Source organism: Catharus ustulatus, chromosome 16 (genome assembly GCF_009819885.2).
Source record: "Catharus ustulatus isolate bCatUst1 chromosome 16, bCatUst1.pri.v2, whole genome shotgun sequence".
Lineage (NCBI taxonomy): Eukaryota > Metazoa > Chordata > Aves > Passeriformes > Turdidae > Catharus > Catharus ustulatus.
Genome location: NC_046236.1, coordinates 7764671 through 7908849, shown reverse-complemented (window position 1 = coordinate 7908849; position 144179 = coordinate 7764671). Strand labels below are relative to the sequence as shown.

At 42.2% G+C, this 144179-nt stretch overlaps 3 protein-coding genes across 4 annotated transcripts; 1 reads left to right on the top strand and 2 right to left on the bottom strand.

Moving 5' to 3' along the window:
- Nucleotides 1–44979: 44979 nt before the first annotated feature.
- Nucleotides 44980–70423, bottom strand: LOC117003846 (nodal modulator 1). Its single transcript, XM_033074171.1, has 31 exons — nucleotides 70279–70423; nucleotides 69923–70012; nucleotides 68590–68635; nucleotides 68062–68162; nucleotides 67832–67938; nucleotides 67569–67641; nucleotides 66899–67051; nucleotides 66092–66229; nucleotides 65493–65582; nucleotides 64775–64880; nucleotides 64217–64367; nucleotides 62981–63158; nucleotides 62623–62764; nucleotides 61628–61759; nucleotides 60739–60875; nucleotides 60389–60476; nucleotides 59874–59937; nucleotides 58113–58208; nucleotides 55828–56037; nucleotides 55470–55552; nucleotides 54339–54498; nucleotides 54091–54217; nucleotides 53345–53458; nucleotides 52566–52693; nucleotides 51857–51998; nucleotides 50968–51051; nucleotides 49979–50089; nucleotides 48524–48625; nucleotides 48190–48309; nucleotides 47531–47623; nucleotides 44980–46783 (listed from the first exon to the last, which is right to left on the bottom strand). Exons 1-31 carry the CDS (start codon nucleotides 70408–70410, stop codon nucleotides 46652–46654), a joined length of 3630 nt encoding a protein of 1209 aa, XP_032930062.1. The 5' UTR covers nucleotides 70411–70423; the 3' UTR covers nucleotides 44980–46651.
- Nucleotides 70424–71235: 812 nt separating this feature from the next.
- Nucleotides 71236–94074, top strand: ABCC6 (ATP binding cassette subfamily C member 6). Of its 2 annotated transcripts, none has more exons than XM_033074366.2 (31): nucleotides 71236–71313; nucleotides 71845–72021; nucleotides 72368–72493; nucleotides 74020–74157; nucleotides 74378–74503; nucleotides 75066–75127; nucleotides 75810–75950; nucleotides 76259–76471; nucleotides 77260–77437; nucleotides 77873–78034; nucleotides 79434–79526; nucleotides 79923–80126; nucleotides 80411–80557; nucleotides 81267–81354; nucleotides 81653–81722; nucleotides 82397–82523; nucleotides 82986–83162; nucleotides 83618–83785; nucleotides 84796–84979; nucleotides 85356–85419; nucleotides 85902–86019; nucleotides 86641–86848; nucleotides 87522–87832; nucleotides 88506–88705; nucleotides 88812–88938; nucleotides 89489–89590; nucleotides 90306–90452; nucleotides 90908–91066; nucleotides 91297–91463; nucleotides 91932–92126; nucleotides 92661–94074. In XM_033074366.2, exons 1-31 carry the CDS (start codon nucleotides 71275–71277, stop codon nucleotides 92767–92769), a joined length of 4527 nt encoding a protein of 1508 aa, XP_032930257.1. In that variant the 5' UTR covers nucleotides 71236–71274; the 3' UTR covers nucleotides 92770–94074. The 2 variants fall into 2 exon arrangements, with proteins under 2 accessions (XP_032930257.1, XP_032930256.1); XM_033074365.2 differs by having other exon boundaries at nucleotides 85299–85419.
- A 2944-nt stretch (nucleotides 94075–97018) lies between these two features.
- Nucleotides 97019–142034, bottom strand: ABCC1 (ATP binding cassette subfamily C member 1). Its single transcript, XM_033073699.1, has 31 exons — nucleotides 141917–142034; nucleotides 131777–131953; nucleotides 130921–131046; nucleotides 130388–130525; nucleotides 129152–129277; nucleotides 126242–126303; nucleotides 125233–125364; nucleotides 123988–124215; nucleotides 123148–123325; nucleotides 122265–122426; nucleotides 121539–121631; nucleotides 120068–120271; nucleotides 117563–117709; nucleotides 117111–117198; nucleotides 116582–116651; nucleotides 115688–115814; nucleotides 114416–114592; nucleotides 113251–113418; nucleotides 112714–112891; nucleotides 108627–108711; nucleotides 107312–107450; nucleotides 106186–106393; nucleotides 105061–105371; nucleotides 104025–104224; nucleotides 103426–103552; nucleotides 102961–103062; nucleotides 101839–101985; nucleotides 100754–100912; nucleotides 99406–99572; nucleotides 98629–98823; nucleotides 97019–97487 (listed from the first exon to the last, which is right to left on the bottom strand). The coding sequence occupies exons 1-31, from the start codon at nucleotides 141962–141964 to the stop codon at nucleotides 97379–97381; spliced, it is 4578 nt and encodes a 1525-aa protein (XP_032929590.1). The 5' UTR covers nucleotides 141965–142034; the 3' UTR covers nucleotides 97019–97378.
- Nucleotides 142035–144179: the final 2145 nt, after the last annotated feature.

Here is a 144179-nt window from a genome sequence, read left to right as displayed (position 1 = left end):
GTGGAAAGAATTGTTTTGTTTGCAAGAAAAAGACAATTCTGGCTGTCTCTCCTGGAAGAAGAATATTTTCACACATATCTACATCTGACAAAATAAGCTGAACAAAGAGCAGTGTTTGTAAGATAATTGAAATTTATGGTTACAAGCAGAGACAGAAAAAGGTTAAAGACATAATTTTAAAAATACATTGTACTTCACATACAAAACGAAGTGTGACACCCTGTCATCTGTTCAGAGCAATCTCTGTCTCCTCCCAGACTGAGCAAACAACCAAACCTTGTAAATGTATTGCTGCTGAAAAACTACAGCAACACAGGATTTCCACCAGTGAGCCACAATCTGCTCCGTGGTGACCCACTTTCAAATCACTTTGGGATATGCAGCAAAGGATTTTAGTTATAGATTGCTAAAAAATGAAAAAAGAAAGGTTAAATGAAAATTTGAGCCCTCCTTTTGTTTGTGCAAAGCAGTCATTACCCAGCTGAAGAGACAAATAAATGATCAAGCACCAGTTACAAGTTCACTTATAACCAATGGAAAAGGTCTAAGGTTGGAAGCTTTAGTGTTGGCTCCCCTCAAAACTCAGGAAAATGGCTTTTAAAATGTTGCACAATTACTATGACTTTGTGTATTCAGCCAAGGCTGGAATTCACCAGATGAAGGGAGAGCTGTCCAGGCCTTCCCACAGGTGAGAGCTGGAAGGGATCTTCACAGCTTACAGAGAATCATTTCAACAATCAGCATTTAAATCAGCAACCGCTGACAAGAGCCCAGCAATCAGGTGCCAAGACTGAGAACTCCTCCTCATGATCTTTCTCCCCTTTCTTCTCCCTTGTCTCACAGTATCACAACAAACAGGGAGAAAGTGCCCTTCACCTGAAGTAAGAATAACTTGGTTAACATCAGAAGAAAAACAGGATTAGAAGAGATACAAAACTACCTAAAAGTACAAGCTAAGCTGTGGCAAAAATACTCAATTAACATTAAAAACAATGCACGTGTTAAGAGTGAGATAAATTATCAGCCACTTCTTCCATTTCAAATCTGTATTTGCATATGTAAACAGTGCAGCACTTCAGATTTATCTGAAATAAAATGAGAAAATGGGCAGTTTTCCTCTAGAGGGGCAGATGTTTAAGTTGTTCTTGTGATTTTTTTCACAGATGTTCCCCTCCTAGTATATTTTAAATGGGATTTCTCTCTCAGTTCTGAAAATCCATGTTCTCATGACAAAATGCAGGCAGCTGCTATAGGCTGCGTGCACATTTGGTGATACCTGCACGGGAGGAAAGGACTTTGCTCCACAGCAGGCTCCCAGTGGGATGTGCCCACCTTGGCTGCTACAGCTTTTCTGTGGTAGCCAAGGACATGGCTAATTCATCTTCTCCATGAAGAGTGAAAATTGTGGGGTTTATTACAAATATTACAAAATACCACGAGGTCTCAGAGCACAGGGTCTCCTTGTTCTGAGCATTGCAGTCCTCAGCAAGGAGCTTCCACCTGCCTCAGGAGCTTCCAGGATGAAAAGATAAGGCTAAAAGCTGGCAGTGTTCCCACACTGGCACAGGGAGGAAACAACACAATCTTGGAGTTTTCAGATTTATAACAGACATGCTTAATGCCAATATCAGAGCCATTGCTAATTAGCAACACACAGCCCTTCCTTACTGCCCTTGCACCCTAAAAAAGAAAAGAAAATGACATTTTGAAACATGATAGAGCAGAAGGGGTAGAACAGCCTTCTCCCTTAAAGTCCAGAATCAAGGACAGGAGATAGAGGGAGAATATGGAAAACTGTCCAAACCTTCTAAAAATGTAAATAAATGAAAAATGTTAAAGGGCAGCCTTGTATGTTTTTCTTAAATCAGCTTTTTCACAGACTGGGGGCAAGGTCAGTGGGAAACCACACTGATCCAGGTTCAGTTTATCCTGCAGGGCACCTGTCACTCACTCAGTCTTCCTGAAACCACAGACATTGCCCTGCCAGGCAGGTTAAAAACAGAGTGAAACTAAGCAGTGAGAGCATCCTAAGCAACACAAACTACACTGCAGAATATCTGCTTCACAGCAGTGTTAGGGGCTGATTGACTTGCAGAGATATTAATCAGAAATGTTATTACTAAAGTTAACAGCAGGCAGTGAGCAGAGAATGGGCAGTTCCAGGGAAGGGAACCCCCAGAGTCACTTTGGGGACTTGTTTTTGCCTTAGCAGCTCCCAAGCTCCTCAGCAGACAGAACATGAGCCCAGTAAGACATCGAGACAGAGACACAGGCAGGAAAATCTCCTACAAATCCAAGAGAAATAAAAATGTGCACTTCCTTAGGGCAGGTTCAATGAGAAATGGGTGTCTGCTGTAGTGCAGTTCAGACTGTGCAGGCAGAATTAAAGCAGCCTGGCCCTGACTGTCCCACTTCATCTCCTGCAGGTGTCTGGAGCAGGGAAATGAGGGCCTGAAGGGTCACTAAAAACACATTGGGGAAATACACCTTAGAGAGTGACACCATTCCTGCCCTTGGCACCTTGGCATGAGCAAGCTTGTGCAGAGAGCAAAGGTACTTGAAGGAAGCAGAAAAAGTAAAGCAGCTTTCCTACAGCCCAGGCTCTTACCTAGAAAATTCCAGGCTCCAGCACTCTGTGACCAACTCAGTATTTCACAGTCACACATCACCTTCCACACAAAACTGCAGTAAATTTGATAAATGTTTTTAAATGAGAACACGGGGACACAGAAGGGTGAAAAGTACATACAGCTTCATAATCACATTTCTCTGCTGGTTTTTTTCTCTAAACCTTCCCTCTTGCAACATCAGGAATGGCCAGGAAATTGGACACAAGGTAAAGTGGAGGGTGGAGAATTCTGGAGGGGACTCCATGAAGCACAGATTGAATGTTTCAGAATCTAGACCTGCACACCTGTAAAACCTCCTGTGAGATTATCTCAGCAGGTAAGTGTAGGCAGAGCAGCTGTACAGACCTTAGTGAGCTGAATAACCTCTGCAAGTTGTCTTGTTGACAGAAGTAGGTGGCAGGAACATGGATGCCTAAACCCTGTTAGAAAGCAGACATTTCTGTATTTTCATCATTGTGTTATCAGTTTACAAGCACACATAAGCACTTGTCAGAGCACCATCACCTTTTCTTGCCCAGCACCCTGGAGTCCTGTTGGAAGTTGAACTGGAAAACCAGTGCAGGGGGAACAGGAATGAGGTAGAGTTTTATTTCTTCTTTCTAATGCAAATAGCACAGCTCTTCTAAAGAGGTTCTCTTTTCTCAACTACCATTTAAAATCTCATTTTCAGATGAAGAAATAGAAAGGGAAGAGGTTGGACACAAGCTCTGCAAGGGCTCCTGCTTCCCAGAGCTCACCTGCAGGAGTTAACTCCCCTCCAGCTTCCTATTAGCACCTCCTTTGGCTTATAAAAATAGTGTTTTCCTTCCAAGTCTATGATCTCATTTACCCTGGGACTGAAGCTCCAGCATTAAATTTATCACATCAGAAGCTTTACTACCCTGGCAAGACCCTGACAGAGCTACAAATATCAAGCAAGAGACAATAAGTGATTACTGGAAAAGAGACCTGTATTTAGAGAGAAGCATTGCCCTGCATGAAGATTCCCCATCTGAAACACATCTCACTGCAGCTCTAAAAGCTGTTCTAAGAACCAAATTTTGTTCCTGTTTTCTTCCCCTCTGCCTAGACTGTAGCAGATGCATTGCAGTGTGGAAAGTGCCAGCTTGGAATTATTTATTTGGGGAGTGCAGTGCCCAGCCCTTGAGGACAGTCCTTCAGCATCCAGAGCTTTGACTGCACTCCCTGGCAGCAGCACCTGGAAATATTCACCAAAACAAGGGGTTTGGTAAGGAGAACATCCCTCCTCCATTTGCCTCCTCCCCTCCCAGTGTCACCAGGGATCCAGCCCCTCATCAGGATGTGAGTGATGATAATTAATGGATCTGACACAGATTCCAGGTGTGAACTCTCCAAGACACCTCGGGCACACAGGGAGGCAGTGTGGCTGCCTGGCATGACACCCATCCTGGACAAAGGTTTAAACCTCCTGCTATAAAACACCAACCCTACTGCAAACTGGAGCATTGCTCCTTTCCTCCTTCCTTCAAATGGATTTAAAAAAAAATAAAAAATAAAATTAAAAAAACAACCAACCCAAAAAAAAAAGAAAGGTGGAAATATTTTGAGGTCTATATGAAGACTTTTCCCAGCTCAGGTGTTCAGGAGCAGGACCAGCAGGGGTGGGAGGTGCTCAGGACAAGAGCCAAGGGCTCTCAGGCAGCCCTGGACCAGGGCTCATAAGCAGTCAAAGCAAAAAGATAAATACATGAGAACCCAGACTGCAGGATCTTCTTCTCTGGAGTTTAACAAAAATAATTCAGCCATAATTGGAGAAGCTGGGATTCATGGAACATTTTCCTTTCCACCAGGCAGATGAATCTATGATTTGTATTCTCCGATTTTAAATGATCTCTCACCCATCTTCAGTGGATTTGATTGATACAGCACATGAGGCCACTCAGTAAAATGATACAGTGTGGATTAAAGCATGAAAGATAATTTTCCCTGAAATGTATGTAGCTAAGGGTAAGTTATGGCTCTTTGTTTCACAGTTTATGGAACACAATTTCATTTAAAGCCTAAATCTGTCATTTCAGCATTGTTTATCAAAATGCATCCAATACCCTCTCCCCCAGAAGAATGTTGTCAAGTCAAAGGCAGAAAATCAAACCCATACACAAAGACATTATTTCAAATATTTAACCAGCTTGTGATTTGCATAAGTATTACCCACATATGATGCATTTGATGCAAGCAAAAAGTAATTCATCTGCAAGTTAAATATCCAGAGTGGCAAAAGGTGCTGTAAAATTTATGACAGGGACTGCCTGATGTATACCTAAAGATGCTATGAACTGCCTTTACCTGCTTGGATATCTGTATTTCATCACTTTGGTTTTGTCATGCAGGAGCTGAAGAATATTCCCAACAATGTTCATTTTTCATCTTCCTCCTTTATTACTTGTTTTTTGGCTCACTGTCACTCCGGGAGTAGATTTTTCCCCAAACTTATTTCCCGCCAAATTACTATGTGCAACATAATTAAAACCACTCCATTTTGGATTTTATTCCTGTTTGGTTGCCTTTTTTTTTTTTTTTTCATTACAGAAACATGAGGTTGGTTGGTTCAAAAACAACCTTGCAAACAATCCTGGCACTTCCCTTCCTCCCAGTAAAACTGCATCACCCCTTTAAGTAAATGTTTACAAACTGAATAGGCTAAAGTGAATTTGGGAGAAATTCCAGAAAGAAAAGAATAGTCATAAGAAAACACATGGAAGGAGGAAAAAGAGATGACAAAGGTAAAACAAAATTCAAGCTATTCTATGCCTATATTTTAATTTTTTCTTGTGTAAAATTTTCAGTGCAAATTAAGGCATCTTTCTGGAGAGCAATAAGTTTATTCAATCTCTTCAGCCCTGCTAGCACTGACAGGCCAAGTCTGTCCTCTGTTATCCCTTGGATCCTTGGCTCCTTCAGAATTACTGCTGTGTTCAGCCTGGAGCTGTTCCACTAAAACACACCCAGGTCACAGATTAAGGAGGATTGAAGTCACTCAGGCTTTGATCCTTCCTAAGAGCAGCCCCAGGGGATGCCTTGGCTGTGTCAGGATGTTTCCATGGCTGCTGGATTTGTTTGGCAGAATCACACCTGCAGGGCTATGAGAACATGTGGTGCCATCACAGATAATCACAGGGTACAGGTACATGCAACACCACAATGACAATATCTTACCAAAGATGTGGTGCTGTGATCTGATCCTGTCCTGCCAACCACAAAAAAAAAAAAAAAAAAAAAAAGAATCTCTCACTGGATCCATCACCTCCATTCATTGGACAGCAGCTAAGGGAGCAGGATCCAGCAGCCTTTCCCTCCTTGGGAAAATCTGTGCTTTCACAACCCAGCTACACTCCCAAATGTAACAGATTCGGTTAAAGCATATTCAAACACACTCACCTTAACACATTTTCATTGTCACTTAAAACACTCATGTCTCCAAGCTCAAGAGCTAAACATGGAAAATGCCATGAAGCCATTAAGTTCTCATGCAGAAGCAGCATTCAGGATCTAATGGGATAGAGGACAGATGCTGTAAAGTGCAAAGCACAGTTCAGTGCACTCATTGTTAAGGCTCACAGAGATTCAAGGAGGGTACAGTACATTCTTGAAACGCATTGTTCAGCTGCCAGCCTTGGGGAAATGGCAGGGAAAGGCTCCCAGGAACTCAGTCACCAGTCAGTGTATCTTCCTCTGCTTCAGCACCGTGGCTCTTTCCCCTTTCTATAAAGAACATGCAATTCCCTCACTAAAGCATGAAAAGGCTGAAGAAACCTCACATGGAGCCACAATAAATACACTGCCTTTGCAAGACATTTTTGAGAGAGAAAAAAAAAAAAAAAAGAAAATAAATACTGTGATTAGTCTATTTGCAGACTCTCTTGCCCTACAAAGCAGCCTGCAGGGCAGTCAGCCAGCCAAGGTATTTAGGCAAGGTATACCAGAAAACAGGATTTTTTCTTCTGACATAATTCATCAATGGAAAAAAATTCATGTTATTACCAAGCATAAAACCCTGCATGAAGCTATAAAAGCAGAGCTTTTGTTCTGCTGCACAGGAGGAGAATCAGGGTTGCTTATTACCCTGTGAGAAATGCCTACAGGAATCCTGCAGAAGGTTTTGTTAACAATACACTACTTTAACTATCAGCAGAGGGACTTCATTTAAATTTCCACTTAATAGGTTTGTCAGATTTTATAATCAGCTTAAAAAAATCATTAATGGCCATAGCTCATTCAGCTACTTAAACATGACAGAAAGGTTTCCCTTATAATAGTTTAATAGGAATACATAAACAATTAAATCTAAGTCACGCCAAAATTGAAGCAAGGTAAGGGATGCACAGATTTTCACCCTTCTGCCCAATGTTTATTGATGGAAACATCACAAGGGATTCCTTTCTATGGACAAAAAAAAAAGGCAGCCATACTTCCAGACATTGCTTATTTTTGGTGTGGAGCCACACGAGTTTGGAGTCTGAAGGGTTGGATGACATTTGACAGTCCCTACCCCATCATTTCAGCTAAATCTCACCTGCAGCCCTGCTGAATCCCCAGCAGCAGGCAGGAGGGGTGGGATCACTGAGCTGCCCAGAAACACAAAATCTCTGCAAAGCCCCGGAGGAAATGTCTGTGGGATGAGCTCCTCCAAGGCAACCCAGTCCTGCAATGGAACCACAACCTCCCTCACAGCTTGAGCACCATCAAGGCATCTCCAGTCCTCTATATGCTAATTTAAAATTGTTATTTTAAACTCAAAACTTTTCTCCTTCCTTCAAATATGTAAAAAAAAAAAAAAAAGTAAGCATTTTGGGGTCTATATAAAGACTCTGAGAAAGTAATTTTTTAGAGCTGGAAAAGTATTATGAATGCTTTTGATTCCTGACCATTTCAAATATCAGATTAGTCCTACCCACTGAAATAATCAATGCAGTGCTAAAAAGAAAAAAAGAAAAGAAAACCCAGTTCTGCATTTTTTCATCCTCAACACATGCCAAAGGTTCAGGTCCAAGCTACCTTGCACAAAGACTAACACTGTTCAGCAGGAGATTCCACACATATTTGGCCCAAAATCCCTGCTCTATTTCACATACTACACCATACAATTATACATCTGCATGGCAAGCATCAATCCATAAAATCTTTATTATCTGTCACACAGGATCCTTTGATGCTCAAGCAAAGCCATTTACCTTTTCTTCTTACAACAGCAGGCTGTGTTTGCCAGCATGAGCATCCACATCACACCTGACAGTAAATGGGAGCCACTCCTGGGAAATCCAATGATCTAATTGAAACAAGCAGGCTGTCTTGAAAAGCATTTATTATTCATTGTGGCTCCATTAATACTGTATGGCACAGAAGTGATCACATTGAAAAGGTTACTGTCAGAGGAGGAAGGAATCTCTTTGTCAGTACAGGAAGGTCAACATCTAAGAGTAGGGCTGAGCAGACAGTCATTCATACACAGCATGGTGAAAAATGACAGAGCTGGAGACAGAGCCACCACCAGAGCCTCACTTTGAATTATTCAGCAATCCTTTTGTTCTTCTCCATGGAACCTGACAATAGTTTGCATATTTTTAAATTGCCCTGATAAGGCCATGAGAAATGTTCTCCTGATAAAAGTGCAGAATACAAATTGGTGCTGGATTTACTTAACTGCCCACAATAGATCATCTTGGCATACTTTTCCCCTTAAGCAACCAAATGGAGGGGAAAAAAGCAAGCAGTGTTTCACTTCCAAGTGTGTGTCAGACAAATGTTTCTGTTCAAGATAAAACATGAAACATAAGTAAGAAAAGGACAACCCTAGCAGGAAATCTTTTACATATGTGAAAATGCATGTAAAAAACCCCCAATTTCTTACATTAATTCTTAGAATATTAAGAGATGACAACACCCACTAACAAATAGTGTATTAAACTGTTTAAGATGGGGAGATAATCTGGAAGGAGGGTAACCATACCTTCCTTCCCCAAATCCCATCTGGATCCAAACAAATTTTGAGGTCTCTACTCAAAATTATTCCTTCCTGACTGGGCATAATAGAGGATGTGAAGGACCCTTCCTGGAAGCATTCCAGCTCACACTCCTTTCCAGCAGCCAGGATTTCTGCAGGAGGAAGCCAACCCAGCTTGAAGGGGGTGGGTTTTCAGCATGATGATGCTCCTTCCCTCTGTCCCTGGCCTCTCTCCCTGTTCCAGTTTCCCAAAGCTGCCCTCAGGTGAGCAGGCTGCATCCCCTGCAAGAACTGCACATGGCAGATCCAAGCTGGGAGTTCACTGATTTCACCCTTACCAAATCTGTGAAATGCTGTCGGTGGTGCATGCACTCTAATTCCCAGGAAAGACCAATTTCCCTGGATTAACCTGTGAAAGCAGGGAGGGGAGGGAGGGGAAGCCTAACATCTTTGAAAGGGATAACACCTGATCGACTAACTTTCTGAGAATTAATTAAAATGTTACCAGTTCTCTAATTGAAAAATGTTGAACATATTCCCTAGAACCTTCCATTATTTTTTCCATTACATTAATCATTAAAGGATACCTACTACAGATTACCCCTTTCAAACACAATCTTCCTGATAAAGAAAGTCAGGAATGCTGGCAAGGTCAAATGCCCAGCTAAGCCCCAATGAGAGCAGGCAAGCAGTGATTAGAGTGCTTGGTAAGGTTTAGAAAATGTCAAACTGATAAATGATGGCTTGCCAGATTTAAGGCAGAGCACATGCAGTGCAGTACACAAGTCAATACCTTCCCATGAATTATGTATTTTCCTTGTGAGGTGGTCCACATGCAGCCTGGCAGTTCTCTCCCACCTCTCAGGAATTAACTTAAGCAAACAAGTTTTAGCTAGGATCTATTTATACAAAACACAGAAGGAAGGGGGCTTATCTTCTTTAGGTGATTGATATTCCATAACACCTCAATCCTCTCCCTTTTCATTTTTTTGGTGAGTTACAAAGATTTTTACTCCTTGTTATTAATAGTGGCTTTAAATATACACATAACATCAGTGTACTTCTATTCCTCAGATGCATAGAATCCATCACAACATGAATTCATAATCACCAGAACTGTTTGTCACAAGCATAAGTTATTTCTGTGGATGGTGCAGCACAGGAGTTGCCTGTGATTTGTCTCTTAATTGATACCTTTGGAGATCAGGGAGAGGGGAAGAGCTCTGAAGTGTGTTCCATCACACCCAGGAGACAGCTGGCATCACTCACATCTCTCTCCTGTTTTCTACCTGCTCCATCATTTTGTCTAATCAATAAGAATGGTCACAGTCTGGTAGCACTATAGGTAGGAGGCATTTCACTCACCCTGATGTAGAGGAGTCACCACAGAGACACAACAAGTCTACAGCCACAATTTAGGGCAGGCAGCACATGGGAGGGGTGCAGGTGTAGAGATGTAGCCAGTATGGCATGGAAAATGAGACCTAAGGGAGGAGCACTGGGGGATTGAAGCCCTGGAGGAACCAGAGATTTATGTCACTCTTACCCCCTTACAATGAAAATTAGGCAAAATGAGAAGGCGCCTGCTGCAAAATAACATTTAACATTAATATTTTCCTGAGGCAGAGCTTTTTGGAGAAAGCAATAATTAATACCATCCTATGCACAAAGGCAAATGAGGAGCACAGGGCTCAGAGCCTGGTGGCAAACAGGGGCTGTTCAGGGCAGAGCCTCAGAGCTCCTGCATGGCCCAGCTAACCAGGAGCTTCAGCATCTTGTTACAGCACAGCCTTATTATTCTTTATCTGGCATTCCCTGCTTGGATGAACATAGCCAGGCTATGTCTTCCAAGCAAATCATTGCCCATCTTTGTTTTGTAATAATCCTTACCCACAGAGAGATTATTTCAATGAGTCAGAAATTAAAAAACAGAAAGAAGTGACAAGCCGTGTTTGCTAATGGCACATCTCCAGTCACAATAGGGATTCAACCCTTGCTGGTACCTGCAGCTGTTAAACCATATCTGCTAAAGAAAACCACAGCTAAAAAGTGGGAAACCAGATTAAGATTCATATTGACTAAACAAGTTACACTACCTGTAAGTTCTCTCAAAAATGGGTAAGATTTCTGCTACAAGGTGCACAGGAATGGAAAACACTTCCACAACAAACACGCCAGTTTGGAGTTACAAAAAAACAAAATGCAGATACACATCTTTACATCACCAGATTGACCCACTGACAGCCTGCCTGTCTGGATTGGGCATCTGCTTTGATTTAGCAGTTTGGCCCCTCTAAACGCAAGGCTGCAGCCATGGAAGGGTTTAACCAGAACAGGAGTCAGTGCAAACAGCAGCCTAGGGACCCCAGCCTGTGTGGTGGGGAAGGAAAATCAGCACCAGCAACTTGATTGCCATGAGCAGTTCCAAAGAGCTCAGGTTGTCAGTTCACTACCACTCCAAAATAAAACATCAAATATTCTATTTCAAGGAACTGTGGATGCAACCTCATAGAACCAATGTTAATTCAATGACAAAAAAAAAAAACGACAACCCAAAACAAAAAAACCCCTACCAACCCCATAGTTACTTGTTTCCTTTCCAAACTTTAAGGAAATTGTCTTCCAGCTGTGCTTTGGGTACTGAATATGCTTGTTCAGCAATGGTTTAATGGGGAAACCTGTACAAGCTTTTGCTGTGATTATGGTGGCTCATAAAGGTTTTCAGTCACTGGTGGAATTTATGGTCCCTGCACATGTCACATAATATATGGCTTGTCTTACACACACAAAGCACACACCATAACTGCAAACACTTGCCCATGGGACAGACTGCTTTATGGCTTAATATGCTTATGGTTGTAATAAAATTTATTTTAGGAGAAAGCAGTAAAACAAAATTTAGGGAGTAGAATAATGGGATAATTATGCTCTAAAACCAAATGGGTTTTCTTTATGTCACCGTTTCATAGAGTCAAAACAATTTATTATAGCAATACCCCAATAACCTCATTACCTATTGGTCAGTTGCCACTTCCATTATAAATTCTGCTTTTCAAGAACCTTCATAGAGTTCAGCAATTCTAGCTTGTATTAAACTAAAACTTGCCATATCAACAAGTTATCAGCACAAATGCAGTTCTCCATACCTCAAGTGGCTAAAATCCATTTTTAGGATCAGGATAAATTTGGGGAAAGGGAGTCAGGGTGAAAGGTTTGCTTCCAGGAACAGAAATGAACAATAAGATAATATCAGCTATAGAAATATCACAGCCTTTTCAAGGTTCTCTGTGCTGCTGGCATTGCAGGGACATGGAACAGATCCTTGGGCTGGTTAGAGTAAAGCCTGTGGAGCCAGAAGTAGGGGCAGTGGGGAAGAGAAGAAGCTCTGTTATTTGTGTACTAGGAACAATACTGTACCATGTATTTTACAGCTTAGACAGGGAGATCATGCCCTGAATTTCCTATACATGCAAAATTTTTATTCACTAGAAGCTGAGGAATTGAGAGCAGTTTAAGTGATAGAGGAGGCAAGTGAAGCAGAAAAAAAAATACTTAAAAGCACCAATAGGCTCTCAGCTCTATCTCAATCTGCATATAAACAGTAATCTCATAAAAATTAATAACAGACATTTTTTCAAGAGAAAGTTCTGAGCATTCTGTAACACTTAGCATGCAAATGAGACCGTAGTAACACATGCATTCAGGCTGAACATTTGATAAGTTCCAAGTTTCTGAAATGAGTCCTACAGAAACAGATACTGTCATTTCTCCAATTGTTCCTCACTCCTGCTTCCTTTAGGAGCAGCCGGAGGTGCAAAGTTGGCTCTGGGATGCTCCCTCAGCACAATCCTTCCCTTTGCTCTCCTCATTTGGGCAGAAGCAGCCAGGCCCAGGGGTGGTAAAATCAGCCTTGGGATGGCAAAATCCAAACTGCCCAGAGTGCTGGGAAGCCCCTGCTGCAGGGGAAGATGCTGCTGGGGATTCAGCAGGGCCAGCCAGGTCCAGCCACCAACTGAGCTGCACATCTGAGAGCCAGAAGCAATCCCACAGCAGGGAGAAAACCCCTTCCCAGGATCCAGCAACAAAGAAGAGATCTCAGGCAAGAAGAATCTTCATGATTCCTTTTTAGCAAAACAATTTGCAAGTCTATTCCACATATTATCTGTAACCTTGTGCATGCTGGTTTTGTGTCTGGCACTCAGCACCTCCATTATTAATCAGAAATCAGTAGCCCTGTCCTATTCTACAGGGAACAATGGTACCACAATTTCCTTCCCCATGCTCTGGCAAGTCCACCCAGTCTAAACTTCCAGATTAATTCTGAAGCTTTCCAATTTACCACTTCTTCACATCAAATATAGATTAGTTTCTTTAATTGCCCTGTATAAATTCATAGCTGAAGTGTTTTGACTTGCCCAGAACAAATTGTCTGTCAGGATGATGTTTTGCAGCCAAGCAGATAACTTAATTGGATATTTAACTTAACTGCAGGCTTTGTTTCTTCATATTTCAAGTCTTATTCCTTAGTGTTCACTGAATTATGCATTCTGAACACACCTCTACATTGTCTGACTTTGGGTGAGTCTTCTGTTATTCTTTGAAAATAAACATGTTTCACTGTTACCTTCTAGCTCCCTGCCATTCCTACATGATTTTCCATATTCCAAAAAACCTATGACAGGCGAGTCCCTTCAGGACATGAGACACAAAGCAACTCTGCTGTTCCCAGTTACCATTTGAAGAATTACAATCTAGAAATATTTGTTTGCAGATGAGAAGAGTCTCAGGCAGTGAAGCAGGCCACATCTGGACAGAGCAGATTTGCAGAGCTCTAGCAAGTGCAGGTTAACTCAGCTGACAGAACAGGATACTACCCAAAACTCCTACCCCTTCTATGATTCCAGACTTCCTATGTCAAGAATGTTGAATTATAGCCACAAGCTCCCCTCTAGAGCTCAGTGAGTGCATCAGCTCTGCCCCCTCTGCACCAGAGTCAGAACCACTGCACCCCACACACAGGAACCCAGGGAAAACAGGGGAAGCCAAAATTTCACCAGGAAAAGCAAATTGTCATTTCAGATCCCAGCCTCCTTTTCCTTTTGCTGCTCTCAGGGTCAAGAGGGAGCAATTTCCTGGCAAATTATTAATTACTCAAAGTCCATACAACACCTTACCAACCCAGGCTGCCAAACTCAGACTCAATGTTAAAATCAAAGGAGGAACCTCTGCAATGTCCTTACTCTCACCAGATCCTTAATATTCTCCTGGTGAAGTTTTTCATGGTTTTGTGTAATGGTAAGTGCATAAGAGAAAACAGAACATACACTAAAAATTTATACCCCATAGCATATGGCAAATTGGATCAAGAGCTTAGTAAAGTGAATAAATTACATAGATTGGAATGCTTCTGATTTATCAATGCAGTCTTTGGGCATCTGTTCTCTTTCAAAGCTGCACAACTTTTGCTGATAATGGTCTCCTCTCCTCCTGCTTAGCACAGTGTCTGATTCCATTCTCTAGCTGATTGGATGTTTGATAATAATTTTTCAACATCACTTACTCAGGCATTATTGATTTTCAATTGCATCTAATTGCATGACACTCAGAACCTGCATGTAAGAAGCTTTATATTCTGTGAGATGAGAACAAAATAATAATGTTGAAAGTCCAGCAAGAGTTAGAAAACCCACTTCCATAAGTCTTACATGCACTTGTAAGTACATCATACTTTTAGTGCTCCAAGTAAAGCAAAGCAGCTCACAAAGGTTCTCAGAATGACATCTTAGATCTCACACCTGGATTTACAGTCAAAGCAACACTGGTTCTGCCTAGGACAGAAATCCATCCAGGAGTTGAAAGCCATTTGCTGTGCTGATTTTTTCATTTCTATACCTTATTAGTAATGACAGGATAACCTTCATGACTATTTCATAATTTGCTTTTAAACAAGTTCTACTTCATATTTTTCTTTTGCTTCATTACATGACAGAACTTGGCCTTTTTGAAGAATTGCAATGCAATTTTTAATCTCTTCTTCAGGGCTGGAATACAGATTTCTGAGAATATAAATCAATGTGGAATAAAACAAATCTGCTCTACAGAACAGGGTGCACAAGATGAACTGAATGTTCAGTTTAAGTATGAAGGCAGCTCGAATGTAGCTGTAAAGCCATGTTGTATCCTGCTTTGATAAAAGGCTTGCACTGCACACACCACATCACTCAATGCCCGAGTTAGAGCAGGAGCAGCAATGGTCTTATCAGTTCAAAAGCATCTGATGAAGGGAACCAGAGTCTTTTGACTAAGTTATGATAAAAATTAATAATGAACACCTACTGAAACCAAGGCAGAGAACATTATATGGAGTAGGTGGTGAATGACACTATATATATACACACAGAGCTGAGATGTTGCTTTTCAAATAGTCAATGAATAATTAATGCTGTACTTGATGAAATGAATTTGCTTATTTTCATAATTTCCATACTGTCAAACCCTTTGCACCTACATCAAAAAAAGGGACAGGAGAAGGAGAAGAAAATGGCAATTTGTTTGAAAGCCTACTTCATTAATATTCAAGATCATCCATTTTAAAGCAGCCATTTACAAATCAAACAGTCAGTGTGTGCCATTTTGCATACCAACGATATTATAATATGAACAACATCAAATTTCAATTACAAGCACATGAAGCCAAAATCAGCTCTCAAGCAAAAGTAGGATAGATGAACAAGAATGCTGTAAATTCTTAGTGTAGGACTTGATAGAACTTTTGAGCTTCCTCTCTGCTCAAAGAAAATTATTCCTTTGTCCCACAGGTCAACATGAAGTATTTGGTTTCCCCAAATGGATCTGATTCTTTTCCACTTTACACAATTTTCATATTAAAAGAAAGGAAGCAAAGTAACAGAAAATAAGCTCAGCAGCCTGGCAAATGTTTTTGTTCACGTTCACCCACGTACCCTTCGTAGATTTTACCCTACTGACTTTAGCAGTAACGTGAGATTACTTAAAAATATTTATAACACCAATTTCTATAAAATCCTAACATTAAATATTGGACACAAATGCACAGATAAAATCTTCTTGTAGGTAGACATTCAGGAATAAGTGTCCTGAATTCAGAAACTTTTGCATTTCTTTTAGTATACACACTTAAAACTATGTAGAAGAAAAATCTGATTCTCACTCTTGGGGGCTATTCATTATTCAGAAACTTTAGTGATGATGTTGTTCCTTATTACAATAAAGGCAGTTTGGTTTACATCAAGCTCTGCACAGAAAAGGAGAGAGGCTGTGATGGGTGCAGGGCAGCAGCTGCAGGAGAGGAAACCTCAGTGGCAGCCTGCAATCTCACTCCAAATATCTCCCAGTACACATCATGGCTTGGTGCTCAGGCTGCTCTCTCCTCTCCATCCTCTCCTTCTGCTCATCTCCACTTTTGTCCTTCAGGCCCCTCCAAGGAAAGGGCTACAGTGGAAGCCACTCTGAAATGGTCATTTCAGCATCTCTGCAGGGCATCTCAGCTTGATGTCACTGCAGCAGCTGTGATCTGGTTGCTTTGCCAGCCTGTAGGAAAGCTGATAAATGCTATTATTACATAATTTCAGCAGACTGTCTCTCAATGTGGCCACAGCAATACCCATCACAAGTGTTTTGTAGAAATATTGGGAATTAGTAAACAAAGAATCACCATAATAAATTAAGCCTAAACACTGATAGCTTTTAATTTAGTTTAACCTATTTTTCCAGCACTAATGCTATTTGTTACTGAACCAGTAAAGACAGAGAAGCTTTCTTAGATAGGAGAGTAAAACCAAAGATCTATTTAAATTCAAGTAAGAAGACAGAGTTTTGCACATTGTAAATAGAAGTGAGCTTTCCCTCCCAGCAAGGTTCTGCCAGAGTTTGGTAGGAGTTGCACATCAGCTATACTCTTCTCTGAAACTAGAAAAAAATTTATTTGAAACAATTGTAAGAAAATCATCTAGATTTCAACTGCATAACAAAAAAATCCCTGGGGCTCAAGCATGGTTACTGAAGACATTAAGCCAAAGTTTCAAAAAAAACCCACCACCACAGAAACAAAGTCACCCAGTTTACCTGGTGACATAGGGAAACTTCTTTCCTTGTGAGTTCTTCCCAAAAAGCACACAGGCAGCAGCATTACAATTACAAATAATTAATGTGCTGCAGTGGTCAGTAAACTTGTTAAGCATCAGTTGACCTTCCATCCACTCTATGCCATTACTGGAGTAAACTGGCATCAAAATGAGCAAAGGAACTTAATTCTAGTAGCAAACCAGTCACTGTTGGAAAGAAGCTTGGTGCTTCAGCTTGCAGCTTTGCCCACTTTTCCCTGCTCAGGTCTGCTTTAATGCATGCATACAAGGGAATTAGAGGAACCCATTACTCCAGAGTAAAACACATCAGTTTCTGAACCCAGGCTGCAGGAGACTCACTCAGGGCATGCACTTGAGCATCCACACAGAACATGCACACCCACAGCCAGGCAGGACAAGGCTGCAGTCAAATGAATCTGAAGAATCCGGAGGTCTGGGTACAGCAGAAAGTTTAGTGCCTAAAATGTTTCCAGAAGAGGATGGATTAAACATGCACTCTTGGTAAAGGGCAAAAGGAATGTCAGTGGCCTTTGTGGCACAAAGGTACAGCTGGGATTTGTGTTTATACAGGTACCAGCAACTGCTGAAAGGTTTGGTGTGGACAAGAGGCTTTGTAATACTAATGATGCACAAAATAATTGACTCTCAGCATTTACAGACCAGGAGCAGCAGGATAGAAATACTAGCAGGTAGATCAGAAGGCTATTAGGAGAGGGGAAAAAAAATACATTATTACAGAATACCTTCTAACCCAAACACTTCATTGCTGGCAGGAGGGAGAAGCCTGAAGCCTGGATATCATAACAAAGGACTCTGCTGTAGATGCTCAGCAAAGCCACCCACAGAGGCCACTGAACTGGAGCAAACTGATGAGCTGGAAGAGCAAAAGGGCAAAACAGTGCAGATCTGAGCCACAGAGAGCAGGCACCCAGCTGGGAAGGCTGAGGGATCAAAGGTGCAATTAAAAGTCTGCAGACAGGAATAGAAATATTGAACAGCAAAGTTACACAGCTTCAAATGTAGAAACAGCAGGTAACTCCACAGAGTGTGGGAGATGCATTAAGGTCAACTCAGGCAGGATTTCAATCAAGAGGAGCAAGGTAACACCGAGTCAGAGGCTGAGAGGGCAAGAAAATTAATCTCTGGATGCTGCAGAGGATCTAAGCTGCTGAAAGAGGAAAATTCTGGTCCAAACTGGACAAATAGAGCAGACTAGCAGGTACTGCAGACATTCTGCATCAATAGACTTGGCTAACCCTGGGTAAATATATTTGTTAGATCAACACCTGATTGCTATTACTACTTCAGAAAGAGACCAGAATGTTGTGAGAATGTTTTGTTCCCTCAAGTACTGCTGACCTGGAGAGCACATGGCCATCACTGACATACCTGAATCTGCTCTCATTCCATTACACAAAGAGCTGCCAACTGATTTTTGTTACCATTAGCAGAACTCATGTTTTATTAAAATCTCTCCCAGAAAAGTTTAGTCCTGTTTTAGCAATAAAAGTGAAAAAATATAGTAGTGCCCTGGGTTTTTTCCTCCTATGATGCCTCTTCCATGGATACAAGCATATTTTCCTTTCCATCTAATGTGGATTTACTTGACTCTGGTTTCAGCTCCCCTTTCCCCACTCACAAACATTGTGTATCTCTGCACTAATTTCCAGAGCTTTTTAACACCCAGTATTTTATCCCCATGAATGCCTTTTAATCAAGCCATTTTTCAATCTTCCTTTTAGACTGAATTCATGTTTTTCACTTGAAGACATTCTGAAACCTCTGAAGCATTTTATAATTTGTTTTTCCAAACCCTAGAATTCTGCAACTTCCATTTTAAAAGTCTCCAGTATTATCTGCAACAGATGTTTTCCTCTTTTTCCCCAAATTTCTGCTTGTTATTGCCCAGAGTGCCACATGTTCCTGTTGCTCTGGGGTACCACACTTCTTTTGATTGTCCAGGATATTCCCCTTCCAAGAATCCCCACTGGATTTTTTTATTGTTGTTTTAATTCAACATCTCTCACACCTCACGTCTTCGGCTGCACTGCATGTGACAAAAGTCAGACTTTATTTAGCACAGCTAACCTGTCACCCCCAAACAAAATTCATCTTTTAAGTTACTTTGTGATCACTGAATAAACATCAATCATCAGGTCCTGGAATAGGTCCCACAGAACTCTGAACCAAGTAAATGATGTCCTATTGGCATCTGCCTTTGAGATCTCTGTTTGCCCGTACTTGTCCATGTGCTTCAGAATCAAAACACTGTGGATTTCTAAATGAACTATCTTTAAACAGTTTAAGGAAGTTAAATTAATGCAATTATATCCAAACTTATAATCTCAGGAGAAAGCTCTAGGCTTGCCTAGGGTTTTTTCCAACAAAGCCACATAGATGGACTTTAATTAAATCCTGCTACATGTAGAACTGATATTTCCCCAAGAGCTTTTAGATTTTATGCATCCTTATTAAAAGTTACACACACTTCAAAAACTCTGCTTAAAACTGTTCCTTTCCTAGAAAAAAAAAACGTTGCTTGTACCACCACACCACTTTACTATTAGATATGTTTCTGTTAGTTATTATTGTTACATACTTATCTGTTATTAATAAATATTTATAATAGAGACTTAACCAGGTAAAGGAGGAGATGATGCCTTGGGTTTTAGCTTTTATATTTTTCCTATTCTCTGCTGCTTGGTGTGTAACTCAAACTTCATGTTGGGTAAGTTCTCTTCACAGGGTGCTCAGACAAAACAATCCCTTCCCAGCTGGAGAACCAGGGACACCCGGTACCCAAAAAGCAGAAACAACAGGGAAGGGGGCAAGGCAGGGGCTGGTACTTCATAGCCTGGGGCTGTGGTTGGACAATTGACCCCAAGATGTAAATGAACCAAAACTTATAAAAGTGTAAAAACTCGTGACCAGGATCCACATTGGATTTGATTTGGGTGCAGCCCTGGCCAGTTGCACTGCCCAAAGTGCATCCTTTCAATAAATTCCCGTTTTGTTCCTTTTGCTCTGCCTAGTCTCTGTTCCAGGTCAGCCCTTCCAGGCATCACCATCACTCAAGGACTCTCCCTTTTGGCATCTATTTTCCCTTCCACATCCTCCATCACATATTTTTAACAGTTTTTTTTTAACCTTTAATTTACATTTATCAGCTTGAATCTAACTGCTATACCTAAGAATATTCAGATCTGTAGTTTCAATAACAAAATCTGAGAGTGGACCTACAAAAGCAGATTTTTCTGGAAGAACAGAAATTTCCTTTTTCAACAAAGTTCACTTACAACAGTTTCTTCTTTGGTCATGCAAGCCCTTTCCAGGGTATCATTCTCCACAGGCTCCATGAGGAGCTTTTCTTGCTGCATGAGTCACTTCCCTACACCAGGATAAAAAACCTCTGATGTTACTCAGGATGTTCCTTGTAATTATCTGGAGATGCAGATCTGCATGAATAATGTATATATTGGGTTGGTAACAGAACCAAAATATGTATTAGAAGTTCATTTGACTCATGCAGAAAGTAGAATGTTAAGGCTTTTTAAAGGAACACAAATGTAAATTCCCTTTTCAGAATCAGAATCTTCCCTTCAACCTCTGAAGGACTTTTGAGGGCCAGAAGTTTAAGAACAGCCTAATTGCAAATACCCATTTCAAAGGTTTAAAAACCAACACTCCTGAAAAGCTTTCTACCACTTATGGAATACTGGGTTATGTCTGAAAAAGATGCAACCCAAGTTAAAGATATCTGCCTCCTCAAAAAATCCAGCAAATTTCTTCTCTAGAAAAGCATTGCTAATTGCACATAGATTTGCTTTTAGATGTCAGTGCAGAGTTACAAGATGAATTGGCACTGTGGGCTCCCAGGAGCTCTGGGCTCTGACCTTGGCACGGGTCCTGCTGGGCATAGGTGGGAAGTGATCAAACCCTTCTCCAGCAGCAGCCTGGAAACCCTGCAGCCATGCAACAGGCCTGCAAGCTCTCAGGCTTCATGTCCTTTCATAAATCAAAATAAAGCTGAATCCCTATTTCCAGATCAGACTGTTTACACAGGACATTAAAATCATTTCAGGTACGGGGACACTCAAACTCTGCCTGTGCACCCACGTTACAAAGCTCCTCACAACTGCACAGTTTCATCTAATCCCACACAAATCTGTTATCAGCAGGGTCTTACTGGCACCCTGTTTCAGTCCATGCAATTTTCATTTTGGATATTTGGATTTTCTAAGGTGTTTGTAAAGAAAAGTGCTTAAGACAACAATTACCTTTCAAAGCATATTTAACTAGACAGGGCAGCTGCATTTGCATCCTGTCCCCATTCTCTAAAGAATTAAGTACCCAGTGGTAAAAGGACATTTCAAATATCATAAACAGATACTCTCTTTAGAGCTGTAGTGTACTTTTATTTATAAATAAATTATAACACAAAATTTAAGAGATTCAGTTCATTACACAGGAGTATAGTTAAATCTGACTGGGCTCCTATGAGGTTCACAGAAGCTATGATAAAATCTTCTTGGAAGAAAAATAAATAATATAAAATAAATGGCTAAGCAAATTAGATTTCCTGGTGTTTTATCTAATTAATCCACCTCTTAACTCAAATTTGATTGCTTTTTAATTACCAGTTAATCTCATCCATACAATTAGGGGTGTGAGAAATGATCCTCACTTTGAGAATTCCAAAGAATTAAAGCAAAAATACAACAAAAGACTGAATAAGGAAGTGAAATAAGTGAGTAAGTGAAAGTGAAAAGGAGACTCAGGGGTGACCTTATCACTCTCTACAGCTCCCTGAAAGGTGGCTGTGCTCAGCTGGGGTTGGTCTCTTTGTCCAGGCAGCACTGACAGAACCAGAGGACACAGTCTCAAGCTGCATCAAGGGAAATATAGATTGGATGTTAGGAAAAAGTTTTTCACAGGGAGGTGGTAGAGTAACCATCCCTGGATGTGTTTAGGAGAAAACTGGATGCGGCACTCAGTGCCATGGTCTAGTGGAGATGTAAGGGCATGGGTTGGACTCTTGGAGGTCTCTCCCAACCCAAAATTCTGTGACTGAATTGAAGAGTGCAGCTCTGGGAGCACAGGACTAAGCTCCCACGTGCTCACCTACAGAATGGATGCTGTGACTTTTATGTCCCTGGGCCCTCCCAAAGTCTTGTCACTGAACCCCTTCTCTGCCATCCTCTGGTGGAGATTTCCTCACACCCTGACAGGTCAGGTGCAGCACCAAGCCCAAATGCCCCAAGTACCCCAGGTGTGCCATGGCACCACACAGGGGGAGGGGAGGAGGACTAGGGGAGGATAACAACATTATACATCCACAAAATACCCACACAATATTGATCTTTAAATTCAGAGAGCCAACCATCACAGTGCTCATCTATAACAGGGGCTTTTCTGCTCATCCCTTTTCTTTCAGGTTTACCATTATTTCAGTGGGGTCTTTGCAGGGGGTGGTGTTACAGGGTTATTGTTTGGCTTTTTTAAAGAAAGAGTCTGGCTTATTTACCTTCATGGGCATAATACTGGAAACAATAACAATATTCCCTGACTGCTTAGAGGTATTTCTGTCTAAGAACAGCTAGATCAGACTGCATTTCTAATGCTTTGTCCCTGGTATAAAAGAACAGCACAAAAATCTCCCAGGTTAGCTTTTGACCAACTTCGCTGTAATGCAGAGAATTCTTAATAAAGCTTACACTGGGATGAATTGCAGAACATCATTGTTGGATATTATGTAAAACTGTTAAAGCAAATACAAACTTTTTCACTTACTTCCAATATTTAAGCCACAGATTTAAAATATTATATTTAATCTTAAAATGAAAAAAAAAGCCACAAAGCTGTTTGAATATGATCTATACCGCCTACCTCTAAACACTCAGATTCCAAAACACTGGTCTGTTGAATTGAAGTCTTGCCAATACAAATCACAATACTATTTTTGGTTATTTATGAACAAAGGGGGACTGCAAAGCTAGTATTTTAGCAGCCTTCATTCATTTTTTAGCACCTCACTCTTGCAAGGAAATTGCATTTTGCCACCAGAAACATACTGTACAGTGTTTTCCTCCAAATCATCTGCCACCTTGTTTGGTTTACAATGCTTCAACCAAAAGCTAAAAAACATAGCTTCAAAACTGAAAGTTAAATAATAATAGGGAGTTTTCTTGGTCATCCAAAAATGTTTCCCAAATGAATTCCCCAGTATTTACACACCCATATTTCCTGCAAGCACAGTTTGTACCTCCCTTACACAGCCATATCTGAGTCAATCAAACAAAACCACACTACTTGAGCTTTCCTAACAACACAGTTGTAAATCACAAATTCTGCAGACAAATTCAATTTATTAAACAGTTGATGCTGCTCTCCAGGAGCTCCCTGTACAACCACCTCTGTCCTGCCTGGCTGCAGGTAGAGAAGCAAAGCACATTAACTGGTGTGGGTAGAACACATTCATTGGGTAACCCAAACATCACAAAAAGACCTCACATGTTTGGGGTTTTTTCATTTAAAGAGTATTAAACTGGTGTTCCTCAAAAGGAAAAAAAAAAAAAAACCTCAAAATAAATAATGAATGGGAAAGCAAGGTAATGCTGGATGCATTAATTGCCACTGAATTATGTCATTTGATGGCTGAATATCTGCCCAGAGAGCAGAGCTGTCTCCTGGCCACACTGTACACCCTGCTCCTCTAAGCCTCAGGATCCCTGAGCATCTGGCACTTCTTGGCTGCTGTCTCAATGCATCCAGAGCAAGTCTGGGGTTTTACACTCAGGGAGGGGGTGGTGCAAGGGGAGTGTTCAGATTTCAAGTTCTTTACTCTTCATCCAGGACAGTCACGAGGCAGTGCTAGAGGAATAAGCATTATTTCTTCTAAACATCTTCTGGTAAGAAACACTCACAGCCTTTGAAGTGTAATTAAAAATAAAAAAAAATATTTCTCAACAGGCACAATTTAATATAAGCATCAAAAATTTATCACAATCTGGAGGCTGGGAAACTTCAGTGTAGCTGCATTTATCCTGGTGGTATCCCTGATATCTTACAATTCACCACTTGAAGGGCTAGAGTTATTCCATACACATAGGCACTTGTCAGTAAGCTCTGACATCAAAATTAAAATGCAGTTGTTTAAGTGTAAACAACAACTCAGAGTCAAAAAACAGATGGGTTGGATGTTAGCTCAAGAGCTGTATGAAAAGGCAAGGATAACTTAAATAGGGAGAGATTGACACTAAAAAAAAAATCACTTCAACTACATTCCTGCTTCACCTTAGGAGGCATTTTGACAGGATTATGTAAAACAATCAAGTTTTCCTGGGAAATCCCAGCAGATCACAGCAATATGCTCCATCTGATCTCACCATCTTTTCTGGGCAGTTCTATGTCAATCTCTAGAGAGCCAAGATAGATGCAGACATTTCATACATTTTCATAAATTTATGCCAGGCAAAGATTAATCCCATCATGTACAGTCACCAAAGTTTGACACATCAGTGGTTGCAATTTAGATGCACAGTATTTCCATTTAAGTAAAACCCTCACAAAACCTTAGGTGGCCCTGCCCACCACAGGGCTTTGGAACAAGATGTTCTCTGAGCATCACCTTCCAACACAGATCTCTCTAGAACTCTTCAGCTGTCCCACATTCCAAACCCAATCATTCAGATGGCTTTTACATATTCCCTCCCAATTCTCTTCCTCCCACTCAGAGCTCTGAGCCTCTGGCATCTGCCACATCTGGAGTCACTGCCAGAGCCAGACAAGGGGAGCCTGAAATGCAGGAGATGAGAGAAGCTGAGTTTCTGTAAGAGGAAGGGTGACAAGAACAGCTGGCTTCTGCTGGATTACATTTCCCTGCAGCAGTGACAAGTTTCATTCAGCCAGGCAGTTTCAGCTGCTGATACAGCAACACCAAAAACTTGAACCAGGAACTGCACAAAAAAAGGATGGTGTGAGGAAGAGGGACAAAAGCCCAAGCAGAATGGTGTGTGCATAGTCATGGTATATTCATGTGTGCATTATTTATAGTATATGCAGCAGTACAGGTTATAACACCTGATCCTCTCAGAAAACAACACCTATGATAACCTACTCCCAGAAGGACTTCAGGAAATTACACAGTCTAGAGCTCTTAATCAACATTAAAGACACAAATGCCACAAAACTGATACTTGAATTACATACATTGAAATCACTGGATGTCACCTGTGCCTCAGTCATAAAAATCCTGGGAAAGGAGAATTCTTTGGTGTGCATTCAGTATGATTCACCTGGGCTCAGACTGCTCAAACAGAAATATTTTCACTCTCAAACTCTCATATGAGATTGGCCATCAGACCCCTGTACATTTAAGACTCCACCAGTCCCTTTGCAGCAGTTGTCTCATTAGAATTATACAGATTTTTGTAATATCTCTGCCGAAGAGGAATAACATTTGTGTTCATACTCTGCAATATTTCATTTGTCATAAAAATCAATATAAATTTTCAGAAAGGGCATTCTGTTCTCTGAATGTGCTAATATGACATTCACCAGGCCAAATTAATTCTCCAAGCAAAGACTGGCTTCCTGGAACTTGGAACCAAAACAAGAGCCCAGCCTCGTTCTCTCCTCCCCCAACATCTGCAACAAGGGAGATCCCACCCTTGGTGATGTGCAGAGGACAGCAAAGAAATGATGACAGCTCCACTTTAGATTTGCCATCTCTGTTTCAGTCAGTCACTCTCAGCCCCTGAGCAGAGACACAAAGTTTGTCTGCTGTGATTCCCTCCCCAGCATCCTCTGCTTGCACTGCATCTCCCAGTGGAGTTTCACACACTTGGCTGTTAAACAATCCCATTCCATTTCCATGCTGGAAACTCCACCCTGGACAAAACCTCAACCACCCCTCAGGGGTTTCCAGGAGTCCCATCCCTTGATGGGATCTAAGAGCAGAAAAAAGAAACTTTGATTTTGTGAATGCAAACAATTCAGATAGTGGGTTTATCAAAACCCAATGGCCTCAGATCTTCAGGAGATAAATATTGGCTTCAGAGCCCTGGTCTTCTGCCAGGGGGCTTTAGCAAGTAAAAAACCTTCACTCAGGAGATCTGTAGGATTCCAAGAGGAGCAGTAATGCTATGTCTGAAAACAAATACCTTTCAAAAGGCTCAAAGGCTGCAGTGACAAGTTAGTGATCACTTGCAGGATTTTTCAATAAAAACACAAAGAGCACAAAGGTGACCCCTGAACCAACCCCTACAAAAGCCTTTTAGATCTCCCTTCCAAACCCTCCTGCCCCTTTGATGGGGCCATGTCTCAGCCCCCAGAGGGTGCCCCCTCCCAGCTGGTGTCTGGCTGTGCCCAGGCTCCAGAGCAGCAGCTGACAGCTCCTGTCTGCCCATACAGCTCTGCACCTGCGTGTGCTCAGTCCCAAAGCACAAAGGCAGGGGGCAGCTCTTGCCCAGCCAGCCCTGGGCTGCTCTGCAGCCACCAGCAGCTCTAGAACAGAAGCTGGCAGGGACCCCAGCAATCCCTTTCACCTCCTGTGCCCTACAGAGCAGCTCAAGAGAAAATAAACCCCCAAAAGCAGCAAACAACCCCTAGCAGCAACATTTGCTGCAAATCATCCCTGCTCTGCTTCCCATCCCCAAACAGGCCTGGCCTTCTCTTTGCATTCTCCTTCCTACACACCAAAATCAGAGCACCTCTGCCAGGGGACAGTGCAAGAGCCTCAGCTAAGTGCCCCCAGAGCAGGTTCCTTGGGTGGCCAGAGAGAACAGCCTCCTGCACAGAGTCTGTCCTCAGCCACCAGGGACACCAGTCCCTGCCCAGGCTCTCCTGGCACACCAGGGACACCAGTTCCTGCCCAGCCAGGACAGAGCTGGCACACCAGGGACACCAGTTCCTGCCCAGGCAGACTCTCCTGGCACACCAGGGACAGCAGCTCCTGCCCAGGCACTGCTGGCACACCAGGGACACCAGTTCCTGCCCAGCCAGGCACTCCTGGCACACCAGGGACACCAGTTCCTGCCCAGGCTCTCCTGGCACACCAGGGACACCAGTCCCTGCCCAGCCAGGCACTCCTGGCACACCAGGGACACCAGTTCCTGCCCAGCCAGGCAGGAGGGGAGAGGGAACAGCCCTGAAAACAGATCTCAAAGGACAAGAGCAGCTCATTCCATCCCTCCAAAAAGCAGAAACCCTTGTGTAACACTGTCCTGGTGCCTTCCTGTTTACTGAAAAAGCACAAGGATTTTGATCTCATGCTACATCATTGTTAGAAAAAGTGAAGGGCTTTGGTTTAGTGTTGAAAAGCTTTTAGACACTAAATATACAATTAATCTAAACAGGATCTGCTCCATCAGACACAGCTCTGGACAGGTTAATGCCAGCCTGTCACACTTGTCAATGAGCAGCACCCTTATCTTGCCCATATAACTCAACTATTATACACAAAAACCAGTGAGGAAAAGCCCTGGAGGATAAAAGAATGTTAAAATAAAATAGAATTAAAATGTATTCCAGTCAAGAAGGCAAGTGCTCAAGAAATAGCACACTACTGCACAGCAAAGCTGTACAAGCAAATTGATTATTTTGGTTCACTGGGGGGAAAAAAGAAAAAAAAAAAAACAGTTTTTACTAAGAGCAGAGGGTTACTTTACCCTTTTTTAAATAAAGGCAGGCCCAACCCCACTGCATTCACAGGTGTTTGTTTCTGTCACGCTCTGCAGGAGTTCATGTAGGAACTCAAGCATCTTGTACAATTTACTGCATTTCAGGACAAAGTATATCCATACTTTCCAGGGCTCCTGAAGAGACCTATGGCTTAGAAATATTTTCTTTAAAATGCCTTTATTTAGTGTAAAGAAAATTCTATTGTCAGATGGGGAGGTAAGTGAGCATGCCTAATAATAAAGTTCAGATGTCAAAGCAATCTGTTAGTCTAAATTTTAAATGTACGTTTTGGAAATGACTAACATCAAACAGATATTATTTAATTTCAACATCAGTTTGGAGCTTTTCTCTTCCATAAGTTTGCAAGTGTGTGGCAGAACAGCTATTCCACAAAGAACCCACCCTGCATCCTTCCTAAGATACTATAAATACAGCACTCCAAAAAAATCTCTACTCCAGTGATTCTCTCTTTTCCATCACAATTTGCCTGCAGTGTTATTAAAGAAAAAAATAAATCTATCACACAACAAAACCTAAGTGGAGCTCATGTGTTCAATCAGCACTCCCACCTCACAGGAACAAATTCTATTTTCAATAACATTAATTACTTTTCTTAACAGCCCTCCTCTTCTGCATTCACAGCTCCCATTTTATGCCATTGTATAAACTTCTGCAGGGTAACCCCTGTTTGAGGCAGATTAACACAATAAAAGTATTTTAAATTGATTGGTTTATGATTTATGAAAGATCAGAGCATCGCTGGCAGTCTAAGTGCCTGCTATTTAGGAAGAAATCTAATTATTTGGTATGTTTCCAGTTAAAACTGAATAGTGAGTGTTCATACATTGGTTTGGGACCCTTCTTCCTGATTTTTTGGTGGGGGTGTTACTGACTTGCATCTGCCTCATACAGCAGCACATCTCAGCCTGGCACTGAGAGAACAGCTGACCCCACTTCTGCTAAAAGTATTGCTGCTGCTTCCAAGGCAGCCTGGCTTTGTGCATCCTCTGTTATTAGGGGAAACGTGAATTATTAGGGGAAATGTGAATTATTAGGATACAGTTCTTTTGTTGTTTCCAGAGCTCCAACCCCGCTCTCCAGTACACAGGTTCAATATCAACTCCCCCCTCCCAAAATGGGAGAGCTGTGACAGGGACCCAGGATCAGAAAAATAACTCAATGAGAGCCATGATCTAAGATTCATATATATATTTTTCCCACTGTTTTCCACCCAAATTGGTTTTTTCCTTCACTCCAATTTCACACAAATCCAGTGCAATCAGGAACTTCAGGACACAGAACACCAAAACCTTCCCCCCATAGTGGCGGCCAGAATGGGGTAAGATCAACCCTGCCTACATTATCCAGCAAACACCATGTGCTTTTGAGGAGCCAGGAGGGTTTTTTATTCTCAGCTCTACCAGTGAGTACCCTAAAAAGGAAACCATGCCCCTTTTTCACTTGACAATGCCATGTGTTGAGACTGACACTACAATGATCTATTAATTACAAAGATCTTGTCTCTCCCTGGCTTCACACACTGAATAGTCACTAATGACTTCTTTTAATTCTCATAACAGATTGAGCTGGGAACGGTGAATAGTTAATCCATACCTTTTAAAGCCCCCCATAAAAACTACAATGCAATTCATAGGGAGTATTTACATGTCAGCAGAAGAGTTTGACATCTAAATGCACTAAAGATGGGAAAATAGGATATTAATGCTTATGTTACAGGTGCCAAGCTATTTTTCTAGCTTTTAGAACAAAGAAAAAATTGGTAGATCTGGAGACTGAGGCAGTCTGGTCTATTTATTTAATAGGAAAAACATCCTCTCTGTAACAAATTTGTGCACAGAAACAACTTGCCATCACCACATACTTACCAACAGGGGTATTTTGCAAAATCAGCCTAACTCCAAGAAATACTCAGGTAAAACACTCTCCCCATCATGGCAAGCAACTAAAAGGGTAACTAAGCAGAATCAGAAGCCATCAGCAAAGCTCTTTTCACATAATCCCGTGTCCAGAAACACTGAACACATTTTTTGTTTAGTTCCCTTTCACACCATCCCATAGGCAGCAGCAGGCAGTGGATTTATGGTGCACAGTAAGGAAAGGCTGTGTTATATTCCTCATGATATCTCATTAGATCATGGCTTTTGCTTTTATTGACAGACTTAGGTGCCTTACTCCATTTTGTGGTCAATAAAATTTCCAGCTGAAGACAGCAAAAGGCTGCAGTTTTTAATTTTAAAAAGCAGTATTAGGTATTGATGTACACTTCTAACACTATAGATTATATATTATATAGAGATTACAGATTAGCAAGAATAACACCCTCACTAATCTGCTGAATTATAATCTATGTTGAAATTCAGATTAGCAAGAGTGTTATTCTCATTTCCATATGAATTCTTCATAAAGTGTTCCAAGTACAGTTATACAAACTGCTTAATATTTCTGAATTAAGCAAAACAAGCCTCATGTGGGTAGAGATATTTGTTATTCTAAGTATTTTAGGTTGTTAGGCTGATTTATTTAGATTACTATCCACTGCCTGACACCCTTAATAGCACTTTGTGTATCAGCCAAGGAGTTCCTCCCATCAGTGTTTGCCAGGAGCCCCCTGCACTACAGACACCAACTCCTTTAACTCTTCTGCTGCATGCTCTGCAGTTCTTGTGGTAATAAACATTTGTAACTAAAAAGGTGACTGGGGAAATCACACCTTATTAGCAAAGCAAGCTTCTTGCTCTGCACTCAAAAAAGCATCATGTCTAATTATGAATTTTACAGGAACTGTGTGATACAGTAATTGGGATGAATTAGAAAAGTGCCTTCAGCAAGCTCCATTTGAAGAAAATTAAGATAGTCAAAAGTAACATTCATTATATTTAGCCATTAGTAAATATTTTCTACTAATACAGTAAAGGAGAAAAAAAAAAAACAATTCCTAGAAGAAACATTAGTGTTTCCTGTAATTATTGAAAATCAAAATATATTTGGTAGAAAGCAATTAGTTGCTCGCAGTGGCAAACTTTGCAGCTATGCAGGGTTTGGTTTCTCCCCAGTTAATGAAACACTGCTTCAGGAACCAAACTCATTGCTCATTTATTTTCTCCACCTCTATTCACTCCATAGATTAACAAGCCATTATTCTAGAACCAAAATATTATTCTATCAGTGTGTGCAACTCTTAACATTTACTGCAATGATACACAGGCATTTGTAGAGCTGTACTTTCAAAGGCATTTATTGCTAATAACTGCTTGAAATTTGCTGCTCCTGCATCAACAACCAAGAAGGATAAAAAATCCTCCAGGAAGGCACCAGCTGATTTAACCCTTACTGTTTTCATTCAAGAAAAAAAGAAACTCCACAACAGCAAAATTAATTCCCACAAGTTTTTTTTTTTTAATTGTCATGTCCGATCTGTATATTAGATGCAAGATAAAGTAGCTACAGCATCTTGTGATATCATATACAACAAACAGCATCATCATAAACCTGAGCATTTCTTTATCTCTGATATGATTTGTTCATTTTGTCCTTGCAAGTGTAAATTACCTTCTTTGCCCCTTTGTTTTTTTCTTCACAACTCTTATCACTGGAAGGTCATCACACTGTTATCATCCACCATTCAGAGAATGCCAGATTGCTGATAACACAGTGAACCTTCCATCTCTCCATCTGAGGACTGGGGGGCAAGATGGGGCTAGAAAAGGAATTGTGCCGTTTGAAAACATAATTCAGTGGTAACCTGGCTTGTATGCCACATCATCTCGAACTTGTGGCTCAGGTGTTTACTGTACCACGACTGCAGCCCTAGAGACAGTCACAGTTTTCATCAGCTGCTAAGAGCCCTTTCATTCCAGCATGCAAATTTTAATCAAGTTTGTTCCTGGAATACCAAATCTGGCTAAAAACAATCCAAGGTGGATTTCCCAGACAGGATTTTCAAGGGCTCCAAGGAGTCAGGCATACACCTTCAAACAGGATTCATTTTTATTAGAAGAACACTGGCCTCCCTCCCCAGCTCCAAATCCACACCTGCACTCAAGAGTTCCCTGGGGACTTTTGAGTTTCTATTCTGCCATCCCTTTACAGCAGCTCCTTCTGAGAGGAGTGCTTGCAGGCTGAGCTGGAGGCTGGAAAACTGGAGCTCAGCTTCATTCCTGAGGTTTGGCTTATCTCTATTGCAAAGGAAATGATGGAGCCTGGGAGTGCTAAATGTGCTAGGAAAACATGCGCCCAAATAATTATAATATGTCATTAATAAGGATTAAACATTAATAAAATTACTTGCAGAGGGTTCAGCCAATTGCTGGTATCTTTCATGTTAATTAATACTTGGCACTGTATAAATACCCAGAACATACTTTATTACATTTGTACAAGACAGCTTCCAGAGCAATTTTAGGTACCTGCTAATGAGAAATAATAGGTGTCTGAGCAAAGCATTGGGCTGAGCTGAAATACAAAGCTTTGTTCCAAAATTCAAGAGGTGCCCATGATTCCCAAGAGTTTTTCACCCCAAAGCTTTTGATTCCAACCCATACTTCGTGCAAATTGTCAAACTCAGAGATACAAGAGCTCTGCCATACACATGCTTGTTTGGGTTTTTTAGGACAATATCCTGTCTTGGAATTAGCCCCAGAAACAGCAGTGGTGTGTATATGAATACATCAAGCTCTCTGGTGCACCTTTTACAGTCACCACAAAAAGACAGGTTTCATTCATTTTTCAAGATCTAAATACAAATTTGTGTCTTCTCCCCATCCTAAATGCTGAAATGAGTTTGCCTGGCATGCTCATCTCTCAATGACCACCACAGCAGTCCTCATTTCAGCACAAATCCTTTCCAGGAGGGACAACTGGGGCCTATTTAGCTTCAGTCTGGTTGTGTGGAATAATTCATTTGGACAGTCAATAATGCTGCTCCCTGAAGTGCCAGCCAACCACTCTCAGAGAGGAGAAAGAGCCTCCAGCCCTGCCTGAAACGCTGCCCTCGTCCCTGCTGTGCTCTCCAGAGCTGGGTTAACCAGCCCTGGGCACCCTGCAGAGGCTCTGTGGTGCCTGCAGGATTATCTGACCTGTCCCTGCACCTCCAGTGCTCCACACCCCCTGTCCTGGGAGCACTGCCTGCTCCTGAGCATGGACATCACCCCCTGACACCCAGTGCTCCACCTGTCCTGTTCCAGTTACACTGCAGGTCACCTACTCCCTTCTCCAAGCTGAACAAACTGCAGAAACCACACAATGAAGGGAGAGGGGGAACACTCCTTCCCCTTAAATAGAGAAGGTATCTGCTGTAGCAGCAAGATTTCCGAAAGAAACTTGATGCTTAAACTAATTTCTATTTTTCCACTAAAAACATAACTGTGACACTTAGGTCAGCTTGGCCTCAGAGGCCAGTCATGATGCTCCAGCTTTATTTCTGCAAATGCTAGAACAATCCTTCATGCTGTAACACAACAGCCATTCCTTGATAAATTAGGAAAAAAAACCCCAGCTTTTCCATATCCTCCCTAGATCATCAGGATTTTTTCTGGTCCTGCTGAGCTCAAATGATGACAGCACTAGACAGGTTATCATCACACTGTCAGAGATTCTTCAAGCTGCCAGCTGCTGCTGCTTCAGCCTATTTTTCAATAACCACAGCTCACCCTCCTGCCTGCCAAAACCTCCCATTCTGGAACAGTGCTGGACCACAAAGCTGCCAACTGGCAGGATTCCTCCAGGGAGGAGGAAGGCTGTGTCAGTGTGTGCTTCACCCCTCCCCAGGAGGAGATGTCCCCTGTGACAGGTCCCTGTCAGCCAGGAGTGACAGGCAGGTTACTCACACTCCTCTGAGAGCACATTTTGTTAATATGTGCTTAAAACTTCTAAAAGCCCACAAGTGAAAAAGCTTAACAGCAGCTCTCTCCAAGCAGAAGGACGACTTGAGGTTAACTGCTTCCTTAATGTGCAATAGTAAAATAGATTTACATAGATAAAGTCTTTTGATTTTAAGTAGTGCTTTCTTCTAGGATAGCTCCACCACAAAGACATGACCTTGTTCAAGTACCCTTTGAACTAAGAGCATAGGAAACCTTTCAGGTGCAAGTTCCCCAGGTTTAGCTCACTGAAGGAACTTTCTCCCTGCAGCAGGGAGGAATATCAAAAATTGTGTTACAGAGTTTTACCCAATAATGAATAGGTTTGGTGAGCAAGCACAGAAAACCTGACTGGGACTAGATTGCATTGGTGCAGCCCACAAGGAAAGGAATGGAAGGAAAAACACCACAAACTTGCAAAAATCCATGCCACACAAACACTTGCAAGGATGTGGTTTACTCACCAGGCAAAGCTATACACGAGGATAAATGTTCACAGCCTGGCAGGACACACTGGATGCTGCAGAATAAATGTCAGGATAAAACAGGAATTCCCCAACCAACCTAAATATTCCTAGCAATAAAAGCATACTTTAGGGGTAGGTTAAGGAAAATATCCCACAATAGCCCTATGTGCAAAGCCTGAAGGGTCACCAGATCCCTTCACAAGGATGTACACTGTACAGAGGACTGGCAGCCACATCTCCCCAGGGACTGCACATCTCCCCAGGAGGCACATCCCGGGCATCCTGAGGGCAGCAGCAGACCCCACAGTGTGGGGAGGACATAAACCTGAGGAAAACGTGCTTGGGGATGTCCTGTGGAGGGCTGAGAGTTGGACTCCATGCTCCCCCTCAGAATAGTCTGCAATTCTGTTTTTCACGAGAAGGAAAAGCTCACACACCCTGGAGCTTGCTTCTCCCACCTTCACCTGTTGGTCCAGTCAGAGATATCACCTCTCCCTGCAAAGCTCATCCAAAACCAAAGCAGGCTGTGACTCTGATCCCACCCTGCTGCCAGCCCCAGCTCTGTGCTGGTGCCCACACCCAGTGTGTGACACTGGGACATTCACAGAGCACCCTCAAAATGCTTTAAATTAAACCATTAATTATTGCAGTCATTAAGGTCCCACTTAAGGATTTATCTTCTTCCCATGTCCCCATTAAACAAATTGGATGTTAGTTTCTGGTTATCCATTCTGCAGAAGCAAATCCATCAGTGAGCTAATAGAGCAATTTTGCACATTAACTCCACTCCTGCAAGACAGATTTTTTTTTTTTCCCCCAGTTTTCAGAGGGAGGGGTTTCTCAGCCTTGCAGAGACTGCTGCCCAGGCACTGGCATGGAGAGCAGACCCACAGCAGCAGCAGAGTGGGTTATGAGATCAGATCCTGCACCCCACCAGCCAGATGAAAATAAGTGACCTTGAGCCAAAGGGTCAAAAGCAGGGACCTCTGAAGGAGTTCTCACACTGAGCCAGAGGAGAATGTGTCTTAGAAAAACCTGACCCACACAGCAGGTAGAAGTTCCACCCCATCCTCAAAATGGCTCAAACATTATTTCCAGCTGAGTATGAAGAGCGTAATGATTGGTGCAGCAGACTGGACAGCCAAATTTTCAGGTTTTTCATCAATTTTCCATACAATTAATAATTTATTTTTAATAAACTGAAGACATTTTTGTTCATGTTTTTGATGAAAGACTGCAATATTCAAGTGCCTCAGAGCACTTGATCTTTTTAAAAATCTAAAAATGTCCCTGTCCTAAACTCTTAATGAGCCTGACTCCTTTTTTCAAGCTTCCTTTACTTCTAGAAGAGGAAGAAAACACCACCAGCTGGCAGTTCTGAACTCTCTTCCTGTTTGTCTCCATTATTTAAAAGGATGCATGCCAGTAACTCTGCATTATTTCTGGTTGCACTTTTTGCCTCTGTTGAAAAGTGCACGAGTAGAAGAAACTCTAACAGCTCTGAAAAAACTTAAAAGCCACATTTACCATCCTCTAAAGGTTCAGATCTTTCAGTCAACACTCAGTAATGAGCTCTTGGTACCCCAGTCCTTTAAAAGTTCTCCAGCAGAAGCAGGGAGGGGAAAGCCATGGCCTGCCAAGCCAATGCTCCTCCTGAGCTGATGCACACTGATGTTATACTCAAGGGACTCTACTCTTCAACAGAAAGAGAACTGTATCTCCATTAGGATGAGTTTCCAGACTAAAGGATGTGTCTAATTTTAATTTGCTATGCATAGATAATTGACTTTGTACAGAAATTGCTGCCATTTAATATTTATCATGTTTAGATCTGATGAGCCACCTGAGGGGTAGGAATTACTCCTCTCAGGTTTGATTTATTTATGGTATCTTTTCTCCTTACTACGAAGGAAAGAGAAAAATCTTTGTCCCATGCCTAGGACACACACTGAGTCTGTTTTATGTGTGACATACAGGAAGGCACATGTTTGTGCATCACACTTCAGTGCTATCTACAGAGATATTACACTGCTGCTGCAATGGATGCATTAAACAGGAATGCATCCTTTGTTTTGCCTCCAAATTAATCCATTCTTTGGCTCATTACACTGATCTTCTGCTCTTCATCTTCCTGCTCTGCCCACATCAACATCAAATCCTCAAAAGTCTGCATAGCACCAATGTGTGCTCCAGCACAGTCCCCCTCCAGCATCCCACAGCTTTTCCTCCTGCTTCAGGATGGATCAGATGTGTTTTAATACTCCAATTCCCATTTTATCAGCAAGGCTTTACTCTCCTTCCTTGAAAGCAGCCAGCCCCAAATACCCTGCTTGGCTCACACCTTCTCAGGCTGCAGTCCTGAGAGGGAACACAGGCACGCTGAGGATTATTCAAAGCAGCAAGAGACAAAGTTGCTCAGAATCACACATAACACACAGGAGATGATCTTCCTTTTAGATCACAGCAGGTCAAACTGAAATATTAACTTTTAAATGAAATTTACATTATAATTCTTGTGTGCTGCCTGGGATCCATCCATATTTATATCCTACTAAAAATCCTCTAAACTACCAAGATCTAGTTTTGTTTTCTGTTTTGGGGCATGTATTATTGGGATGCCTATTAAAACACCTCTTCTGCTTTGAGACCAAAAGAAGAGGGAGTAGGTAAGAGGCAGAACATGTGATAAATGTCACTAAAAAAATCCCCAAGTTACTGCATAGCAATTTTGAATAGCAATATTTATAAAGGTCTAGGGAGTACCAGGTTATACACGCTGCAGAAAACGACAGAGTTTTGGGAATGGCAGAATGGCTCAATGCAAATTGAGAGCCACTTGTTAGTGCTTCCTGCTGGAGGGCATATGTCATCACCACATGGCAACTCATGGAAGTGTGAAATAGGATCATTATCCACTCCTGCCCCCCATTCTGAAATAATGATAATGAAAACAATCTATTCCTCAGTCCTCCCAGGAACAGAAAGACTTGGAAAGGAACAAGAATATTAAAACAAAAAAAAATACCAGGGGAGAAAAGTGATTTTTCAATTCCAAAGAAGACTACAAGCTCAAACACTTCCCTTGCAAGTGCATTTTCAGTTTAGCAATAATTAGATCCCCAGTCAGAAGAAGCAGTACTCAGAGCAACACTCATTTACAGCAACTGCAGCACAGTGCAAACAGCACCTGAAGAGCCCAGACTGAGCAGTGAGGTCAGGCTGAGCAGAGCAGCCCTCAGAACACATCTGCACTGAGCAGGCTCTTCCAGGCTTACAGAGCCCAGGAGTTTGAGCAGGCTCTTCCTTGCTTTCCAATGAATCTCCAGCCAGACACAGCAAAATCCTGGAACAGGGCAAGTCTGTAACTCACAGTCCACAGAAGGCAGAGCCCAGAACCAGAGAACACCAGCACAGCAACTGGAAGGCACACAGGAGCACTGAGGGACAGTGCTAGCCCCAAAAATGACCAAGCTCCTCATGGGAACCCTTACCTTGTGCAGGAGAGAGGTTTGTAGGTTCATCTCCTCACTGCCTCCTGCTCTTCAAACTCAGTTTGTACTGCAACCTCCCAGGGTAAAGCTTTTCTTCAGGAGACACAAATGGGAAACTTCTCACCTCACAAGATTTGCATCTTGGCTCTAAGTGATTTTTTTGCTCATAGCTTTATGTTTCTAGAGGTTTAAGGAGTCTCCTGCCATAACAGTGGAACTTCTCAGCAGCTCTTTCTAGAGTCATAGCTAGGTCAGCTGCAAACTTCTCTCACCAGCTGACCCTTTTATCCAGCACTTCATCCCACTAATGAGCCAGGCCTGGGAGCCTCCTGCTCAAACCTGAGCAGTCCAGCAAAGCTGCTGCTGCCAGCATCAGTTTAAGCTGCAAAGCCATATAAGACAGGTTATTTTTAAAGTGAGGAAGAGGAGGGTACAAGTGATGGCTCTCTGAGATCCTACTCAATATTCAGGGGAATTTTTCAGACGTATTGTCCTTGCAGTGCTGGCACTGGCAGCCAGAGATCCCTGCTGCCTCAGTGCAGGACACACCTGTCCCAGTTCCTCAGGAGCACCCTCTCACTCAGCAACAGCCTGTCAGGTTCTGACTGCAATAAATCTATCTGGCCATTTACCTCTTTCCCTGGTTAAGACATCCTTGTGGGCCCAACTAGCTGGGCTGTTCAGAGGTTTGGGGTTTGCTAGTCCTACCCCAGCTGCAAACACTGCCTGGGATTATTGTCACCCACAGATGTCACTGCTGTCAGCTGAGGGGATGCTCACAGCCTCCTCACTGCTGTGTGCCTGAGCTGCCTAAAATTTCTTCCCTTCAGTGCTGAGAGCTTTTTAGCAGGGTGCTTTGAAGTTGCTGTCCCCAGTTTTTTTTATTGAGGTTTTTCTGTGCTGAGTTAAACGCTGCTGCAGCTGATTCAGAACCCAGATCTCCTATCTTTATGTTTAAAACACCTTCTTGAGATGCTGAGATCCCCTTCACCCAATCCAGCAGGGAGGAGTGACTGGAATCTGAATGATGTCCTGCTCTCCAAACGAGTGCTTCAAGTGACAAAGGTGAGACTGAATGTAAAGGAGTGGAAAATATTTCAGGGAGAAACTGAGAAAGGTCTCATTTATGTCCTAACCTAAGGAAGATAAAAAAAAACCTTCTAAGTTTCAAACCACTATCCAGATCTGGAAAATTCCAGGCATGGGGCAGCCACAGCTTCTCTGAGCAGCCTGTGCCAGGGCCTCACCAATGTCATGGGGAAGAATTTTTTTAAATTCTACCCTCTGTCAGTTCAAAGTTATTCCCACTTGGGCTATCACTACATGCCCTTGCCAAAAGTCCCTCTCCAGGATTCTTGTAGCCCCTTTGGGCACTGGAAGATGCTGCAAGGTCAGCCCAGAGCCTTCTCTTCTCCAGGCTGAGCCCCCAGCTCTCTCAGCTGTCCTCAAAAGGGAGGTGCCCTGGCACCAGCCCAGTGCCTTCCTCTGGACTCCTTTCAACAGATCTCCATCTTTCTTGTTTATTTTACATTTTTTTACTCTACCAAATGAAATCAAATAACCATAAAAATCAATTAAAATAATTTAGATCAGCAATTTACAGAATTTTTTATTAAATTGAAAGTTCTTGTTCATTTTTTAACAATATAGCATGAAATTTACTACAGAAGATATAACCAAAAGAAAAATTATATATAAGAAAAAAATTACCCTATCAGTATGTTTATTTATAATCTTTTAAAATGTGTTTTTATTGACATCAACACTTCTTTATTAATTTAATTCATCAACATTTTTTTTGATTGTTATTCCCAGTGCTAAGCAGAGTACTCAGCTTCTGTAGGAAAAGATGTGGTGACATGCAATAAAGTCACCAAGTATTTTCATCTGGAATATAAATGGAAGTAACCTTTCCAAATAGAATATATTAACATATGCCAGAGAATTCATTGGTTATTCTGAGACTTCTTTCTTTCAGTCTTTAATCACTAATGCTATCATTTTAAAGTCAGTTCTACAAATGACAAAAGGACCAATAGCTCTCCTAAGAATGTGGGGCTTGTCTCAGTCCTGACAAGGTCTCACAACTGTGTTATGTTCTAGTAATTAACTTTTAAACAGAAATGTTGTCCCATTCCCTAAAATTATAAACAAAGCTGGTTCTATGAAATTCTATTAAGCTCCTTGCAAATGAAATAATCCTCATCTGAGAAGTACAAATATGCAGATGGCCTAGTATGTCTTCTTTGAAGCAGAAGGAAATGAGAAGGAACCAGAATCTAACAAATATCCCCAGGCAATGTTTGCAAGACCCTGAAGAAAATGGAGAAGCACATCTGTTGCTCTTCATCTCTTGTGGTATAGAGAACAAAACTGATACAATCCACCTAAAAAGGGGTCATGAGAGGAGAGAGGGAACTGAGAAAGCTGTCAGCTGCTCAGGAGCTGTATTGTGATTGTGTCTTAAACACCAAAGTTCTCTGATATATCTTCGGTCAATAAAGCTCGTGCTCCTGGCTTTGGGAGAAGATGCAAAACTAAGGATTTCAGTGCTGGAAATGCTTTCTGTCAGTCCCTTTCCCAAGAGGCCAGAAGCACCAGGCTGTCTCTGGAAGGTGCACCCAGAGCCTTGTGCAGCAGGAGCTGAGGTGGTGTGGGGGTGAGGATCCCCTGGCAGGGGGCAGCTCCCTGGGGCTGGGCTGGGCAGCACTCACAGAGCCAAGGTGGGACTTGGCCCCTCTGGCTCTTGGTTGCCATCACAGAGTGGGCACACTCAATTCTCCATCACCTTTTCTGTGTCTGATCCATTTGGAAGGTGAAGCCTTTGGACTTTAAGCAGACACATTCTGTTACATAAATAAACCAGGCATCTAGAATGGGGTATTTGATCCTCAGCTTGGCTTTCAGAGAGCCTCCACATTCAGCTGGTAAATAAAAGTCACAATTTGGGATGATGTCCATACCATTTAGCACTTTTAAAAATCCCAAATTTCTAGTATGCCCTTGAAAAGCAAATTTAAAATTTCCTTGCTCTTGCCAAGACCTTTGTCTGAAAAGTGGTGATGCAAGTTTGGAATCTGAGATTGTTTCATACCTTAAAGCTGAGGAGCAAGTGGCTGTGAGGGATTTTAGAGAAGTGTGTGTGAAACCACATTCTGGATGTCAGTCATACACTGACATTTATTCTCATGACTGAAGAAAATATTATTGCAAATAAGATCATTAAGATCACAAGGAATTAGACTTTAATTAGTTTTGTTAGGTAAAGAATGATTCTAAAAACAGAAGTGGATTATTTCCACCAGAAGTAGAGTTTGGATACCTAAGAGACAGTGGCTTAAACTACTTTTTTTAAAGTACATAATCCAAGGGAGATCAGAAAGGTTCTGCAGGGCTGTAATATTGAATTGCATCATATAAAGCACTGCCATTGGTTGTCTATGGAATTGAATTCTTTAATTTGATTTGACACTGTAGCAGCTCTGTGCTTCCCTCCCATCCACAGTACGGATGAAGTTCGATTTGGAACAGAAATCTGTATCTTGCTACAGATCCAGGCAGAGGTATTATTTTCTATATAAAAATAAATGAATACAATAATCACAGATAGCCTTCAGTACCAGAAAGAGCATAGGCTCATTGACCTAGATTTAAGTTCACGGCAGGGCTTTATGGATGGAGTTTTTTGCTAATTATTTTGATGGAGAAAGGAAACTTGCACAGCAAAATAAGGAATAAAAGCTAAATAGCCAAATATGGCTGTGTCCCTATCTTTTATCCTTTCTGCCTTTATTTAAGTAACAAAATCCTTGTAACTGTGTAAGCCATCTTCTCTTTGTTGAAAAGCTTTTTCAGTAGAGGATCAGTTTGCATCTCTAAAGTGCGACAGAAACATACCTAAAGACTGAAAATATATTTGTACACAAGTCCAAATCTGAGCCTGGACCAACACAACAAACATTTTGTGAAGCACAGTTTGTCTTCTGAAGAGATGCTGCTTTGCAGCCTGGTAATGGGAGTCTGAGTACCCAGTGCTCCTGTGGTGATGGATGCAGAAAAAGCAACAGCTCATTTGTGAAACAGTCACTTTTTCCACATATTTAAGACACAGCAAGGAGAGCTGGTGTCAGGTTACAAGGAACAGAAATAGATTTTCATCCTATAACATTATATATTGTTATTGTAGCATTTCACAAATGTCCTTTGTTCCAGAAATTAATTTTCAACTAGAAATGTCCCATTCCCTAAAATTATAAACAAAGCTGATTCTTCAGAATTCTTAAGTAGTAAATTAAGTAGTTAAATTTACCCAATATTCATGTTTAATGAAGTGCAGGATAAATCTCTTCTGCTTTTACCTAGAGTTTTTTATTTAGAATTTTGTGATGTGCATGGTCTTGCCTTCCTAAATGCCAGACAGAGAGAGCTGCTTGTACCTGTGCTCTGCAATCCCACCAAAGCTCCCCAAGGATAACTGCACATACAGTGCTGGAGTTATCTGGAATGTGGAACAGAAGGGAAACTCCATTTCTTGTTTTAAATACCTAAGAAAATTCGCATCCAATTTCCATGTTTATTATAACACAGTAATTTTTTCTCTCTGCAGTAAGGGGCTTCACTCCTGCAGTGACAGAGAGGTTTGGATGGGCTGGGAATGGCAGGTGCTGGTTAAACTTTGTCAGGTGTGTGGAACAGGAACCAACACAGCCTTATACACTGAATGAACTCTGGAGTTTGTCTGCAAAGAGGAATCATCCACATCTGTCACACTTCACACTGAGAAAAGTGGAGAAGAGCTTGGGCAGCATCCCACTCCCTCCTTCTGCAGGGAGCAGAGCCTCTGCTAGGCAGTGGAGCACTGGAGTGGGAATTTGTTGTGTTTTACCACAACCCTATGCACAAAAAAAAAGTAGTTGGACTCGCTGTGGTGAGAGAGCTGTGAATAAACTGGTCTTAGTGATGGGGATTTAATTATTCTGGTATTGACAAAAATGAGAATTAAAGGAGGATCAACCTGCCGACTTCCACAGGCAGTGAAAAACAAGTTTATCTTTCACTGTGTATTGAGCTCATGGCTATGATAAATTCAATAATGGTCTGTAGGTGCTTAGTGCTTTATGATAACATATCATTTGGCTTCAAGCAATCATGGTCTTAGGCTATGAAGCTAACAAATAAGACTTCAGACAGCATTATGTTGCTAAGCTCAAATATTCCCAGAAAGATGGTGGGAGAGGAGGGGGGAGAACAAGGTGGAAGTGATATTTAAAGCAAGCAGAGTAAATAATGCAATCAGGTTGATCCCAGCAACAGCAAAGCTTAAAGTGATAATGGAAGTTACTGGAGTAAAGCAACAACATATCAAATATAGACAGAAAGCAATTACAAAAGGTATAATAGAAAATTGAAAGGACAAGCTAACTGATGTAAAAAGCTCACAAAAGCTCTGTAAACATTCAAGGGGGAAAAGTTCCTAATAATAGTCCATGAAGGCTCAGGGAATACTAATCAGCCTTGAGTTGTTCTTCATTTGTACAAGGACATATGGGCCCATTCCAGGTTTAAATAAATGACTGAATGACAGAGATTAAACTCACTGATGTTCTTTTCAAAGTAAGAAGAAAAAAAAGAAATAAAAAAAAAAGTAAGAATTCTGGCATCAGTCAATAATGCACCAGAAACAGATTTACTAGAGTTTTGGAGATTTTCTAAAGCCACTAATCTATTTGCAAGGGAAACGTGACATAAAGTGAACCCAGCACTGGGTGTGATGTGGGCCAACTCTGTTGTGCTCAGCTCAGAAAATTTGCTGCCTTTCAGGCCTTTTCTACATCACTCATTTGACTGCATTTACCTTTGCAAAAAGCCAAATTTAAATTACTTTCAGAGTGGACAAAAATAGAAATACAGATGCTGTACAAAGCAAGGAATACTGAGTAGTAGGAAAATTAGACACCAGTCATCTCATGGTTCAATTCCACACTCAGCTTTCCTGGACAAGTCAGTAACTCAGATTTCTGTCAGGATTTCTAAAGCCTCTCACCTTCAAAAGCCTCACTGCTTAGTCCATGCTTCCTTACAGGGGTACTCTCACTACTTACTAGAATTGCTAATTCTACAATTGCACTTCCAGTGTCTGAGGAACAAAATAAACATGAACAGCAGCAGGAATCAAATGGCTGTCTCAGATGGGCCATGCTGAAGATCCACAGATTTCCCTATTTATCTTCCCAGTATGGACATTTTCTGATACAAAGGAAAATATGTAAGGATAACACCACAGCACTGAAGTGCTGTCAGAGGATAGCCTGTTTGCTTAAATTTCACCTCTTTCTCTCCTTGGTGGGTTACAGCAGGTGGCAAGGTTCATGTTCTGCTGAGTAAAAAGTAACCTGGTAGGAGGTGGGGAGCCTTGGTGACCTTATCAGCACATAAAGAAGCAACACAGATTTGAGAGAATTCCTCCTGAAATTCTGCCCTCAGTGAGAAGCACTGAGCTATTTTAAGTATTTGTTTTCTTGCTTTTAAAGCACATTTGTTGGGGGTTTTTTTAACTTGCTGTATCTTTACCACTGATGCTCATGCTAATCAAAAGCACTTGTTCTTGGAGTGTAACAGATATACATCTAATAAAGAAATTTAGAAATTAAGCTGAACCATCTATAAAGAAATTTAATATTCAATATTAATGATCCATTTCAATCTTAAATAATAGAGTTTTGAGCATCTCTGATGAATCAGCCAAATATATGGAATACTCATTGTTACTTTTGATAGAAAAAATAAGCAACATGCAATGCTATCTTTATCCAAAGGGCCTTTCATTTCCCACAGAATTGAGCCATTTATCCATATTTAGCTCCCCAAGCAAATGAATTAATCATTTTTTCACTACTATGCCTGCAAAAAAAAAGAATAATAAACACTGAGTCTTGAAAGATTTCCAGTTAAGTCAACATGTTGTTGAAGTCAACATCCTGCATTTACTCTGTGCATGAACATAAATTCATGAAAGATGCAACCAGCAGCTTTAACTGACATTTTCAATAATTTGGACAGGGCCAGTCCAACCAGTACTGAAGTCCTAAGAGCAGAAACTCAAAGCTTAGATTTGCAGAGTAAGTGAAAGCTGAGTGTTGCAGCAGCAGAGAACCAGAGGCAGTGCTGATGTGAATCCCCCATTTCTGCACTGAGCACTGCTGTCCAAAGGAACCCCCCTGTGCTCCAGAGCTCTGCTCAGCAGCAGGGCACAGCCATCTCCCCAGGGTGGGGTGGGGTGCCAGGCACAGCCCCTGCACCCCCCAGGCTCTGTACAAACCCTCTGGCAGTGCCCACAAACCCTCTGGCAGTGCCCACAGACACACATCTGCCTGTCCTGCTTCGTGCTGCTGGCATTGCAGAGACCACACTCATTTTTCTGCTTGGGCCTGTGGTTCTTCAGACATGATAATTGGTTTCTATAAACAATTGAAGTTACTGATTCCTTGGCATTTGGTTCTGCTGTAGAAAATTATCTCATGCTTTAGTTTTCCCTGTTTTCTCAAAGAGTACAACTTCTCTGCCAACTGAGGGACTTCAAGCTACAGTTTTTGTTAGGAACTAACACTTCAACAGCAGAATAAACCTCACAGCTTGGGACTCATAGTCAGTCACAAGTGTGATGCAGAAGGCAAAGAAAAGACAATTTTAAGATGAGACACTGGGAAAATTCTAGATTTAGAAGCAAACATTAAATTAGCAAGAATGGTCACATTCTTTTTTTCTTTTTATTAACAGCAGTTCCAATGTTTAAGTTCAATCATCAGTCAGTCTCACAGTTCAGAGATCAGAATATCTCCAACTCCCTTGAGGCACATGGATATGTGCATTTCTACCTCATACATTCCCCAAAGTAGCAATAACTTTCTTAACATTCACCAGCTTAAAATAAAAATGTACTGAAAACATACAATTTATTATAAGTCTTAGAACACCTTGTCTTTTCCCCATATATTTCATCACAGCAATATGAAATTCAAAGTCATTAACTAGAGCATCATAATTTATTAGAGCTTCATCTCAAGCTCTCTATATAATGTTTTTTCACCATTTTACATTCTTGTTATGGTCCTGACAAAAATTCCCTCTGAGAGGTTGGAGTCATCACCAAAGTTATAATTATTTAAGCCCAAATTCTTGCAAAGTGCAACAAAAACAGTGTAAAACCTTCAGCATCCAAATTTCTAAGAATGGCAGGGTTTGTAAGCTTAAACATTTAAATGGAAGGGGACTTTTATTTCAAGTACTGCAAAAGAGAAACATTGCCACTTACTGGCAGTACCAATGTCTTTGCAATATTTGTAGGCAGTTATGTGCATCTTCAAATGCTCTGTTAACCTTTATAGTATTTGTCAATAAAAAGCCCCATTAACATTTAAACTGTGTATGTCCAACTACCTACTTCAAGCAGGAGTCAAAAGAGAACCTGTAAGAAACATTTATTTATTACAGACTATATTATTGGGACTAGACACGTTGGAGATTTCAAAAAATTCACATTCCTTATAGTTAAAAAACCCAAAAGGTAAAAAAGGTTAAAAGAATTAAATCAATCATTAATTTGGAAAAAGGCTGAGCATGGCCTGAGCAGATGTGACCACCATGGGTAAATGGTAACACCAAGAACACAGTACAGCTTTGGAAAGAGTAGTGCAGCCAGCTGGAGCTACCTCAGGAATACTGGAGGTCTAAAGAGATCACACTGGACAGGAAACTAAAACTGAAACACTGCTTTTGCAGGAGGAACATCAGAACTTACCTGATATTAATAACTAACTTTACCTGACATTGAGAATTTGTCTTCACTGGGCAAAAACTTTATCAAAGATAACATAATCACTGGACAAGAACTGAAATCAGACAGACTCTTCAATCAAGCTGCTGAACTAGAAGTGACAATGATGTAATTCAGCAGTCCAGCTATGTGCCCTACAATTCTGTTTCAAGCAGCACTGATTTAGTAGAATTCCTGTGTGCTGCTTCTGTAAAGTGGGTATTTCAGAAGGCAAGGAAAAGTCATTCCAGAATCTAGAGACTGAAACTGAAATCAAGTATTATCTATTATCACTGCTTTTATAAATCATTAATAAGGACAGCATGATCTGTTCCAATGAAAAGAAAATAAAAACCATTAATTGTCTTCAGGTATGAGAGATGCAGTCAGAGTGACAGCAGATTCATTTAATCACTTTACAACAAGGAAATCTATAGACTCCATCGAAAATTTACAACCAAAATGGAGCTAATGTGACAAATGGTGCTCACATAGCAAGAACAGAAAATGTCAAGTCTGCAAATTCAACAAAAAAGTGTTTTAGTGGCTTTGCCTCCTCAGGCTCCAGTTTGACAGAGCACCACTTCATCCAGTCCTTCCTTTCAGCTCACGTCCGTCTCGTCTTCTGTTTTTTTGTTTGTCTCTTGGCATCCTCTGAGCCCCCAGTGTCAGAGCCTGCCTGCCCAAGAGCACGCACTCCTTGCAGTCGAGTTGTCAGCTGCAGCAATAAGGGAATAAGCTGGGGAACAAAACAGGGAAGCAAGTTTTGTGGTTACAGTGGTATGTAAGGTCTGCATGGTATGGTTCTTATGGTTCTTCAGACATGAAGCCTCTAACAGAATCTACTGCATCAATGGCACATCTACAAAGATATGAGAATATGGCAGCAAATCTTGGGGAAGAATCAAACCAAACTGCTGGGAATTTCTGATAATCAAAACCTAAAGGGATTGATTGAGAGGAAATGAAACCGCACAGACAAATTTAATTTCTCCTCTTGGTAAAACAGAAATCCAGTCATATCAGAAAAGACTAGAAAAGCACAGCATCATAACAGGTATTTCTATTCCTCTTGAGAGCCTTTGAACTAGGGAGGGTATAAAGCTAAAGAGACCAGACTTGAAGACTTGCAAGACTTTTTCCAGTCTGATTGTGCCTGAAGCCAATAAAATAATTATTTTCATTGCTATTATCACTGAGTCTGGTTATCTGAATTTTAATGATGCTGTATTGTATTTTCTTAGAGCGATCAAATGAGAAACCAAAATTCAGCCACAGCACAGGAACTCACCTTCACACTAAGTTTTTTTTAAAGGAAGGTTATTGTCCAAAAACATGGCTACATTATGGCTTTTCTTATGTCACATAAGGAGGCTGTGACTGCACCTCTCTCTGGATAACAACCGAAGCCCCCACTCAGCACAGTGCACCACACCCACTGATAGGACAACAACATTTGGGTAAGAGCAGAGCCACCCTGACCCACCTTATCGTGGTTGTAACCAGCCAAGAGCAGCAGCAGCGTCAGCGGTAACGCGATGTAAGACCCTTGGGCAATATCTTGTTCAGGAAGCTTTCTCTGGAAACAGTGCACATCATGGATTTTATTTTTTTTAACAGTTGACTGTGAAATCCCTCAGGTCTAAGAAACATCAGCAATAGGATCATGAGGCACATCCAGCCCTTCTCATCTGACTTCCCTCCAAGCAGTGTTCTAGAATTTACTTTACTTTCCACTTCAAAGCCACACTCTGGATCAGTCACTCACATATTCCCCCTTCCTGAGCTGTGCTGCTGTGTAAAGCCAATTCACTGATGGTCAGTCTCCACTGACAGTCAGCCTGGTGTGCTTTCACTTACCTGTCCCATGCTGCCCACACCCCTGTGACCCCACCACAGCAGCCATGCAAGCACAGAACATTTCAGGCACATCTGCACGCTTCAGTTCCTACTTCAGTTTCATGTCTCCCTCCTGTTCCACTGGCAACTGAACACACAGCAAATCTATATTAATTGTCACTCTAATGCCACTCACAAACCTCTCTCTATTTACACTAATAGAAAGCTTGGCTGAGAACAGCAGGTTATAACACCAAATACTGCTGCCAGGGTGAACAGTGGAACATGGAAATATTTAGTACTTACAGTGGGACTGAAGACCAGTGTAATGTGTTTATGATACCCAATGGCAGTGAAAGAAACTTGAGGCAGGGTGTAGTCATACTGTGATTTAGACAATGTAGAATCCAGGAGCACCACGTAATTCTGTGGGTAAAAAATACACTCAGGCTACAGCATCAGGAGCAGTCCAAGACAAAACCACATTTAAAGGCAAAGGTCAGTTAAATAGGCTTCAAATCTTCCAAGACTGGTTAATCCAGCATGAATACAGCTCTGCAGGCACACCACAAATTGCACTTCAGTGTCATTAGGGAAAAAAATAAAGTGATCTAAACAAATTTTCTGGCAATATTCTTACCTCTCCATCTCGGAGTAGAGGTGGAAAATGAAAAAACAGAGATAGGCCTAAGTTGACTGTATGAATTGGGTTGTCAAGATTTTCACTTTTGTAGAGCTTCACCTGTAATTGAAGGAAGAAGCATAAACCAGGTATTTCCAAGCCTGCACCACAATAGATACTTCAGACATCCCACATCTTCAAGGATAAAAGCACTTCAAAATTCATCATGTGTTCATACAAACAGAAAGTTGTCAAGTAAGAACACCTGGAAATGTTCTAATCTGGGATGTGAAAAGTCACAGAAAGAATCTTTTTATAGAACTTGAAATAATTTAGGAACAGCTGCTGTCTGACATTTTCCCACACCCAATGTATGAAAAGCAGTCTGTGCTGTGGATCATAAAACTGCTCTCACTTGTGTCTGGATCCAGTCTTAGCACATCTTTCAGAGACAAGAATGTCTGCATTTTTGGAGGCCAGGTTGATGACATGCACCCATCAACAGCTCATGTGCAGTACATGCAACAGAAGACCCCACTTAATATGAAGAAGGCACAGGCTTGGGTAACTTCCATATAATCAAATTTTAATATCAATTCCTATTTGCCTAGGTTAAACTGCAAGGGTTTTAATTTCCCCAGAAAGACAGGACACAAGCTCGCTCAGGGGCTCTTCAGGAAGGTGATACATTTTTCCTTCACACCTGCTCTGAGTGCTGGATCCTCTGGATGTCTCCCAAAAAACCCAACAGCTTAGCAATGAGATCTTGGCAGGTGAGATGCATAACAAACTAGTGTGAAAGAAATCCAAGCACTGCGTTTATATTTGTAGGTAACATTTTATGGAGATTTTAAACTTGAGAAATGATACCATAACTCCTACCCCACTAACACCTCTTGCAGACACTTCCAGCATTTGAGCCCTAAGCCAAAAGGATCAGAGGTGTTTAGCAAGCTTTTTCAGATCACAGTACATTGTTTTAAATTTTGAAAATTTCAGCTTTTCTGTTTGTCTCATACTGTCTATTATGATGTACTTTTAAACTCACATGTCCAGTGGCATCACTGCATTCACGTACTATCTTCAGGTTTTGACATACAGGTCAAAAATTTCACGTGTTTCAGGAATTAATTCAGTACTCTGATCCAAAGGACTCATTTCACCCTTGCTGTGATCCCTCTACAGACAGATCATCCCTAATCAGGGAAGCATATTCCAAAATATACAGGCAATCCAGAGAAAGTATTTCTTAAACATATTCCCATGAAAAATGGAAACATTAAAGCAAAGCATCAGGAACACTGCAATCTTCCTTCTATCTGGAATTCAAATTCACTTTCATTAAACTATTAGTTCTAATGTGAATTAAATGTGTGTTCTGGCTACTGAACTGTGTCCAGTGACCCTGCAAAAAAAAATCACTGTGAAAGCAATAGCAAATACACTTGACAAAGATGAAAGGCTTGAACTTACACATAATGTGGAGAGATATTCAGAAGCTGTAATTACATTTCCACTTAAATCAAATTGATTAATTTGCCGGAACGCTATAATATTAACATCATCAATGTCACTGTTCCCAACCTGCAATGGAAAACAGACTCAGGTTTTTACCAACAGAGGAACAGTTAACAAAGGACAGCAACACAACTGTTAATACACACAAATATTGCTGATAATTTTAAATAAAAACTGGACTTTTGTTCTATACTAACCACATGGAAGCTTGAAAGCTTTCCCACTGCAAGTCCCTGCTCTCCAGAGTGCACAGCTTGCAAGTGCAGACTTGGGCATTATCAGCATGAGGCTCATGACATTAAGCTAAACTAAAAATGGAAGTCTCAAAAGCACAAACTATTCTGGAAAAGGCTGAGGTATATCCACAAGATTGCCTGATCTCAGTATTTTGCACCTGTGCTGAGAGATGCACAGAGATGTTTATGCAGTTGATTAATGTGGAATATTTAACAGGATTCCACCAATTTTCAATGCAAAGTCATTACTACATTTTATAAAGATAGTCCAAATTACAATTTCACCTACATCAAGACTGCATGATTTGGACCCAATAAAACACAATAATATCTCTCTGTCCATAACTGAATACAACTGTAGGACAATATGACAATTTATGATATCCTCAAGCTACCACTGCTTTGTTCCACATCATGAAGAAATGTTGAAAGGTTTTCCATACATTTATTCTCTTGTTTCTGGATCATAGTTTTCATGACTGTGAAAGAATCCTTTTCACTTGTTTACTGTTTGGGCTTTATCTCACTTCAGTTTTGAGCTATGGTGCTGACACACAATATGGGGCCTGTTTTCAGGGAGTTAACTTGCTGAAAAGCACTTGTCTAAACAGAATGCCTTCACTACAATGCTGCTGACAGAACAGACAGAATGCCTAGACAGACCCATTTCATATTTAAGTGTTGCTACAAAAAAAGAGAAAAAATTACCTCAATTGCCCGATGCTGTGGTAAAGCTCTCTCAATGTGATCATTGCCTTCAGCTTTGAGTTGGACATGATACACACAGCCAGGCTGAAAGCAACATTCAGATGATAAATCCCAATACTGAATAATACATACTTTAATTTTAGAGAGCAGTAAAGAGAATTTTCTAACGCTCTGTTTAAGATACGCCACCCAAACAGATTTAACTCTATGCAGTTAAAGTTTTCCTTATCTCAAATAGAAAATTCAATTCAGTAACACTGAATGTTTACTGTCAGAAAATGCTATATAGAACTTTCATTAGTTTGTTACATCACAGCATTAAAAGAAATCATCTGCTGTGTTGAAGGAAAACATGGGATCAAAACCTGATCAAACATTGCCTTTTGCTTCAGGAAATTGTTGACTCCTTACATAATGGTACCACAAATTCAGCTTCCCCATTCCCTGAAAAACAGCTTACTTCACATACATGCTGTGCAACCAACACCACATACACACACACTATCCTGCTAAAAACAGAATATTGGTATCTTCACAAGAGAAACTAAACACCTCCCTGAGTTCTTTAGCCTGTGAAAATTCCCTGCTGGTCACCCAAGCACTGACCAGGGGATTGTGTCATGTCTCACCAACTGCTCAGTGTTTGTGAAGGCCAGCACAGTATGCTGCCAGCAGGTTCAGACTCATACCACAAGCCTTCCTCTTCCCCTTTTACCAACTGAATGTTCACTACAAGACTGTGTTTCCTCACTCAGAGAGACTCAAGGGAGTCTGAGTCAGCAAACACGATGGGAAAATAGAAATCAGTGGCTACTGAACAGAACCCATTTCACTGCTCCACTGTCACACTGACAGAAAAGTAAATAACAGAGAATCTCCTACTACTCACCCGAAGGCCACGGAGCCTGAATTTGCCCTCCTCATCAGTTATTGTGTCCTCTCCATAGATGCTGCAATCCTTCTGTCCCACAGCTTCCACTGAGACTCCCTGCTCAGGCTCTCCATTTAAAGAGGAAACTGTGCCATAACAGCTAAAGGTATAAAGAGAACCAGTTGCTACAGGTGTGCAGATGCTGGTTTAATGTATATTTATTGCTATAACTGATGGAAAAATTTACGACAGCATGGAGAATAAAAAAGTATTTAAAACGTGTGTTTAAAACGATTTAGATCATCAGAATTCACTGCAGTTCACAGCACAACTTTAGGAATCCAAGTTCCCTGAACTCCATGGACAGCAGTTCTTTCTTATCCCTCAGGGTAAGGAAAGGAAAGATCTTGAAGTCAGAAATCTGAATTGGTCTACTATACATAGAACAATCCTCTCCTCTCCCACTGGACACAGCAAAAAACACTTCCAGTGCCACTGAGACAGCCATATTCTTCCTACAGCTCTGCCATCTGGGCTTAGCTATATATCCACATCCATGAAAAAAGGCCAAAAAAAGTACTTATACACAGCACATTTAAGTCACATTGAGACTTGGAAAGTCTCCTCCAAACCAGCAAGAACAGAGATGTGTTGGGAGGAAACACATTTGGCACAACACATCCTGATACAGCCCACAGCATTTTCTGTGGACTCCAGCTCCACTGACCTGTAAGCTGTTCTGTACCCAATTATCTGGATTTTGAGATTTTGTCCTTCCTGCACTTCAATCATTTGTGATGATGGTTCAAACCGAAATTCTTTCATCATGGGTTTAAAGTAGTATTGCCCTGGGCTCTGCAAAAAGGCACAAAACAAGCTGTTTACTCATAGTGATGCAAAACCTCATCAACTCCAAACAAATATGCTTTGCAAGAATTCTCTGAAGAAATGAAGTCCTCTCTTCCAACTACAGATTAAACCTGCCACAAAATGTGAGCAGTGAAAAACAGGGAGCACATTGAACAATAAACTGATGGAATTCCACCTGGTGAAAAAGTGTTAAGAGAGAAAGGAAACTGCAGCCCTAAAGCCTTACCACAAGACCTCAAGGACAGGAAAGTGACCACAAAAGAAGGATGTCTGCAAAGAAACTATTCAAGCATGTCTACACACATATATATCAATAATGTAATTAGATTTCCTTCCCCCTAAAGACTCTCCAATGATCATCAACAAATTGGCTTGTTTCATGTTTACAGACTGCAAATTAGTAACTGAGATCAATCAACATCATCTATGACCTGTTGGGGAGAAACCTCCTGCCATGTTAGATTTCACATCTTTCACTTGCTACAACTTTAAATGCTGTTTATTCTCAGGGATCTGCATCTCTCATAGTGGGTTAGGGTTTCAAAGGACACCTGCCACTCAAGACAGCTCTGTTTGGGACAGCAAAGTAACACAGCCCCACACATGGCCATGCTCAGAAGAATCATTTCAACTCACCAGATTGGAAAAGGTCAGCATGCCATCGTCCTGTGTGAGGAGGTTGGACCGAAACACCCCTCCACTGAGAGACAGAAGAACTCCAGCAAGAGCCTGGTCATCCTCAGATTTGATCTGTTTTTGAAAAACCAGCAATTTTAAGTGTGGGGGCTTCTTTATGGAGAAGGATTCAGTTGAAAAGCCCCTTGCAGGGTGTACAGGTGGGCTGGCTCTGAGCACTCAGCTATGAGCAGAACTGACCACATCTGTACTGCCCCTCCTGCCAGAACACAGGGCTGCAGAACCCTCTGCTCCCCAGCCCTGGGCAGTCACAGCCCATGGCACACCATGTGCCACCACATCAGCCACTCTCTACCACTCCATGGAACACACAGGGAGGCCAGAACAAAGCACCCCAAAGACTGGAACCAGGCACTAGCTGGACCAGACTACACCTGCACCTTGAGGGATAAAACTCATTAAAACAGAGTGGTCCAACTCCACAAAAGCAAACAAAGCCAGCCCTTTGGACTGCAGGCTCTAAATTTCACTCCAAAAACTATGCAAAGTATCTTCTGCATGGCAAGTAATGGTCTACAACTGAGCTCATCCACTGAGATTTGCCTCCTCATGATAAAAATTATTATCCAAATAATAATAAATTACCCCAAAATCCCACACCCATTTGTCTTTGGAAGACATAGATTAACTTTTGTCCAGCTCCAATTGCACACACCATTCAGAACACAAAATGTTCAGAACATTACCTCAAATGTCACCCCAGCAAGAGCAAAAGCTTTGAAGTCTCCAACTGTTCCTTCTACTGCAGTCAAAACAAAACCTTCCTTCTGAGCAGTGATTGTGTATTCCAAGTCACTGTGGAGTGGCCCAACACTTCAAATAAAAGAACAGAACTTGTTTCAGAAAAAACACTTGGATACCACATACACATTGTCCAGCAAGCACTGCATTTTAACTGAAGAATCCAAAGGTTCAAAACAAATCTGTTCATTACCTGTAAGTGCCTTTGGCATCGGTGAAAACTGTGGTGAGTGCAGAAGTTGCTCCCTTCTCACTAATGACAATCTCAACACCTTCCAATTCAGGATGAATTTGCCCTTCCAGAAATAAGCCTGCTTTTCCATGAATCTCTATCAGCTTCCCAGGACAACTCTCTTGGTCATTGTGAAGGGGATTTAAGACAAAGAAAAAGGTCAAAAATGCACCTGACACTCTGGTTTACAACAGGAGTTTAACTGCTTCCAAAGAGCTGGTGGTCTTTTATCTTAGAACAAGAGATCAATCCACACAATTTCATGGCCTCTCAAGACATTTTACAAAATCTTAACAGTAACTACATTTTGAAGCTATAAGCACATCCCCACAAAAACCTTACAGATTTCTGAAGCGGTTGGAGGTCTCAGTGAGTTACATACACTGCAGCCAATGGAGATAATGGCAATGATGCTTCCCTCTAGCCAGATTACACTGAGCTCTGACCACATGTTTTGAGTTCACATTAAGGTCAGCATATGTCATGTTTAATGACATTAAGCAAAATTTTATTTCCCTCCCTCAAATGCATTTAGAACATGAAAACAGAGTCACATGAAAAGAGGCATTTAACATTTCCTAGTGATTTCAAAAAATATATGTTCACTAAAGAACCTGATGACAAGATGGACACTGACCTAACAAGCAGCACCAATAACTGATGATAACCCTAACAATTTTGAAATTATCTTTTTTTGGTGAATATTTTTATTACTGTAATCTAGTGGGGGAAAAAAAACTTTAACAGAAACTTGAATTTGTTACCAAATTTAAAATAGAAACCCTGTTTTTCACAACTCTTTTTCTAGGTGACAGTACTATGAACAATTCTGAGAATTTGGTGTAGTACCCAGAAACTTGTCCTTCCTCTTGTGCTAGGTGGTTTTCCAACACTTGGAAGAATATTCTGCTGATAAAAACTGTACTTGCATCCTCTATCAAAGAACTTCCAAATTCCAAACTGGCTCAAAGAAATAGCTGCAACTGAAACTTCCCTAAAATTACTTTACAAGTTATCCGTATGTTTATCTACACAGATACATTTCAGTCATAGAAATATAATCCTTTCAAACAATAAATTATTTATATTTACCTCCACTAACAACTGCTTCCACATAAGGTGGGTAGAAGAGCAGCTCTTTTGATGATGGAGTTACAGTAATTTTCTCTCCAGACCTGTAAAACACAAGATACAATTAGAAGAAAAATGAATTAGCAGCTCTCACATAGAGCAGAGTGCAAGAACGCATCTAAACACTCAAAGAAAAAAGTATCAACAAAAACCTAAACAAAATTCTTACTGTGCATTACTAAGTTTCCTTGTAGCTCAGTCACCAAAGGCACCCAGCCAGCAGCTCTGGCCTAGCTGGAACTGTATCACTATTCTGTTCGACAGAAACACCACACAACAGCACAAAGAACACACCTTGTCCACTGAAGCTTGCTATTACCTTGCCCAGTATGAAAATTCATATAAGAATGGTCCTTGGAGCTCCTCCACCATTTCTTGCACTGGTGGCTTTGTTCCTTCCTCCTCCTGACCTTTTTTCTCTCTCTCCTGCCGGCGGCTCTCGATTTCTGCCAGCTGCTGCTCCCGACGGAGCTCCTGAACAGATTCCAGGGGCCCTAAAACCAAGGCAGGTTCACTGTCAATGGATGACCTGAAAGTAGGGAGAAAAAACAAAATCATCTCCTTCCATATGGAGAGATAAGAGCTTGTTGTATCTGTTAATTACTGCCCTTACATCACCGCAGACAAGTCCCAGGATATATTTTAAACCCATCCCTCCTTAACTGCCCTGTTTATTCTGGTGAGAGCACAGAAGTGGTAAATTTTTAGGCAAAAGGACCAGCTTGCAAGAGTACCTCTAACAAAGACCTGAACTAAAAGAGAAAGGCTGGAATTTCAAACCTGAGAATAAGCTTAATACAGAAAGGATGAGTTATACAAAGTAAATTTTAAAACTGCTAAGCTTGCTTTTTTCAGAACTAGGAACTTTTGTCTCAGAACCTAACAGCCAGGAGCAAAGAATACAAGGAGAAAATAACTTCTATCACACATAAATACTTCCAAGAGCAGCAATTCCCAGGAAAAGCTCTGAGTTCTCACCTATCTGCCTATACTTTTGAACTATCCAGCTATCTTGTCACTCTCCAGTGAACAGATTACTAGATAAATCTAACCAAGTTCTCAGAATCAGCTCCAAACAATGCATTTTGTTTCACTCTCCCTGATCTTGTATCCTCTCTTTTCTAGCAATTTTTCTAGACTCCAATCAACCTTTGTATCTTATCACCTGTCTCTTTTCCAACAGTCTGAATTCTCAGTGAGGACTGAACTGAAATGATCACAAATCACTTTTCCTACAGCCACCTTAGATTACCAGGATAGTTGTGTCTCCTGCTTCAATCTTCACCTGTATTCTGGTTTGTCTTTTTAAGAGACATAGTTACTATTGCTCTATCACACTAAGTTTCATCAAGGTTTTATGTTTTTTCTCTGCAGTCCAGACACTACACAGAAACATGTAAATTTTTTTTTTCTGAAAATTTGTTAAAAATTTGCACAGGCACACACAATCTCAAGATATTCAAAATTAATTACTACAGTCTTATTTTTTAAACATACCAAGCCATTATCAAGAACTGGTGAAAATAAGCTTTGCTTTAGGTTGAGCTTGTTTGGGGTTTTTTGTTAACTCAAAGTTATGGATCCAGCCATGAATCTGGTACACAGACATGTAAAAACAACTGGCTTGCTTTTAAACCCAGAGCAGCTCCCTTTATGTTCATGGCACTTCACCAACTGGACTTCAGCTGAAAAGGCAGGATTGAGGTAGGATTGACCAGAGATATCAGTGGTAACTAAGCTGCCTTCAAAGCACTAGCCAACAGTCTCCAAAAACCCAGCAAGCTGAGAAGGTTGGTACAATATTCACCTCCTCACTAAGTTGTTTTCAAAATCCTAATGGCTCTCTGCTGTCTCTGTGACTCCTTTCCAGCTACTGGAGCTGCCCAGCAGTTGCAGTGATAGGGTCATTAATCTTGGAGAACTCAAGGCAATGCTCTGCAGGTAATTTTCTCTGAAAAGATGTTTTCTGCACTCAAAAAAGTTTGAGAATCCATAGTGTAGAACAAGTAGACACCAGCAGAGTATCAATAAAACACTCTTCATTATCAGACACTTTCAGGTAGATTAGGCACCTCACACAATTAAAGCTGCTCACCAATCAGTGCTCCCTAGTGGGTTGTCTGTTCAGCTAAATATAAATTACACAAGTTTTAAATCACTCTGCATATTTTCCTCTTATAACCCTCCTCACACCAGTTACAATGCTCTATAGCAGCAGATGCTCATTCTGAGGAAAGAAAAAAGGGAAAAATAGATGCCAGTGCCTTAAAGAGTTCAGACGTAAGCTAAAACAATACCCTCTGAATTCTGAAACATCAGTTAATTAAAGTATATAAAAACTCAGAAAATCATTCATTTTTACCAAGACACAAAAGCAGGGAGGGGCAATGTTGAAATGATGAGAAAATGCTCAAGATGAGGTTGGATTTATCTCTCTGCAAAGAACTCAAAGCACATCTTAGCATTAAAAACCTCTTGCAGCTTAGGCTAGGACGCCATCCCCTTTGAAAGCAGTCAGTGCGGCACTAAAACTGGAGTAAAGCTTTATGAGAGAAATGTCTTTTTCTTCCACTTTTTATACTCCCACAATTTCTTTGTCCTTACTTAATGGTAACAGTCACATCCATCAGTTTATCAGTTACGATCGTGCCAAGGACATGGTGGCGAACTGCAGTGAGTGTCAGGATACTGGGAGAGGACCTGCAAATCGAAGGAACAAAGACATGAATTCAAGGTCTCCTTCCTAAACAAGCAAATCTTATTTAGCAGAGTCTTTGCTCTCACCCCTGAGATTGAAATGTGTTATAAATGACAATGCAGAAATCACTCAGCAAAGCTGTAGTGCTGGGATGGTCATCTATTGGAAAGGGAGCATTTCCCAACTCAAACCCCAAAGCAAATCCTTCCTTTGTGCCTTCTGCTTCCTCTGAAGCTAAAGCTGATTTGATTGATTCCTTATGTCAAAATGTCATTAAACACATCACCAGAGCATAATCTATAAATAACTAATTAAACTTGCTTGACCAAGGAAGATCAGCACTGCTTATTTGTCATAAAGGGTGAACATTTACTCAGCTTGTAAAAAACGGGGTGAGCAGAATCAAATCACCAGAGGGTCATGGCACCAGTGACCTGCAATAGCGGTTAGTGCCTCTTAGAATTCTTACTATCCTATCTTTTGCCTTTCAGCTCTCAGAAGTGACCAACAGTTTTCACTGAAGTAACTCTTCTCTGTTACAAATCAAACCCAACACTAACAGACAGAAAGTAGACAAAAATATCCATCTCAAGTAAGTAATTTCACGATTATAAGCCACACCGGGTGTCGGCAACTGTCTTGGGTTACCATACAGAGTGTGATAAAAGGTATCTGTTCTATCACCATCTGCTGAGGGTGGGGGCAGTGATCCTTATCTCCACGGCAGATATTCTGCTAATGGGCCATCCATTGAAACCAGGTAGGGCAGTGTTCTTTATCTTTTCACAACCCATCCTTCCTCCAGCCAGTCATTTTCTGCTAACGGCCCATTGAGTCCCACTGTGGGACTGATAAAATTACTGCATCCCATTGGAAGTTGCTCCAGCCAGGGAGAAGACCCCAACATTTCTTACCAAGATAAAAACAGAGGTTTTGGGACACTAAGGGAGCCCCTTTCTCCACTGGACTCCAGAGGAAAACCGGATTTCTCCACATCACCACTGGACCTCCGGAGGGAAACTGCACCTTGTACAGGAGCACTGCTCCAACTGAGCCACATCTGTCACTGCAGGAGGATGCAGCCACCATGGAATGGGACTGCTGCCAACACCCTGCCTGACTGATGGGGTGTCAGGTTGTACTCTGACTTTGTCAGGGTTTGGAGTTTGTTTCTTTGTAGTGCTGTATTTCTATTTTAATTTCCCTAGGAAAGAACCGTTATTCCTAATTCCCATATCTTTGCCTGAGAGCCCCTTGATTTCAAAATTACAATAATTTGGAGGGAGGGGGTTTACATTCTCCATTTCAAAGAGAAGCTCCTGCCTTTCTCAGCAGACACCTCTCCTCCAAACTAAAACAGCAACTTTTCGTTCTTTGTCCATATACAAGCCCCACCTGATTATAAGCTGCACTTCGGGTTTGGACCAAAATTTTAGTCAAAATGGTGCGGCTTATAATCGTGAAATTACTGTAACTAAAGCATCTTTAAACCTGATCATTAGTTGATTTTTATTACTTTTAAGACAGAAAAGGCAAGAGAACACATGTGATACACCTTGCTAGAGCTTCCCTCCACACATCCTGTCCTGCTGAAAGCAAGCAGGAGAAGGGAGCTCTATGGGAAATCACACAGGTAGGTGTAAGGTGAGGAACAGTCACACTCTTACGTGTCGTAGGTGTAATACTTGTGTTCAAACTGGTGGCAGGAGCGCGGGGTCACTTCATAAACACCTACCAACAGGAAGGCAAAGAATGAGCCATGAAAAATTCAAGTTGGCTGAATTCTCAAGATCACATGAGAGCAGAGGTACAGAAATAACTACAGAATTTCACTATATATCTTCTGCCTTTCAACAGACACCTCCTAGTGTGTCTGACAAACAGAATCCACATGAATGAGATTATTTTAACATCATCTTCATTTATCAAAGATGAAATACTTCCATCACCAAGAAAAAAAAAGTACTATTTTATTTCTGGAATCTAGATTTGGTGAAGGCCTAACAGCAGAAGAAATGGAGAATTCTAAAAACTTGGAACAGATCATTTATATACAGTTGTAATTAAAACAATGCCTTTCAGAAACCTCAGAAACCACAACAAATTTTGGTTTTTTAGCTCCCAGCAGTATTAGCTAACTGATTATTTTTCATATTTTAAACTAACATTTTAAAGCTCTTACCTGGCTTTGAAAGACAAAATCTATTAACTCCTTTGGACAGGTTATAAACACCAACATTCTCTGGTCCATTTCCATCCTGATAAAATTCCTGTGAAGCCACAGCACAATTCACTATTAGCAATTGCCAAACAACAAAACAAAAACAGATGCATCAATGCCATCTCTTTTGTAACAGCTAGCACAAGAACATTTTAGCAAATTTCAAAAACAAATCTCAAAACACTCTAAACACCAATGTTCCTGTGCTCTGTGACCCTCCAGAGACAGAAGAAAGCCTTGACTCCAAGCATAATCCTATCCACCCACACAAGGTCATTAAAAAAATACAAGAACATTTGTTTCCCACGTACCAGTGTGATTGCATGAGAAAGAGAACACCTCAGCATATATCCAGTCTGCCTGAATTCTACTCCTGACACATCTTCCTCCAAGACTTCCAATTCCAAAGACTTATTCTTCCAGCACCAGTCTTCATGTACAATGCTTACTAGAATATACATCACACAAAGCATATTAGCAACATAAAACTGAGTAAATAAGGGCAGGTTTTGTGATATAAAATGTTTGTGTCTCTCTAGCCTCTCTGACAACAATCTACAAATATAAATACATGACAATGCCTGCAGTAATAGGCCTGGCTCACAGCACTGCAGCATCACCAGGAACCCAACACACGTATCAGGAAGGCTGTGCTATGAAAAAGAATAATGAAGCCTGGCTACCCTAGAAGGCTTCTCAGTGGGCACTACCACTGTGACAGGCAAAGAAGCCTAGTGGATATCACAACCTAAATTGTGATAATTTTTTTTTAATTTAATTTCCTGGTGGAAAGATGTATGAAGAGTGCAATCTATATACTCCTTATACACCTTTCCCTAGAAAATAATTTATTTTCACAGGCCAAGGCAGGCTGGCCAAAATACACATTGTTCTTAGGAGCAGCACTCTGGAGCAGAACTAGAGTGTGTCCCTGTTCTCAGGCTCATGATAAAGCCCACATCCCCCACACCAGCCACGCACACCCTAAAACTCAGGGGAGCAGGAGCCTTTGGGCTGACACAGGGTTAGACATCCAACATTAAGAACACCTGATGCACTGTTGCAAGGTATTATTGCAGACTCTCTCAAGTTTCCCAGTTGTGTTGGGCATACTGCAAAAGATATCTATGATAACTGAAGTGCTCAGATTAAGCCTCAAACAGCCACCCAGGTGCCCCCAAGCAGCTGCCCTGCTCCTACCTTTGTACTTGCCCGGGAGCACCCCCTCGAAGGTGAAGGGCACCGAGTCCCTGCTGCCGGCCAGCTGCAGGCTGCGCTTGTCCCCCTGGCGGCTCACGGGCTGCAGTGTCACCATCAGGTCACCACACGCGTCTGGGAGGGAACACAGCAGTGAGGCAGCACCCAAAACCCTGCCAGCCACACCTCAGGGGTACTAACATCAAAATGCTTACTCCCCCCCAGCTGAGGACGTTTCCAACTAAAACTCCTTTCTTAGGCACATGTTTACCAGTGGTTTTTTGCATTCTGCAGCATTTTGAGACTGTTAATCATATTCTTTTATCTAATGGCAAGAAAAAGCCTGAGATCAACATTAAATCCCTGAGTTCACCTCATTCTGCAGAGACTTAAGAGCTGAGTAAACACCTGAGGGGCAGAACACAGAGTGCAGGGAGGATTCAGAGGAAAAAGGAAGAGTAAAAATGACAAAAATCAGGCTCCAATCATCATCTGCTAAAATCAGTGGGTAATCAAGGAAAATAGCAGGAAACAGGAACCTTAGACTAAAATAAAGACCAAAAACTTATGAAAGAGATCAGAGCTTGAAAGTTTCTGCCAACAGCTTGAGTATCTATCATACAGTTTTTACATGCACTGCTTTTTTCCCTTTTTTTGGTAAATTTCTTTTTCACCTCCAGTACTTCTCTGATTGATGTACAGTATCTCAGTAGCAGTCAGGACCATTTCCTTCCAGAAAACACCCATCTTCTGAGGAAGGAAGACTTGCTTATCCCTAGCAAGTATTAAAAGTAGGTACCTAACTTTACTCCAAATTTTGTTAAAGTACCTTACTAGAACACAACATCTCCCACGAAAAGCTTCTTTTGCCATGTGCTGCAAGTTACATTTACTTATCTGCTGATGGGACTAACCACAGTGTCTTGATGTCAACAACACTCACTCACACATGCAGTGCTGAAGTTCTCCATTCCCCTGCCACTTCACAATGGACTTACCCAAACAAGAGATCTTCCCCGAGACAGATGCCAAAAACTGAGAGAAGGTCACATCCATCACTGGTCTGTCAGTAACGGTAACAGGGAACATTTTGGGTTTCAAAGCCAACCCTGCTCTGCTCTCAGCCTCTGGAATAATTACCTGCAAAGTACATGACATCAAAGCATCACCACCTTTCAGATACCAGTCCAAAAACCCACTCTGTCTTCAATGCATTTAGGAGAAATCAGAAAATGGAAATCTACTATAAATCCCAGGCAAAGCAAAAACAGCCCCTCCAATATGCTTTCCAAAATTTCAAAATCTTCTAAAACACCATGACAGTCCTACAATGAAGAAATGAAAGCTCATTCTTACCTGAACATTGTATGTACCCGATTTTGCCTTGAAACAAAATGCTCCATGAGGGTCAGTTTCTGTTGTAACCACTGATGCTTTGTCTTTGTCTTCAGGTATCATGGTTACCTTGTATTTACTAATCTGTTTGACTGTGTCAGGGAATCGAGTAACTGAGATGCGGCCACACACACTGAACCTGTTAAATAAAAGCCAGTCATCAGAACAAATAACTCGATTTGACAAAGATCATAAAAAAACCACTTGTTTTAGAACTTCCTTAAAAAGTAAACCTCACTATGTTGAGGTAATAACACCTGAATTAGAAAGGATTTCTCCTGAAAGAGAAATTTGCAAGCAACTTGCTTCACTCTTCCCTGCCACCAACTCAGTCACTTTAAGCCTTTTTCTTTTTTATTTTCCCTCGTGCTAAGCAGGCAATGGATTTAGGACTTTCTCCCCTCAGGTTTTAAATGGTTTCAAATATTTTGTGCCAAAAACCTCAAATATGACAGGAAATCCACTGAACACAACCTTGGTACACCCACACTTGTGAAAGCATAAGACAAAATGACAAATTAGAAGCCGGTAAGTTTTGCTTATTGCCTTCAACAGTTCAACATACTTAGTTACTGAATAAATTATTCCCCATCATTTAGCACCACACAGGCTTTTTTTTTCCTAATTGGTTGGCTATGTCTGTAGGAGCTGACTGCTGTTTGACTCAGTAAAATCCAAGTTTTCACTTCCATGGCCCTTTCATCTTCCTCAGCTGATGCTGTATCTCCCACCACTGCACAGCTTTAGACTCAAGAGTCAAGGCATCAAACAAGAAAAAAAAACAATTCAGGTAAGACAACAATGACCTTGAGAGTGAGCAGCAAAATGCAGAGGTTTGGCACAACACTGCACCAGACAGCTGTGTGACTCCAGATATCCTCCTTCTGTGCAAAACTGAAGTGGTAGAAAGTTTCTCTGTTGCTTTCCTGGTTCACATACCATCCTAAAATCCTTAATTTACCTGTGCCTTAGTGTCTTCATTTGCAAGGGAGAGCTTAAGAAGATGCTCTAAACCTTAACTATTATTGAGCAAAATACTGTGAACAAAACATGTAGTCATGCTGCCCTATTTACCTTGAATTTCTTTAGCTCCTGACAACACTACACAAATCTAGGCATGGCATGAGAAAGGATTACCCATTTTCACAGCCTCATCCACACATCAAATTGCATTTTCATCCTGACACCAGACCTTACCCTGTTGCAATGATGTTTGCCAGCTGAGGTGTATTTGGTGCAATCTTCACAGTAATAGTATCAAAAAACAGGTGTTCTTTCCTGGCATGAATTGTGTATGTACCTGTTGTTATGTTCTCAAGACGGAAAGAGCCATCAGCTTTTGTCTTCACTGTAACAAATAACAAGAGTTAAGAACCAGAGCATATGTTAACCTTATGTATCAATAGACCTAGAGGGCATGCACTGCTTTAGGCTATTTTTAATTCATATTACACACCAAATAGTTTTATGGTTTTTTACTAGATGAACCTTAATTTCTGTATTTCAAAGTACAATCTCGCATATGGTTGAAAGCAATTAAGAATTTTTCAACTGTCAAACAAATGAACATTTAATGCTCTCATCTAAACTAGAAAATGTAAAATTTATCAACTGAAATTCACTTTAATATTTCAAATAAATTGGAACAAAAGCAGTGGATTATCCTTAAGGGTTAATTCCACATCAGACAGTAGTCCTGTACTTGAGTTCAATAAAGGCTTCCCTGTAGCAACAAAGAACAAGAGCACTGCAGACCTTTAATTTGATTGTTCAGAGTCACAGTGGCATCAGCAACTCCTTCTCCTTCAGGACCATTCAACACCCTCCCTTTGACAGAGAAACCCATCACATGGAAAACAGGCTGAAATGGGAAAAAATTAACATCAGTCATTACTCAGGAAATGCAAACACACACCTACAGCAATCAACACCAACTGTTTTCTCTCCACACACATATACAGAAAACTTATTTACAGCTCTAGGAAAAAATGTACCAGGATAATCACAGTGAAAGTACAAACTGATCTCCAGGCATACATTTCCCCTAAGCACAAAACACACATTCTCAATTTATCTGCACTGGTACAGCTCAGAGGGCTGCAGTCACAGATCATAATGCCATTACACAAGGCACTCTGCAAACCAGAAAAACCTACAGGCCCTTCTGCAGAGATGTGACAATCTCAACAGGGAAATACAAGCAACCTGGAAAATTACTGCCTGTTTGCAACATGGACATGAAAGTGAACACAGCAGACAGCTTTACCCTATTTTGTTTCTTCCTAGTTAGAGAAACCAAAGTATAGAAACACAGCACAGTACTAGAAACTGTCTTCTACCTGCTGTGCATAAACAAGTGTCTTCAACTTCTCACAAAGAAGTTTTTCCACAATACAGCTGCTTTCTGCTAAAATCAGTCAGGCTTTTACAGGGATGAGTGGCACAAAAGGATTATTCCCTCTGCAGGTCTTACCTCGATCTGTAAACTGTCATGCTCCACAAGGAAGTCCAATCTAGATGGAGCAACATCAAAGGTGATTCTCTCTCCCCTGTAGAATGGTATCTGAAAGAGGACATATGGCTTTGACTCCTAAGCTGTGATGACAGAATGGTTTTCCTCTACCATTTTCCATGTTCTTATCAGACACCTCTAGCAAGGGTCAAATGAACTGCAAACCTCCTGGAAAAAATCACTCTGAGGCAAGGAGACACAAATATGGGCAATATTTCAAGCCTAATGGAAACCAGGAAATTATCAGAAAAGATGGAAAAGTAGCCCCCTTGTCAGAATACAGCATACTTGGATGTGCAAGAGCTTACAGACAGACACTGTATGATTGCTAGAAGGATTAAGGAATGAGAGAAGCCTGAATCCCATTTGTAGAGCACACAGGACCATCACTCCAGGCAGTGCACAGAGAACACGTTCCCACACCATTCACATGTAAGAAAGAGAATGGGAAGAAAATGAAGCAGCTTAAAGGAGAGCAGGTGGCAATAGCACAGTCTGGCTTAGAAAATGAAAGTTAACAACCCACTGAATAGACAAGCAATGAATTTCCAGTCACTTACCACAGTGTATTTCCCACTTGGCAGAGAAAGAAAGCTGAAAGATCCATCTTCTTTTGATACAACATTGCACAAATAGGATAAAGACTCATCTTTTGATTGGAATCCATCCACAGGAGAAATATTGCAGCCCAGAACATCCTGTAGTAATAAATGCAACACAACTTTTTGTCTCAAAGAAGAACACAGAAAGTAATTGGGGGGGAGGGTGGATACAGGAGGATTCAAAATACTCAAATGTGATTGAGTGATGGGAAGTATAAAACGATTTTAGAGGCAAAGTTTGATGACATGGCTTAAAATTAATGTATAGGTAAAACAGGAAAAACCAGCAAATCATCAACTTCATGGTAACAAGGACAGAACACTGGGAAATTCAACATCTCCAAAACTCCACCATGTGTCTTAACTAACTCCAGTTCTGTGAACAGGGTTAGAATTGCAGAACAGAGCTCAGCTCTACATGACCAAATGTTTCACACTCATTTCTTAACGCACTTGTACGGTGGCAATAGAAGCTGTTGAACTTTGTCTTCCTATCAAAAGGGCAAAGAGTAATTAAGATGTCATGTTGAAGACAAATTACAGCTACTGTACAGTGAATTGTGAAATAACTCCATGAAGGTCATGTTGTATCACAAGAGCCTTGTCAGGGAAAACAAAAAAAAGAAATCACACAAAAGAAGTACAGTTTAAGGGATTGTACAAGCCACTGAAAGACAGATGAGCATCTGTCAATATGAATCTAGAAACTATTTGGTTCTTATTTATAGCCATACTCATATTGAAAAGTTACTAAGGAACCATTACCTCTTTAGAGACAGAAGAAGAGAAAAGGAGAAACATGACCCCTTTCATGGGCTCTCCATCACTCCTCACAGAGCCAGAGACGTTGTAGCCTGCAACAATCAGGGGGCTGGCAGCATAAGCATTGGAACTTGTCACCCGCACCACTGTCTTCGACTGAAATACAGAAACAAACATGTTCATCCAAAGCAGGCATCAAGTCTCATTTACAGCACATAAGAACAATCAGAGAACAATGCATTCAACAACAGGAACAGAAGTCAGAGCAGCAGAACTCAAAGAGGGTCCCCAGGCTACTCAAAACACTAAAGCAAAGATACTTCCTAAAACAGTATTTTTCCTGCTTCACTGATTTAGGAAATGGTCAGGATAGCAGAGCTCTTCAAAAAACAAGCAGTCTGAGAGGGAAGGATTTGAGCTACAATATTCTTGCAAAATATATAGGATCAGAAGATGGAAAGCAAAAGCTCATTTGCCATCCTTCCCTGGCTGGCTTCACCATCCCCAAACTGGGTCTATACGAGGCAGTTTCTTGACTACCTAAATTAGATGTAGAAAAACTCCTGTAACCCTGTCCACCCACAAAGCCCTTTCCTCACACTAACTGATCCAGACAAGATCTAGCAGATCATCCTTTCTAAACAGGCAAACCAGAACTTCTGTAGGTACTAACCTCTTTCAACATCCAGGTAGGATGTGATGCAAAGATCTCATATTCACCAGGAAGCACTTTGAAGAATGCAAACCTGCAAGGCAAGGAAGGGATTATGACTCTGCAGAAACAGCCACAAACATTTGTTCACAGAAAAACAATTCAGATTCTATTCATGTTAGAAAAAGTATTTCAGAACTCTTAGAGTCCCAGTCAGTATGGCAGAATTGAAAGGATCTTGTGCAAATGAATGGATGAATTAAGTATGCACCACCCACACTCACTTTCCTCCAGGTTGTGTAATAGTTGCTTGTATGTTTATGTCACTGCCAGCATTTCTCAGTACAACCTGAACTCCAGCAGGACCTAATGTCTGACCTTTGCTGAGAACCTGTCAAAATAAAAAGAAACAGAAATATGCATGAGTAAAAATAATGTGTACAGCTGAATTTGAATGTTTTTATGAAGGCTGAATTAGCATAAGATAGAATAAATAAAGATAAAGGTGTCTAACCTTTCCATTCACAGAAAATCCTGTGAACACAAAGTTAATATCACCTCCCTTTGTGCAAATGTCATTAATGCCATCCACATGGATGTCTACACTGGTTGGTTCTGGAAGAGAAGAATGATTAAACAGCATGATAATTAGTGAGACAGCAACCACAAAGATACTCTGCTTCAGCTTTACACAACTGTCAGAAATGTAGTAATTCAAGCATGGCAAGTGTTGCTCTGGAAGTCTTTTTCAGTAAAGTTAAAGCACTCCCAAATCCTGATGCTGAAAATCCTCTTTCCCTCCTCCAGTTGTGACCTTTTTTTTTTAAAAAATCCACATTCTTTCAAATCAGTTCAAGGGTTACTGTGTCAATGTCTACCACCCAGCCTTACTTTCCCCTGGTACAGTAAGCACATTTCAGTTATTAAACCATATGGTTTATAAGTTTGGAAAAGTGCTCCATTTTCCCTGCCAGCTGCAAGTTAGAGATAAGTCCCACACTGCAGATAGTATCCTATTGTAAGAAGACATACAAGCACTTACCAAAACTCCACCCTAGGGGAGGCTCAATTTTAAGAATGAAATCCCCCTAAAAAATAAAAAGCAGTAACTGTCTTCATTGATCTAAATTCAATTTAGCTAAAGGATGAAGAAGAAAGTCAGGACACAAGCATCATGCTACAGAGTGGAACACAAGACTCAGGTGTACCATTCTCCACCATTCTCCTTTCCTCCTGCTTATGATACTCTGTCCAAAGAAACAGCCACATCCACCCAGACAGGCTGGGATGCTGGGCTCACACCCAGCCAAGAGCAGAAATTCAGAATCACCATGTTTATGGTGCTTCCAGCATAAACCTGGCTCACAGTCAAACAGCTCAGTGCTAGAAAGTGTTCAAATCTATCTCCACCTGCCCCAACAGATGTGCTCTAAACCAGCCTCTGATATTTCCACTGGGTCATACTCCACCATTCTGCCCAAGCACGGGGTAACAAAATTCCAATCCTTTCAAAAGCTCTGATCCAAAAGGGTATTAATCAAAATAGGGATCCTCTTTGTATCAGAGAGCACCACATGTGTTCTCCCACATATATTATGAAGTTCATCTCTGGAAAGGCTCAAGGGCCTAAGAATAAAATCACCAGGATCAGAAAGCATGTTACATTCTTAAATTGGGAAGGGAAGGAATTATTTGGTGGCTGGACTAGATGACCTCTAAAGGTGCCTTCCAACCCAAACCATTTTGTGTTTCTACTTCTGAACCCTAAGTTTGCTCCTTAAAGGAGCAAAACACCTTGACCTCTGACTAAGGGCAGCTTGTATTCAATTTAATTTGAATGTAACCACCTTTCCAGTCTAAGTAGACATCAAATTACTGATACATCCTGAGCTTCCTGCACCATTATTTCCTTAAAACATTTTAATATCTGCAATAACCATTCAGATTATTTTCAATTCAGTCATACCAAAACACCTTCTCATATACATTTATTTCCATTTATATAGGGAAAACATCTGAAAGCTTTATCTGTACTCTGTAGGAGCCTGTACTTTTTGTGCAGTATTTGTACAGCTACAGCACACAGCTGCTGGCAGGAATTCAGGCTCCCAAAGCTGCAGGCATTCCAATGAACAGCACAAATGGAACACTGCAGCTACAGTCGGCTGGCTTTTCTCTTAATAATGAGCACTGGGAAATGAAGTCGCTGCATTACAAAAAGAAACACTTGAAACTTTGATCCAAACCAAACTCAAGGATGTCCTGATTGAAATGTTTCATGGGTGGGTTGCTCTGAGATTCATTCTGCCAGCAGATGGAGGTGGGGGCAGCTGCTGCTCCCAGCAGAGGGGACAGCGCAGGTATTTGTGTCTTACCTTGTCATAGAGGGGAATCATGAAATACCCATTGTTCGGAGCACAGTCTGTCTGGTATTTCAGAGTACCATGTTTTGTATACAACTTAATCTAAAAGAAGCAAACAAAACAGACACAAAGATATTTTTTAAAAAGGCGAGAAGCGCTGGAACAGGCACTCTAACCCAGCGCTGTCACACAGCAGCAGCAGCAGCCGTGCAGGGGGCAGCAGGACACGGTTTATGGCAAGAGGCTGCGGAGTGTCAGGGTGAGGAGGAGCCGCAGCTCCGCCGCCGCTGTGACCGCGGCCCGGGCGGCAGCGCTCGGCATGCCCGGCAGGCAGCCGGGGCCGGCAGGGGCGGGGCGGCGGCGCCCACCTCGATCAGGGAGTAGTTGATCTCCACGTCGGATTTGACGAAGCCGCCGCAGCCCACGACGATGTCCTCGGAGCCCCGCGCCAGGGCGCAGCACAGCGCGCAGAGCAGCGCGGCCGCCGGCCGGGGCCGCATCGCCTCAGCGCCGCCACCGCCCGCAGCCAGCGCCGCCGGAAGGGCCGCGCCGCGCCGCCACAGCGCCGCCTGCCGGCCCGGAGGGCTCCGGGCGCTGCCCGCGGCCGCCCCGCTGGACACGCCCCGGCCCGGCCCCGATCCCAGCCCAGCCCCATATCCCGACCTCATATATCCCGGCCCGACCCCATACCCTGGCCCCACATATCCCGGCCCGGCCCCATATATCCTGGCTCGCCCCATATCCCGGCCCCATATATCCCGGCCCTGCCCCATATCCCAGCCCGGCCCCGATCCCAGTGATGCTTCCAACCGGGATTATCCTTCCCCAGCTGCGCCTTCGCACCCTTTGTAGGCCTTTGTAGCTGATGTAAAGTCACTTCGATAAAAGGGGTTGTCGTCCTCAACCTGTATGTTCTCACCTTTTGTGAACGAAACTAAGGTCAGATAACTTCTACAACAGAAGTTGCTCAATAAAGAAAATAACTTAGCGTTTCAAGCATTGCGTAAAGTTATGTCACTTACATAAATAAATATGCATCAGGTAGGTGGAGAATATGTCTTAGGTGGGCGTGTTCGTGTAAATGTTACTGTATTTACAAGTATTGGTGTTACCCGCTTGGAGTGTTGAATTTGTGGAAAGGATAAACAATGTCTCCTCTCTGAAACACTGGCCGTGTCCGTGCTTACGGAGCTCCTATCACCGGCAGCCCGCGGGCTCCGCCTCGGAGCGCGCTCCGCCGCAGCTCGGCCGGACTTTGGACAGGGCCGGCCGGGCCGCGCGGGGCTCTCCGCAGGCGCTCCCGTGGAGCTCTGCCCAGCGAGCAGCGGACAGCGGGCTGAGCGTGCCGGGCCGAGGGAGCGCCCATGGGTGCGGGCAGTGCGCTGTGCGGGCCCCGGGACGGGGTGAGTGAGCGATGGAAGCCGCGGCACGGAGCGGGCCCGGAGCCCCGCGGGCTGCGGCGCTGGGGGCGGGCAGGCGGGAGGTGCTGGGGGCGGGCAGGCGGTGCTGAGGGCAGGTAGGCAGCCCTGGGGGCGGGCAGCACCGGGGCAGGCGGTGCTGAGGGCAGGCGGGCGGTGCTAGGGGCGGGCAGGCGGCGCTGAGGGCAGGTAGGCGGCACTCCGCCTTGCTGGAAGCTGTGTTCCCGTCAGGGGCTGCTGTGGCGCGGATTTTGCCTCCCCGGGACGCGTGTACGAGCCGAACAGACCGTTCAGCTGCAGTAAATGTGATGAGCTGCGAGTGAGGACGCAGCCCGGAGCCTTTAAAAGGGCTCTAGTGAGTCGGTCGGTCCGGACTCGCATAGATTTCCATCCCCAAGGTTGATAAACTCCCGTAGCAGTTTGCGAGTCATTATCTGCTTCCTCTTTCCGTCATGGGATTCCTGTCCCCAGCCTTGCTCTGCATCGTGTCCATCACTTCTGCATTGTTTGTTTCAGGACTGGAACCAGACATGGCATGCAAACATCCCAGGACTGACCTGGTGCTTCGAGAGCTCCATCATTGCCTGCATCCCTTGTGCCTATCTTTGGATCTGTTTTCCTTTCTACTACTGCTACCTTCGACACAGAAATAAAGGCTACATCAGGATGTCCCACATCTTCAAAGCCAAAATGGTAAGGGAAAAGCATAGGGTTTGGTCCTAAAATTATCTCAGCTTTGATGCAGAGCTTAACTTTTCTAAATTATTAATTCTTTCCTGATGGTCCCTCTCTGTGGGGTTTTTTTGACATTTACTGGCTCAGGTCAGTATAAGTCAAGTAATATTTTAGGAAGATAATGTCATAAGATCCTCTGCCCTGGGCTTCCATTTGATTCCCAGACACTTCCCATAACATTCTCTGTCCCAAACCTGATCTTCCACCTCTCCAGTCTTACTGCCCAGGCAGCTTGGATCATTCAGTTTGGTAGATTGTCCCAACATTTCGGTTCATTCCAGTGTGTTTTCTGTCTCTGCCCCAGGTCCTTGGATTCATCCTGGTAGTATTGTGTTTTTCTGATGTCTTCTTCACGGTGTGGGAGAAAAGCCAAGGAATCCCAAGGACCCCAGCACTCTTCATTAGCCCTGCTGTGGTGGGAATCACAGTGGTAATTCCTTCCTTGTTTGTCTGCACATGGCCAAGCTTAGCCCTCCTGGGACAGAGCTTGTATTTCCCATGGTTCTTACTATCCCTGAGGACAAATTTGGCTGATTGGAGTAGAAGTTTGGGGATGCACTTTCTGTGTGACATATCAGGGGGTTGGAGTTGGGGCAGAGCACACCTGGCAGGAGCTGAGGTTTCAGCAGGATTTAGAAAGAGATCTCACAACAAGAGGATTTCATTTCTCATAACCACAGTATGTGATTTAGTATGGTTTAGAATGAAATGTGATTTCTGTTCAATAAATAAGTGCCTATCCTCCCCTTCTTTCATTGCATCTTCATACCCTAAATCCTTCCAGCCTGTGGGCCCAATTGTAATTTTATTACTTGCCTTCTCTGTAGACATTCTTGAGTGCAAAATTGCACATAAAGCTTTTCAGTCTTAGCCTCTTAGGAACAATACTGCAACTCTATACATCTTGAAATGTTTTGGCAAGAAGCTAACTGATTTTTCTCTATTGTATTCATTACAGTAATTTCACGATTATAAGCCGCACCATTTTGACTAAAATTTTGGTCCGAACCCAAAGTGCAGCTTATAATCAGGTGCGGCTTATATATGGACAAAGAACGAAAAGTTGCTGTTTTAGTTTGGAGGACAGGTGTCTGCTGAGAAAGGCAGGAGTTTCTCTTTGAAATGGAGAATGCAAACCCCCTCTCTCCAAATTATTATAATGTTGAAATCAAGGGGCTTTCAGGCAAAAATATGGGAATTAGGAATAACAGTTCTTTTCTAGGGAAATTAAAATAGAAATACAGTACTACAAAGAAACAAACCCCAAACCCTGACGCAGTCAGAGTACAGCCTGACACCCCGTCAGGCAGGGTGTTGGCAGCAGTCCCATTAAATGGTGATTGCAGTCCCCTCGCAGTGACAGATGTGGCTCAGTTGGAGCAGTGCTCCTGCAGAAGGTGCAGTTTCCCTCTGGAGGTCCAGTGGTGATGTGGAGAAATCCAGTTTTCCTCTGGAGTCCAGTGGAGAAAGGGGCTACCTTATTGTCCCAAAACCTCTGTTTTTATCTTGGTAAGAAATGTTGGGCTCTTCCCCCTGGCTGGAGCAACTTTCAATGGGATGCAGTAATTTTATCAGTCACACAGTGGGACTCAATGGCCATTAGCAGACAATGACTGGCTGGAGGAAGGATGGGTTGTGAAAAGATAAAGAACAATGCCTTGCCTGGTTTCAATGGATGGCCCATTAGCAAATTATCTGCCATTGAGATAAGGATCACTGTCCCCACCCTCAACAGATGGTGATAGAACAGATACCTTTTATCACACTCTGTATTGTAACATGCGGCTTATAATCAGGTGCGGCTTATGTATGGACAAAAACCAAAAAGTTGCTGAAACCCAGAAGTGCGGCTTATAATCAGTGCGGCTTATAATCGTGAAATTACTGTAATTTGATAACAATGTTTGGCATTCCATTACCAGGTATTTATTTGGACAAATTTGTACTTCCTCACAGGTCCTTGCCTTGTTCCTTACCCAAGCAGAAAGAATGATGGGCATCCAGTCTTCAGGGGTCCTACTGATTTACTGGCTGCTCTCATTTGTGGCTGCACTTGTGATGCTCAGTTCCAGCATTCAGCACACCCTGGAAAAAGTAAGTGAGATCACATATCTTTAATGTGCAGACTACAAAGTCTCTAAACAACAGGGCTGGTTTTGTCTCATTGACTGCAAGGGAGAGAATCAAATTCCTCTTTTAAAATATGTGTTGAGAAAAATGATTCATTACACTTTATATTTGTGGTAGGTGTTTATTTGCAGAGGTAGAACATGAGAATCTCTTACCTCATTTTCATCAGTATTCTGTTCCTTAGGGCTTCCTGGAAGACCATTTCCACCATGTTACAGCTTACCTTTATTCTGGCCTGGTGCTAGGACAACTTGTGTTGTTCTGTTTAGTTGATCACCCTCCCTTCTTCTCTAAAGCTGACAACAATCCTGTAAGTATAATGTACCCGTCCCTAATGCTTTGATTCATTGCAGGATTTTAAATATATGGGGACACACAGGCACATGAGTATCTGGGTGATGTAAGATGCATAATTTTGAAAAAAAGCTGACAGTTTTAAAAGGTAACTGGCAGAAGCTGCGATGCTGTGTCTCTCTGTGTAAGTTTTTCAAAGCTGAAAACCTACCCAGACTCATGTTTCTTGTCACTGAAACCAGTGGATAGGGCTTCTATTGCTTCCCCTGGTGCTCCTCTCCTGTTCTGCAGTACTCTGTTGGTGGTATGAGTATGGAAAAGCTCTGTGCTTAAGAAAATAAATGTTTTGGGGTATGAAGAATTATATTCTTTGTTCTTCCATTTGAGACATTATCAAAGTCAAATTCTCCAAAATCTCCCAATCCCACTGAGTTTCTACAATACACTTACTCTGGTTCAATGAATGGGGAGGGGGAAAAGATTCTTCTTTTCCTGGGGAAGCACACAAAGGAACTATATTCATCTGACAAATGCCATTTTCTATATATAAGTATCACATGTGTTTTCTCTCCCATCAGAATCAGTGTCCAGAAGCCAGCAGCTCTTTTCTTTCCAAAATCACGTACTGGTGGTTCTCTGGGTAAGAAAACAGAAGATGTGGTTTTGCTACAATTTCAGAAAAAAGCAGCAGCATCAGAGAGGGTGTAGATGGCAGCCAGTAGGAAATATCTCAGCCCCTCAGCTTATGAAGATTTAAATTATTTCTTTAAATTATTTCTCTTGTGAGGTATTATCATAAGATCATATTATAAAAATTCAATTTACTTTTCTCAAAATAGTTTAAAGCACAAATTTGTGAATCTAGATAGTTCTCTTCTGCCTCCCAACTACCCCTCCAGTGGCACCCAATCTTGAAATAGATTTCATCAATCTCTACAGATCACTGCACACCAACCACAGCTCTCTGCTTGCCAGACCTTGCAGTAAAAAATGCTGAGGAGGGGAAAACAGTGAAGAGGGCATAGGCCCAGTGTGCTGCTGAGCATTCAGAAGTAAAACAATTACATTCCTTAATATCCACTGTGATCAGGTCTCATCTGCCTATCATGGAGCCCAGAGAAAGTTAAACTGAACTTTCTTCTCCACTACCCAAGATTCACAGTATGGACTAGAAATTAGGGCTGACTTGCAGATCCCCATGGTGCTGACAGAAGATAGCCTAAGGATTCAAAGAAAAACTGCTGTTCCTGGACATTCACATTTATTGTCACACACAGCACAGATCCTGCTGTGCTCCCCTGACTGCAGTCTGTGTCCTCCAGGCTTCTCTGGAAAGGATCTCAGCAGGCCTTGGGGGTGGATGACTTGTGGCCAGTGAGAAAACAGGACTCTTCTGACGAAATTGTTGCCTGGGCAGAAAGAGAGTGGAAGAAGTGTCACAGCAGAACCCAACAAACCCAACAGTGAGTATTTGATCTGGAGAGCACAACATGGGCTCAGCTGGGCAGTTCCAGATGATCTAAACAAATACACTTACAGGTACTAGTGTGTGAGTCCCTTTGTGCAAAATCTGATTTTAAGAGTTAAATCTGCTGGAGAACATCCTTCCAACTCCTGGAAGCACATCTGTGAGAGGGGTCAGCTTTTGATGAGCTTTTATATTGGACATGGTATGAGACCCAGTGCGAGATATTTAGTGATTCCTTTGAAAGCACAAAATTCCCAAGCTTTCTCCAGTTATAGATAATTTTCTCATTGTTTCTTCCTTCAGGAAAATGGAGTCTGCTAAATTTAAAAAGAGTCAGAAAGCTGCAACTGGCACAGCAGAAGCTGAAGAGACAGAGGCTTTACTGCAATCAAAGCACAGTCAGAGCGGGCCCTTACTGAGAATGTTTTGGAGCATGTTTGGAACTTATTTCCTTCTCAGCACTGTCTGCTTAGTTATCTGTGATGTCTTCTTGTTCTCCACCCCAAAAGTACTGAGGTATGTGCACATTTATAATGTATTTCTGTCACATGTACAAGATTCAGAGATGTATATGTCAGCACAGACACACAAACAATGACCTTTTGAAATTTGCTCATGCTGGTAAGAGGAGTTCAGGTGTCATTTGTGCTAAACCCAGTCAAGTCAGGAAGAAAAGACACAAAGCCACTGTGTGAAGCTGTGCCTTCCCAGCAGTGGGAAGGACAGGAGGCACCAAGCCATTTGACAACTTCACTAGAACAGGAGTTATTTGAGGTTCTATATATCATATCACTTACCACTTGCTGTAGTCTTAAGGCTTCGTGTTCCTTGGCTAATAAAGAGCACAGCTGTGCATCCTACACATCTTAAATAGCTTTGTTAGTCGATAAAGTGCTTTATGGGTTCTGTTGATACAACACCAACCTGCATTACAATATATTTTCATGGGAAAAATCCTTTCTTAGTCATTAAGATTAGGAGAAATTCTGGAAATGTCAGTGATTCCCTTGGATTACAGCTACCACTTTGCATATTTCTGACAAATTCATGAAAATCAGGAGCCATCCTTAACACTGAAAATGGGGTCTACCCAGAGAGGATGCTGAGATCACAGATTGCTTCAAAACCATGAGTGGCTAGATTTCAAAAATCAAGATATGGTCCAATTCTTCTGCTATCTACTTATAAACCTCAGCCAGAGAGAATACAGAAAAATGACGAGTATTTCTGCCAATTTATTTTTGTGTGTCTGATATTTCATCATTTCTGTGTGGACTCAGCAACATTTTGTTCCTGTTTTGCAGGCTTTTCCTGAAGTTCATTGAAGATCAGGCAGCCCCAAGCTGGATTGGCTATTTCTATGCCTTCAGCATGTTCCTGCTGGGCTGTCTGCAGACTCTGTTTGAGCAGCGCTACATGTACATGTGCCTTGTTCTGGGGCTGAGGCTGAGAACTGCACTAACAGGCCTTGTGTACAGGAAGGTGAGGCTGCAGCTCCCTTTTTAGCTTGGTGTGTTTTTAGCCCTACCTTAGCAGTAATGATGTACATTGTTCACAGCATTACCAGGGGAGATGTCATTAGAAACTAGGTTTAGGATGTAGCTGTGCTGTATTCATCTCTGAGCAGTACATGGCAGGTACATTTTTCAGAGCTTCCCTAAGAAGGAAAAGCCAAAAAAAGGTAAGAGCAAAAATCAACATGAACTTTCTTAGGCTGTAGATGATGGTTGGGGAAAAGGAGTAAATGCTTCATCTCAAAGTGAAGTCACATGGCCCAGGTAACAGCATGGTTTCAATACCTGGGATTTGACATTTTTCTCCCTCTCTTTGTTCTCTATGAGGAAAAGAATGTTTTTTGACTTTTGGACCAAAGCTGTTGTTTGATGATATCTTTTCTTTCTTCTCTGCCCTGTCTAGATCCTAGTTATGTCAAATGCCTCAAGGAAAGAAGCAACCACAGGTGAAATTGTTAATCTGATATCTGTTGATGTGCAGAAGCTAATGGATCTGATTATCTATTTTAATGGGACCTGGCTGGCTCCTATTCGGATTATCATCTGCTTTGTCTTCTTGTGGCAGGTAAAATATGACATTATTTATAAATCCCTTTCTATTCTAAATACCAGAGAAAAATTCTACTTACTGGTTTGAATTACATGAAATTGCCATATTTTTCTTAGGTCTGTAGCATGGTGCATTCACTTTTCTCTCTGAGAGATATTTTCATTGATACAGAATCCTTGTCTGACCCTTCAGTTCATCTCACCTGTGTATTCAGCATTCACTCCCTTTTAGGAGACTGTGAATATGGTTATTGTGAGCTGACTGATAAACTCCTGCTTCAAATTTTCCTGTCACCTGTATTCACACCAAAAGGTGATGGCCCAGTGTAGGCTGAAAGTCCAGTTCCAGCTCCTTGGCTTAGTCCCAGAACAAAATGGGGAATGGTCTGAAATAGCAACTTGACATACCTCATCCTGAAGCCTGATTACCACAAGATCAGTGAAAGAGCTTGAAGAAAAGTTGCATGCCATTCAGAAAGAGTATTGGATACTTAGAATTTCATAGGTATCAAGGAGTTAGCAAGGAGAGAGCAAACTCTGAATTAGAAATAATGGATGATAATCTAAATTTTTATCAAGGTGTGGTACAGAGCCCTGTTTTTGGCCAATGGAAGTTATGAGCATTCTAGAGACAGGTGATTCACAGGAGCTTTCCAGAGGCCTTCCTTTACTGCCCAGGATGGATTCTGCCTTGGTCCTGGCAGGATGCTGTGACTGTGAAAAATCATCATTCCTTTTCTAATGGTGTTGACAAGTTGACTGTGGTTGGAGGATATTTACACTTTTTTTGCTGGTGTTCACAGACCATTTGTGCATATAATATCTGTGCACCAGCACTGCCTCTCCAGCCACCCCTAAGAAGATGTAACTAACTCTGAGAAACAAGTGTTGATACATAATTGTTATGAACCTTGGGATCCAAGAGCTATCTCTAATATAACATAATAATGCCACCATTTCCTCTCATGCAGACAAGCTGGGTTATTTGTGCTGTAAGAATATTTTGTTGGGGGTTTGGTATTGTTTTTTAAGGCAAACCTGGTGTTGTCTGGGGTCACTTACTCAGGGCAGCCACAAGATGTCCTTCTGAACGCATCCAGGGACGGACGGGAGAGCCGGGAATGGCTTGAATTGCCAGCGTGCCTCTGGATCGCCTTCAGCTCCGATCTAGCTCCTAACAAGGGAGCAAATAGATTCAGCACAGCCTGATGACAGGAGTTATCCCGCCTGGAGAGCTAACAATCCACAGTGCTTAGGAGCACAACTCCCAGGAAGGGCAAAGGCAAGATCAGGGTAAAGGCTTAGCCAGAGGGATGCTATGCACAAGTTCAAATAAGAGGGAGGTAAGCAAGGGAACAAAAACATCTTTTAGTCATCACCACAAGTTCTTTCTCTTTCCTTTTCTCTCCTGGCAGCTTCTAGGGCCATCTGCTTTGACTGCAATCGCTGTATTTCTTCTTCTTTTGCCTCTGAATTTTGTGATCACCAAGAAGAGGAGTCAGTTTCAGGTACATTTTGCTTCATAAAAACTAAGTGGTTACTGAGTTATGTGATTACTTATATTTATTATTCATGCTTACCATGACTGTCTGAAGTAACATAGGAGAATTCAAAGCCTGCAAAGTTTCTTGAAATTTAGACTAAGCTCTTCCATGTTCAGCCTTTTACTATATTTGCTCTACTTTTCTGTTGTTTTTATGTACTGCCGGTAAAAGTAAAGCTCTGAAGATGAAAAGTAAAATGTTTCCCAGTCTGGAAGATTCATAAGCAAAATAGTTTACACAGCTCAACTGCAGGGAAATTTATTCAGGACTTGGAGGCAGGAATAAGGTATTTTTCTTCAGAATAATTGCACCATTAAACATTCAGCCTACTAAATGATAAAACTCAAACATTTATTACAGGAAACTCAGATGAAATATAAGGACGAGAGGGCCAAACTCACCAATGCCATTCTCAGCAACATTAAAGTAATCAAACTGTATGGCTGGGAGAAAACCTTCATGGAGAAAGTGCTTGAAATCCGAAAGCAAGAACTTCAGGCCTTAAAAAGATCTCAGATTCTCTTCTCAGCATCCCTAGTTTCTTTCCATTCATCAGTTTTCCTGGTGAGTGGATTACCTTCCTACATAAAATATGTGCTGTTACTTGCCTTTTATTTGTACTCCTGCCTGGACAGATTTTTCCTATGGACAGCTAAAGATTGTATCTGTCTGGGGGAGCTGGAGGTCACAGGAGTTGCTGTGGCTGCTGCACCAAAACCTCCTTAAAGCACAACATCCAACGATCAAACTTGGCTCTGTCACCAGCACAGCAGACCTTTACCTGTGGTACCTGTCACCCTTGAACCATTGTGAAGCAAGTGGTTTAGTTGTCCTTTGCTCCCTTTCAGATCACCTTTGTCATGTTTGCTGTCTATACCCTGGTGGACAACACACATGTGCTGGATGCTGAGAAGGCCTTTGTGTCCTTAACGCTGATCAACATCCTCAACACTGCCCACTCCTTCCTGCCCTTCTCCATCAACGCTGCTGTCCAGGTTAACTGCAGGCCCTGTTCCTCTTCCTTTGGCCATAAGGGCTTCTTTACATATCCCCATTAACAGTTAAAGGTAGGGATTTCTTAGGGCTCTGCACATCAGATATTTAATTGCCACTGTGAAATGGTGAAGTGCAATTGCAGCTAATGTACTTTTTGGCACTGCTTTTCAGAAAGGCTCCTTTATATTGACAAAATAGTCAACAAGAATTACTCCTAAATCTTTTGTAGCTCAGCACAAGCACCATTAGATCTCAGAGGGGCTTCCAGTCCTGTTTCTACTCACAGAAATCAGAATAAGTGGAGCAAAGTCTCTGTAGAGGAGATGCTGCTAGTCCAGGCCAGAGAGAAAAGCAATTCATTGTTCATTAAGAAATCAGGAAATTAATTTCCCTCTTACACTCCAAGATTGTCACAAATTTTCATGTACAGAGGCAATCACTGGAAAGATTGCAGGAAGAATTGGATGAAAAAGTACCAATTTCACTGAACCAGAAGCACAGGGAAGGATCTGTGGGTTTTGCTAAGCAAAGTAGAAATAAAGGCAGCTAACATAAGGAAAAGCTGCCTTTGGCCATCTAAGCCTGCATCATCTGCAGCATAGCACTAGTCAATATTCTAAATGGGTCTCCAAGCTGAGTCTTCACTTTGGGTTTTTGCTCCCTTTCTAATCTAAATCTTACTTTCTTCTGTGTGCTGTTTCATTTCAGGCCAGAGTTTCCTTAAACCGCTTAGCAGCTTTTCTGAATCTGGAAGAACTGAATCCTGAGAGCTCAAGCAGAAACACTTCTGGCTGTGGTGAGCTTTTATGTTAGCATTTTGGTTTTCTAAGATGAGTTATTTCCATTGTTCAGCTTCTACTCAGGGTGTCTACAATAGTCAAGAGAAAAATATTTGTCCCTTACTGTTGCTTTATCTCTCTGGCCTCATTATTTCTAACAATGAAATCTAATCCGGTGATTTACCCCTTCTTTTCATAATAAAAGGTTGATTTTATGTAACATAAGTACACACTGAAACATAAAATCACGTAAATTGGGACATTTCTGTAGCTATCTTTGCATTCACAAGTGGTCTGTCTCTGTTCATGTTTTAGTACAGGCAAGCATCACCATAAGAAATGGAACTTTTTGCTGGAGCAAAGAAACTTCTCCTTGTCTTAGAAGGTACAGACTTACCCTCAGTCATCTCTCAATACTGTAGGTCAGGGTGGATGCTGAATGAACTAATTCCTCAGGGCCTAAGTGAAACCAGGGCAGAATAAACAGAAGCTTCTAAGTTTGCTTCATATTCAGTGTTGAATTCTGAAAATTATAGAATCAGATAAAACATAATTTTGCTATTATGTTGATGACCACGTAAATGGGAGAGTACCTGTATCTGGATATTGCCTTACTATATGGAGACTGTTTTCTTTATACAGTTTTCTTGCCCAAATATGAAGTTACAATGATTTAAGACAAAAAAGTAGAACAGATGAAATAAAGACAAAAAAGTAGAACAGATGAAATAAAGATATTATATATATATATATCACTACATGGTTATTTCAAGAGGCATTGACATTTTAGAAAACTAAAGCTTTGGAAAGTTCTGATGTTCAAGAATGTTCTACATCCAGTGCTTTGGGCTAGCCTATCTCCAGAGTGAGGATCTGGGTATGAAACTCAGATGGGAATGTGAATGGAGATTTTCTGGTTGGAGGTGTCTGAAGGGATGAAATCAGGGGATTTACTTGATACATACGTAACAATAGCAAGAGTTTTGATAATTATTACAATTATTTTCTTTTCAGAAAGTGCATCTAAAATGTGGTAAGAGACTGATCTTTTCCCCACAGCATAGACCTCAGTGTGCCCCAGGGCTCTCTGCTGGCTGTGGTTGGGCAGGTGGGCGCTGGCAAGTCCTCCCTGCTGGCAGCGCTGCTGGGCGAGCTGCACGCCACGGACGGCTGCGTGACCGTGAAGGTGAATTTTCCCCAGAGCATTTGCTGCTAATTAGGCTGTTTCCAGGAACTGTAAGGTATTAACCACAGCATCAGGTACCTGAGGAAACCCATTTACTGCTGAATTTTAACACAGGCTGTATGTATCAGTCCACATTTAGTAACATGCAGGTGCTGCAGGCCTCTCAGATGAGCCTGATCTTTGGGAATAGGAGCTGGAATAGTACTTCAAACATACAGTTCTGTTTCCCCTCTGACAGTGAGCTGAAGTGGCATCCTGGTAAACTGCATCCTGTACTTGCACCTCTGTTTACTCTCCTGTAAGGTAATAGCAATGCAGACTCATATTTTGCAAAGCCTCCTAAGAACTGTCAGTGGCAATTCCAGATTTCCACACCTGAGAGAGCTTTTCTTCAAAGATGGGTTCCCACAGTGTCAAGTTGAGCTTATGGAAAAGGTTGCTAACATTCTTCCACTTTTATAGGGCACTGCAGCTTATGTCCCCCAGCAAGCTTGGGTTCTAAGTGCTTCAGTGGAAGATAATATTCTGTTTGGGAAACAGATGGATGAAACATGGTTCAATAGAGTGACAGAGGCTTGTGCACTGCACCCTGATTTGGAGACCTTCCCTGCAGGGCAGAAGAGTGAAATAGGAGAAAAGGTACTGCCATGGGTTTACATTTTGGCCAACTTTTCCCTGAGTAGCTACAACTTCAGGTGTCCTGCTTACAACATCTATCCCTGAGTAAGTACAGCTTTGGGAGCTGTGATGAAAACACAAAAAACCTGAACTTACAAGTGGTAGGTGCTCAGGAATTTCTGGGAAGTTGGGCCATGATTTAATTTAATTTAAGCCACCTTCTGAAAATTAGTCTAACCAGAGACATGAGAGATGTTTAAGACAAAAACCAACACATCCAAGTCATCCTTGGGTGCTCTTTTGCAGGAGACAGGAGTTGTTCAAGAGACTGTGCCTCTGCAAGAGCCCTGTTTGGAGGGAGGGAAGGAGATGTACTGATTTTAAGATAAGGAAGTCATAAAGCCTTAGTGCAAGAGAGTCAGCAATTGGGAAATATGCTGTAGCTTTGGAATAAACAGGGTTAATATATTTTCCAGGGAATCAATCTCTCTGGAGGGCAGAAGCAGAGGGTGAACCTTGCTCGGGCCGTGTACCAGAAGGCTTCGATTTACCTGCTGGATGATCCTCTGTCAGCTGTTGATGCCCACGTTGGGCAGCACATTTTTGAACATGTTCTTGGACCCAGTGGTTTACTGAAGGACAAGGTGTGCTATAAACCTGAACTGTAAACAATTGTACAATGTCTCTAATTAGCAGAGCCCCTAAATGTTTCCAGTAGGGTGGATTGCTCAGTTTATCAAGGGCTCACAAATGCTTTTTTACAGTGGCAGCAGGGGACTGGGGAACCTCTGCAGGCCACACAGCACCTGCAAGTCCTGCAGGGAATCTCACCCAGGGGGAGGAAGGCTGTCTATCTTCATGCAGACCACATGTCTAGTGCCAGCCTTACTTTCACAGCAAGTTTACAGTTCTTTGGTCTTCTGTCAACATCCTTCCCTCCTTTTGAGATTTACTTCTAGCACCATTCAGAAGAACTGCCTGACCTCTTCCAAGTTCTATCACCATGATGTCTGATCCCATTACTTTTGAATAGTTCAGTGGCACCTTCACAGTTCTCATCACCCAGAAGTTCATCACTTAAATACTTCTCCTCTGTTTGTTTTGCTTTAGTTATGTTTTGTTTTTCTTTGGTATTCCTCTGCTGTCAAGCAATCTGGATAATAAACATGGTTAAATGAGAAGGGATGCTAGGCCAGCTCTATTGGATTCATGTTATAAATTGCCTAGAAATTGATGATTCAGTTTCCCATTACAGAAGGAACACAGGAAGCAGGCAATTTTCATTAGAGAGTCCAGTTAAAACAAACGAACCTGATTATAAATACCTTTGTCTCCATGAGGATTGGTTGCAAGTATCAGAATATAATTATTGTACTGAAACAGAATGACTGGCTAAGAAGAATGCATCAGACTTAAGGTGTACTCAGAGGGCTTAGAAATGCAGAATATGCCAATTTATCTAGGGAAAAAGTAATTTTTTTAATGTTGTTTCTTCCAATTATCAGTGCAAATATGCTCAGAAATGTAAATAAAAGGAAATTCCCTTCAATTCCATTCAGGCTGAGGAATTTTTGAGACCTAAATTTGATCCCGAAACACTGATACCAGTACTGACAGGAGAACAATTGTAACTGTTCCCTCTTTATTCAAGCAGACTCGTGTGCTGGTGACTCACACAATTAACATTTTGCCTCAAGTGGACAACATTGTTTTTCTGGTGGATGGAATGATCTCAGAAACTGGTTCCTACCAAGAACTTCTACAGAGAAATGGGGCCTTTGCAGAATTTCTGCGTTCACACGTTGCTGCAGAAGAGAAGCCACGTGCTGGTTTTCCAGGTAACCCAGATGGGTTGAAATCATTCTTCCTAGGTCTATCAGTCAATTGTTCCCTTCATATCACATCTGTTTTATCATGGACATTTAAAGCAGAGATCCAGTCACAGTAAGGTGTTGCTTTGTGTGGTGAAAAATATTCCTGTCAAATCAGCTGACTCATCACCTCAAAATTGATTCTTGAATCCATAGTACTAGACAATAATCATGCAGGAAACTATTACCCACTATATGTGCTGATCTTCAAGCCTCACCTTGATATTTTTACCTTAAGAAACAATTTTAAAATTAATCTTTCCTCCATATTACCTGTCTTTCAAAGGCTATATAGGACAAAACAGGATTCTAAAGCATTTAGAAAAAATACATTATTTCACAGCAGTGGGAGACACCAAAGGCACTATCACCACTGGAAATGGTCCATCTCAGGAGAAACCCCTCAGGTAAGCTTAAAGCAGTCTGAGACACTGAAGAATTTACTCCAAAAGCCCATACAAGCCTACATGGAGCCTCTTACTGAGTATGATACAGGTTTGAGATCGATCTGTAAATTAATAACAAGAGCAAACAAGCAAAACTCAAGAATAGGTAAAAACCTGCTCCTGAATGTGGAAGTTGACTGACATTTCTTCTCTATTTCATGAGGATGCAGAACAGAGCTCAAGTACAAGTTCCTTGATGCATTTGGTTGCTAATCACTTTCCTGTGGGGCTGTAAGGTCAGACTCATCCCAGAGCAGCCTCAGAGAGTGAACGCTTTAAGCCTCTGCTCCTCAGTGGCTTGACAGGGCTCAGTCTCTGGGACAAACATAGACAATGGCTGGGGTCACTGGAGGACCCTGAAAACTACAGCCCTCAAAACAGGCATAGATTTAGGGGTGGATGGGTGACTAAAAATTGAAGGGATTTTTGTTTTCTTCATGAAGTGGTGATTCAGTAAAATCTGCTGTGGGAAGGGAAACCACTCCTGTGAGCCAAGACTGTACCAGTGCTGCAGCCACCAGTGGAGGATTAACCAAGGCAGAGAGAACTCAGCACAGCAGGGTAAGCACAGCACCTTCCTGTAGAGGCAAGGACACATTCCATGGGATAACACACCCATGGCAGGCAGGTCAGCTCCCTGCCTCAGCTAAACCAGAGCCAGGGAGTCAGCTGAGCTGAACAAGTTTGCCCTGTAACCGAGACAAGGACATATTATACTGAGAAGAAATGAGAGCAATAAGTCAGAAACCCCAAAAGAGGCAGCTTTTTCTTTGGGAAGCCCAACACTAGCCAGGCTGGGATCTCCTCACCTCTCCTGATCAGCAGGCCCCCACACAATCACCCAGTGGGAACACGACAGTTCTCTCTCACACCAGCAATACAGGAAAACCACTGCCTGACATAAAGAAAGCCTTACATGCATTCCAGAAGTAACATGAGCCTATTGCATAACATTCATCAGTTGATAATAATCATTCATTAATGATTTCTTTAAGTAGGCCTTCATTATTCATCCATGAGAAAAGCAAAACAAGAATCAACATGGTTGCTAGGGCTGTGGCATATAACTGAGAAATGCCATGATAAATTATTCCTTGCTTCAGAGCTGTTTTTTTTTTTTTTGCTAACAAGCTTGATCCTCCCAACCTCTCCTGTTGTTTTTCCCCATGTGCCTCTCTCCAGGTCAGTGCTGGGGTGTATGGAGCCTACCTGAAGGCGACAGGCCCAGCCCTGTGTGTGTACATTGTCCTGTCCTTCACGTGCCAGCAGGCCATGGCCTTCTCCCGGGGCTACTGGCTCAGCCTCTGGGCAGATGACCCTGTGCTCAACGGGACACAGCAGCACACAGAGCTCAGAGTTGGAGTCTTTGGTGCGTTAGGAGTGGTGCAAGGTTAGTTTAAGTTGCTCATTTAATTCTTCTCTGTATTCCCATCTCCCTTTCCATATCCAGGATGTTTTCTCAGAATACAAGTGCATACCCTTGGGCTTTCAGCTTCCTGGCCCTTTGGCCCCAACCCTAAAGGTTTTTCTTTTTTATCTCTTTTCATTCTTCCAGCATAAATTAATTATATCAAAGTGCAAGTTTTTCAAATTATATCTAAGTGCAAGGCTCTTCTCCGTGCTGAATGAAATCTTGGCTTAGGTCACATAAAAGAGAAAGAACCTTTATATTTCTTTACCTTTTTCTTTTAAAATAGCCATAATTCTTTTGGTCACTCTATTTAAAAAGAAAAAATATCACTGAGAAATTTAAAGTAAGCCCAGTCCAGCTTCATTTGAATAATTTGTTCTGCATGTTTAAGTTCATGAATCCATGTCCTCCATCAAGCTGATTTAGAAGGTCGTTGGCCACTCTGTAACTACCCCACAGAAAGGGCAGCTTACCCTGCAACTCTGAGGCTGGGTTTAATTCCTTGTAAAGAGAGGTTTCATTCCTGTTGCACCTTCCTGAATGCACACTGATGCAGCATTCACAGGACTAAGTGGAAATCACAGTCTTGCAAAGGAGAACTCCAAGGTGGGTTTCTTCAGACCTAGTGATAATGATTTCTTTTCTCTTACAGCCCTTGGCAGGTTTGCCTGCACAGCAGCAGTGCTGCTGGGGGGTGTGTTAGCCTCACACCAGCTCTTCCAGCAGCTGCTGAGCAGTGTCATGAGATCCCCAATGCTCTTCTTTGAGCAAACACCCATTGGCCACCTGCTGAACCGCTTCTCCAGAGACATAGATGCTCTTGATTCTGTCATCCCTGACAAGCTGAAATCTGTGCTGGGATTCTTGTTCAACTTACTGGAGATCTGCCTGGTGATTGTGGTGGCTACACCATGGGCAACAATGGCCTTAGTGCCCTTGACTGTTCTTTATACAGCATTCCAGGTAGGAGTTCACAGATACACACACAGGAGAGGCTGAGGCAGCACAGCCATGTCCCTGCAGAAAGCCTCCTTCCATTTCTTAGGAGTGAAGGCATGCAGAAATTAGTTTCATCATTTCATGGTGCATCTGAGCAAGAGTAATGTCACTCCCTTTCCCACATCACCTCAGCCTTCCAAAGCACCCAAGAGACCTCACAAAGAAGCCTGTCTTTTTTGGTATCTAATACAAATCCTACCTAGGGCTATATTCCTCATCTCCAGTAGTGTAAATCACACGAAGACCAAAAGCATTTTTCCTTTCCTGCAGAATTCCTACACTACTATTTCATATATCCATGTTTGCCAGCCAAGACTGAGCATTAGGGAAGGGCAAGTCTATCTCTGTCCTCCATCAAGGGCTCAGCTGCCGGAGAAACTGAGTGTAGAGGTTTTGTGGGTTCACAGCACCCTGGCTCCTTTGCCCCAACCACAGGGTTATTCCTAATAAAGACAGACATAAGAGGTAGGAACACTGCCTCATCTTTTAGGGGCACCTCCTACATGTACATAAGGTTTTGCAACATGAGGATATAATGTACTATTGTACTTGTTGAGGCCTTCCCAAATTTCCTGTGGAGTACCTCCATAGAGGCACAAGCCTTCTAATGACTCTCCCTTCATTCCCCTTCTACCAGCACTTCTATGTCACCACCTCCTGCCAGCTGAGGCACATGGAGGCTGCCAGCAGGTCACCCATCTACTCCCACATCTCAGAAACTTTCCAAGGCAGCAGTGTGATCCGTGCTTACAAAGACCAGCAGAGGTTTATTTCAAAGAGCAATTTCTTAGTGGATGAGAACCAGCGAATTTGCTTCCCTGGAGCTGTTGCTGACAGGTACAAATCTGCCCAGCAGCTCCACGAGTGTTCTGTGAAGTAATCATGTGTTGGGAGAAAGGGAGAGGGCACCCAGCAACAGCTCTATGCTCCCCTCCTCCTGCAGGTGGCTTGCTACAAACCTGGAGTTCCTGGGCAATGGCATCGTGCTGTTTGCAGCCTTGTTTGCAACCATGAGCAGGACACAGCTCAGTCCAGGAACTGCTGGCTTCTCCCTTTCCTATGCTCTCCAGGTAACCCAGTGTGGAAATAATACCATGCCTACCTTTATCAAAAGCTACTGCATTTTAATTTCTATTATGAACTATTTTTGTGCCTTTCTAGATGCCTTTTCCTACCAAATCCTGCTGTTATTGCTGAAATCCAGAGCATCTGGAGCACCTGGCCCCTTAGGGAATAAACCTCATAAACACATGTATGAGCCATCTTCTTCCTCCTGCACCTGAATATTTAAGTCAAAAACAAGCCCTGGGCAGCTGAAGCAAGTTCTTCAATACCTGTCTTACCTGCTCACAGACTAGTTGCACAAGAGCCTAAAAAAATAGCTACACCATCTTTTAGCATCCAAGTCAATAGCATTTCATTCCCTATAAACATGTTGAAGGGGCTATGGCAAGACCTGGCTTTCACTTGAGCATTTTAAGGTTTTCTGGTGTAATCTAATTTCTGATATAAATAGCTGATGAGGATATGTTTAGAAATAAACACAAAGTACCAGGTAACGCCTGAGCACAGGTCAGGGCTCATTTTATCTGCCCTAATTCTTCTTTTCCAATGTGACAGATAACTGGTGTGCTGAACTGGATGGTTCGCTCCTGGACAGAAGTAGAGAACAACATTGTTTCTGTGGAGAGAGTGAGAGAATACCTGAGGACTCCTAAGGAGGTACTAATCCACTATTGACCATACTAGAAGGGGCTGAGCATCTCTGCAAACTCAATGAGTAACTCTTCTGTTCCCCTAGTTTTCCCCTTCTAAAAGGCCAGTCATGTTTCCTTTAAAGAACTGCAGCATTTGAGTTTTATCCAACTGACTAGATGTGTTTTATAACCACTGATCATTATTTCTTTAAGACAGTTATGCACTGGATTGCCATTAAAATAGCCTTACTTGTTAACACTCATGGAATGAGACATTTCCTGCCCATATTTGGAGTATTTTGTTGTGTGACTTCAGATGCAACTCTGATGACTAATGGCTCCTAGATAGCCTTTAGCTGCTAAAAGTCTCCAGTGCAGTAATTTTTGTTCTGTAATCATTAAAGTTATATCTCCATATGCTGCCCTGAGAGAGGAGACTTTCAGAGTCCTGTTTATAGAGGCATATAATTTTTTTTTTATTGAACCACTCAATGTCAGAACTCTGACATGCAAGCAAATGTTGAGCCCCATTTTCAGTAAAGAAAATCTGACTGGCATCTTTGGATAAAGTAAAAAGCCAACATTTGCAGTATAAAAGTTAGAGGCCTGGTTTGGAAACAGCAAAGAGACTGGGGGGCAGTTGGCACAGATGTCTTCATGAAGTTCCCATTCCAGTATTACCTTTTGATTGGGTAATTCAAATCAGCCTTCAACTCTGCTGTTTGCTTCCATCTCTGCAGGCACCCGGGACTCTGAATAGCAAACTTCAAGGGCAAGTTTGGCCCACTGAGGGAAGGATTGAATTTAGGAACTACAGCCTGTGCTACAGACCAGGTCTGGAGTTAGCACTGAGGGGTGTCAGTGTGACCATCAACGGGCACGAGAAGGTAAAAACCATTCCTTTAGCAGTGTGAGCAGTGCTGGGCACTGGCCAGATCCAGGGGACACAGCCCCTGCCTGCACCCAGCCACAGCAACCTGGCAGCTGCAGGAAAGCAGGAGCCCATGTCCCACACTGCGCACTTTGTCCAGCTTATTACAGCAAAGGAATTCCATTTTTTCAGTCTAGCTCCAAATCAAGGCCCTGTTCAAACTGTTACATCTTGTAATTATTCTTCCCATCAAAGGCTTTTGTGATTCCTTTACATACAAAACAATTGCAAACTATAAATGCTTCCATTTGAGAAAGTAGTGCCAGACTGTGAGTCATGAACAGCCCTAAGGATCTGGTCTGTGCAAAGCTGTCTCTCATCAAAAGGCCAAGAGGAACCACACAACATGTTTGTCCAACTGTGAGGAAACTATCAACATCAAAACTAAAGTCCTTCCATTGCACTTTGCAGATTGGCATAACTGGCAGAACAGGAGCTGGGAAATCCAGCCTTGCAGTGGGGTTGCTGAGACTGGTGGAAGCTGCAGAAGGAGCCATCCTAATTGATGGACAGGATATTGCCCAACTAGGTCTCCATGACCTCAGAACCAAGGTCACTGTCATTCCCCAGGTAGGAAACTCATTTCCAAAATCCTTGTGTCTTGAACCCCTGGGAAGGGTTTATAAAGATTCTGTGAGAAGAGGGACACTTAGCAATTTCCAAGTTGGAAATACCCTCTATACCATGTTTATCTGCTGTTCAATGTAACATTAGTCACACATTCCCACCCAGCAGGCAGGACCCAAGAGCTCATTTTTATAATTAATTTCAGGAGTTGTTTGTACTGTCTCTGTGCTCAGGACCCAGTTTTGTTTTCTGGCTCCCTAAGAATGAATCTCGACCCATTGAACCAACACACTGATGCAGACATCTGGACAGCTTTGGAACTGACTCAACTCAAGAACTTTGTTGCAGATTTGCCAGAGCAGCTGGAATATAAGTGCACTGACCAAGGGGAAAACCTAAGGTACCTTTATCTGCAGAAAGACAGTGACAGGGCAGTGCCAGCCTCTGGCTAGGAGAACAGAGCTGGTTGGATAAGGAGGCTAATTCCTTTAAAAAATTAGAAATTCTTTAATGATGTCCATACTGCAAATTGCTGCATTACTATCCTGTTAGCAGTATGAAATCAAATCTTAAGAAACCAAGGAAGACCTTTCAGACTTAATCATTGTGGTGGTTTGCATTTGTGCAGTAGTTCAAACCCTGCAATTTGTTCCAAGTGCAGCTCCTCTGGGTGCCATAGCAATACCTTCCCCTCCCTTCCTTGGGCCATTTCATGCTGTTACCTACCTGCAGCGCCACCAGCCTCAATCACCCTTTCACAGAAAGGGAACAATCACTTGTTCATTATAGATTCCAAATGAATCATCTGTTCTGACCCCAGGGAAAAGTGACTACTGGCTTCAGCTTACCATCCCTCTTCTACTTGCAGCACTGGCCAGAAACAGCTGGTTTGCCTGGCCAGAGCACTCCTGCGGAAAGCCAAAATCCTCATTCTGGATGAGGCCACAGCAGCAGTGGATTTGGAAACTGATGTCCAGATTCAGTCCATGCTGAGGACTCAGTTCAGAGACAGCACCGTGCTAACCATCGCTCACCGGGTAAACACCATCCTGGACTGTGACAGGTAAAGACACTTCTGAGCAGGAGAGCACACAGGCAGCTGATGGGACTGACACCCCCATGGTGTGAACAGCAATTTCATTTCTGCCCTCTGTGTTTAAACCTCCAAGCTTTGCTTTAGAGTTTGGAAGATCTCTCAAACCAGCAGGGCACCAAGAGGTTAATCAGAGATCCTTTACTCCCACACAATGCCTTTCATGCTGTGTCACAGCCCTCTCCCCCCCACTGACAGCAAAACCATGACTACAGCTCCTTTCGTCACCTGAGAGTTGTGAAACTGAAATACCCAGTACCCTGTTCACAAATCTCACTCCAGTCTCAGCTGCCAAAAACCTCTCCTCCCAAACTCAGCACTTGAACAGTCTATCATCAGAAACCCTTTCTATCCCAGCACTGTTTCCCAGCTGAAAAGCTTTTGGAAAGCTTGGCTGAATAACCATCAAGTACTGAAAGTTACTTTAAAACTAAGTAGAAATTACTAAGTTTATTATAGGAGCTGGTGTATCCCCAAACTTAACACTTCTTTTAATGTTCACAGGATTTTAGTCCTGGAAAATGGCCGGATAGCAGAATGTGATACTCCAGAACACTTAATAGCTCAGAAGGGACTGTTCTACAGCCTGCTGGAAGAATCAGGCCTTGCATGACTCACTCATGGAGTATCCCATAGCACCACCACCATCAGGAGTAATTGACCTCATAATTGAGTTTTGAGTTCTCTCTAAAATGCCTGACACTCAACCAAAGCTTGTTTGAGCCAGAACTGCAGTGAGCAGATGGAAAGGGGTAACTTGGGATACACATTATTTCCACAGGAAACTCAGCAATTCCACTTTCATTATGTTTCCAGATACCAAAACCTCATTTGACTGCTGAAAATGAGCCAGTCAGGACTTAAATACTTTTGTGGTATAAAAGCAAACAAGCCAAAAGAGAAAGACCACAGCATTCCCAATTTATACTGTAAGGGGAGCCCAAATATAAATCATACTTCAAGATTACACAGATTATTTTTAAAAGCCAAAAAGATTTTATGGACAGCAAGGAAGAATTCAACTGGTAGCAAGAAAACGTAGCTGTTTGCAGTTGATCCTAAGCTCCAAAAACAAATGTTGTATTTTGTCATTATCTTTGTCAGTATCTGAGGACTGCTCACTCAGTGCTGTTCTTACATAGCTGTGGACTCCAAGGCAGCAGCTGGAGCTCATCATCCCAAGTGCACAAACACTGGGGAGGAGGGAAGAAGAGGCAGGATGCCACTTAGCAGGAGAGCAGAGGCTGCCTGTTGTCACAGCTGGGATCAGATGCACTCCCTCCCTCGGCAGGAGCAGAGCCAGCTCCAGCAAGGGATCAGCAGTGCAGGACAGGAACGTGGCTGGGAGTGGCAGCAGAGCATCCAGCACTCCTACCCAGGCCTTGGAGCATTCCCACTGCCAAGTGCCAGGTGCTCACAGCAGGGCATGTCCAAACATTGGCACCAACATTTCCAAACTGCATTTGGCCACGAGGAATTTGCGTGGTTGGAAGTGCCCTCCTCTCTGATTCCTGCAGCATGTGAGGAAAGCAGCAGGATCTCACCTGCTGACCTGATGGCTCATTCCTGGTTTTCTTCTGGAGTGCAAGTTGACTCCTGCATGTGCCACGCTGGTGCTGCAGAGTCTCTGGCATGGTCACCTGTCAAATGTTGCTTTAACAAACCAAAACAGAAGCAAAAGCTTCCCGGGCTTGCCACAGTGTCTGCAGCCAGAGCTGTCCCCAGGTCTCTCCTCAGGAATCACAGGATGATAGTGTGACAGTCCAGTGCACACTGAGACACTGTCTTTACTATGACTTTTGTAAAAGCATCCCATTTTCTAGAGAGATGAAATAAAAACAGAATCAAGTATTTAAATGGGTCTCTTCAGTAAATAAAGCAAATATAACACAGAAAGGGGCAATAGGGAGGGGAGAGTTCCAGTTGCAAGAATTAACCCAGACTGGCAAAACCCAGTAGTTCCTTCTCCAACAGCTGCTCAGTGGTTTCTGCACACAAATCAAGAAGTTTGCAGTTTCTGCTGGGCAAATACCAAGGTCTAGTGCCTGGCCATGCTCAGGTACCAGGAAAGAATTATTCTCCCTCTACTTTCTTCAACTCATACTTGAGGGCACCAAAACAGGTAGACAAAACAATTCCAAACCCAGATACAAGTTATGAGCACACCAAAAGTTTATCAATGGATCTCAAAACCAAGAGCATTTAGAAATACTGAGATAAAAGTTAGGCATTTTTCCTTTTTAGCTGAGGCCAAAGAGGAACAGAATTGTCTGTGTTGCTGGGTAATTCTGAAACATCTTTAGCATTCCATAATCTCCAATATAAACATCTTTGAATGCTCATTTTCTGTTCCTAAGTTGGCAAGGAAGAGGGAAGGGAACAGGAGACAATAATCAAAACACACTTCCACACTGTTAACCTTTGAAAGGGCACAGTTTTGCTGTCAGCTAACCCAAACTAAGAACAAGCAAAAATACCATCAATTCTCATACATCAAGTTGTGCTGCAAAGGCAAAAGAAAAGCAATTCCCAAAACTACATATGAAAAATCCATCATGTTTCAGATGTGCTAGAGTCCCCAGGGATATGTCCAAGTACTGTGATGAATCTGGAACTCAAGTCTCACAGAAGTTATCTGGAAGTTGGTTAAAGCAAAATATTTCCAAGTGTTAACTACTTTATATACCATGTAGGAAAGAAATGCTACCTTAAAATCCTTGTCCCATGATTCCAAGTTTAAGGCAATACTGAAACTGCTAAAGCCAGAAAATAAATCAAAGATGTCATGCATTGATTTACACCAAGTTCAGGCTATGCATGTACTGTACAAGTGGCTCTCCCAGTGCCCTAGGTGATCACAAGACACACAGGAATGCCAAAATGTTCAAGGTGTCAGTGACCCAAAGCACAGTTGTTCCTGTGTCACATCGTTGTCACACCATGAAGGGATCTCCGTGTGGGTCAGGACTGGGAACAATTACAGAAGTAGCTGTGTTCACACACATGAATTAGGGTGGGTTTTGCAGGAGTTTGGCAGAATCAGCTTTTCCAGAGGTGAGGAATCTTCCATGTTGCAGTAAATAATGTCAGCCAAGATGTATCAATGTGCACTGAAATCAGATGCAGTAAATTCACCTGTGCAGCAGCTCCTCTCTCCTCTCCCCATTCCTTGCCAGGGCTCTGCTAGGATGAGGTGGAAAGGGAGGATCACAAAGTGTTTCTGGAAGATGACTGTTCCCAAGCAGGAAAGGTGTCTCAGTGGTATTCACACTCCCCTGGGTCTCTGCAGGGAGCTCCATCTCCACCTGAATGTACAACACCAGCCACAGCCCTTAGGCACAGCCCCCCTGCCTTGCCCTGCACTCTGTTCCTGTTCCTATAAACCGTGTGCTCCAAGCATTCCACCCTTCTGTCCATAACAGCGCTGCACAAGTGTTTGGGGATTGGAAAAACTAAACTCACAGCTCATCCCCAAACTCCCCAGTCAGCCCCTGCTCATTCCATTTCCAGAGAAAATTCACACCAAGCTCAGGAGACGTGGCAGACACAGTCCATGGACACCACTGGGGGTGACAGAGGTCCTCAGCACTGCGGCTCCTGCTCTGCTGATCCATCATTATCACCTGGTCTGCTCACCAACCACAAAATGATCCAGCCCTACCCCAGCACAGTTATCTACACTCATGGCTTCTTACCCACCACCCTAACAAGCCCAGACATCAGGTCAAGCAGAAGGATTAGTCTAAGCAGAACCAATAATTTCTACTTTCAAGGCAAAAAGCTGAACTGACAAAGCAAACCCTTTGTCAAACACAAGGCAAGAAATAACACGTTTTCTTTCAAACATTTTTTACTGCAAGTTCTTTGCAAATATTTGCATTGTCATTACAAAAAATACCAAAGAAATTTTCAGTCTATTCAATTTCAGAGAGTCATAATTTACAAAAAAATAAATAGCTTTACTCTAAGGACAACAATTGTCTAGTATTAAGGTCAGCAATATCAATCACAGAAGTCCACATTCTCAGTGCTGAGTATCTGGATCCCTCTGACTTAGTTTGCTTTCTTCCAGCATTTTCCTTTAAAATAAGACTAATCAGAACATTAGAAAAGTAACTTTTCTTACCACAAAAAGATGAAAGTTCAACATGGATCTTGAAAACCAGACTCCGCTGCCATTTTAGTTGTTAGACCCTTCCAACACACAACTTTAAAAACACTAATTATTCTTTTTAAACAACTGCAACAGAACATTTTCCCAAAAAATTTGAGAGTCAACAGCAGCAGCATGAAGGGCATGTTTCTTTGATATAAGGCTAATGGTCCTTGATGTGGCAGAGCTGCTGTGAAAGCACAGAACTGCCAAAGCCAAGGGTGTTACAATCAGCGTCACCCTGAGCCTGCAGCCTCTGCTCAGGAGAATCCTCACTGCTCAGCCTCGTCCCCACAGCTCTCACCAGCACTGGGCACCCCAGCTGCAATTCCTGAGGGAGCTGGGTGTAAGATCATGGACTGCACACAGCAATGCACCAACTGCTGCACAATTTGGTTCTGGAATGATTGTCACTCTAGACATGCTTAAATACTGCCTGGAAGTTGACTGTGCTTTTTCACATCAGCACTACTGACTGACAGTGAACTTGCTGCTCTAACACATGCTGTAAACACATGAAACCTTTAGGACAATGCATAAAGCATTAACCATGTACAGTAAATGCCATAATGAGGAAGTCTGGCACGCATTTTATTTCACAAGAAGAAAAATCAAGTGCATCCCACAATAGATGGCTCATGAAATGAGGAATCCGCAAACAAGCAAATAACTAGCATTTGCAAAAATGTTTTAAACAAAAAAAAAGGGGGGGGGAACTTCAAACATAAGAGCAGATGAGAATAAAAAGCTTTTCTGAATTTCTCTGATGAATCACTCTGCCATACATTTGAGCGTATAATGACAGATTTCAGGCAAAAATTAGGAGTCTCTGAAGTGCCTTGCACAGTGTATGAGCTTCTCCTAAGGGTGGCTAAAATCAATACCAAGGAGAAATTAAAAATAAGAAAAAAATTGCATCTTTATGTTGCTTCCATTGCCATGCTCTGGTTAACTTCACTGTGTCTGAAACTCAGCTGTACGGTTCAGGTTCAGTCCAGCTCAGGGGAAGTTACAGTTGTGCAGACGCATCACCTCCCTCTTCCCCACAGTAAATAGCCAAGTTCAAATGCTACACCAAGCCTGAATCTTTGGCCATGCTATAGAAAATGCCTTTTTCCTGAAGTAGTTGGTCTGGGGAACCACACTCCACCACTTCTCCTCTCTCCAGGACTAAAACTCTGTAAAACAAGGAGATGGGAAAAAAAAAAAGTCACAAGAAGATCCAGAAAGCCAATGAACATGGATATATTGTACAGACAGAAGCTGCAGCCATTATTTGCAAGTGAAGACAGTGCTGACTGTGTGAACAGGCTGAGGTTCCCTGTCCTTCCCCACCTCTCTGCAGATGGTCTGTGTGGTGCATTGTTTATGTAGCACATGGCTCCCCAGCCATCTGCAGACACAGCACATGGCTCCCCATCTCCTCCTGCAGACTGTGCTCTGAGCCAGCCAGGAGTGAGCTGGCAGCACTTCTTGTCAAGGTGTGTGAGGGCCTGTAAGACCCTGCAAGAGCTGAGCTAGCCTTCCCTTCACACCTCTCCACACCAACTGCTGTTACACAGCTTCTGTGACAGAACAAAGACATGCAACTGGCACAAGGAACTCCACCAACTCACTGGTCAGCTCACTGCTAAAACACTTCCAGCTCCCTCCCAGATGGCAAGGTTCTGCAGAGATGGTCACCAAGCCCCTGGCAGGGGCTGCTGCCTGGTGGCACCAAGCCACAGCTGAGTTGGGTGTTCCCCTGCTGGCAGCACTCCTCTCTCTGATCTGTCACTACTGCCAGCACAAACACAGGGTACAAAGGTACACTGAAATCCTACCACTGGTCACTTTGCCATTGTGTGAGAAACAGGACAAGAGAGCCTAAAATTGAAATATGAGACAAAAACTTGGCTCTCAACCACACCTTAGTAAGGCAGTCAAGCAAGAGGGAGGCTGTATGAGCTATAACCAGAAGGGATGGAGTTAAACACCAAATCAACTTGAGAGGGCAAGATCTGCCCCTCTGGACTCCCTGTGCTCTCCTGTGCCTAAATCAGGGCAAGACCCAGGAACAGACTCCTGTCCTTGCCTCTCTCCCCTTCCCAGTTTGCCCAGGCAGGAGCAGCAGTGTGACAGAGGGACAGGAGGAGCTCCCAGGCCAAGCACAGCCACCACAAACCAGGACACACCCCCCTACCCTTCAACACAGGGATTCCAGAAGCTCTGTGCAGAGGCAGCTAAAACAAACCAGTAAACATCCAACTAACACACAGATTCCCATTTTAGCAGAGCACAGTGCAGGTCACAGTCAGCAAGACAAAAGTATCACCTTACCTCGTGTAGTCCATGATTGTGTTCAGCCGATGTGCTATAGTTAACACAGTACATTCTTCAAATTGAGACTTTATAGTTGACTGTATGAGCTTATCTGTTTCAAGATCAACAGCAGCTGTGGCTTCATCCAGAACCAGGATTTTGGACTTCCTGAGCAGAGCTCGTGCCAGGCACACCAGCTGGCGCTGTCCCACACTGCACAGATGGGATGGGAGGGTGGGAGAAAAGTCAGAACAAGTTTAGAGCATTTATTAGTATTCATTTTGAAACATGGCAATTCCTCATTCTAAAGATAAGGTGTGTCTTACTATTTCCCTGCAGAATATCCAACAGCATCTGAAACTACATCCCCCTCAAATGAGGTCCTGGCTAAGAGAATACAAGTGGTTTCTGCATAACTGCACCAGGCTGATTCACTGAGCCAGTGCAGTGTTGAGGACTGGACTTTGAATAGTTTCTACAAACTCAACATATAAAACTCTGATAAGATGCAAATAGCAAGTGAACAGCTTCCTTAGAATAACTGCTGCTGCTTAAATGCTTTCCAAGGCTGCCCAAGCTGACAACCCTCCCAGCATGCAAAGTATTTCTTAAATTATTTGAAATTCCCAAACTCAAAAGCTGAAAACATGTTGAATAAAACCTAGCTGGTTGATTGCCTGGTCACACACTAAGAATTCCCCAGCTGCCTCCCCAGATTCTCACACTGGGCTGGGGCATTAGAACTTTGCCAAGCACACTCATGATTCAGCTCAGCACACACTTTCTTTGTCCTACCTGAGGTTCTCACCACCCTCAGCACACTCATGATTCAGTTTATCAGGAAGGGATGATACAAAGTTCTTCAGGTGAGCCAATTCCAAAGACCTCCAAATGTCTTCATCAGAGTGTTGGTCAAAAGGATCAAGATTCATACGCAGAGAACCAGAAAACAATACTGGATCCTGGCCATGGAAAGAGGTGATTGTCAATGTACACAGAACATGGCAAGTGCTCCAAAAATATTTGTCAGATAACAAAAGGAAACAACATGTACAGATGCAGCTGCAAGCAAGCTAATAAATACACAGAATTCAGGAGTGAGGGCTCGTTTTTTTCCAATAAGAAGTTATTCTCCCTCACTCTTATTCCTTGCTCTTCTTGGGGGCCTGACCTCTTCACTTTGCAGATTCTTGCAGTCCAGGCCTTTCCATTAGTCAGTACTTCATAAATTCAGAAAAAAGAGCCCAACAAACCAAACCAAAACGCCCAAACCCCAGCCAACTTTCTTTTTACTGGACCTCTAGGCTAAAAAAGAGGCCCTCCCTGTTCAACCTTCTGTCAGCAGGGACTATAAGGTCAACTTTTCACTTCAGGGAATTAACCATCTGTAAATGTTTCAAAACTCTTCAGCTGCAGTATCAATGAAATTACTTTTTTTCCCTCAGACAGGAAGAAATACTACTTTGGAAATACTGATGCAAAACAAACAAAAGGAGAAAGCAAAGTTCCCTCCAGGATTTCCAAAAGAGATGGTGCAGAAAATCTTCTACAGTGAGCTCACTTGTTTTTGCCAGTGTGCTGCAATGGCAATGCAAAACATCACATTGTATAGTCTTACTTTGAATCAGAACAGGCAATAAAGGCTACACAGTAAGAACTAAAACACTTTAAATCCAATGCTCATAAAGCTGGATTCCCAAACATTTAGGACTATCAAACCCACAGCTGCTGGGCTAGACTGGGATGGTTATGTACAGTGCAAGAGCAGCACTGACAGCATACACTGTGCCCAGTTCACAAAGGGATCCCAAGCAGGTGTTGAGCTGGGATCAGCCCTTCCCACTCAGGCTGAGCTGCCTGCAGTATGTCAGTGAACAGCTCCTGAATTCACAGGCCAAGGTTTTGCTTCCACAACATGGCTCAGCCACAGCCAAGTTCCTACTTGTTACCTGGCACAAGCAAATTGAAACCAGCCTAGGGAAAAAAGCTTGGTTTCAAGTCCATGAACGAGCCAGCTGAAGTGACTGAATTTCACAGCACAGATCAGAGGAGGAATAACAATTTTCATCTCAGTACTTTATGGAAAGAGCACTGGAGTGCAAAGAGCAGAGGAGTTGTGGCAGGGGCAGGATTTTGCACTTACCTGAGGGATGATGGTGATCTTGAACCGCAAGTCATGGAGCCCAATCTTTGCAATATTAATCCCATCAATAATAATTTCACCTGCAGCTGCTTCATTAATCCGAAACAAACCCAGAGTGAGTGAGGATTTTCCAGCTCCTGTTCTTCCAACTATTCCAATCTGTTGGGAAGAAATACAAGAACAACTTACTCTGGGAAAGAGTTAAAGCATTTCCACCTGAAACCAACACATTGTCATGCTTTTGGAGCTATCCACACACCAAAAGCATTCAGTTTCACACTCTGTTTTACTTCCCAGTTAGACTTAAGTCTTGATCAATTCTTCTCAAATATAAAAAACTGCTGCTTTAGTTGGCTGATACACCTCTTGCCATCTGCCCATTCTAACCACTTGAGGTGGCATTCTGTCCACATTTGCAGGTAGAAAGTGTGCACTCAGGAGAAAAAAAAAAGCCCAGTTGGCTATCACAAATAAGGAAGTTGGATAGTAGATCTGTCATAGCAACCTTTTATGCTGCTGTGCAAGATCACACCATTAACAGACATCAAGAGAATCCACACTGGACTGGGGTGGGACATATGTGAGTGCATGGGCAAGGAAGCAGGAGGAGAAACACACAGATCAGCTGGGCCAGATCCAGAGAATCTGCTCTCAAGTCCCATCTTTCCCTGCAGTCTCACCTTGCAACTTCTGCCTTGCTAGATCAGGCTTCCCTCCTCTACTGTAGGCTATTTTCCTGAGATTGTAATTAACTTAATCTCTCTGCAACCTACTCCTCTTTGCTTATGGCAAACAAATTAGCAAAGTTCCCTGGGAAGACAAGACAGGATAAACCCCACCTCTCAGTGAAACCAGGCCAAATGATACTTGGCAGCCCCACATAAGTGTCTCTTTATCCACGATGCAGAACACACCTCGCTGAGAACAGGGCTGAGAGCACACAGCACCTGCAGTTACAACAGGGCTGATGCCACAGCAGCTTTTCTAGCTCTTAACTCCAGACACAGAACAGAACAGGTTTAAACCCCCCTTCTTATGCATGCAGACCTGTGAGCTCAACACTCTGCTGTGAATTCAGTCATTACCTTCTCACCCCCGTTGATGGTAACATTTATGTTTTTCAGAACCAGGTCCAAGTCCTCGCGGTAGCGCAGGCCGTAGCCTCGGAACTCCACCTTGCCCTCCTCGGGCCAGCTGCTGGCTGGGGCTGTTTGCTCAATGCTCCACTCAGCCTGAAAGAGCCACAAACACCTCTGATCAGCTCCTGCTTCAACAACGTGGGCTCAGAGGACTCAGATTACAATTAAGAAAAATCCTCCTTCAGGGATAATTTGCAAAAGGAACTGTGATGAGAAGAGAGGGGGAGTTGTCTCAAGACAGATGAAATGGTGTGAGTAGCCAAGGGCTTGGCTATCTCATGTACCACTTGCTGGATAAACTTTCCTCTTGCCAATGGCAGAATCATGCAGGCAGCACAGATTCAGACAACCTGTTTGTACACCCCCCACCATGGCAAGGAAACCTCTGGGAGAGCCACACATGCAACTAGAAACTAAAACATTAATAAGCTGGTAAAAAGCTGCTGCCTCAGCCTCCCACAGAGATGAGGAAGGAAAGAACACACCCCACTGCATTCACTGCCACAGCCAAATAAAAAGGTTTTTACATGTACAAATATTGATCTGCTACCAGAACTTAAGAAAAAAAATCAAGGAAGGGTCTTCATAATGTTTGGTTGCAAAAATAGTGACATAGATAAGGTTCAAGTGACAGGCAAGGCAAAGAGAAGACCTAGGGAACTCTGTAACCATAAACGGAACAACTGCACATTTAATGAGTTACATGATTTCAATCAAAACACAAAAAAAGTAAAACCTTTTTATTCCCCACACTGAGTGCAAAAAGAGAAACAAATAAAAACATGATGTTTAAAGTCTTAGGAAACCAAAACATTTGTGCTGCCCTATTGCTTACCCTTGAACTAAGCAGCAGGAACTTATCAGAACTAAACAGCACTGTGTAAATACCAGTGGATACAGGATACACCATGAAAAGCACCAACAGGAACTTTCCACTGAGACCCAGTCTGTCCCTGGCAGGCACTCAGAGTCCTGAGCTCTGTCCCACCCTCCAGCCCATTCAGTGGGCAGCTGAGACCTCAGGACAGGGCACTGGCTTCCACAAGGGTGGTGCACAGCCCAATGTACCTCCTTCTCCATTTCAGCGTATTCTTTGACTCTTTCAACAGCAACAATGTTGGTTTCCAGCTCAGAGGACATGCGGACCAGCCAGTTCAAGTACGCTGTAATCTGCAAGGAGCAAAGAAGTCAGAGCAGTTTACACTGAACAGGTTACTTGCAATAAATGAAAAACATGGAACAACCTAAGCATTGCAATTTCATGGAATGCATAAACACAGGCAAGATCTAGGCTGATCACTGCTGGACAGGAGGAAAGCCTAAATGCTGTTAAGATACATGGGACGAGACACCTTGGCCACATCCCCTCACACAGGGAAAGCACAGAAGAACTTCCCAGCATCTTCTCAGATACTATTTGTAATTATTGTTTTCTATGCTCCTTATATTTATTTTCCATCCAAAGCCAAATCAGGGCTCTGACCTTCTGATGCAGTCTAGGAATTCAGAGGTTTTTAGGGAAGGTAAAATTACCTGCAGTGAGTAGGACACTGAGAGGCCAACCAGCCCCGCGCTGAGTTTGTTGCGCGCAATCACCGCAAACAGCGCTGCAAAAAGGACAATGCAGTTCCCCACGTACTCCAGACGGACAGCCAGCCACCTGCAAGGCACACAAACATCCTTCCAGTGCTTCACTCACAGAGATCAGGCACATGGACAACAAATGGTCTGTCACAAATCTTTTTTTGGTAAGATAAATAATATGGCATGCTGGTGACACAGGCACTGCAAGATGTGTGAGGTTCTGCTTCAGAACCTAGAGGCATCCAAAATGAATGAGTCTTTCAGGTGCATAAATTCTTAACTACAACTGTTTTCTGAACAGAGGGATCAATAAATCAAAACTTCTAAAAGAATATAACCTAGAAGCAAGGCAGGAACTCTCAGAAAGGTGAGAGATTCAGAAGCAATTTTAACTTCATCACATAAGTTGAACAAAACATCTCTGAAACAGATTTCATGCCTCCCTCCCCTGGCCAAGCATGCAAAGAGCTGTGACTGACAAGGAGCACAGCCAGCAGATCCCCTCCTCCCCAGGTCACTGCTGATCTGTACTGCAGCCCCACTGGTACCTGTTTGCAACAATGCTTGGATAATAAGCTTTCTGATTCTCATCCACCTTGATGTCGTTCTGCTTGATGAAACGTTTCTGCTCCTCGAAGGCTCGGATGACGCTGACTCCCAGCAGGGTCTCGTTGAAGTGGGAGTACACGGGAGAACGACTGACAGACTCCAGGCGCTTGAGCTGCCGCGACGTGGCCACGTAAAACCTCTGCAAATCACAGTATGGCAGTTATGGTTACACCCAGACTGTGTCTGCAAAGAGACAAGGGGAATCAAACAGCTCCCTGACATCTGGGCCCTTAGGAATACACATGGGAATACACAGCTCCTCCAGCACTTTGAGGTCTAAAGGAACATTACATACACTCTGCTGCTTTTAAATAACTGCAAACCAACCCATCTCATGCCACAGCCATTTTCTCCTCTTTCATCAGCAAATTTAGTTCTACAGCATAAAACACACATCACCACTTTAAGGTTTACTAATGAAGCCAAAAGGATTTACAAAATCAAGAGCCAAAGTCAAATCCCAGCTGCTTCTCCTCGATCTGTGCCGGCTCTCCGTCTCCTGGAGTAAAGCCAGAATGAAGCAAGCACACCCTGCCCACACACAGGACAGGAGTGAAAGGCTGCCATCCACCTCTCTTGCTCTATAAATAATATTCTGATGAAACAGGCACACAAGTAGTGCACACATACCCTCCAAAGGTTACTCTCCTGTTTGAAAAGAAGTCCTGGGAAAGCCCACGTTTTCCATATTTGGGCTCTGAGCAACAAGCTGTGCAAAATTTGCCACAAAATCTAATGCCATTTTTATAAATTAGATATTAAAGGATTAACTTCTGCACAGAAGTTATTTTACACTTGACAAAGGAAGGAAATGCTGAGCTAACGTCAGATTATCAGTAAACCATGCAAAGCACAGTCAGTCAAGCATGACTCAAATGTAACACATGAAAATCCTTCCTTGTGCAGGGTAAGAACTGTCTTAACTAACAGAGAATGTGACTGCTGGTCCTGGTTCTCCCAGGCAGCAATCTTTACCTGCACAAACAAGTAGACAAGTCCCAGAGGTGGAATGATGACAGCAGCTATAGGTGTGGCCAGCAGAATGATGATGCAAGCCCCAATCACGTTAAATGTGGAGCCCATGAACATCTTGATGATGGGTGGAATGGTAGAGTCAATGGTGTCCAGCTCCTTGGAGAAACGGTTCACCAGGTTCCCACTGGGAGTGCGCTCAAAGAAGCTCATGGGAGACCTGAGCACGTTGTGCAGCAGGTTCAGGTGCAGGTGGCGTGATGCAAAGATTCCTCCTATTGACACCACCATTGAGTAGCCAAACACAGCAATACCTAGAAAAGGAGACTCATTATTAACTGCTGCCACCTCTTACACAAAACATTTTCCTCATTTTGTCATCATTTGGCATAAGCATGTCTCTAGTACAATAATCCTGAGAACCGGGGTTCACTTCAGGTAGGCTCAGCAAATATGTCAAGTAGTTAAAAAAATAAAACCATCACACTCCTTCCACTGCTTCTGCATTACAAAAATTTGTGTAGCATTTGAACACTTTCCCTGAGCAAAACAATCACTGAATTTGCTCTAGGCATTTGTTTTTTATTGTGGGATTTTCATAGCAGTTTTGAAGTGGGGTACTTGGGGTGTTTGGTTTCACAACAAACAAACTCTAAACCACAAAGAGGAGACAAAACAAAACATCACTGAAGCAACCTCTCCACAGTGCCCTGGATGGAGCCACAGGCAGTCAGAGCAGAGAGCAAACCCAGGCAGGGCAGCTGAGCCAGGCTGGGGCTGCAGAGAGGCAGCACAGCCACAGCCTCTGTGACAAACTGCCCCTGACACCAGGCAGCACAGTCTGCTGACAGGCCATGGAGACACTCCTCAAATCAGACTTGTCACAATTCTGGCTCATCAGACAGCAAAATACTTCTCACTTAGAGAAATTTTATTTACAAATGAAAGGAAAAACACATTTTGTAACTGAATAATTGTATAGGTTGGTTTGCTTGCTTTTTTTAATTCAAGTTTTTCATTTTTCTATGAAAACCCACACTCAAATCCTTTGGAAAATGCTGCTCTAGGCACCAAGAGAATTAGAAACACTGAATCAGCAAATGTTAAAATTCACAAGACCAAGCAAACCTTGAGAAATTCCCAGTGCTCCATATACTCCCAGTCTGAGAGGTGTGTTGTGCTGGGTCCCATTGATAACAGGATCATCTGTCCATAAACTCAGCCAGTAGTTGGAAGCCAAGGAGGCTATATGATTACACATGAAGAGGAAAATGGCCAAGAAAGACATAAAGAGTCCAATTGCTTTCATGTACTCCCAGTACACTGATGCCTTTACCTGAAGACAGAAGACAAAAAGAAATGCTCATTTTGCAGTTAAGTTTCAAAACCAGCAACTCCCCCTTGTCCAACACCTATTTAAAGTCAATGTTCCTCCATGAGGCCATGAAAACACAGCAGCTGCACTCTAGAGAGCCACTGCTTGGGAACACATACTGCAAAGCATTCCAGGGAGACATGCCAAATCCAACACTCCCTCAGGGCAGCACACATCATCCTTTCCATGTCCTCCAAGGGAAGGGAGGAGCAGGGAGGGAGCTGCCTGAAGTACCACAGAGCATCAGTAGCAGAGCCAAAAACTTCACTGAGGAGTTCCAGTTTCTGGCTCTCTGTACCACAAGATTATAAAGCCTTTAAACCAACCCTTGCTCCACATGGCTTGTATCCTGTGATCTATCTTTAACCAACAACAAGCAATCCAAGCTTGGATTCCAGCAACATTGCTAGGAGGTGTAAGTGCCCCTTTCCCAGGAACCTCAGCCTCAGGTTTCTCAAAAAGCCCTGGCTATCCTGGGATTAGACACTTATGTCTACAGTGGAAACTTGGCTAAAATTCATCTGAGTCAACTGCAGATCCTTTCAATAAAGGGCAGTTTTCATTAGGTCACCTAATTTGTTGCAACCTCTCTCCAAGAAATAGTTGTAAAGTTTTAATTTCTCCTTCTACACTTTGATGTGGTCAGGCCCATCATCTCACACAGAAGTTCTGTGTCAACATTCTTTCCACAGGCAAACATGGGGCTCAGGTTTGGGAGCAGAGGGCACAGCAACACTGCCATCAAGTATTACACAAGCAGCAAGTTCAAGAATTCACTCAGCCTCTTCTCACACCAGTTACACGGTCTTCAGAAGTTATTTTCTTCTGAAACATTTTTCCAAAACTTGAAGGGCACAGAATGGGAACTGGAGACCTTACCCTCCCTGTCTTTGCTGTGTCAGCCTCTGTCAGCTTCCAGGAATTCTTCTCAGCAAGAGGTTTCTGCAGCTCTGCTGTGCTGCTCTGGTGCTGTGGCTTCCCAGTGTCTCTGCTGTATGTTGATGAGTTACTGAGTTGCCTGTTGGAAGACATTTCTTTTTTAATCTCAGCTTGACATAGGAGAGGTGCTACCTCCCAGCTAGGCTTTGACAGTGACAGCTCCAAGTCAGTGGTTTACACTCCTGTGGAGATGTCCTCAGCTGCCATCACGGGGCCAGAGGTTCCTCAGGTCTCCCTCCTGCCCCCAGTGCCTCTCCCAACCCTCCCTGTGGTGTTTGGTTCCTGAGTACCCAGGTGCAAGTAACAGTCACCAGGTAAAGAAGTCTTGCTTGCACAATCACACACCAGAAAGAGAAACGATTTGTGATCATCCAGAGCAGCCTTTCCAAACCCCATCATCATCACAGCAACTACTGGAGTGCAAAAAGGGTACCCACACTCCCCCCAAAACAGGCTATTAATTCCCAGGCACTCATTAGCTTCCAGAAATACAGTGCACATAACAACAGAGGCACTATTAGGGCACTATCTAGAGCACCATAAGAATAAGGCACAGACTGGGAGATGGTTTTGGAAAGGTATAATCAGAGTGATTGCAAGCAGAACAGCAGCTGCAGTAGGTCAGACTAAAGTCCCCTTGGCACTTCATCCCATCTGACAGTAGTAAACTGCAGAAGCCTTAGGAACACACACAAAGCTGGACTAGCCAATAAAACACTCTCCCTGTCATGCAAGCCAAACCCACAATATCTTGCTATAACACAAGAGTTTCTTCACAAGAAGAGTGTCATGAGAGCTGTGTGTGTGCAGACATGACTGTGCAACAGTCTGTACCAGCCTGGAGTGGGGCTGCAGCCCCAGAAGCTCAAATGCCACATGGCAGCAGCTGGGAGCCAGGGGCAGCTCCCAGGCTCAGAGGGACTGAGCCCAGCCACTGCACAGATCCCCCTGTGCAGACACAAACGTGTTTCCAGCAGCACAGACCTTCCTGCTCAGCCAGACAGGGGCCTGGATGAGGCTGTGTTGGTGTGGGTGCTCCAGGTGCCTCTGCAGCATTTCTTGCTGCTGCACCTGCAACCACAGAGCAACAGCAGCTTGGCCTTTCCCAGGCTTCTGGATGTAGCATGATTATATTTTCCCTCTAACAAATACCATAACCATCAAATCACTGTTTATCCACCTCTGAGTGACTGGATTTAATGGATGGGGGGGCAAGAGAAAAAAAAAAAAAAGAAAATAAAAAAAGAACACACACCTATGCATCAACTTTCCAGGGGCTTCGTTCACAAGGCCTCCATTTTCTATAGTCTTGCCTTCCTTTGCAGATGGACTATTTGTATCTGAGAGGGTGAAAAAGTAAACATGAAAATGGTTAGGCAAAGAGACACAAGCATTTCATTTCAATCCTAATTGCCAGTTGCAGTCTTAAGGTGTAAACAAAGCAGGGAGCATAAGTATTTACAGATACTAACAGAAAACTGACAGAACAAATCAGTTTAGTTCCCTAAACCCCCAAGAGGGTTAATTGCCAAGACAGAGAACACTTCTTTTTCTAGCAAATATAGGTCAGTAATAATGCAATATAATTATGAGGACATAATTTATGTTCAAGCATGCAATACCACACCACATGTGACCCACTCCAACACTCCAGCCACTCCTTTTCAAACCACAGCTTCTACATAGTTAGTTATAAGTTATTTTCAAATGCAATGAGAAGACACTCTGTAAACAAGGGGGTAAAGCTATAAGAACAGCAGGCATGTGCTAGTAACTTGGAGTCTTCCTGCAAAGTTGAGCAAGAAGGTATGTGCAAAATCCTGGTGTTTCAGGCACTGCAGGAATCAGATGACTTTAAGCAAGAGATCTTTCCATGAATGGTTATCCCACAACATCCTGCTTGTACCAAGATGCAGAACACGAGACAAGTGTCTAAACCACTCCAGAAAACCTGGCAGCTTGAAATATTCACCTTTTCTGCACAATTTAATTCAGTGCAGTAGAGTGCCATGAGTAAAACTTCTAGGTTCAGATTATGTCAATTTTCCTTATAAAAACCAAATGTCTGGCTCCTAAAAAGTTAGCTGTCAGTAAATGGAACTCTGTTTTCATGGATGGAAGTTAATTTGGAATTTGCAACAAGGAGTTCTGCATTTTTGAAGGATCTATGCACAGTTTATGCAAAGGTATCAACCTGAATATACTCAAAAGATATTCAGGAACATTTGTGTAGATCTAGAGTCTGACATTTTCATGTTTTTATATGAAACAAAACATATGCATTGAATATTGGTTCATTATTCTAAAAACTCAAAAATAAATAGTTCAGCATGGTCTTAAAAAGACAAAGCATAAAATGTGAAAAAGTTTGATTATTTAGTTCTTATTTATGTGAATAAGATCAAACCAAGATGGGACTGCTGGTTATTTTAAGTACTTGACAGCATTTGTTTTGAAAGGTTCCCATATGAAAAACAGCAAGCATTGCAGCAACATACTGCTCTAGAACATTGCTGAAGAAAACAAAACCACAAATAAACCACCCTCCCCTAAAAGCTCAAATTTGATTTCTTTTTGTAGGCTATGAAGATTTCTTGCATTTAACTCTGAGTACAAAAAAATGTTCAAGACTGTCACAGTAAATCACAGACATTTGTACTTAGGGTATAAACCCACTAATGAGGGTTCTGCTGAAAAAAGTACCCAGGAATTATAAAAGGGAACAGCTGTGAGCACTGAATACACATTTGAGAACAAAAGGGACCCTCAGGGCTCAATCGTGAGTGATGCTTCTCTTGGTACACCCACTACATTTCTGGGTCCAGAGTGTATCTATGAAGTTAAAGTTTCCTCCTGGAAGCCTCTGAGATACAGAATTGCTGCTGCTGAGTTACCTACAGGCTGCCACACACCAGCTGCTGCAGCTCACACAACTAAGGACGTGCAAACCATGCAAACACCTCCTACTGTGCAGATAAAATTCCTCTGATAATGACTCAGCCTCTTGTAAATAAACTGCAGCTACTCTCATTACTCCAAGGCAAGCACTAATACAAAGCCACATGGCAAACAGTTACCTGTTTCCAGAGGTTGGATGTGTCCTTCTAATGAATCTGACTCTAAAAGCACATACAATTAATGTTTTTCCCAGAACACACTCCACCATTTTCAATCTTTACAACCTCACATACAAAAGCCAAGGCAGAATCAAATTTGCTGAGATTGAGCTATTTTTAATCTCAAGGCACAGAGTTTTCCCATGCAGAGAAGCAGCCCTAGGAAGCTGAGGCTGGGGAAGGCAGCAGAGCAGAACACGGGCAGAGATAACCCATGGAACCCCAAAGGGACAGAGTGGGCTGGGAGGGGACAGGGACCAGAGCTGCAGCCAAACCTCAGGGGCTGGGCAGGAGGAGAGGTTTTCCAGCCCTGGAGCAGCAGATGTGTTCCAGCCTGGAACAGCAGCCCACTGTGCTCCCAGGCTGCCAGCACAGAGCTCCAGACAGCAGGGAGCCTCCCCTGAGCAGTGGGAGTGCAGACACCCTCCAGCAGCTCAGCCTGACTCCCATCACACTCCTGTGCTCATCCAAGAGCTGTGATTCCCAGCAACAGTGACCTTTCACACATCCAACAAACATGAATATTTTCCCTATGAATCAGACAAACAATGCCTCCACTTTTCACTTTTTAGCACTGGTAGAAGATCACTTGACTAGAACTGATGAACAAATTTGCTGCAAACAGGTCAACCCTGTGACACAGCAATCCCCTCCAGATCACCAGGGGTACTGAAATTAGAAGTGCTTCTTATTAGAAAACTGCAGAGAATCATGGCAAGAGATAAAGCACTGGCTCACTTTCCAAAAGAAAATTCAGTAATTAAATGGAAAAATAAAGTAATTTAGTTTAATGAAAAGGATTTCAAAACCTACTTTTCCACATCTGAAAATGGGAGGATACAAAGACAACTGAAAGGCTATTAAATGAGGCAAATCTTCATATTAAAGTTAACTTGTTAACTGCCTAGAGAAGCACAGAGAAAGTTAATTTGCCTACAAATTTCACATACACTGAAGATTGCAACAAGTCTGACTGTGCCCCAAGTAGCTACAGAAGCACCTACAGAAAATACACAGAATACCTGATTCTGCTCCCACAGAATCTCTTCCCACAGTGAGACACCCACCCATGCAGTATTTGTTGTTCAGAGCATCCACCCAAACCAGCACCCCACTCTGCAGAGCAGCAACTGGGATTATCACAAGACCTTTCCAAGGGAATGCCAGCCCACAGCAGGGCAGCCTGAGCTTTGAGAAGACAGATCATCCCCAAATCCAGCTCCTTGGAAGAGGGAGCCAGGAGAAGAGGCCACCTTGCACAGGCAGAAACAATCCCTGCCCACTCACAGACTCCAGGGGCAGTCTGGTGCCAGCCTGGTTCGTGGAGCTCCAGAGAGCAAGGCAGACCATCCCAGACCTCCCACAGGCACTCTGAGATGAGCACCAGGAGCAGCTCCTTGCCAAAGGAAGCTCTTCAACACCTCTTTAATATTTCCCAGCTGCATCAGTGCAGGTAAATGTGGCACCACTTCCACTTTCCCCTGGATGGACATGAGGAGGACACCAAAAAAATCCAGGGAATGGGAAGGAACCAGTGTTTTCCCAAATGGAAGAAAAAGCAAAAAGCAGGCTCAGACCCCTCCTTGGTCCCAAAACCTTCTCTGCATCTGCTCCCAAATTTGTGTCACCAACTTAACCCCAGCCAGAGCACAGTGCAGGCATCCCTTACACTTCTGAGCAGAAGCATCAGGAGATCACCACAGGTAACCCAGTGAAGAAAACAGGTTGGAGGCAAAGACTAAGCTCCCCTATTAAAATCCAATACTGCAACTGTCTTTAGATGAAAGACAAATAAATCTGAAGTGTATTCCTGTACCAGTGCAGCTCTACAGCTGTTTTGTAAAGCAGATGCAGGAGTCAAGGACAGCAGCTAGAAAACTGAGCTGCTTCCTCCTCCTCCCAATCCCCCAAGGAACCAGTTGCATAAAGACAGATCTTAACAGAGACAGGAAGGGTGTATGAACCCCAGCTGGCCTTTGTTCACTCTCACTACCATCTGAGACAAAATTTTACTACAGATCTGTTACACATATTCCTAATTTTAAGAAAGAATGTGTATTTAACTCACAACCTTCAACACCCTCGAGAAATAAGCACCCTACCTACGTAGGCAATCACAAGAAATAGTAATTTCTTTAAAATTTCCCACCAGTACAACTGTTTTTCCTGTAACAGGACTCCTTTATTGGCATGACATACATAAAGAGAGTTTATTTGTGAGCTTACCACTGTTCTCCATGGTTTGTTCAGCATTAGCATATGTACGAAGAAACTCAGCAAAAGCCCCATCTTGCTCCAGCAGCTCCTGGTAAGAGCCCATCTCAGAGATTTCTCCATCAGTCATCACCAGAATTGTATCCATCTGAGGCAGATAGTTGATTGCATGGGTTACCAAAACCCTAGTCTAAAAGGCAAAAAAGAAAAATAAAGGGTTTCTGTCATCTCAGATTAGTGAACACCATGGTTGGACTACGGCTCTTTACTCCTTGAATTCTGTGTATAATAGCATAGTAATGAGGGACAGGCATGCAGCATTTTTAAGAGAACATAGTCTTGATTTTTCCATCAAATAATTTTGAATTACAGAAACCAAAGCACCTTTCACTACAAAAATGTCAGTGCTTTATAAAAGTCCCCTAAAAATTGCAAAAGGATCCTTTCATTTTTCAGCTGCTAGAAACAGAAGTCCAAACATGCAACTTGACAAACTTGGAATCATTTGAACTCGGCCAAGAAAAAGCATTCTCCAGAGACAGAACATACTTTATTTCTCAGGATTCCTTTTGGTCCAATAACTTTTTCAAAAATATGTTTCCCAACATGAGCATCAACAGCTGATAAAGGATCATCAAGTAAATAGACATCGGCATTGCAGTAAACTGCTCGAGCAAGACTGACTCGCTGCTTCTGTCCTCCAGACAAATTCACACCCTGGGGAAACAAGAAAACACAATCCTTTATCTACAGCTGAAAGATGTTTTCCCACAGGTTATGAAAATCACAAGTCATAGGTGGTTTATTTAAATTAGAGGAGTTTCAATATTGCATGAAACAGATCTCCACAAATAATTTCGATATCAGCATAAGCAGTCACAACCCTCTTGCAAGGAAGGACATCTCTTCTGTTCTCACTATCAGTGAAGGGTTAGCCAAAAAAAATAATGTTTGCTACTCTTGTAAAGCAATTAACCTTGACTGCTACCTAACTTTGTACATTCAGAGGCTACTTTTCTTCTCAGCTGTATCTCTGCAGTGCTGATTTGAGGAACCAGCTGTTCACACTGTACACAATGTGATTGGCCTGCTGACCAACAAGGGAGATAAAGCTGCACCTTCACTGCATGTAGGGTTGCCAGTTCTGTGCCCAGCCAGGAGCTCCAGCCCCCTGAGCCAGTCAGAGCACACCCCCCAGAGCCCCACACACCCCCTGCCAGCTCCTGGCACAGGGACAGCAGGTCCTGCTCCCACAGCTCAGCTCTCATCGTCCATGCACATCTCCAAACCCCACACCAGGCTTGCTTGCTTGGGTAACCAAGGACCAGATTTGGGGTGATGGTTGTTTTCGTGGATTGTGACTCAGATTTTTTGGAGGGGTTGGAGGGGTGTTTGCTTGCTTTGAACAAAAGTGCAGCGTTCAGGTTTTTCCCTTCCTGTTTCTATGTATTTTTCTGCTCTATAACCGTGGCAACTTAGAAACAATTAAAAACTGTCACTGCAGGATGGTTTGGTATTTGTAATTGAGGACAGGTTTCTTCCCCTTTGAGGTTTAAACAAAAGGAGAACACACTGTTCAAATCTGCCTCTTCTTCTAGAGGATTTCTGCCCTGCATGTTTTAAATTCAATACAGCTTCGAGATAAAGTAAAATAAGAGTCACACAGCCATAACTTCAAGCAATAGCACTGTCATGGTGGAGTGTATTGAAATACCTTTTCTCCTATTTCTGTTTTGTCTCCTGAAGGAAGAATCTCTATATCAGGTAGCAGGGCACAAGCCTCAATCACACGCTTGTACCGGCTCTCACTCATCTCCCTCCCAAAGATAATGTTATCTTCCAGGGTTGCATTTTGAACCCAGGCTTGCTGAGGAACGTAGGCTAGAGAGCCCTGCAAAAAAAATAAAGTTCAGTACATAGGACTAAGAGTTTGCACAGAGAGTCAAGGCACAGCAGGGCTTTGTGAGGCAGGCAGTGCTAATCTCCTCACAAATCACCTAGGGCCATTTCCAAACAAAGCAGTTCTTGGGCTCACGCCTCCTCCAAAATGTTATTTTTGTAATCCTCTCTACAAGTGAATGTAACAAAGTGCATTGGTGGAAAATAAAGGACTTCAAACAAAATACGATTAACATAAACCTGGAGGAAACATTTGTTTAGAGAACGTTTGCACAATTACTGCATGTCAAAAGTCATTACTTCTTTCATATAATTATAAACTATGTTCTGCATAAAAGAGTTTAATCTGGAATCCAAATGTTTAACAAATGCACCCCTGCCAAGAGATTTCTGCAGAAAGCAGAGGAAGTGGTTTTCATATCAAAGTCACTTCAAAGGAGACTGAGATAATGCAGAGGATTTTGCTTTGAGTATCAGTTCTGCCTTCTCCTTCTGCACTAATAATTAGTAACTCAGATCTCAACTAGTTTATTTTTTCCACAATAATTTTGAAGGTGGTCAGACCTAGACTTTTAAATGCAACAAATTTGCTTTGCTCTTGAAAAAGTTTTCTTTCCAGATAATTTTCTGTTAGCTCTGTGCAGCTGTGATGCCTGAGAAAGAACAAACTGCAACAGCAGCTTTGCCCATGTTCTCCCATGTTACAAGGAGAGAGTGCACCCTCTCTGCTTGTAATTCTCTGATGTCTGAGCAGGTGGAACCCAACACTGCTCTTCCTCAGAGAATATATAACAGGGTCTCCCCATCTCATACCCAGCTGCTAACAAGACTCACCAGAACACCCATCTTTGAGAGCTCCACTTTTTTTTTGGCCTTATCTGACACCAACAGACTGGGATGCTGTTGGGTCAAGGCTTAACAGGTAATTACACAGAGTGCAGGCTAAGCCATATACATGGTTTGCCAGGACAGCAAGCTAAAAAGTGCATTCATTTGAAAGGCTCTTCCCTTTTCACACCACTTGGAAATCCAGAATCCCTCTGGCAATACCCACAAACAGCTGAACAATTCTCCAGATATGTCACACCTTGACAAGCACGTAGCCTTCCTTTTTGTCCATCTCCCCCAGTAATGCAGACAGCAGTGAAGACTTTCCACAGCCAACTTGACCAACAACAGCCACCAAGGAGCCTTCAGGAACAGTGAAATGAATGCTGAAATAAAGTGCACATAATTCAGCCTTGCTTGCTGGCACACCCCAGTAGTTAAACAGTCAAGTGAACTGCCCATCTAAAAGCAGGTGCAATGTGAACACCCACTGCAAATAGTGACTCAGCACTGAAACTGGAACTGTTTGAAAATCCAAACTCTCACTCACAAAGCACCAAGTTCTCCTCGTGCTTAGAGCATAGAACAATCTTAATATGTAATTAGTCAAAAAGGGGAGAAAATATAAAGAAGAAAAGCACTGTGACCCAATCTTGACATGATTTTTCCCAAGGGTTCCATGAACACAAATGTAAACACAGCACTTTTACCCCAAGAATTTGCCATATAAGGCCCAAGAAAAAGCAGCCAAAGATAAGGAAGGGCACAGGGAAGACACAGCTTGTAGCTGCATCACTGCCTTCTGCAGCCCAGGATCCAGGCCAGCAGAGCACAGTGAGATTCAGGGTGTGACATGGAGCCTGAGGGCACGGGCACACAGGAGGAGCGGAGCTGAGAGGGGCTGAGCTGAGCTGGTTGCATCCCCTAGATGGAGCTCATCCCATCTGCACAGAGCCTGACATCCCTGCAGCTCACTCTGTCTGGATCCCTCTACTCCACAAAGAAACAATTTTTAAAAAAATATATATATAGAACTGATGCTAATTTTTCTCTCTCTTTATGGCAACAAACTCTTCTCCATATGTACTTTAAAATATAGATAATTTATGATGCAGTAAGATTGTGAAGTGGAATAGAGGGCACCAATCTTTACCTGTTCAGCAAAGGAGGATCAGTTTTGGCCCAGCTAAAAGTTGCATTCTTCACAACAATGCATCCTTCAGCTGAAAAGAAAAAAGCTCATATTTATAAAAGTACCAATGCAAGCATCTAAATTGTGCTGTCACAATCCAAACACACATGGGCAGAGGTATAAAGCTACTTCTTCAGAACAACCACCCAGTGCTTGCAAAAAACTTGTGTTCTGCTTTTACTGAATTTAGCAAGACAGCAGAGGTTCCAAGAGTACTCTTATTCAGGAACCAAGAGGTACATGAATGTCAGCTGAACAGAAACACCAATTAATTCAGCTGCATTTCCAGCACTGCACACTTGCAGAGATAAAAGAAACTGAGAAGGAAGAAGAATCTTTTTATAATTTTCATTTTACAAACTGCCTTCTCTGTTTTCTGGCTCAAATTTATCAGCAAAACCCACTAAAAATGCAGTAAATTTGATTTGGAAAGCAAAAGAACCCACCCAAAACCTGCCCACACTGACCTGCAACAGGCAAAGAAACTCACCCTCCTTGATGGGACCCCTGACAATGCTGTCTGGATCTAACTCCTCGTGAGACAGGAACACCCTGAGGCGCTTCAAGGAGACACTGGCCTGCATGGAAAAAGGATGCAAAACTATTTCTACTCTGCTCATTACATTGAAGGGCTCACTGTTTTGTGCCACATTATATCATTTTTTATGCACTCCTAATCCCTCCTTAAACCCATTGCATAGTTGCTTGCATAGCCAAACTTTCACTTCCCAACCCACAAGAAATCTGGGTGATGTAAGGAACACCTATCCAGCATAGCTGGGATTGTTTCACTAGCACAGCACTTCACACACAGGAATTGCAATGTTCCTTCCAGAGGTGGCCACATTTCCCCAGTGGTCACTCTCTGAGCAGGGGAAGGTAATCTTTGCACCCAGGCCCTCCTGCTGCACAAAAACCATCTATTAATGACTGAACTCTTACTTCTACTATGTTGCTGATGACCATAGGAAGCATGTTCAGTGGAAACCTGAGGATGTTGAATAATGCCAGAGAAACAAAGGCCTTCTCAGCATCCAAGATGTTGGTCTTGTTTGTCAGGACATACACAGAAAACGTGGAGAGGGCAACCTGAAACCAAGTGTAGAGGCTGTAGTGAGGGTCATGTCTTAAAGCCACCAAGTCAGAAGTACACAGTGTGACAACGGATTATAAATCAAACAAAGAGGAATGTTCTGATAACTTTTCCTTCCTGGCAACACTTTTTGCAAAACAAATATATGATTAAAATCTGCTGTAGTAAAAAGAAGGTGATGGTTCCTCTCTAAAAAGAGTTAAGTGCTCACTTTCCTCACACAGCAAAGGGGAAACCACAAATGCCCCAGGCCATTTGTGCTCACACGGCAGGAGAAGGGAAGTAGAGGTGATCACTGGTCTTTTCCCCCCCCCCAATCTCTTTCAGTTTTAAGACACTCCTCAAAGTATCAGCTATTAGGTCAGTAACATATATTGGCAGAAAAGTTAGTATTAACCTATTTTATAACCAGTTGGGAGAGACTGTTACAACCCTAGATTTCCAACTACAGCCCACTTTATCATGGACAAGAAACTTGAAATGTTATTGCATTACAAAGATGAAGCCTTTTCTGTTGTGAACTGTTTCAGTTTCATACTGAACAAGAAAACTACACTGAACCATTGTCATCACTAATCATAAGCTATAAAAATAATTCAAAAAAATCCATATACTCATTTTTTTCAAATGTGCTGAGTAAGTTTAATTTTACTATAGTTAAGTAAAACCAGACGTTCACTTTCTTCACAGTGTTTTCTTCCTTGATAACACCCTCACACCTCATATCACCAGATCCAGCAGCTTTTTCCCACAGACTGCCAGTTAAAACAATAAATCAAGGTAGATAAACCTCTGGCATCCTCCCTCCTAAAACACTTGAAATAATGAGCTCTCCACCTAAGGAACAGTCTCATCTAAGCACAGCATGCACTGAAGACATCAGTATTTCTGTTAAAAACTCTGACTGCTGTGAAGACATGTGTTGTCCTTGGTGCAGCAGCTGACTCAGCTGTGCCTTGTACAGTAGCTTGTTTGCACAGCCCTGAGTTTGGACAAGCACAGCCCAGGGAGAAAGCCCTCCCATGGAGATCAAAAACAAGACAGGGTCTAAAGAACAACCTCACAAGCAGCATGTCTACACTCTTGTGTTAGCAGCAGTCTGAAATGAACCATTATGAGCACACAAAGCACTGCAAAACCCTGACACTGCTACTAAACAATGCTTTTAAAAACCCTGGCCTTGAAAACGGGAAGGAACAGAGGAAATAAAAGTTTTGAAGGTCAGAAGTGCTTTCAAGTAAGCACTTGGAATAATTTTTTCATCAAAACATACAAAAAGTTCCCAAAAATCCAAGGAATAAGATGCTGAAGAGAAGCCTTGCACTTTGGGTGGTGGCCCAGTGGCAAAGCCAGTGCCACACATCCCCTGTGTGTGCTGGAACAGAGCTGCAATTACCCCCCTCTGCCTTCTCAGGTCCACACAACAGCACCAGGGAGTCCACCTGCAGAGTTTTATTTAGAAACTTCATTTAATAATGTATTTATATTATGATAATCTCAGACTTCTTTTAGAAAAGCATTCACTTAAGAATGCAGCTGATGCCTCCTACCCAGGGCACTGCTTCTCTGCCTTTCATCATGCCCCGGGCATAATGTAAACTCTGAAAATGTTTGGAGGGAAGGAATCTGAGACTGGAAAGTACACTTAAACACCTTCCACTGGAACAGCACATATTTTATCCTAATGTAGTCATGGCTTTTAATTGTTTCTGCAGACAAGAGCATTGGTCCCTCGTTCTGATAGGGTCGGAAGCAATTTTGATGTGATCTCACCCTTCTCTCCCTTGTATTAGCAGAAATGTGAGCTAACTACAAACACAGGAGGGATGTTTCACATATCATGGATTTTTATTTTTTTTAAGTAAGCATTTGAAGCCATCTCAGGCTACAGAATGATTTTGCCTCCTCCATATTGCTCTTACACAGATGCTGGGAGAGTCCCAGCCAGAGACAGTCCTAGAGCACAGCATCCCATTCAGCCAGGAACTGCAATGTAAGCACCTGCTGCTCTCAGAAGCACACTGAAATGAGGGATTTCTTTATTCTCCTAAATCTGACCATACATTTCATCTTTGATTCCTCAAGTACTCTACTAAAAACAGGAGGAGGTTTTTATTTTCCAATACTTTGGCCATTAACTTCTAGAATATGTCCAACTGGGGTGTGACTGAGTTTCAAAGCAAACAGCAGTGCCTGTCCATAGAGAAGTGGATCCCTAAGTGTTCAAGGATCCACCATTCTGGGGGGTATTTTGGTTCAACTCATCAACACAAAACCAAAAGAAGGCCTCAAATGCTGCCTTGGAAAGCACAATCCCAAAAAGGAGAGAAGACTTCTAGATCTGTTTCACTTACCAAAAATGGAGCACAAACCCAAGTGAAGGTTGCCATTGCAGCAAGGTAAGCAGATTTCTTTAGGACTTTGAGTTCTTTCTGTCTGATCTCTAATACCTTCTCTCTAAAGGCTAATTCCCAAGCATAAAGTTTCAGAACTTTAATCCCATTGAGAATTTCATTCATCAGCTTAATTCTGTTGTCTTTGCTCTTCATTTGAGCCACCTAAAAACAACATTGCAAAAAATAATTAACAGAGCACAATACTTGGCAGAGCCTCAAAGTTCAGAGCTTTGTATTTTGCAATGGCAAATTTACCTCATTATCATCAAAAGCTTACTAGCTTCCCAAGCAGGAAATCTGAGATACTATCTGAACAAACAAATATGCAGAATTAACAAGACGTTTTAAACCAATTAAAAGAATGCTTCACGTAACTATAAATCCAAACCAAGATCCAAACAAGCGTGGCACTGGTTTAAGAGTGATTGACCCTGTAACAAGGAGCCCTGGGACTCAGGTACAACATGCAGTTAAAAAATAAGCCAGTGTAAGATGTGCAGCTTGCATCTAACCTTAGACCAAACTTGATTTTGCTTCATTTTCAACACTATCAATACCTTTCTGATGGTGTACTAAGGCAAAAAGCTTTCCATTCAGCAGTTCATAAGTTTCCATCTTCCTAAAATATTGTAATGAGGGCAGTGCAAAGCTGGACTGCTGTTGGTCAGCACAGGCAGCCAGCAGAATGCACTGGCACAGCTGGCCCAGAGCAGTGGTTGTGGCAGGCCAGGTATCCCAACTTCTCCCCTGCACGAATCAAATGCTGGGGTATGTTTTAATGAACTTCTGGAGCTAAAAGGTTTCACTTGGATACGTCAATCTCCTCCAATATTCAGTCTGTACCACAACACATGTGGTGGGGCTGCTGGAAGTAGTTTTAGTGCAGTAGAAAACTTGAGTTTGAGGCTGCACTTAAGCTCACTCCCTGTACCAAACTGATCCCCACTAAATAAAATTGATAAGTGATCAAAAACAGCCAACAATTAAGACTTCTTCATCTCTCCAGGAAACAAAAACAAACAAACAAAAAAAAAGGAACAAGCCACACATCCTGGAAACATGACTATCTCATTCATGGCCATTAGATTCATTCAGCAGACAGTAGTTTGTTTACCTTTGCACTTTAGTTCTTCAGCAAGTTAAAAACTGAACTAATTGCTAATAATTCAATCACTGAACATCTCATGAAGCTGCCTAAAGTCTACCTTGGTCTTCACTACTGCAGGTTTTTAGGCCATTAGAGATAAGCTGTAAGGCTGAAAAATACATGAGTTTGTTTATTCTGAATACTCAATACCCCTGACCTCTCTTTCCCTTCCCATTTTTTAAGGGACAGACAGAGGGATGGGGAAAAAAACAAAAGGAAAAACCTCCAGGAATAAAGACAAAGAATAGATGCTTCTTAAAAGCATTACACAGAGGTGCTAACCTGATACGTTTTTGTCTTCATTGCCATCACAGCGTTTATTGGAACCAGAAGGACCATGACAGCCACACCTGCCAGCACAGAAGGACCTAAAGTCTGAACAGTACATAACTGTAAGCATTTATTCACAGCATTTTTTTTTTAAATCTTGGCTCAAACCACTGCATACATTACAGAAGATGATTCTGAAATAGGTTTTCAGCTTGGGAGGAGAAGGATCCAGCAAGGGATTGGGTTAATACCTATATACTCTGACTTTTGAAACAAACCTATATATAGCCCCCACACAAAAGTACATATAGCTCAATCTCACTCCAAATATATCTCTATACACACACACAAAATATGCTTTAACACTCTCCACTTTTTGCTGATTTGTCAGTTCTTCTGAAGAAGAGTCAGCCCAGTGTTGTGTGAACTAGAAACAGCAAACACCTCATATGGTTACTCTGAGCAAAAAGCCAAGACCATTTTTACTCAAATCAAGGGATAAATGAGATATTCTAGGTGCTGCAGTCCCCCAAAAGATAATTCTTCCCCTCTGCATCCTCCCCATATGAACTCAGATGTGCAAATTCAGAACCTCCTGCCTTCCTTCCTGACAGCAATGACAAAAACAGCTCTGAATGGCTTCTTAATAAACAGCACTTTCCCCTCAGTGCTGCAAATCCTCCAGAATCATAGAAGCAGCAATTGCCAAAGCCAGAACAGGAAACACACAATGCTCACCTGCCACAGCAAGTACAGTGCCACTATCACCTGGAAAGGGGCAGACCAGATCATGTTTATATAGGTAGCCAAGTCCATGAATCTCTGAGCATCCACAGACATCAGATTCACAATCTCACCCACAGTAGAAGTCTTCCGAGCAGAATTTGTGATAACAAGTGCCTATGTGTAAATAAAAAATAAACAATTAGAACATCATGAGGATACACTTAGTCATTTGCATTTTCTCCACAGAATTCAAGTCCTTTACAGAACTGCTTCCTTAAAATTACAAGTAGTCATTTTCCTCCTTCATATTCTGTTTGCCCCATATACCTTACAAAATGCAAATTGTGTAGTTTGAATCAATCAGCCAGGTTTAAGCTAATATAGCATTAAAGTCAATAAGCAAACTTTGGGGTATGGGCTGGTGGTTTTATTGCTTGGGGGTATCGTTTACTTGGTTTGTTATCTGTTTTTGTTTTAGTGTAAGAAGTGGAATCTTCATTTCTTGTGACACATTTTCCTCAAACAGAGCTATCAGTCCACAGCTTTCTAAAATGTTCCAGTTTATTCTAAGATGGCACTGCTGGTAAATCCCAATGAGGCAAATGTAGATGCATCTATAATTTCTGCACTAACTGAAGCACTACACACCCCAAGTCTAAATGGGAATGTTTTCTTACGTGGCAGTGAGAAGAAGCACATTAAGTAGCAAATTAGAAAACTGCTGTGGCTTAAAGGCCTTTATTAATAAATTAGACATGTTCTTATTTCTTTTAAGAGCTAGGAATCAGCATACCAGAGTTGCCTACTTTATTATTCAGACTTAAGTGATGCATTCTCACAGTTACAAAGCATATTTGCAGTCACACTATTGTTACACATTTAAAGAAACACATACCTTTCGATAAATTACACCAACAATGGCTGTTTTGAGCCTCATTCCAGTTACAAAGCAAATATGAAAATACTGGTGAAGAATCAGGGTCTGAAGACAGGCACAAACAAACAGCAGCGCGGTATAAAAGTAGCCATGCCAGTTTGGAGCACCTTTGCTGTTCACAAAGTTGAGCAGCAATCTGTGGAGAGAGAAATGAGTCCTCTGACAGATGGAAAACAAAACCCAATGTCACAGCTCAGCCTTAGGTTATTCCAAACACTGTACAGGTCATGCAAGCACCTGAAGCACCAAACTGAGATAAAACACTTAAGCAAAGTTCGTAGAAGCTGGAGATCATTTTGCATGAGCATACACCACTCCCTCCTCAACACAGTCTGAAACACAAAGTAACACATGGCTTACATGCACTTGGAGCTACCCTGAAAAGCCTCATATCCCCTCCAGCTGAAATACAACCACTTGCAGGTCCTTTACTTCTTAGCTCAAAGCAACAGAACCCCTCCCAGCCCCTCAGCTCTCTGTGGCACCACATACTCTGAGGTGTAGGCACAGAATAATTACAGTTTAGAACTCAGTAAACCCTCCTGCTATTGCTGATTATGTTTCTGCCTTGCCCTCCTGGTGCTGAAAAGGAAAAGAAGTAATCAAATATTTATTGCAGGATGTTGTGATTTGAAAACCAATGGACTGAAATCATGTTTGTCCACGGTCCCTCCCTTGTATGACATCTCTTCCTAATTTTATCAGCTGAAGGCAAAGCAGCTTGGGGAGTGCAATACCAGCATGCTTTAAATCCTGTTTGCATCCTTTTAATACAATAATGAAGTATACAGGTCTTACCTCAGAATTTCTGGGCCTGCAAACATCAGGAGATCATGTCCAGCTTTAAAAAGGAAGCTCATGAGAAAATATGGTCCAAAAGTTTTGTATAGCACCTTGAATAAAGATGCTTCAGAGCTCTTCTGAGATGGTTTTATAATCAAAGCTTCAACCTCTTCTGTCACATCACCATTTGAGTCACCTGATTTTTGCTGCTTTGTGGGTGCATATAACATGTTTAGTGGTTGCCTGAAAAAAGATTAGGTAGAGAATGCAGCCTTTATTCAAGCATAAAGCCAACTGGGAAAATGTACACTACATAAATGAGATGTAAATGAGCTACTTATTATGATTCTTAACAGTTTAGCTGAGTTTTACTGTCAAACATTTTTAATCACACAACATAATTAAATGAACTGGCTGTTCAGAAATGGCTTTCTTTGCTTGGATAGGTAACATTCCTATACATCTCTCCCTTAAGTCTGCCCTGGGGAATGAGGAATAAAGCTGTAACTCATAAGCTTAAAGAGCAGAGAACATTATTATTATTATAGAATCCAGTATGCTGAACTTTAACTGAAATCACTGTACCACCAGAGTTAAAAGACTGAAGTCAGGCTAATGCCAAGACACATCCAATGGACTGAACACATTCTTTTCTTACATCTGGCTTATGCTAAACTCCCTGCTCTGAACTTGTGAGGACAAGCTGTATGTAAAACACTGTGTAAGCAAGCACACAATTTTCCTTCAATGAAAAGGTGCTCCTGTTTGCTGCAGCCAAGGATGATGAAAGTAGGATGGAGACTGCAGGCATGCAGTCCTTCTAATTTTAGTCATCTGGCTTAGATGCTCAGACTCCCTATATAGTCAAAAGAAAGGAATAAGCTGCTCACTTTTACACCCTGAAATATCCTCCCGAGGCTTTCCCAACTACAGAGGGAGCCCAAGCTCCTAAATTACACAACAGAAGTTTGTGTCCAAACACTCCCTCCCCAGGGAAAAAAACCACACATCAAAAGTCCCAGTAATAAGTTTCAGATCATGAAAGACTAAGGGAAAGTCAGTTCTTCATAAAGAAGAAACACAATGCCCCAGCTGGTCCCTGCTCTCTGTGCACTCCAGGACAATCCCAGGCAGCCACAGGGCCCTTACAAAAGCAGGTTTGGTAACAAATGACAAACACCTCTAAGTAGAGGCTGAGTCACTTGAGCTTTTAAACCTCTGCATTTTGGCAGAACTGAAAGCCAGGATAACTGAACTTACCTCTTGGTCTTTGACCACTCTTTTGCCCAATTCCTAGCCAAACCTGGCACTATTTGCTCTGATTTGTCCTCTTTATTTAATGACCACAAATCCTTGGCTTCCAAAGGGTTCCGATAACCCTGGATCATCAACCTGTATTAGAAGGAATCAACAATATCAATTTAAAAAGAGTAGAAATGTTTTTGTATCTACAGAGACAGATATATAGAGACATATGGATATATGTTCATGTAGATACATATATCTGTATGGGGCATCCAGCCCCAGAACAGAACCAGCAAACCACAAAGGTGCAAGCAAGCATTGGTGCCTGCAGCAAAACAGGTCCAGATGCTAAAACATACATCCTCCTGTCCTTACTGGGAGAACAAGACACCAAAACATCTGAGGATCCAAGATATGCCACTGAATTCCAATTCCAGGCAAAATAAAGGAAAGGATGACGTGATCTCATTTGAAAATCCGCCAGGCAATTAATATTCCCATGCCTAGCAAGTTGCAAAATCTTTATTAGCCTTTAATTTCACAAAGCAATTCCTTTCATCTAGCTTTCTGTTGGAACTCTGGCCAAGTACCAGCCACAACTATACACCAATATTATTTTACATGCTTCTGTGTTTTAACTCACAAATCATACAGCATAAGTAGAATTAATTTCATGGGAAAAAGAGCCTATTGGACAAAAAGAGGTAATATTTTTCAATGTCTTAGTTTCTAAATACAGCAGACAATTTCTCCTTTCTTATATTTTCCAAGAATGTTTTTTTATTATATTCCTTCATCAAACACATTAAATATGGACTGGTAAAATTTTAAATTACAAAGACCCAACAAAGGAAACCTTAAAAATATTAATCAGGTTTTTAAAAAAATTCATTTAAGCTATCTACCAAACAATCAATCAAAACAACCAAAATTACTGTTGCATGATTATTGCTAATTTAACTCTGAAAGCAGGATCCTAAAGTGCCATCTAGAACTGGTTCTTTATGCAACAGCTTAATCTTACCCAGTGATCCACCAGAATGTGATTCTGGAGAGGAAAGAAGCACTGAACTCTGGACATGGATTCTAAAGGAGAGAAAAAGAAATCAATCCACGCACAAAATGACTGCAGGGCTAAAAGAAACAAGCAAAGCAGGAATTATGGTTCTGAAATTCCTTTTGTTTATAAAGTTTTTTTCACATGACTAAAACTTGCCATTTATGCTGCTGAGAGCTTGCTCAGCAAACACAGGCACAGCTTCAGGGCTGTCAGCAGCTCCAGCACCGGGACACAGGAATAGCAGTGCTCCATACCAACAACACAACAAACAGCTGAAGGAATTCTGGAGGCCAGTGGAGGCCAGACAAGGTCTCCAGATGTTGTGTTCAGTGCTCATGTCAGTGCAAGGTATGCTACCATTTGAGGGCACAAGTATGTTAATTGGGTAGTTAATCATGAATGAAAAATTCAGTTCTGCTGTTCTACCAGTAAAGTGCTGGGACTCCATAAACACAGATGCACAAATTAAAAACAAACAAACAAAAAAGCACCTATAAAAGCATCCCAAAATAGCCCTTAGGAGCCCTGCATCCCATTCATCAAATATGTATGAGAAACTAAAGTATTGATACACTCCTAATCTGGCTGGGTTTAAAGAGCACAAAGAAAGGCTGGGAGAATTTCAAAGGTATGAGAAGTTCATTTTCTGCCAGATTTTCTGTGCACATTTCTCTCTCCCCTCTTTCAGAACTCTGAACAGCATCTAAAGAATGCTAAAACTACTCCTTAAGCACAACAAAACATTGGTTTTACCACTAACCATAACTGAAGTAACTCACATAGTCTATCTACAAAAGGCACCAAGCATCATTAAAGTACTGCAATTAAACCAGTCAGAGTCAAGTGTTTCAAACATTTGCCATTTTTTACTCATGTTTGTGCAGCCTGGCTTCTCCTGTACTGTGCTGTCCTGCACTTATCCAGCTGCACAAAATAGTCTTGCACTTCCTCTTTTTCACAAAATTTTCTCTGCAACCTTTACAGGGAACAGTAAGAGTATGAATTACACAGATGCCTTCGGTTTTTAGAAGGGGATAAGAATTTAACATTTCCAAACACTTGCAGTAAAATGATTGCAAACAAATTCAACATCATCAATCAGTGAATAAATGGACGTTTTTCAAGTCAGAAGGAGAAGGAGGTAAAACTTCCAGTGGTCAGCCACTCCTGCCTTCCTGACAGACAGACATCTACTTCAACAAATAAAGGGAATACTTTCAACTGCATCAAAATATAAAAATATTTTGAATTTTATATAAAATGCTGTATTGGTTTTTTCCTTTATATTTTTTTAATCTACTTGCTGCTAGAAACTCTAAATTTAAGAGCCCACTAGATCCTGTACTACCAAAAACTGGACTTGGCTTGCATAAAGCCCTAGATTAAGATATTAAAACATGTTGGATTACTTTTAAAGTACTACTACTTTTGATAAAACTAAATAGTTATCACACAAATAAGTACTAATCCCACTTTCATACCAGATAGAATGAAGACAAGTTCTTTGAACAAGTCTTGATTTATGTGATGTAAACAAGATACAAAACACATTGCCTGACTTCTATATACATCAACATCTACATCTCAGAAATTTCATTGCAGTTTGTTGGCTTAAGTGAATATACACTAAAATTTTACTTAAGGCTTACAGACATGTCTGGTTTGGAAATATTTGGCAAAAGGGAATAAAGCAGAATTTAAGGCTGACTAATGTGACTTCTTGGCTGTTTTCCTCAACAAAACAGAAGGTTCAAATTTGAAGTCCGCCCTGTTTCCTGAAGACATTCTAAATTCTTAGAAATACTCTGAACAGAAAAACAAAGCACTGTGGTCTCACACCACCTTATAATTACTACAACCATGACCAAAGAAGAAAAGGTTTCCTTACACCCACAGTATCCTGTGAAATACATTTAACCCCTGAATGAGATGAAAAGAACCAAAAGATGAAGAAGATGCAAAGACTCAGCGAGATGCTCCTCCCTGCAGGCAGACACAGACCATGTGCCATGGCCATGCACAGCACCCTGCACCAGGACACTGCTGGACAAGGTGACTCTGGGATTCAGGAATGGCCATGGACCCTTTCCACAGTTACAAAGACAATATTTATTCCCCCCTCACACATTTCACACCTTCATCAGTCAGTGTCACTTAACTGCCATCAAACCAGAATCAGACCTTGTATAAAACCAAAACTCCTGAACTCAGCACGTCCCAACTCCAGGCAGTGACCAGTGTCACCTCCCTGTGACACAGAACCATCCAACCCAGAGGTGGTACAAGGATGATCCAGCATCTCTTGGGTCATTTCAGATCCATGCCATAAAGTTGGTACAGATAATTTAGAACATACAAAAAAGATCATGCCTGGGTAAAACTAAATACCTGCATTCAAACTACCCTCTAACATTAGCTGCTCTTGCATCTGAGCTGGTTAAATCTTTACTTGACAGAAGAAAGGTAAAAACAAATCAAACATATCTGCCCAGGTTCAAAAGCTTTCCAGGTCTAAATTCTTCCCCATGTTCAAATGAAATGAATCCACATGCTACTGCCTACTGAACATATCAGATAACCAGGAGCACTGCATTTCAAATCACTATTTCCCACTAACTGCCAGCAGCATGACTGAATATAAATACATGCAACTTATCCTTAAGGAATGCTATTCAGCAATGAGTACAACAGTACTTTTGTGCTTTTTATTACATACAGCCCCTCCCTTCTCCCAGTTTTTCATGTTATGGGCTTCTCTTGCATCACCAAATAAAAAGCAGAATTTTAATTATTTGTCATCTGGGAGACTATGGTTCTGTAGCCCATTACACAGAACATTGCATATATGATACTTGGCACTCCGTCCAGACTCACAGGATCATTTACTGTTTCAGAAAACAAAGGTGGTTGCTCTGGAAAACAACACAGGATGAGCTCTACTAATACCAGGACAAAGTAGATGCAGAAGGTGGCATAACGAAATGCATCCTCATCAGCACCCTGCAAAGGAAGGGAATACTCCAATTAGAAGGCTTGAAGAATTAATTTTTAAATAACATGTAATGACTAAACAGAAAACAGTTCCTTACTGTAAACTCTGCAAAGTAAGTGCTACACTAATCACTCCCATGCAAATTAAAGTCCATGTCAATTTTGGTAAAGGGAAAGTAATGAGAGGGGAGAGGATGTGAAAGACATTTATTTTTATTCAGTCACTATCATTAAAATACAAGCAATAATCTCTTATGTAAAAAGTTCTCTAATACATGGTTTGTGCTAACAGCCCCAAATTTGAAGTCAGTGTATTCCTTACAGGAGCAAGACATTTATGCACTGGGTAGCAAGGAGTATTGAAAGCAAATTTTTAAAATTAGTATGCACACAGAAGATAAAATTTAGAGGAGGAGAATTTACATTACACTTTGTTCCACTGTGTGTAAAATTCAGAGATTTTTTCCATTTTTTTAGACTGGGACTGATGCATAACAAATAAGCCACAGAAATCAAAGCACAGCTATAGATGGACACACACTCCCAGTAAAATCCCATTTCCAACAGCTGAAGACAAAAGTTGGCTGAAAGTTCTCAAAATTGCCAATTCAGCTTAAAGGTTTCAAGAAATAAAGGTGTCATTTTCAGGCAGCTCCACAATTAGTCTGATATTTGAGGTGGTCTTACTACAGGGCAAGTTTACATAAAAATATTTCACTTTGATTTTGTCCAAGCAGGTGAAACCACACCAGCACTGAACAAAGTGTTTCAGGAAATCCACTGCACAGTCAACAGGAAGATGATGTGAACTCCCAGCCAGAGCAGTTTGATATCAAAGATCACACAGAACTTGAGTGCACTCGAGCAGACACATCCGCTTTCTCCAACAGCCAACCCAGCTTTCTTGGCAGCTGTTGCTACAGTTAAAATCATTATGAATCTCATGAGCATTTCAAACAGAAGACATTAATTCTTGCTTTCTTTGCTGTAACAGCCTAAGGAATGAAGGTACACTACCTGAATCATTAACTGATTTGACTGGCATAATTACCAAGCAACTACTCTATGACTGCAGCATTTGGGATTGTTTTCAACTGAATGAGGCTCAAAATCACTTACCATATTTAAGGCATGTTTTATTTTGGATATAAAAATCACTGTGGCACATAACAATGAGATGAACCAGAAAATTGTCATTACACCTGAAGACTGGACTCCTTTTATTCTTTCATACTGTATTAAAAATGTGGCCAGCAACTGTAGATAAATAAGATTAAAATATACACAAATTAGGTTTTACAATACGTTATGCACATGTCAAAAGTATAGTGCTAAAGTCTGCTTATTTAACATTTCTAATCCACTATCTCCCAGACCTTTTAAACCCCTAAACCCCTCTTAAATTTTAAGTGTAATTCAAAAACACATTTTAGTAGGTAATTCTCTGTATCAATAAAGATAAGGAGTGGACAAAAAGTGAGAGTCTTTTTTCTCATTTTTTTATTGAAAGCAAGCAGGTACTTCAGAGTCAGTATTTTACAGCTCAACTACAGAAGAAGTCTGTATATAAAGGCTGCAGCACTGTGAATAATACCAAGGTGGTGTTACAGTTTTCAGCTTTGCATGGACAATGGCCATGCAGAAGAACTTACCATTGTTATACCCAAAACTGTAGGGCTAACAAGAAAAAATGGAGCTCGAAAAATATTTTGACTTCTTTCCCAGAAAGAGTAGAAAAGGTCTGCCCAGCAGACTATCCAGAGTATTAAGCCAAAAGCCTGCAATAAAAGAAGTGTCTTTAATACATCAATTCACAAAGACAACGTAGCAATATATAGATGAACACTAGATGTTATGTGTTAGCAGAAATCAATCAGATCACATCATTTGGGCAGTTCTACCACATGCACAAAAGAAAAACAATTTGGCTTTAATTACTGAATTCCCACTAGAAGAAAAAAGTTAGCTGATTTTTAATACCATGTAATTCAGTTTATTATGAAGCAGAAGGTTGGTCTCCTGAATTGCAGAGAAAAAAACTCTCCAATCACACCATGTTATTATAGTACTTAAAACTTTGCACTTACTCTACATGTAAGAAAAAACCCAAAAGTACCTATTTCACAATAGAAGTGGAACAGAACACCTGCAGCAGCTCTAGAAATGTATGCTGTGTAGCTTAAGAAGCTGACAGGATAATAAATTATTTTGATGATAGAAATAAGGGCCTTGAGACTGAGTTACCTTAAAATAGTCTTCTCCAACTGGTCTTTAAAAGGATTTGCATTTTTGTTGCTATGCTAGGGTAAACTTCAGAAAGCCTGATAAAAGGGCAAAGGAAACAGGAAAGGCTGGGAAATCAAACACAAGCAGAACAAATAAGTGATACCTGAAGTGTGCACACAGGTCAAGATTGATGCTCAAAACAATACTGTGCTAAAACACAGCTGAAAAGAGACTGCACTTCCCAAAAAGGTTGCTAAGCTGTGATTTCCAAGAGCCACATACCGTTTTGGCTTTGTTGAGGTTGGACACTTGGATGTAGCCCCTGTCATGACGGCGAAGGTACAGGGAGTACACTGGGAAGCAGAGCCACAGGTAAACACAAGGAATCCACAACAGGACTGTGTTCTGAAAGCATGGGGTGAAGTCTGGATCTTCTGTGTGCCATGTCAGATTCCAATCCTGGGGCAAGAAAACAGGTTAAGTGACAGAAAAAGCCAGTACTGAACTCCAGTGTTTGAAAATCAGAAACAGGTTCTCGGGATTAAAAAATCCACAACAACAAGGCACAGAACCAAGCAAAAGGCTCATCCTTGCAGCTCATTTCCGACTCAACAAGAGGAAAATGTAAATTGACATAATTCAGTGTTTTCCTACTTCTCTCAATACAACTTTCAAACCCAAGGTAAATCACCATACAGTCAAACCAAAACTGATGCTCATAGTAATAAAAATGTGACCATTTTAATTACTGGCACCAGGACCATTCACAATGACAGACTATTTAGTAAGAACATGAGCTTTCATACTATATTTCCGATTGCTCTGAGTTAGGAAAATCTCATGCAGCAAATTTTAAGTCACTGACCTTGGTGAAAAATTAACACATGCAACACTCTCCAACAGAATAATGCAATGCACAATATTGCAGCTGTAGATGGACTGCAATTATTCAACAGCCAAAGCATTGCTCCCAGGCTTCTGTTTAAAAATCACTGAGCCAAGAGCAGCAGTCCCATGCCCAAAGGCTTGTTGACTGTAGTGTTAACTTTTCAGTGGCAAAGCATTTTTTCAGGCAGTTGCACAGCTTACACTACACAAAACACCAGTACCACTACTGGGACATAATGCCAGTAATCCTATTCCTTTATAAAAGCCTGAGCTGGTCACTGAAACAGGTGCTATTATCCACATTTTATAGATGAGGAAACAGAACCAAAAGGAGCTGTAGTGCCTGTTCCCTCTATTCCAACATCAAAGAGGAAAGCAGATCCCACTGCCCAGAACCACCACACTTTGATCCTTATTTGTCCCCTTGTTCCACTGAATAAACAGTTTCAAACACAATTACAAAGAGAACATAGCTCTAAAGAGGAATTGAAGACATTTCTCTTCCCCCTTTCCCTCAATTTCTATCACAACCTAGGACTTGATACAACAGACAGCTAACACAGGACCCTCAGCTGTTATTTTTCTCCTCTAATTCCCCCAGCATTCTAAAAATTCTTCTCACTTCATATAAATTTTTCATTTTTAGAAAATCTGAGCTCACTACAGCCAATTCAAGGGAATTAACACTGGGAGAACATAAGAAAGCCCCGTTATGTCTGACTGTGTCTGTGTAGGGGTCACAAGCTGTTCGTGACAAGGCTGTGGCTGGGACATGCTGTGGGTAAGCCACACACTTATTAGGTTTCCTGACTGCACAACTCATCAGAAATTTCAGCTGAGTCATCCTCACATTTCACCACCACACAAATGCTCTTGGCTTTCTAAGTCTCAGCTGCTCTACTCCACCACAGGAGCCAAGAAAAAGTCTCATGACTCTGCAGAACAGTTTACAATTCACAAACTAAGATAGTTAAAAGGTTATACAAGTAAATCAACAGGATGTAATCAGCTTTACAAGAAACAAACAAAAGCATCAACATCTTTTTTTTTAATAAACTTTAGGAGATCGACACACAGTTTAGAAAGTTGTTAATTTCTTTTTCCCTGTTTGTAAATGCCTGCTATAAAATGAATCTGGCAAATACCAGCAAGGTCAGAGCAGGTAATGCATGTCACTGCCACGTGGCAAAATAAAAGCAAGAGTGCTGTATGTATGACTGCTATGCATACTGGCTGGAGGATATTCTAAAAAATAAAAACGTGCAACCTTCCATTTAATTTTCATATTTACAAGGTGTCTGGAGGTGTTTGTTTTTGCATAAAAAGCAAGAGTGTACAATGTAATGGTACTCTAGGATTCAGAATAAAAAGATGGGACAAAGGGTAATTTGGGGCAAGACTGCTGCTAGAATTTAACAGCAACATCAGTTCCTTCATATGTTTCCAGACATGTTCTGCACAGAGGCCATCACTGCTTCAGAAGATTCCCCTGCAGCTGGAAAACGTGTCACTCTCATCATGAAACCAGCATGCATTCACATTTAAATTACAGGTTCAGTTACACAAGTCTAGACTAATTCTGCCAGTGGAAAGTACATGCTTCTCCTTTGCCTTATATAAAACCAGTTTCAGTTTTGGGTTTTTTTCCATCACAAACAAAATACAGAAACAGTCCCTGAAGCAGACCTTTGTATTTAACAGACATCAATTAGCAAATTAATGACATTTTTTCTGACTCAAATTTTAGAAACACTGTTTTAGCAAGTTCTACTAAAATATGAAGTTGCTTCATTTTTCTCAGTTCAAAGATTTTCACTCTGACTGATCAGTTAACTCTTCTACTTTGCAGTCACACCAAATGACAGATCCAACTACTGAAAGCCTACACAAACAGGCAGCCACAAAGGAAGAGGAAGAAAAGAGGGGGTAAAGCTATTAGACTGTGTAATCTGGAAGCAGCCTTTATTTTAAGCTGTGACTGCAGGAACTCACTGGAGAAAAATCAGTCTGATCCTTGTTCCCTTCTTGGTAGGTGTTCGGAGAGATGCCTTAGTTTTAATGTAGTCCAGAAGAACCGTATCCCAAATGTTAAATAGTTTCAGGTTGATTTTTCTTTTCAAAAATTCCTTAACAATTTTAAAGTTTCCCAGAATAGCAGATGGGTATTTTTAACTTTACCTGACCTACTTCTCAGTTTTCATTTCTATCATCAGCACTATGGTTCAAAAATACCAGTGCACAGTTTTAGTGCCCTGTAGCATGTTTTCTCTCATGGCACAAAAAAGCTTCCTATCACATCTGAAATGAAAAGCTGTCTACAAGAAGGACACAAAAAACGCTTGGCATTCCCCAGAATCAAGTGGATCCATTCACAGGTAAACCACTTACTTAACAGTGTACAAGACCTAGGAAAATTAAGAACTACACTAATTCCTGTCTAAAATTTCAGGAACAGGCAAGATAAAAGCATTGGAAGTAGAACTGTAAGATGAAGTTGCAACACAAAAAGCCAGTTATTCTGCCTTTGCTGAAGGAAGACAGAGCCAGGACAGCTGCATGCCCCCAGCGTGGCTAACCTGAGCAATAACAGCACTTGATGCTGGCTGCCTCTCCTGCAGAAAGGCTGTCAAGTGAGCAGCCAGGGGTTGCTTGTTCTCACATCAATAATCCCACTTGACCCATAGCACATTTTAAAATTCTCACTGGCAGAAATGGAGAGACCCAAATTGCTTGGTTTCATGCCTGCTGTGTGCAAGTGTGCTAGAGATGCAGGTTGACAGCCACACTGTTAAATCCACCTGCATGAACCCAGCTGTGACTGAAAAGTGACTTAAAATATTACCACACAGCTATGTAAAAAATGAAATTACAAAACCATACTGGAATCTTAACATCATGATCAACAATTCTTCAAATGGAGTTTGACACTGACATTGTGTACCCACTACTTCAGTATCACCCACAGAAGAGCCACTTCCCTTGTAATACCAAGATAAAGTTTCTCAGTCTTATCTCCAACAGTAAAAAAGGCTTTCTGTTTAATGCAATGTTTACCTTTGGTTGAGTGAAAGTAATTAGCTCTCTCAGGCACTAGCACTGTAATTGCAGCTGACAACTTTCATTATAATAGTATCATCACTTTCCCACTGAAATAGGAAGTCTTACAATCTGCCAGCTCTAGATACAGGATTGAAAAGTCTCCCAGAGTAGCACCTATAAAACCATAAGCTGACTGAACCACTCCCTCTCTCAGTGTATGCTAAAAGCCAATGGCCTCATGGCATCTATCTCAGATAGCAAATTTCCTGCCTCTCCCCAGCCAGGAGATTTGGCAGATCTGGCTGAGCCTACATCTTCAGATGAGCTGCATCAGTGCACAAGAGGGAAGGGGGTAAGAGAAGTGCAGAACAGGACCTCTCTCTTTAAAGCTGCTCTAAAGGAACTCTGACCTTGCTTTAAAAAAGCCCCCGATACCTGATATGCCATCTTTGTTCGGCCATTCATGTTTTTGAGTCAGAACATGAAACCTGTGCTGAGGCTCACCATTTGTCTAAGAGCCTATTCAGAATGGAGCCTAAACATGCATGACCATGGCACAATCTTCACCAGCATCAGATCTGCTCTGCTGTGCTGTTCAGGCTACATCACAGGGAGTGACAAGCTACAAAAGTTTTCTAGTCCAGCCTCCCAAAATACCACAAGCAGATTGAGACCTCAGAAAACGGAAGACACCACACCTCTCCTTCATTTCACATTCTGAAATCTAAGCTTTATTCTTAAAGAATCTTAATGTTGTCAAAAACAAGATTGTTAAAGCAAGAGGTGGAAAAGCTACAAAAAATAATAATCACATAATAAACAAGGGTCCTAAATGTTTTTATCCTTTATGTAAAGAAGATTTACAGGGGGAAAACACCAATGTTTCTAGTGACAAGAAAATGCCCTTAATTTCTCATAATGTTTTCTATTAAAAATGGTCTTGGCAAGCTATAAATTATTTTAATGGTTTAAGTTCTCAACAGTAATTATTTATATAATAAATACAGATCTGACTTGTTAACACAGACAAGGAAAAACCTCTACCTTCCAATAACTGGTCCTGAACTTATATCAGATGTCTGTACCTCCTTGTCCCAAACCCACACAAGAGTTTTTCCTAATGTTTACAAAAAGTTGAGATCCTTTATTATAGAAAGCACTGCATCAGCTGGACCTGTGTGTAAAATTCCAAGAAAAAAAAAAAGGATATTTTGCACTTTTTTTTCCTATTAGCCTAAAATAAGCAGCATATGCTAACAAATTGCCAGACTGCAGCTGTGGCATTTACAAGACCTGAGCTTTCTAATCTAAGAAGCTAAAAGCCACCAAACTATGGCTAATTTTTTGTGTCAGAGAAACATATAGCAGATGATCTTAGCATTTGCAAAATTAAAATTTAGCGTCTCTCGACAGACACTGCATTTCCATATCCTGCCATATCTGCAAGTACCATGACACAACATTTGGCCACTTATCAAAATATTACTGCTTCAGTTTCAGAACCTAAGGATGGCTTTTTACCCTCCTACAAAGTTTTTCACTGAAATCACTGTTACCTAAAAGGATACAAGAAAAAGATTCCTGTTCTCATCTCCCTCGCGCACCAAACACAGGTTTCTGCTTAAAAATGCAACAGCCTGTACCTTGAGCTCAAATCACTGAGAAGTTTGAACACACCTGGGTAATAATCTTACCAAGGGACTAAGGTAACAGCTCAAGTTGGGATAAACTGTATCTGAAGCTACCACAGATGCAAAGAGTGAGAAAATAGTAATGCAAGGAATTCTGACTCTATTAAAAGTAAGCAAAAGGTCAGTACCCTGCAGTAGGCTTTTTAGAGATGTGACCTAGAGTGACTCCAGCCAACCCGGGCTGACCTTCACTTCCCAGGATAGCACAGTGTTTCAATGTAAACTGCATTGTAATTGCATGAAATGGCACAAGTTATTCAGGCATTTTGCCATGCTTTTTCCCTCATTTAACTTTTCTGAGCAATTCTGAATTGCCAGCTGTAGAATGACAGGTCATCTGTTCACAAAATCCCCATCAACAGATTATCAGGCTTAATTTCCCTATATGTCCCTTAAATTGATCTGTTCTGGATCAAGGGATATCAGTTTCATTTCTAATTTAAGTTTCATTTTTCTATGCAAATTTAGACCCTTGTTCATAAAGGAAGGAAGATGAAAAATAAGCCTCTGGCTTTCATCACTAAAAAACACAACAGCCAAGGCATGAGAATCATGTTAGCTGCTGTTAATTACAATAAAGCACCATTTTGTATAAAGGTTTCCTTGTTTATCACTGCTACTCCCCTGTTCCAAATGCTGTGCACACATGACCTTCCTGTGTCAGCAAACATAAGCAGTTTCGTGGTCTGCACACTCTTTAGCACAGACTACACTCACAGCTTTTATCAAGCTCACCCAGCACGCTCCCACAGCACCTCCAAGTCCCTCCCTGGCTCTGCCACAAACACAGTGGAAAAGCAGAGAAGACGTATCTCCCAGAGCAAAGAGCTGCAGGGCTCCCAGAGACGTGCCAATTCACTGCTATCGGGTGTGTGACGGCATAAGCCACTGATCTGCAAACGTGAAATTGCTCCTTACATAAGGCTGCTTTTTCTTCAGAAGTTCAGAAGTCTATTTTGGTAAAACCACCAGCGTCCTCATAAATAACATAAGCACAGCAGCTGTTTATGTCACACAGTATCACTTCACAAATGTCAGTTAATAATTGCAATGCATTAAAGAATATTAACACTTTTCTTAATAAAATTCTGTCAAGCTAAATTATGACTCTCTCCCACTAAAACAACATCAACCAAATACAAAATATAACGTCTCTGGACAAATATTAAGAAAATACATTTATTTAGGAATACAAACATGCCCTAAAGCCTCAGACAAAACTCCACACAATGGCAAAGGAAGCAAAGCCCAATCCCTCCAAGCTGGTTCCTAGAGTCTCTGCCTCACTTTCACTCACCCAGTCTTTCTTCTGTAGTTTGTTTTCACACAAAGAAGTGCTGAAACTAGCACAGTGTGTGGATACACTTCTTTATTAAGTGAAGAGGCTTCACAAAAGCTTTCTGAACAAGCAGGGAAGAAACACACCAGGATTTACACAGCCAGAGATACAGCTTGAATCATTACAGGACTCTAGTTTTCAAAACAAAACAGAAGCTCAACTTGCCTTTCTCCTAGAAGTGAATGCAATAACTTGCTTTCAATCATTTCTCAACAACAAAAAGCCCAAGTAGAAAACTGTGGAGAAAAATTCTACTAAATTTCCACTGAAATAAAGAACTTCTATCTAAATTAACTTTAAAAAACACAGGGCCTGCCTGTGAACAACATGCTAGGAACTCGTATAAATATAAACAATTTATCTCACATTCCCTTAAGTATAAGCAAGAACTTCAAAAGTTTCAGATGGATATTTCCCACTTTTTCATAAAACCCTACTGAGAGCTTTGAAATCTCCAAGTGTTGTAAAAACTGTTAACCTCTTCCTTTAGCAACTTCAAACATGAAAAGACTTCTCTAAACATCATACCGCAAAGCTTTCAAGCTCTGAAAAAAAACTGAAACCAAGATTTTATTCAAAGAAAAGCCAGCAGATTATTTCAAAATGCACATGCTCTGAGACCACCAGCTGTGCATGTGTGGCTATCTCCAGACAGGCAGGTCAGGAGGCCAAAGTGTACAGCGAGTCCTACATCTGCTGTGACACTTATCCTGCTTACCTGGAACCACAGTGCTCTCACCCTGTTTCACCCCGGCATTTTTGTGTGCAGCTATTGAAACAAGGTACAGACAGCTCAGACTGCAGTGATACTCCAGCCAAAGCTATCTCAGTGTCGGGTCACAACAAAGTTTTACAGCTTGAACAGGCCCTTAAATTCACTGAACTGGAATGCAAGTAGTGCAAAACATTACCCCACGTCCACTACGGTTTTTCAGGCTTTTATTGTCATCAACAGCTACCAGTAAATAGCTTGCACAGCTGTACCTTTCTTTATATTATGGATGGAATTTTTATTCCAAGATACTCAGTGATGCTAGGCCAAGCAAGGATTAAAAGTACTTGTCTGAAAAGGGAGTCTAGTTCAAAGGAAGCAAGATGCAGTAAAGTTCTATAAAATAACTGTATGCAGTAAAATCTGATTGCAGCGAAGTTAATGCACTGAGTGGGGGCACAGAGATAAGTTAAGATAGAGAGAAAGGAAAAAAAAAAAGAAGTGAAGATGACAATCTTCCTTGGGTTCCTGACCTTTCAGAGTAAGCATTAAATAAAACCAATCTGTTTAATTCTCAGACAAGAACTTTCAACAATAACATTCCTTGGGCATGCAAACAAGAAAAATCCTGGCCAGCAAAGCCTAAGAAGATTAGCACTCAGTTTTAAGGGTCCATTAGGTCCTTTCAGCCACAGTCTCCCCCAGAATTTAGAATTAAGTTGCCCACAAGTCAGCATCACCTTTGACAGAAAACACATCATCTCCTTGAAGCCGAGTTTGCCAGAAATCCCTCTGCTCCACTAGCAAGGCTTCAGGACCAACCAAAATAGCTGAGGCAGCCGCCACAAGAATGAATAACACGTGCCACTGTGTACCCAGCTATCACCCAGCTCTGAGAAGCACAAGAGTGCAGTCCAGAAGCCACAAGAACAGCAGCCCAACCACAGGGCATACCTAAAAGCACAGTAAAAACTGCATACACATAGACAATTTCTGAAAATCCACTACCACTTCAGCTTTAAATAGCAGCAATAATAGAAATGTCAGAAAAAGCAGAAGTCAGAGTACCCATAAGATCCCAAACTGGCATTTCTACTCTCCCCTACTGGGAATGATGCAACAACAACGTGGAAACAGAGTGTTACTTATGAAAACAAGTCCAGCATGAAGATTTTTCCAGGCACATCTAACCCTCACTCAAATGCACAATTATTCTTCTGCAGGATCAGAAGAACCCAGAAATCAAACAACCACACCCAGAGGATCTTCAGCTGGAAGAAATGAAAGGCAGACTCCATGTGATTTTGAGCAGCATGATAAAAACCAAAACATTGGGAATCAATGCAACTAGTGGAAATAATGTATGTAGTTTTTACAAAAACACCAGAAATGGCTGTAATACACATGAGAACCGTTTTCCTAATAAAAGAATCTGCTGCCAGAAATCCTATATAAACTACTTGCTTGCAACATCCTATGTGCAGTTCTTGTGTCTACCTGATGTTACAATTCCACAGCTCAAAGAATGAGCTGGCAGTTCTTTTTCACAATCCTAGGACTCTCTCAAGTCAGTTTTTCCATAAACTCATTCTGAAACATGTATTCTCTTCAGCCCTTCAAATGAAAAGTCTCATTCTAGGCAAGAGAAAAAAAAATATGTGCAATGACAACTCATAATTTAGCCTGTTCTGAAAAACCTAAGAAATAGCAGAAAAGAGGTATTAGTATAAGCAATAGAAAAGCAAGTTAGCAGAGTCACTTTTGATTAGCTGGAAAAAACTAATTGTCTTAGTCATGATGATTTTAAAAATTTCTACTCAGTAATATCTCAATGGTTCTTGAGATAAATAGTACAATGGTATTTACTGAGACATCTGATTCTATTTTATTTTTTCACTAGTAAGGTAGCTCATTAGCTCAAAACTATGTGGTAAACATCTGATGAATACACAAGTAGTTCCTTTCCGTATGTTGACTTCAGTAGCTCTCACTCCATATTTATTTTCCTAACTTCCAGCTCTTCCCTTCCTCCTCACAACCTCCTTCTCCATACAAGCAGTTTACTCCCGAGATGAATTTCCACTCCGGTCTGCTCTCCCAGGTGTCTCGCTGCCGCCAGGACCGCGTGTCCCCGCACAGGAACCCGCGTCTCAGCTGAGCAGAGCCCAGCACAACATCCTCACACGGCTCACCTGCGCACAGCCGCCTTCCAGCTCACACACAGCACCTGCGCTCACCGCTCTTCGTTAAGGAAGAGCGAAAATACTGCTGTACAAACATGCGGCAGAGCCGCAGAAAGCTCCTTCAGAGGCGCCCGGCTCTCGTGTGACGGCAGCCGGCAGACACCGTTATTGTTGTTACCCGCACGGCCCCGAGGAACGCGGCCGAGCGGCCACACGCGTGGGCAGAGCCCTGCTCCGGCCACTCGGGAGCTCCCTCCCGGCTCCCGGGCAGGATCCCCTCGCCAGCTCCCCCTCCGAGCATCTCCCCGCTGCAAACCCCACACACGAGGCGCGCCGGCGCCCGCCCCGCGACCCGGCCGTGGGGACATCGCGGAGAGCACGAGCCCGGCCCGGCTCCTCCGCCGTCCGCGGCCGCCCCGCGCCGGTGCTCACGGCCGGGGCGCGGCGCACCGGGGCAGCGCCTGCACCGCCGGCTCCCCCTCGGGCTCCGTCACCACGCCAGCCCCGCCCGGCTCCCCGCCATCCCTCCGCGCCGGCGCCGAGCCCCCGCAGCCCCAGCCCGCCGCTCACCCAGAAGAGCTCGGAAGCGTCCGCGCTGCAGAAGCTCTCGATCCCCATGGAGCGCGGCGAAGCGACCGCGGGCTCCCGCGGCAGCGCTTCCCCGTCCGCAGCTCTCCTGCCGAGGGGCGGCGGGCGGAGCCGGGCCGGCAGCGCCAGCGTGGAGCCCTGATTGGCTCCGCGTCACGGGGATGCCGAGCCCGGCAGCGCAGCCCCGCCTTCGGGCGGGCGCGGCCGCTCAGCCCCGCGTGCGGGCACCGCGGGTCCCGCGGGGCCACTAACGCCGGGCCCGGGAGCCCCGGCCAGAGCCCGACGCGTGCCTTTGTGCAACGCAGAAACGCCCCGCGCCCCCGGCGGCGTACCCGGGCCGGAATCGCTGCCCCGGAGCCCCAGCAGCCTCCGAGGTCCTGCGGCTCGCAGCCGCACCGCACCTGCCCGCCGGGCTGCACCGGAGGCAGGGTGGCCATGGCGGCGTCTCCCGCTCCGTGGCACCGCTCCGGCCCCTGCGAACCCGCTCCCCACGTATCCCCGAGAGGGACCCTGCTGGCACCTGGGCCCCGCGGGACCGAGCCAAGGAGGCCTGGGAAGGCCTGGGAAGGCCTAATCTCACCTTCAAATAGCTCATTTCTCAGCGTGAACCAGTTGTACTGGTTTCAATGCCTTAAACTAGTTCAAGTTGACTAGCACGAAACGAACCAAAGCAACTTCATCTACAACCAGATTAGCTCAACATGTAGTTGAGCTAACTGCACAGCCCTGTGGTTGCATTGGGTTGTGTCTCACGGTGCACTCTTCACCTCCTATTTAAAATGCACCAGTTAAATCCAGTCAGCTCGCCTGACTACTGTACCAGAATAGACCAGCTGGAGTATGGTGGGACATATGTAGGAATGGCATTGCATGCTGCAGGAAATAGCAGGGTGGTTACATAGTACTCTAGAGTAACATGTGAAATCTTTAATCACACAAACCACAGTTTAAAATGCTCTTGTCCATCCAGTGCAATTATGGTAACAGACAAAGATGTTAAAGAGAGACAGGTCTTGTTTCTTTAACGTATAACTTAAAAGCAGGCATCACACATACAAAATATATATCACAGGCTGCTTCTGTATTCACCTGCACCTTCAGAGCTGCAGTTTCAGAGCCGTGCTAGTGCTGGCCAGATTGTCCATCCCACTGTGATATTTCTGGCCTGTCCCCCTGGATCCTGCATTCCCAGAATGTCAGGTCCAAGAGCAGCAGCAGCAGAGTCCAGCCCAGCCCAGCTCCCCTCTGCATTGACAAATGGAGCAGAATCATCACAGAAAGATCAAACCACACACACTGGGTGTCAGAAGTTCTGTGAGTTCAACCCATATTTTAATTCATATCATGTTAAAATCCTTATAGTGTTGCAATAGAATAGCTAAAGATTCAAGTATGATTCCCTTTATTTTTATATGCAAAAGACAATAAATAAACATGGAGTAAGGAGTATCTAGAAAGATGCATTTTAGCCCACATATGTTTTTCCTCAAGATATTACTGTAAGGTAAAAGACTAACAAAATTTATGTTTCACATTCCAAATCGTTTTCTTTCAGCCCCAGACTGTCCCAATGTCACCAACGTCATGCTCCATGTCAATGATGTTTTGCCTCAAATAATTATTCTTGGCTTTCCACCTCAAACTAGTTCTCTTCCAATTAATTCTATTTCCTTGTAAGCCAAAATACCGTGTAAATAATTAATGTGAGAGGAAGCAAAAGAGTTCAGGAGGAAAATGTGACTGATTCAAAATATTTATTGTGTAGGAGAAAAACCAGAGCTGACACAAGGCCCAACTTGCAGAGATACAGAACCAAGGTCTGAGAGTACCAAAAAGTTACTGAACATGAATTTCACAAACCATTGTTGTAAGAGCATCTTTTAAAACAGAGAATAATACAAGAAACATCAACTGAAATATTGTTTTAAAAGGAGATTCCCTTGCAAACAGAAAAAAGAACCACACAAAATTCTCTATGCTTTTTGTTTGTTGGTTTTTTGTGGGTTTTTTTGTTGTTGTGGTAGTTTTTTGGGTTTGGGTTTTGTGGGGGTTTTTTGTTTTTGTTTTGTTTTGTTTTGTTTTTTGTAGGATACTAGTTGAAGCAGGACAGGAAATTGAAGAAATGTGGGAAACTGCAATAACTTATGGACGGGAAATCAGGTGTGATAGAAGAGTGATTCACAAGGTCATGGAGAAGTTTGGAAGGATGCAGAGAATCATGTTTAGACTGTGAAAATGCCACAAC

Bases quoted from the DNA above. Each gene is read 5' to 3' on its own strand.
- LOC117003846 (XM_033074171.1), bottom strand. From the start codon at position 70,410: ATGCGGCCCCGGCCGGCGGCCGCGCTGCTCTGCGCGCTGTGCTGCGCC. The intron at 67,642-67,831 runs GTGAGTGTGGGT...CTTGCCTTGCAG, and splicing joins ATTACACAACCTGGAGGAAA to GTTTGCATTCTTCAAAGTGC. The intron at 56,038-58,112 runs GTAAGGACAAAG...CCCTACTTTCAG, and splicing joins GATGTGACTGTTACCATTAA to GTCATCCATTGACAGTGAAC.
- ABCC6 (XM_033074365.2), top strand. From the start codon at position 71,275: ATGGGTGCGGGCAGTGCGCTGTGCGGGCCCCGGGACGGG. The intron at 76,472-77,259 runs GTATGTGCACAT...CCTGTTTTGCAG, and splicing joins TCCACCCCAAAAGTACTGAG to GCTTTTCCTGAAGTTCATTG. The intron at 84,980-85,298 runs GTAACCCAGATG...TGTCTTTCAAAG, and splicing joins GCCACGTGCTGGTTTTCCAG to GCTATATAGGACAAAACAGG.
- ABCC1 (XM_033073699.1), bottom strand. From the start codon at position 141,964: ATGGGGATCGAGAGCTTCTGCAGCGCGGACGCTTCCGAGCTCTTCTGG. The intron at 106,394-107,311 runs GTAAGGTCTCCA...TTCTGTCTTCAG, and splicing joins ACACAGCAAAGACAGGGAGG to GTAAAGGCATCAGTGTACTG. The intron at 100,913-101,838 runs GTAATGACTGAA...TCTTCCCAACAG, and splicing joins CCATCAACGGGGGTGAGAAG to ATTGGAATAGTTGGAAGAAC.